The sequence below is a fragment of the Delphinus delphis genome, chromosome 12 (assembly GCF_949987515.2).
Source record: "Delphinus delphis chromosome 12, mDelDel1.2, whole genome shotgun sequence".
NCBI lineage: Eukaryota > Metazoa > Chordata > Mammalia > Artiodactyla > Delphinidae > Delphinus > Delphinus delphis.
In genome coordinates, this window is record NC_082694.2 from 86,061,802 (window position 1) to 86,205,980 (window position 144,179).

At 43.2% G+C, this 144,179-nt stretch overlaps 1 long non-coding RNA gene across 1 annotated transcript; it reads right to left on the minus strand.

Moving 5' to 3' along the window:
- Nucleotides 1–19,990: 19,990 nt before the first annotated feature.
- On the minus strand, nt 19,991–98,792 carry LOC132435534 (uncharacterized). The gene is made up of 4 exons (XR_009521571.1): nt 98,565–98,792; nt 40,765–40,893; nt 33,647–33,762; nt 19,991–21,085 (listed from the first exon to the last, which is right to left on the minus strand). It is a non-coding gene; the product is annotated as an uncharacterized lncRNA (long non-coding RNA).
- Nucleotides 98,793–144,179: the final 45,387 nt, after the last annotated feature.

The window sequence follows — 144,179 nt, forward strand, 5'->3', positions numbered from 1 at the left end:
CTACGGACCAGAGTCCTGCCTCTGCTGTTGTGAACTGGTGGCCTCATTTATGGTGCCATAGTCCCTGAATTTTATATCCACACCTGCATATGCTCTGCAAGTTATCAATGAAGCCATTATCTTTGTGTGTGTGTGTGTGTGTGTATTTAAATTATCATCCAGTGTATTTGGGGACAGTAATCAGATAGCCAAGAAGCAAACAAAAGCCATGTCAAGCTGGGTAACGGAGGTGTCTTGGGTGGAGAAGCAAAACTGCATCCTGGGGAAAGTCACTGTTGGGGCAGAAGAATGCAAAATAGCTGTCACGTTGAGGGCTGTGAGTTTATGGACAAGGAGACTGGTTCTGTATTATGCAGCATGATAAATAAGAAATGTTCCCTCTCCCATGTGAACAGCCCTGGGGTGGATGTATTTTCCCCTCCCTACATCTCAGAGTGCAGGTGAGTTGCTCATTAAGCTCAGCTACACTTGTTTTCCTATTACCTCTTGTCAACACAACACACAGAAAAGCTGTTTTTGAAAGAGAGGGGGAAAGGCATGAGGAACTTTGAATGAATCTTTTTTGTGTGTGTCTGTGAATGGGACATGTATGCAATTCTGCTTTATTTTCAAAATCAAGTTTCCAGCTTTTAAAAAAAAACTGGCAAATATAGCACAAAATATCCAATAGCTTAAAATTGAGTCACATGTAATTTGCAGAAATTAACCTTCCCTTATTAGCGAAGAAAAAGATGTTGCAGCTTCATAAATGGTTTCACAAGGTGGGAACGCCTTATGTTATTTTCCTTGTAATTGCACATCAAAAATATTTAAAATAAGCCACTGTAAAAATACACACTGTCAGAGCATTTTTACAAATATTGCTGTAGTTGGTGTTGTCTTTAAATCCCCAGTTTTCTCCATCATGAAGAATATCTCTGTGTTTGTAACATGCTAGTTGGCATCGACTTGAATACAGTAACAAAAAATGGACTTGAAAAGTCATCCATAGCAGTCAACATTTACTTTATTAAACAGCAGATCTGTCATCGCCCCAGCACTCTATGGTGAACTGTCACCACTGGCTCCCTAGGAGATGACTGAACTTAACCTCTTCACTGCTGTATGAATTGAAAACATTCTCTGAGCATCATCCCGGGGCCCATGGCCCACCTGCGGCTCATTAATCTGTGGCCAAGAGCTTCAGTTTCAAAAGGCTTTTGGTCTGTAAAAAAGGTCAAAGATCAGGCTATATCTAGATGTAAATTCGACTCCTCCTGGGCTTTTCGGGTACCTTGTCTTACTAAGTTTTTATTACACAGTGTTGCATGTACAAGAATGCATCTTTAGGGTCTTCCCTGGTGGCGCAGTGGTTGAGAGTCCGCCTGCCGATACAGGGCACACAGGTTCATGCCCCGGTCCGGGAGGATCCCACATGCCACGGAGCGGCTAGGCCCGTGAGCCATGGCCACTGAGCCTGCGCGTCCGGAGCCTGTGCTCCGCAACGGGAGAGGCCACAACAGTGAGAGGCCCGCGTACCGCAAAAAAAAAAAAAAAAAAAAAGCATCTTTAGTTAACAATGGTCAGGATTAGATAACTCTTTACTCCCCAGTCTTATTGAAGAAATTGATGTCTGCTGACTTCCACGACATATAGGACCAGATCGTATTTCCAGAATTCCAGAATTGGATTTAAGAAATCCAATACTGCTTTTTTGTGTAGGTTTTTATTAAAAAAATGCCACTTTGAAAAAAAATATGATTTGCTTTCTAACTATACATTCATATATATATAATATTATATATATAAGATTACCGTATAATAGTATTTCTTTATGTACCCAGCCTGCAGTTCTCAGTAGATACCTGTTCAGAGCTACCTGTTGAGGCATGGCATTGTAGAGCATCACTCCAAGAGTGATAAGACCACATTTTTTTCCTAGTTCTACGTTTGCTAAATGACCTTGAGTAAGTCACAGCTTCTGGAGCCTTAGTTTCTGCATATGAAGAAGAGGCAGCTCCATTGAAGTGAAGTATTTGAAAATGATTATGAGCTTCAAACTTTTCTGCAAATGTAGGTTATTATTTTGATACTTTTTTGTCAGCTTTGCAAGACATTAAAAAAATTTATATCCCAATATTATTCAATAGAATTGCCTATCTTAAAAAAGCACAAAAAGCAGTATTTAGTTGTTTTCATTGCTGACAAGTTTACTTCTGGCTACTTACCCCTAAATGGCCTTCCCGCAATTGGAGAAGCATCCCTTATTGACCACACTTCACTGAAATAATTTGTCAATGCTTGTGTTCTATGTGTTGTTTGATTTTCCTTGTCCAAGGAAGGTAACTAAGATAATTCAGGGAGTGATGCCTTATGGTCCAGGCATGCATTTTATATTTCACCAGCTGACCCAGGAACCCCAGCTTTTTTTTTTCCTCTTTCCATTGTCCTTATAGTTGTTCAAGGTTATGTTGACCAGTTTTTTTTAACCTTATAGGATATTCCTAATCTGAAAAACAATTCCTTCAGCCAGAAGCAGCAGTTGGAGACTGAAAAGCTATAATGAACCAGAGAACCATAACAAAGGAAGATATTTATCCCAGGAAAGGATCTGTAATAAGATGCGCACCTCAAACACATGAGCTTCATCTTAAGTGTATTTAAATTAATTTTTTTTCCTGGTTCCAATTCCTAATTTTTAGGAGAGAATTCTGCTGCGGAACAATTTTCCACTAATCAAAGCCACGAAGCCATGGAAAAATACAGTTTAAAGAGTTAGGCCAGGTAAAATGACCGTTCTCTTTTGAAAAGCATACAAAGACTCAGTCACAAAGTCATTGGCTGACTTTTATTCATGATTTTATTCTTTTGCAGACTTCTGTTAGAAAGAGCCTGCAGTCAAAATGTGTGTGTGTGTGTGTGTGTGTGTGTGTGTGTGTACATAAATAAGCAAGTGTGTATGTGCACGTGCATACACACACATACACATACACACACACACAATAAGAGCCAGCAGATTAACAGAATTCTAGAACAAGGAAACTTCCTTGGAAGTTGAAATCAATTATCTACAACAGATTCTAGCATATTTACCTATTTCCACAGAGAGGGCAGTGCATTTTAATTTCTCTTTTCACCATGTGATCAAGCAATAAGCTATTCCTAAGCACGGCCAAAGCAGGGTACCATGTTTCTGTGCTGAAGTGTCACCCATCCCTGTGATAGTGAGCAGGAAAGAGAAATTTAAGGAGATGACTCTTTTCCTTAAACAATACCTAAGCTGATGAACAAAGGCCATTAAAGAAAAGCTTTGCTGGTCATATGTCACCCATGCTTTGAACTTACCATTCCCTTAGATATTTCAGGGACTTATTCATGAAAGGCCATCCTGGATTTGAGTTCAGAATGGACAAGGCGGGGGGCGGGGGGGGCGGGGAGGGGGCTGCTGACTCAGGGGGCTGCAGGGACCCCATGGTCCACTGCTAGGCAACAGCCCATCCTCAGCCCAGCAAACAGACAGACTGTAAAAGGAATGACCTCATCTACAAATCAGCTATTTGATATGCAGATCGGACCACAGGCCTCTTCAAAAACAGAGCACTTCTCAGGCAGCAGGTGCAGGGAAGAAGTGAGTGGCCTTCCCTCATTTCAAAAGCTGGGCCGCTTCACTCTCTCCCTCTGGCCCTTAACAATTTCTGAAGCTCTATTATCTTCATTTTTTATTTAGACGGTCCATTTACAGAATCAGGGTCCATCCTCAGCTCTCGGTTCAGAGACCTAAACTTAAGCCCAGACACGAAGCAGGATTTAGAAGCCACACGAACAACTAAGGGGAAGATACCATCGCCCAGGCTCCTCTTAACAGATAAGAGAACAAAACAAAAGCCCTGGCAAGTCTAGACACAGAGCGTTTCTATACATTCTCCCATACCTCACATTTCTAATGACACAGGTCTCCTTGAAAATAATTATCGATGCCTATAGCAGAAATAGAGTTTGCTTTTCCATTTGTGCTGGAAGTAGCCATGTAAGTTGAGGATGGAATGAAAATACCCACCTCCATTCTTTATGAATAGCTTTCTTTTGTGGTCACAATTGCCTTCAGCACAGTGGTGCCGATGCCTCCTATAAGAATTATGGCTCACTGGGGCATAGGAGGAAGGCGTTTTTTAGCCAACAAGTAAAAAAAATAAACAGTTCATTTCCCCCACCTACCCCCTACTCCCCAGACTTCACACCAGTGGTGAGATCCTGGCTATACTTCATATGGCCGTAAAGTACAATGTAATATAATTTATATTGTCTGTGGTTGCAGGTTATATCCTGAAAGTCATAAACTATTACATTTTTATGGCTCTGCTGCAGCTATTAACTAAATGAAAGAGTTATTCATTTGAAATCTGGAATCTGTGCAATGCCCAAGCTTAAATTCATCAAGATCCACTAGTGTAAAATATGTGGAAATATTAAAGATAAAAGATTATAGACAGTGGGGGCTGAGGGTGGGTGGGGGAGGGGTGTGTGGAAAGCAGCTCTGCAGAACTAGAATGTTATCACACAGCAGTGCTGATACAATTTCTACCTCCATGCTTATTTCTGTGGAATCCAGTGTTCTAGAGTTGAATCACAATCATTGGTTGGGTTTGTGTACGTGTTGTGAATCAAGTAAAAAGATTGTATACTTATTTTGACATATTTCCACAGATCCTGGAGATGTGTGTGTGTTTAGATATAGATACAGAAAGAGAGACATAAGGAGGTGAAATAAAGAATATTTAGCTTTGGAGTAAAAATTTGCACTGCTTTGTCATGACTCAATTATTTTTTTTCAGTTGCTTATAGATTTATTTTCAGGGCCTATGAGTTCATCTTTTTTTAATTAAATATGAACAAGTCATACAAAATACAGCCATTCTGCTGACTCTGGAGATATGGGCACATAAGCAGTTTTACACTCAACACATCGACATCAGCTCTACTTAAAAATCTTCCTTAGTTTTGGAGAAATCTTTGCATCGAGAGTCATGGTGAAAACCACAGTTTGAGGGCTTTACTTTAACAAACAAACAAAAAAGACGGAAGCTTGGAAAGAGTGCTGAATGGAGACTGAGATCCTGTGGGTGCTCCTTTTATGCATCAACACAAGAAGTGGTGAAGGGGTTGCTTGAAGCCCCATCCACATTTGGGGTCTATGAGGCTATTTTCAGATAATAACCATTACCCTTTGTTACCAACAGAATGATTCTGTGTCCCACCCCATTCAGATGTCAAAGTCCAACCTCCGGTGGGGCTGTACTTGGAGATGGGACCTCTAAGAAAGTAATGAAGATTAAATGTGGCCATAGGGTGGGGCCCTGATCCAATGGGATTAGTGCCCTTATAAGAGGAGACACCTGAGGGCTCGCTCTGTCTCTCTCTCTCTACACCTGCACAGGAAGAAGGCCATGCAAACACACAGCCAGACAGCAGCCATCTGAAAAGCAGAATCCCTCCCTGCTTGACCTTGATCTTGGACTTCCAGCCTCCAGAACTCTGAGAAAATAAATTTCTGTTGTTTTAGATCCCCAGTCTCTGGTGTTTTGTTATGACAGCTCTAGAAGACTAATACATTCTTCTCATATGGAAACATTTTTTTCTATAACATCTGAAAAACAAATGTTTTTTTTTGTTTGTTTGGTTGGTTGTTTTTTTTGTGGTACACGGGCCTCTCACTGTTGTGGCCTCTCCCGTTGTGGAGCACAGGCTCCGGATGCACAGGCTCAGTGGCTCTGTGGCATGTGGGATCTTCCCGTACTGGGGCATGAACCCGTGTCCCCTGCATTGGCAGGCGGACTCTCAACCACTGCACCACAAGGGAAGCCCTGAAAAACAAAATTTTAACATGTGTAGAATATGGCACAAGGATACTTCTGAGCAGTTGAAAAATAAACTAAAATTGTGTTTTGTAGATTTTTTTTAAAAGGCAAAATGTTGAACTGTTCTGATCATATAGGTATTATTTTAAATGCCCTAAAGCCACTTAAAAACAATACTAATAATGGCATATGTACTACATTTACATTGCCTTTTAAAGAATCATTTTAAAATCACTGTGGTATAAAAGAAGGGTAGAGTCTTGGATCACAAGGACCTACTTACTGAGTTGAGTTAAAAAATACAAAAATAAGCCAATATAGATGGGAGGGAAAGAGTTAGAGTAGCATTGAGTGTATGTAGACATTTTAGTGGTATCTTATTTAACCTCACCTCCAGTAACTCTCAGAAATAAGCATCACTCTTCCCATTTTACAGGTGAAGAAAACTGAGGATCAGGGAGAGAAAATAATTCACCCAAAGTTATCAATAAAATTGGGGGATCTGGGATCCACAGCCAGGAGGACTTCCTGGCTTCAGCATCTCACTACATGTCTATTAGCTGGTCCAGGGGTGCAGATGAAGAAAGAGTCTTCTCGATTTGACTATTCTGCACTTCAAGAACTGGGTGGCTCAGGAGGGGTAAAGACAAAGAGGAAGAAAGAGAACATTCTGTGTGAGGAAAAAAGAAATGAACAAAGATGCAGGGTTGGAAAAGCACAGCGTACATGGAGTGTATGGACTCCATCAATTTGGCTGAATCATAAAAGAAATGCAGAGAACACTTAACCACAGATTGTGAAGGCCCAAACCACCAGGTCACAGAGTTTATTCACCAAAGACTGGTGAGTCATTAGAATCTTTTGGAAATAGAGCTCCCTGGAAGAAGCATTACAACTTGCACTGATAAAAGCAAATTACTTTTCTCAAGGAGACAGGCCATGTGCCTTACAGAATGGTGCATAAGAAAAGCAAATGTAGGGGAGCATGCTGAATGTCGGTTCCTTAGCTTTCCCTTTTATTGTACTTTCTATTTGGCTTGATGCCAGTGAGCAGCCATGGGATATGTGCTGAGCCGAGTCACATCCCACATGTTTGTAAACTGAGACCTGCCATGGTGTGTGCCAGGCTATAAACTAGGTGCTCAGGGCAGAGCTATTAATGGAGAATTACGGAAGCTGGAGCAGGACCAGAGTGCTAGGCACAGAGACAGACTTCCTCTGATTTCAGAAATGGGAGTTCAGACTTGGAAATCTCAGATCAGTGCTCTGAGGACAGTACGGTTGATGAAATGAAGAATTAGCTCTCCCTGGAGAGTGAGAATATAATTGACTTCTTTCAACCAAAAATGGTGTTTATCATTGACAGCACACTGCCAAAGAATGGATGAACATGAATTCTGATCTGAAAGTCAGTTCATATTTAACACAAAATGATATATTCCTGTACATATTTTATTTGAAATAGATTATTGACCACAGGACCAAAATATTTGGAGAATTACGTTCATTTAAACAAAGCCATTGTCCTGGTTAAAACAAGTGAAAGTGAGGCCCATTCCTACATTCAGGCATAACAGCAGAGTATATGAAAATGAAAAGCAAGACAGTGAACTGAACAAAAAGAATGTGACCATGAGCCCACATTCTAGAAGGATCTCCAAGTCCAAGTTTTTTGCAGAACAGATGGATGCAGGCTCTTATCCCACAGGTATGATATGTCCTACATGCCATGCACACTCCTCACTTGACTCCTGGTGAAGCTTAAGCTGAAACTAAAGGACAAGGTGCCTCCGTCGTGAACGCATTCAGTGGAGTGTTGTGCACTAAGCAGCAATGTGAGGGTCTTGTTTCTAAAGCACGCGAAGCCATCACAAAACGTCAGTGCCCCTTGACTAGGCCCTGCCGAAACACCTGAGCGTTCACTGTGATTTTTATTGATCTACATGCTACATTTCTCCTCTCTCATTTATCCAGGATGATGAGAGAAATCTTTCTATATTTCTCCTAAGCTTAAATTATTTATTCATACATTTTCAAATTTGGCATCACCCCAAAGCACACTTTTTTTTTTTTTGCCAACAATCTTCTCTTTCTCTTTTCCCTGAGCCCCATGTGTATTTTAAGCAAATTCTCATCCATATGGTCCTGATTTCTGGTATCTTAATTCATCTATATGTTGTTCTGTTTGCTATTCGATATCTTTTTCTTTAGGTTTATATTAAGGTCCGTATGCTTATTTGGGGAGGGTGTTTCATATTAAGGTTTGTGTACCATTTTTGTTTGTTTCCAAAAATAAAACCTTACTTAGACATGATGGAAACTAGTGATGTATTAATGGATTTGAACATCACTTAATGTGATGCTGGACTCAGGATGCTAAGCTCAATGGAGTAGGTGATGTACTGTATCTCATTTGGTTCTCCCAGAGACCCTGTGAAGAGGTCACCACCCTCATTTATCAGGTGGACCCACAGAAGTGAGCATACCTGAGGCGTAAGGCCATTCATCGGAGGACTCACGATCTAGACCACTCCACCTGCCCATACCCGCACACTTCCCGTTTACCCCACTACCTGGTACCGTATCTAATTTGGAAGTAAGGCAAGTGTTTTATGAATGTATGTTTGTTTACATTCCAAATAAAATGTGCTACATTTTCTCTTTGGGAAGATTCCAGGGAAAATCTTTGCTTCTTTCTGGAGAGCTAAGTTTTTCAATACCCTTTTTGGAAAGTCGGTTCCAGCATCTCCTTTGTTCTTTCTTCCAAGAAACTCTCAGTTTCTCAGTGAAGGACCACCCAACATTTAATACCTGGTTCAATGCATCAGTGGACACCTGGGGACCCCCTTGGAACTTCAGAAAACCAGGCATACAAATTAGGTCCTTACCTTTCTTGCAATTTTTCTGCCACCTGTTCAAAAAACAACCAACCAACCAAACAACAACAACAAAAACCTAAAAGCAGGAATGATACTAAAGAAATGCTAAAGTAAGAGGTCTCTACAGCAATTGTTGTAGAAATGATGAGACAGCAAGCTTTACACTTTATCCCACGCTCGTGATGTGACAGGTTCTCTTTTCCCTTGTCTCAGTGTCTTTATCTGCTTAATGGGCATAACGATACATGCTAAGGATTCTAGTCACCAATCCCAGTTTGTGGAGGGTGTTTCCACACCACCAAGGAATTCTTGGACACTAACTGGGTGTCCTACAATTCAACTCAATTCTGACACTACTGACCTGGAGATGATATCAAATCCCACACGTTAAGGGCTCCTTCCTACAAGTCAGCTTCCTCTACCCCTCCACATCAGATGCCAGTTGCAAGTCCAAATTGTCACCTGCACTTCTGACCAACTGACTTTAGATGGGAGATTCCAACAACTCCCTCCTTGGGTTCCATTAATTGCTCACAGAACTCAGAGAAACATTTCCCTTATTGATTACCCATCTATTATCAAAGGATATAACTCAGGAAGAGCCAGATGGAAAAGATGCATAAGGCAAGGTATGGGGAAAGAGTGTGGAGCTCCCATGCTCTCTGAGCTCTCCCTAGATCTCCCCTCATTCACTAACCCAGAAGCTCTCCAAACCCCCTCCTTTGAGGTCTTTATGGAGACTTCATTACATAGGCATGATCGATTAAATCATTGGCCATTGGTCATTGATCCAACCTCCGACTCCTCTCCCCTTTCCAGTGGTCAAGAGAATGGCACTAAAAGTCCCAACCTTTTAATCATGTGGTTGGTTCTCTAGGCAATCAGCCCCCATCCCTAGGTGCTTTCCAAAAGTTACCGCATTAACATAAAAAAAGACACCTTTATCACTTTCTTTGCTCAGGAAATCACAAGGGATTTAGGAGCTCTGTGCCAGAAACAGAGACAAAGACCAAAATACATATTTATAAATATGATTTATAGATATATATAAATATAATTTATAAATCACCACATCACATGTGGCTTTTTTTTTCTTTTTTGCAAAGTGTGAGATCAACTCAAGCAGAACAAATGCCAACTGCTTGGATGGTTGATAGAATGATGCACATGGGAATGGAGTTGTGGCTGCTTCCTTGGAATTCGTAGCATCCCCTGGGCTTGTGGTTCTATAATGAGGCCTCTCTGAAAAGTCACCTTGGGGTTCTAACTTGTGTGAATTTTCAGAGGGAGAAATATTTTCACAAAACTGTTTTAAGGGCACCCAAGGATATAGCTCTTGTGCACAGAAAGGCTTTGCTATAAGGACCTCTTTTCCAAAGAGCTTCCTATTCTCATCAGAAAAGGCTGAAGGGAGTGTCCATTTTACAAATGAAACCAAGGCTCAAGCCAGGGAAGCAATTTATAGTTTCCTGCCTTCCTGATACCCAGGGCTCATTGTAAAGATAGACACACAGTCATGGCACAGTGGAATGGACATATAAGTTCTAGAAAAGATAATGAGACCATAGTAGCCTCAAAAAAATATTTTACACATAATTTGGAAGTCATATTTAAGCTGCAGCAGTGAGTAAAATAAGAAGAACCGTATTAAATAGCATTTATTGGGCTTAAGTCGTGTGAAAAGCAGTTTGCTCAATACTTTGCATACGATATCTGAAGAATTCCCCCTACACTACTTGAGTAGACCAGCTTTACTGATGGGGAATGTGGGGCTTCTGTGGTAAAAGAAGTGTTTCTGTTCCCAGAGCCAGTGGAGAACCAAGTTTAGACTCAAATCCGGGTCTTTCCTGATTCCAGCATCATTGTATTTTGCTGCTATGCCTCCTGTTCCTTCGGGGATGAGAACTGAAGTTTGGAGGGGAGATTTTATGCTGTTGTCAGGAATCAGGGCAATGCCTACAGTTCTTAGGTTACTGCTGCAGCTGAATACTCCAATTATTCACTTGCTACATTTCAAACTTGAAAATGACTTGTGTAGGTTGCTTTACATAGGAATGACATTCAATAAAGAAAATATATTCCTTGATCTTTGATTTGCTTAACAAGCAGCTTTCAACTTTTAGTTTTATTAATTGCTCTGAAAACCTACAATTTAGGTAAAACTAATTACATTTGACTTTACTCATTTGGTTAGTCCTCTTTTAATATAAGTGGGATTGAAACAATCACTCTCATCTATATGTGTCATATACAAAATGACAATAGGAAATACCAGGAGACATCTATCCACTCCTTCAAAATTAGATCTAACTTGATTTCTAATGAAGGGTTTGCTCTTGCAAGAAATTGCCTTGACACGTCTTTTCTTTCAGAAATCAATTTTTTTGTTTGTTTCTTTTTAAAAACCAATTTCTTAGCCTTCTGGCACCTTTTGTATCTTCTATGACAAGGAATGACTGATGTTAATTTTACTACGGTGCATGCTCTTGAATTCACACTTTGATCAGGAGAGACACCTGGTATTTGTCACGCCAGGGGGTGGGAAGGCTTGGCAGAGAAGGAGTTAATGGACAGGGGAGGGTCTATGTTCAAAACAAGAGCTCACTGTGAGCTGTCATGCTGGGTCTGAGATTTTGAAGACAGTGAGAGGCAAATGTAGTACTGAACACCCTAATCTCTGTTTAGGTGCAAATCAGAAATCCTAAATCCAACACCTAAGATATAAAGAAGAAACCAGATATCAAATGGAGAATAGGAGATCAGACACAAGGGTCTCCATGAATTTTACCACCGACATCATCATCCCTGCATGCCCATTAAATGATCACACACTACCTGACATAAATGGAAGATGTTTCCCCAAGCCACACCTGCGCGGGAGCAAGACAAAATCACATTTACAGGGAAAAAGAGCTTAGATTTATCCATCATCCTAAAAGATGGTGAGAACCCAAGCTTTCTCAAAGCTGTGTTACAGGAAGTCTTGGGAAACATGACAAAAGGATACAAAAAGCCTTGATGATCGTTATTGTCAACGTCACGGCACCGCCTTTCCGGCTCTTTCCGCACGATGGGGCACATGACTTTGGCAAGCTGCTTCATCTCTCCCAGATTCATTTACCCCTTATTTAAATGGTGATAAACATCTCCCATGCAAGGCAGATGGAAAGGTTTAAAGATAATAAGGTGTGAGAAGAGCATGACACATAGCAGATGCAAACATTTGGAGACATTTCTTTCTCTCCCTCTTTCCCTTTGTTGACTTCTACTCTAAAACGTAGCTTAGAATCCACCAGAAATGAAGAGAAGGGCATTTGTCATTTCTGTGCTGCCCTCCTTTACAACACAGAACTTAGGTTATTGCCGCTTGTACTTGAACACCTTCAGCTTCTCAGAGCCTCCGCCGACGGCAGGGAACCAGAACACCCAAACTGGCCAGCAACCATGGGATGGGCTTGCTCTGCCCTTCCCCGTATCAGAGGATCAAGAGATGGAACCTAAATCACAGTTACACGTACTCAAGGTGATTTAATCTCATGTTGGCAGAGAGAACTTTCTGTCTTCATTCTCTGCTAGTGACACACACGTTCCTTCCTTCCTTCCAATAACATGACAGAGGCCCACGTGGCCCAGGGTCTCTGTATAGTAGGACTCTCAGCAGCTCCCGCTGTGGATCCATGTGCTTGTGGGCTACCTTGCACGGGGAGAGGGACCCGAGGGGCAGAGGAAGCATGTCACCTTTGATTACTCTCCCTATCCCAGTGCTAAAGAAACAAGATGTGAAGAAGGGCCAACCAGCACATTTCCTCCAACCTGTAGAGTCACTGCAACTTGAACCTGAACCCTCCCCTGCTGGGGATCCATGGCAGTCCCGAGAGGCACTGTCAGTGGAATGTCATTTCCTATCAACAGTTGACATGCAGACACGTAAACACTTCAGACTCCACAAGAAAACCAACCTTTATACAGAAGGAACAGAGGATGGACAGAGGTGTCTCCATGGAATTTGCACTTGGCAACCTGCTGTAGTTAGAACAACATTGGTCTGGGTGGCTGGAAACTTGGTTTCTAAGCTTGGCTTGTATACAACTAGCTGTGTGACCTTGGTTCCCCCGTCTGTACGGGCAAGAAGTTGGAGAGGGTGGCATCTAAGCACCCTTTGGGGTCTGAAATCCCCAACGTCACAGAGCTGCCAAGATCCAGGGCTTGGAGTCGCACAGGCATGGTTTAACCTTAGCTCCACCATTTACCTCCAAGTCGTCAAACCTCTTTTGAGTTTATAAGCAAAATAGGGAAAATAAGAATCCCTAATACATAGGATTATTGTGAGGATTAAATATGATAACGTAATCGTAGTATTTAGCTCAAAGCTTGGCCTGCAGAAAGAACACAACAAATTTAAAAACTATACTTAAATGATTGCTGATAGGAACTGTTGATCTCTGTTGATAAACATATAAATAAGTAGCTGTAAAAATCGGTTGTTGAGTGAAGACATTGACATATTGGGGAAGATGTGAGGATGCCCATCTCTGCAAATGCTCTGGCATTGCAGTGTCAGAAAAGGTACAGAGACAAATAAACAAATAGATAAAACAGATAAGCAGGAACCATGGACAGCAGGGCTCCCAGAAAGGATATCTGAGGTCTGGCAGCTCTAGAGTCCTGCAGCTTCCGTGAGGGCACCCTGGCTCTCTGTTCCTTTCAGCGTTATCCTCGGGGGCATCTCTGCTCCAATCACGGCAGCAACTCGTAGAAAACCCCATTTACAGTCAACCGGCATAGAAAAGCCAAAGGAAAGAGTCAATGCAATTAACCCAGAGTGAAGTCCTGCTTCGAAAAAAATTCTCCCACTCTATTCTTGGATTTATAGCTCAAGGTTTTCACTGTAATGGCTCTTGTAAATTAATTGCAGACACAATTGTCTACGGGCATTCTCCGAATAAGTGGCAAGTAGTTAATTGCACCCTGAATTAGCCAATTCGGCCCATAATTAACCATTTGAGGACAATTAATTGCATGCATAATATTTGCACCTGCAACTAATTGGAGACTCTTATATTGTTCCTGGAAGAAATAAATAAATAAGTAACAAAAACAACAACAAAAGAACCAGGGGCTACTCTTAAAATGGAGTCGTTTATAGAAAAAGGTTCCCTAGAGCTGAGGAAACACTCATCTGTGTCACAGCTGCCTCAGTGGAGAAGCAATTTTAAAACATCCGGGACTAGCTAGGTTTGCAGGACATTATTTTATACTTTTTTTTTCTTTTTTCTCCCTCCCTATTATTAATGGGAGGGAGGAAAAAAAGGAACTTAATTTCTTCAATTAATGTAATAAAAAAATGTAAGACTATCCAGGTTTGGAAAAATAAAACATCCCACATATTGAAATAATGGTGTCGTTTTAAAAGAAAGGCTAAGTCCTCTTATCTTTGTTATTGTTTCACCCATAGGCTGACTAAATGTGCTTTTAGTCAGGAGGGAAGGAACAAACGTTCCCCCAGACCTCGAGGTCAGGAGAAGAACCGCATATACATCTTATCATGCTTCCGCTGGCAGGTGGAGTCTGTGGATTAGCACAATCTCTTTTCAGTCGTTAAAAAAAATAAGTTTCTGTGATTAATAATAACAAGGACAATACTAACAACCAGTACAACCATAACTGCAGTCACCACATCGTAAATACTTTAGCCTACACTTTACCTAACCTCACTTAAATTGTTATAACAATTTCAGAAAGACTTTTTTTGCCCATTTTGTAGATGAGAAAATTGTTCAAAAAAGCTTCCTAACTTTCCTGATGACAGAGGTACATTAAACTTGTAGAATTTAATGCATACCAAGTGCTTAGCAAAGTACCTGAAACATAGTCAATACTCAACTAAGATTAGCAAAGCATTTGTAGCCCTAGTAATTACTAAGTTTATTCTCTTTTCACGGACATGTTGAGGATAGAATTGTAAATCTGAAAGTTGATGTATATTCAGTGTTCATGATGTGCTAGTTAATGTTCTAAGTGCATCAATGAACTCAATCAATGTAAACTCAGTAACAAAGCCATGAGAATTATATCACTGCCATCCCCATTCTACAGATGATGAAACTGAGGCAGGGACATGTTAAATAGCTTTTTGCTCAAAGAATATACAACTGGCAAGGGGATGAGAAGAGGGATTCAAATATCAAAATTCTGGCTCTAAAATGTGTGGATTTAGCTACTGCATGATTTTGCCTCTTATAACCTGGACAGATGGATTTGTCTGTAAAAATGTGTGTGTGTGTGTGTGTGTGTGTGTGTGTGTGTAAACTTGGATGTGATGGAGCTGTCAAAAACCAAGACGTATAAAAACGGACCTGGGGGCTTCCCTGGTGGCGCAGTAGTTGAGAGTCCACCTGCAGATTTCACCTTCTAGAAGGATGAGTCATCTTAAATAATGTGTACGTTCCCCTGTCTCATCTCCATCAGGAGACCCAGCCCATCAAGTCTGGGAAGTAGCTGTAGTACATTTGGTTATTATACACATTTTGGACTGCTTTTATAGATATCTGGATGTCGAAGTTGTAGTCAACCATTATCTTCTGTCTCCTCATCCCTCAGAGATTTTTTTGAACTCATATTATTATACATATTACTTATTGCCTCCCTCCCACGCTGGATTTTAAACCCCAGTTCTGTCTCTGGAGAGAAAGTCAGCACGTAATTCAAATGTAAGGGGATCCGTCATGGACTGACCTCTGCAGCAGCCGGTTTACTATCTGACTTCTCTCTTCCCTAGCATCCTAGCTTCCTGAATAAAATTGGCGAGCACCCTGTGAAATACATGGCTTAGGAAAGGAGATCAATAGCCTGCCATCGCCATCTTCTCTCTCCCCACGTAGATGCAATTCCCCACGGGGAGGGGCTTCTGGGGGAGGGGAGAGGTTGGGGGTCGGGAACAGAGAGAGGATGGAGAGAAAAGGCAAACAAACAAAATAAAAGACTTAGGTCAGACTCCTAGTCTTGTAAGATAGTTACTTTTCCCCCGAGCTCCTCTGCTTCCATATTTATCCTCATTTTAGGTATTACCATCCACAGAAACCTCTAGATTCCAACCTCCTGTCCATCCCCTCCCCCTTCCCTTCCGCTCCCCCTGAAAGGCACACAGCCATGCATCTAGGAGCCTCCGGCCCTCACGTTAGCAGAAGCTCATCCATGCATAATTTATACAGGCCTGTGTCCTCTGACTAATGCCGCAACACGCAGAGCCCTACAAAAGCAATGCAAAGAGCTGCTCCTGGAACAAGAGGCACAAATCAGATGGTGGTGTCCCAGTGGTGTGCAAACACGTGCCTTAATAATGGGAAAATCTCTGCAGCCTCCATGGGCTGAGCTTCAAAGATGCCGGCATCTCCAACCACTGCACCGCTTCAGAGCACGAGTCACAACGGAGCCTCTTCTCACATTATTTGCAAGATGCTCACCTTCCTCGCTCTTCAAACAGTGACCCAATCGCTGCCTGCCAGGCAGTGGCGAGGTGTAAAGTGTGTCCCTATTATGTGGGGAGCTATTATGGAAACAAGGGGATGGGGAGGGGGTCAGGAGAATTAAGAGTTAGCATCTCATTCATTTACCAGTGCCCCCTACCCCACCGTACACGCATTTTAAAACATGGTTGTTTAAAAAAAATGGACGAGGGCTTCCCTGGTGGCACAGTGGTTGAGAATCTGCCTGCCAATGCAGGGGACACGGGTTCGAGCCCTGGTCTGGGAGGATCCCACATGCTGCGGAGCAACTGGACCCGTGAGCCACAACTACTGAGCCTGTGTGTCTGGAGCCTGTGCTCTGCAACAAGAGAGGCCGCGATAGTGAGAGGCCCACGCACCACGATGAAGAGTGGCCCCCGCTTGCCGCAACTAGAGAAAGCCCTCACACAGAAACGAAGACCCAACACAGCCCAAAATAAATAAATTGATTAATAAACTCCTACCCCCAACATCTTCTTTAAACAAAATAAAATAAAATGGATGAAAACAAAACTCACAAACCCGGGAGCCAAAGGCAGACGAATACACACGGTAGGGAGGCCTCCTGGTCTCAGGTCTGCCCTCCTTCTCCATCTTGGAGGCTACATCGCTCCATCTTCACGGCTTCCACCAAGGCTGGCCTTTCAAGTGAGTCAGACCCTGAAGGTCCGCTTCATCAAAACCACACTGTTCCTTGACCATGGTTCTTGGCAGTTCAGTCTCAGAGATGAAATATTAAAGAAAAAAGGAGGAGATGGCAAAAGAAAACCATGGAGTGGGTTGAATAGTTTGTTTTGGGATTATCTCTGGAAGAGAAGAAAGAGGAAAGAGGTGTAATCAGGCCCGTGGGATCCATTTTTCCTGAGAAAAAGGCAGGGGTTTAAAGCCCAGGTCTGGGCATTTTCAGACCGAGGCTGAGGTAGGTTATCATCAGTGCCTGGTTACACAAGTGCATTAAAAATACCCAAGACGTTGGGCTTCCCTGGTGGCGCAGTGGTCGAGAGTCCGCCTGCTGATGCAGGGGACACGGGTTCATGCCCCAGTCCATGAAGGTCCCACATGCCATGGAGCGGCTGGGCCCGTGAGCCATGGCCGCTGAGCCTGCGCATCCGGATCCTGTGCTCAGCAACGGGAGAGGCCACAACAGTGAGAGGCCCGCGTATCGCAAAAAAAAAAAAAAAAAAAACCCGAGACAAAAAATCAAGACTCTCAGAGAACCTCTATATTATATTATTGCCCTTGCACAGTGAAAACCAGCAGTATATTAAGGCCACACTTTCTTGTGGAAGTACTCATTCTATGTGGAGTAAAGCAAAATTCTTCCTATAACACTACACCTAGAATCTTGTTTGGCGGCTACATCAGGGGTGTGGAAATATGCCTTTGATTTTTACTGGTCAATATAGAGAATCCTGTGACTTGGGTATAAGTGGGCATGTGGAAACTTGTCAAAGGAAAGAAACAGATATTTCAAATTTGAAAATAAAGTTATGCTCTGAAAAAATAAACCTTTTAAAAATTTCATTTTTTTCAGATTTCTAGTGAAAATATGGCTTTTTAATAAATATTACTGGTGCAGTTGACCATGAACAAAAGTAGTTTATGTCACTACTTTAGGTTAGATTTTAAAGGTCAATTAGAAATTGATTAATGATATAATTGCAAAAAGAAAAAAATAATATCATTAACAAAATATAGAACGATTTGCTTAAGTTCTCAAGGTAGAGGTTTTTATTTTTTGCTTTTTTTCAAAAAGTTTTAATTTTATATTCACCCTTTAAAATTTCTAATTAAACTTGTTTATGATGATTTTCTTCTATATATGGTTTGGAAAATAACTGTGTCTTTATTTTATCAACCAACACATATTTGGCTACATCATATCCGTAATATATCTAAAGTGTGGGTTAAAATAACTAACTGCAAAGAAAGTATAATCTTTTGTGCAGAGAAAGTTTAAATTAATTCAGTGACTGGCATGTGCTGGAATCCTGCTCTGCGCACTTTGAGGAATTATGAAATTCAGGATTTAATTTGTGGGCAATGGTCCTTCACGCCCCCTCACCTACTCTCCTTGTGAAACCATGAGTGGAGAAACAGCCCCACGGCACATGGCATTTCCCTTTCCTTTGCGGTAAAGTCTACGTAAAACATCTGTTGGTTTTACCAAGAGAGAAGCCTCAAGATTATGAAGAGCAGGCATCTAAGCTCTAGTGGTTTTCCAGATGCCTTTGAATTCTACACTCAGGTAAGTGCAAGACCAGTGTCAAACACGCATGAAGCTGCCCACTGTCTGGATGCTCTGTCCTGTCCAGGGAGGTCCTCTCCTCCAGCCTGTGTCTGCCCACCCTCAGACTTGCAGAGACAAAGTGTTTGCTTGAATTTAACTTTAAGTAATTGTATCTAATTTTTAAGTATTGTAGAATTCAAATCTTGGGAATAGAGTCTTTTTTTGTTATTTCCTTATAATTTATTCAATGTCACAGATAGGAACATTGGAAATTTAAAGCACTTTATCCTGTTCTTAATGGATTTTTAAAAAAACATAGTCATCAAAACGTTATATAATTGAATTTTCCTAAAGCTAGAAATGAGCCAAACCCTACAAACATGGTCTTATATCTAAAGAGCTTCAGTCTCACATAATGCAGACTGTTTTGCTAACAGAGTTCCAGGAAAAACAATGGAGCTGATGCTTTCAAAAAAATTTTCATGTCATGGTGATTACAGGGTAAGTGTAGAATAGGTACATTCTGAGTCTGGAATATCGTTTTATACCAGAAAGTAGTGAAGTGCTCAAAACAAAGGCAAGATGTCAAAGAGAAGCTGGAGCCAGCTTGGGGGCATCAAAATAATTAAACACTAATAGTCATGAGTCTAGAGTTCATACCAATAATACATAAGAAACTGGGGGCTGAGAGCAGGCAACTGCTTCTGGTAGAACTTTCAATGTCAGCTAGTAAGTGTGAAAAGAATGCAGTAGTTGGAAAATCCATCATTTCTCAAACATCACAGTAAATACTGATTCATGAAAACAATTATCAATTGATTCTAAATCAAGGGGGACATTCTGATGAAGAACAGAGCAGTATTTATTTGCATGGTTTATTGGCTGCAAAATAAAATTCTAAACTACACTGCCAGAGAAATTGGAAAATCCCTTGACCTGGAGATCACGGATGTGGATATGGTGGGCTTCCAGACTGAGTACGCTGAGGAGGACTCAGCATCACCTATATTGTGTTGTGGCCAGAAGATAAGCCGGATGTAGTCATGGAGCAACACCAGGCAAAACCCAACTCAGAAATGCAGCACTAAAATGGAAAGGTGCTCTATTCTCCAAAATGTCCATGTCATAAAAGACAAGGAAAGACTGTAAAATGATCCAGACTAAAAGAGATTAAAGAGACAAAATAAGCAAACGTAATATGAGATTCTAGACTGGATGCTGTACTGTCAAAAAAAAAAATATATATATATATATAAAATTAGGTCAGTTGACAAAAACTGCAATAAAATGATAGGTTAGATGAAAGTGTTATATCAATATTAATTTTACTACAGCTTATAACTGTACCATACATATGTATGAAATACACACCAAAGAAAACAATCTCAGAAAACAATCATATGTGTGTAGATGTTTATATGTGTGTGTATATACGTATGTATATATATGTGTATATATATATATATAGAGAGAGAGAGAGAGAGAGCACAAATGTGGTATTCAAAATAAATAAATCTAGGTAAAGAGTATGTAGGTGCTCTTTATATTCATTTTTTATTCTTGCAACATTTCTGTAGATTTGAAAGCTTTTCCAAATGCTTCTGGAGAGTTTCAGAACATTATTTATTTCACATAAAAGAAAGCATGAGCTGGATACAGTACACAGTATATCCACAGTCCCAAGAAGCTTCTCGACGGAGCTGGGACTTCAGCCGTGTACCCCCAGCCACTTCACTGAAAGACACTCCTCTTCACAAGGCAGTAGAATCTCTCCCCTTTGCACATGAAATCTTCTGAAATCCTCATTTCTCTTCCCTTTCTCCAATGTGGCTTGACTCATGGAAGTGTGGGTGACCACCTTCTGCTGTGTGATGTTTGCAACCTTAGATGTGGAAGCAAAGAATGCCTGCCTGGTGGAAGCTCTGAGCGGCAGGTCCACTGGTGTCCACACGTTTAGACCTGAGAAGTACACTGCCTCACCTGGCATCACTGAGGAGTCTTGAAAAAGAGGAAGCCTGACCACGTGGAGATGTTTGTACTCAGAGACATAAGTAACTAAGGACAGCAGCTCTGGTGAATGTCATCTATGTCTTTAATTATTTTGGAAAGGGTTTTATTAGCTTCAGTTATTTGTTTGCTCTTTTCAATATCTAGTTTTGTGGTTTCTAGTACCAGTGTGGAAAAGTGCAGCTACTGAAAAAAAAAAAAAAAACACCCTTTCACAAATAACAGCTACACAACCTTAGTTAAGTATGTGTCCCACAGTGGTCCCCAGTTTCCCCACCGGGTGGACACACTGGCCGCAGTCGGCTGTGACTCTCACCATGTGCCATGGAACACCTAACACACTGCCCCCTGCAACCCTCACTCGCTCAGAGCATCCACACCCCTTTCCTTTGCAAAAAATCTAACTGATGCTTTAAGAAATGGAATCCGTTCTTGGGATTTTTTCATGTAAGAGAAAGGGATTGTTTACAGATAACCGTGGAACAATCACCTTTGTCATGAGTACATTAAACCACACACTGGGAGCAATAGCCGCCAACAGCACAGAAGGTTCCAGCTCTTCAGCCTCTTGGTGCCCAGCTTCACGTTCCTCTCATGGTGGCTTCTTCCCATCAAGGTCTGGAAAAGCAACTGCAAAGTAGAAGCAAAAACTGTCAGAAAAGCAGGATGATGGGCATGAAAAAGCATGACACTCCTGCACAAACCATTTGCTTCTCCCCCCTCAGGTAGGACGCTGTAACTTGCATACCTGCCACAGGGATGCCAGTGCCTTGCTTTCAAGAACCTTTTCAGGAATAATGGCTTTTTGATTTGTTTAGAAGAAGAAGTGTCTGATGATCAGCTAGGTGAATGTGAGAGGTAGAAAGCCCTTAGCTTAACAAGAAGGGAAAGACCAAATACCTACCAAATAGTGTGGAATATAAAGAAAACCAGACCTGTAATTAAAACCCAAAGGCCCTCTTGCTAATTAATGAATAGAATGGCCTTTCTCGGGTCTAATGCCAGTTTATGCCATCAAAATGTGCTTATCTAGGAAAAAGATGCTCATCTAGGAAAACCCCACACCTCCATGGCAGATGCTGCTATGAATGGAAAGGGGATGAGAACTACTGGTGTCCTAAGAGTTTGTCCCAGACAGATCCGAAAAGCAGATGAAGGGACAAAGCATGAGAAGATGATGGTGTCTCCTTGGGTCCTGGGGAAGTTTACACATAAAAAGTCACACTTTTGAATGCTTTCACACTCCCTGTTGCCACCCACCACAAGATACTATTATTTTATCTCCTTAGCAAGAACAAGGATTTTAAATCCGCCAGAAAAAAAAAGTGGAATAGCTATTGATTGAAGGCTCTAAGAGCCTAATTTCAGTATTACATCAAAATATTCAGGTCCTACCCCACGGACCAACCCCGGCAGTAAACTTTTGGAGAAATAAAGAAAATTAACCATTCTGACTCTAGTTCAGAATAAATTTAAAAAAACAAATGAGAAGAGTTTTCACTCATTTTTCGTTAAAATCGACAGGCCCCCTGCTACATCACTGGCTGTGGGCTAAGTACTAGAAATGTGCATCAAGTCCAGCCTCTGCCCTCCAGTCACAAAGACCGAAGGCAGAAAGGAGAAGAGGACTTTCCTATAAATAGTGTTCTTTCCAAACGAACGTCCTCTATACTTCATTGCTCACGCAGATGCCTACTAGGCCTCATGTTTTCAAAACCACAATTGTCTTTCACTTCATTCTGAATAGTTTTGGGGTAATCTTACAGCACAGTCCTGCCTTTCAGAGAAACACAGGTGGGATTTCTGTGTTCTTTTCAGGTAAGAAAATAATTCACATCTTTGAGACTCTCCTGCCTTTTTCTTCTCTGCCTCAGCTGTGACCGTCCTAACAATTTCTAATTACTTGGCCTTCAGAAGGCTGAGAGGCAGGCGGCTCTGCTCAGAGCATGGCCTCTTTGTTCTGGGTCGGCTCACATGCACCCTTCTCTACTCACATTTATATAGAGAACAGAAAATATTCTAATTAAATCCCATATTTTTCAGATAGCTCAATTCAGTAAACTGACAATGATGTTATCTGTGGGCCTGTTGTCATATTTGATCAAGTTCTTTCTACAGCTATATGATCTCCATAAAACCTCCCTGAATGGTTCAGTTGAGAGGAAACTTCAAACAGAACTATTCATCTGTTGTTTCCAGGATCTGTGGGGTTAGAAGGGGAGGGGGGAGTGATGTTTGAGAGTCTCGTATTACTCACATGGAGTGATTCTTAAGTGGTTTGTTTTAAAATTTTTTTTTAGAAAACCAACTTCCCCTGATCTTCGACTTTTACTGTTTTGCTACAAAACCCCACTCAGGGCACAAAAGGATGGGTATTTTCATTTACTACTAGAGTGCAAGAATGAGGTGCTTTAAGATTGCACCTTCTTCAAGCTGAAATATATACAATATCTACTATTTTCCAGGCCCCATAACTGCATCTTCCATGCATTATCTCGTCTGATGCCTAGAACAGACCAAGTTATTAATTGAACTTTGGAGAAGAGGAAACTGAAGCTTTATGCAGACTAAATATCTTGTTAAGGTCACAGCGTAAAGAAAATACCTTGGAGCTTATAGAGAAGAAGGGGAGGAGGAAGTAGTGCTGGGAAATTAAGTTCTGATCTGTGGATCCATATCAGTTAGGGGTCCAAAGGGAAACATACCACAAATAGGAGAATTTAGGAAGTTTTATTAACAAAAGCACCGATGACAGGTCTTTGGGTGGGGTATAGGACTTTGGAGGCTGCTATCAGCTGAGCTATTACTCAGCCCCTCCTCTAAGGACCAGGGTGAGGGGAAGGAAGAGGTACCAGAGCTGCCAGGAGACAAAGATGATGGGGTTACATGCAGCAAGGAGAAAAGAAAGCATCTATGGCTACCTTCACTTGGGAATGGCGACCCTGCAAGGATAGAGCCAAGACCCCCTTCTCTTCCTTCACGCTCCAGCGAGGGAAGCCCTCCTGGAGTCCAGAGGGTACAGGAGTCTTGCCGGCAGAGGAGGAGAAGTGGAGAGGGAGTGGTCCTGGAGGGATGGGGAGGAATCCAGGGCGTAGGATCCATTCTCACTTCCCGCCCGTAGCCCTGCTTCTCCTTTCTGCCACCTGCTTCCTGCTAGTGTCTGCTTCCCCCTCTCCGACTCACTTAGAGGGATACAGATGACCCACAATGATGACAGAGAAGGCATCTTCATTTCCAGGGTCAAGCAGAGTGGAGCTAAATCCAGAGGAAAACCTGTAAACAGGGCGGGTGGAGGAAGGCGAGGCTGGGAGCTCACCTCCCTCCTGGGGTCCCTGGCATGGGCATCACCCTGTTCACCTAGTTGGGTATGGGTCACTTGGCTGAAACCCAGAGTCATTTATTCATGGCTTTGGCCATCAGATTTTATACCTGTCAATTAGAACTCCTGCTGAGGGACATTCCGGAGCTTGCCTTGCCCTCACGGATCACTCCATTTCTGCTGTATTTCATACATTTGTTACAACCATTAAGAAGCACATGCCATGAGTTTGCATTAACTTACTATGTGCTGGAGCAACAGATATAATCAGAACCGACTCTGTCTTTAAAGAATGCTCAGGCTACTAAGAGAATTTAAAAATTCATATTTAAAAATTCCTACTCCTATAATTCGAATTTACTTTAAGAAGTGTCAAAACCCTGGCTGGTGGGATAGATCAAATCTATTAATTGTTGAGAGGAGGGGAGATTATTTTTAATCTTTGAATCAGAAGCTCAAGGTTCAGGTTAGTCCCTAGTGCAGAATTCCTTAGAACCACCTTCCTGGAAACCTGGAATAATTCTGTTACAGACTTGGACTCCTGACTCTATCCTCCTCCGGAAAGTGACACTGACCCATGCTGTCCAATAGCAGATGATGTGTTGCTTGATCCTGTCCATGAATGGGTTCTCGTGTGTAAGTCTGTTCTCGCCAGCAAAATAGCCAACTCCCCAAAGCCCTCCCTCTGTTTTCTGAATGCCTGCAGCGCTGGAGGTGGTTGCAGCCAGTGAGCACTCAGCCATAGATAGATGAGTAGTTTGAAATGTAAAGAAATGAGCAACATCCCCGAGTTACACAGAAGCCAAAGGTAAGGCGAGGCCACCCTGTCTCCAGTGCAATGCCCCCTCTCCATCATATCACCCTGGTGTAAAACTCAGTAAGTGGATGCTAATCCCCCCTTGTGTTAAAAAGAGTCCATCATGCAAATGGAAGCCCGCAGGTTTCCAGTACATGTCCTCTCTTCTCTTCAGGCCTCCAGAAAAATAATGCCACCATTTGAGAAGTGTTTCTTTGTACATCTGCATTCCTTACTCTCTTGTAAGCCCCTGAGGAACACAATCCGTGTCTTATTTGTCTTAATGTCTCTTGTACAAAACAGTTCCTGATGTGTGAAAGGCATCTGGTACTTGTTCATTGAGAGGATTCTCCCACTGGCTCTTTTCTCTTTTTTATCACTTGTATAAATCTGTAGAGATCTTACAGGCAAGAGACGTTATCAAGGGCCTGTGATATCTTACACATTATTTCTCAGGTGATTCTTACTAAGGCCTTGTCAAAATGTCACATCGATTCCCATTCTACAGATAGGAACTTCGAGGCTATGGCAGGTGGAATAATAGTCCATAACACTTCCTGCTTGAGTCTGTGTCTGGGATGGTTCCAAGTACTTTATATGTTCTCATGACAAATCTGAGACAGGTGAAAGTATGATCTCCATGACTTACTGAGAGAGGAAACTGAAGCACAGAGAAGAGAGGTTAACTATCTGAGGTCACAGAGCTATTAAATGGGGGTGCCATGACTCAAGAATGGTTAGTGCTTAAGTTCTTAATGACCCACAGTCCCTCCTTTGTTTACAGGGAGGCCAAGGGCACAGAGATGGCCAACCACTGTACCTCACTCCTTCTGTGAAGGACTAGCTTTGTGATGTCAAGACAGTCTCCTTCTCTCCGACAACAGCATCTCCATCTTTGAGAATTTTACCAACATCCGTTTCACTTACACTAACTCTTTCTCCAACATCACCCCCCAGGTCTTGGCTTGTACACTCTGTATAGAAAACATAGATGTAGCCGTCACTCTTTTGCTTTCAAAATGCCAACATTTCTGACTGAATTATCTTCAACCTTTTACATATACCAAGGAAGTAAGTCCATCACCTGTCCGTGCCTGGGCCCCCCAAAAATACATTTCAAATTTTGACATTCAAAGTGATGTTGAGAAAGAGCTCAAAATTTGAGATCTAAACATGTTCAATGTATCCCTTAATATCCGTGTAACCTTGAATAGTTCATGTCGATTCTACATGTTTCCTCTCTCTCATCTGAAAAACAGTATTATATGATGTAAGACCAATTGCAACAACCATGGTAATTAACAATGGAGTATTATGAAGCCAAATGAGAGTGGTAAACAGGTTCTAAGATTAAGAATGATCAATTAAATGTATGATTGGTATTAATACAAATCCATTTAGTTCCACTCTATCAGAACTCAGACAGAGGCTCCAATGGTGTAACTGTGTCAGTAACCCAGGCAGTAGGATGGCAGTCTTTAGACTCCAATTGTTCATTTATTGGTCAATATATGTATACAGTGGGCTCCCCAACCCCAGAAATAATCCTTCCTGTCAATATGATGTAGGCAAAAGGTCATGTGTTCTGGAATGAAACACAGTTATGTGACGCTGGGCAAGATATTTAACATTGCAACATATCTGTGGATATTTACACTTACAAAATAAGGGTTATAATAACTAGCAGTGTCATCGTGGGAATTAAAGGTGATGCAAAATATATGGTGCCCAGCTCAGGTTAGAGCTGAAGAAATATCTCTTTTTTCCTTCTCTTTGGATAGAAGTATTTTTATGAAATGAAGAGAACACACAAGCAAATTTAAAGTTTCTAGTTATCTAGTGTTATTATTAACAAATAAAATTGCTGGATCTTCTCTCTTCGCCTTTATCAACACTCTGAACATTTTATTGATTTCAAACTCCATTTGTGAGATGAGAAGACCTCATGAGAAACATCCCCAGCAGGAGGCTTGCATTCTCACAAAATAAAGGAATGCCTGTTTGATTAGAGGAGAGATTATTTATACTAGCTTTCTCAATAGAATACAAAACTCACTCCTTACAAAACACCAAAGTAATTGTGCATCATCTCTTTTCATACCTTATATAAGAGCTACCTATTTACATGAAATAATGGAAGAAAATAGGTTTGGAGAGCTAGACGATTTGGTTTTAAGTTCAGTTCAACAATTTTTACTTCTGATATCATGGGAGAAGCATAATTTTATAAGCCTCAGTCTACTCATCTACAAAAAGAAGATTAAATGAGGTAAAGTGTGCAACAGTTCTGAACACAAATCTCATACATAGTAGGAAAAATTATGACCTATCAGGGCATAATTTGAATTTTAAGCAGCTACATAGACCCTGTAATGAAGAGCAATGTGTTCTGCACAAAATATGCTCTTGGTAAGTGTTTATGTAATTAAACTGAATTAAAAATATATAGATAAAGAAAATTGATAGGAATGCATCAATATATTTTATTATTAAAAAACAAGTGAAGCACATAATATTTGTATATTTTGAATATAGGCATTATAATTGCAGCTTAAAATCTACAATGTTCAAACCTTTTTCTGTTGGTTGATTTATTTTTCACAGATGACCATGAGTGAGATAACCGTTTCATAGAAAGAGTATATAATTTGGAGTCAGAGTTGATTTTAAAGCCACATGAACTTGAGAATTCACCATATTTTATTGACTTGAAGATGTCATTAATTATAAGATGTATTGATATATGTAGCACTGATATGAAAGAAAATACTGCCAGTACACTAAGAAATGATTGCTAATGCATTAATTGCAGGATGAATCCTTGTTTCAAAGATGTTAAGGAAAAATGTAATTCAACAAAATAAATTATTTAACTTCTATGATCCCAAGTTTCTCCAGCAGAAAAATAAGACTGATGATGGCTCAGAGGACACTGAAAGAACCACATGATAAAAGGAAATGAATGTCCTTTTTAAACTCTAAAACACTTCACAAATATTATTTTTAGACAAAGAGTTCCTTTAATAAGAAAGTTTTGAAATATGAAACATCTTTTGCCCTCCTGGTTTATTTTTATACTAAATGTTTCTTGTTATTTTCTCCCCCTGTGATGTTCTCATTGGTTTTTTATGACATGTCATGACCAAAAAGTAACATATTCTATGTTTATTTCAAAATATAATCATGGAGATCCCCTGAATTTGAATTACTGTGGCTCAGGTGTGGACTTCTCAAAGGATTTATTTAGCCTTTTCAACTTCTAATTGCTGTTAGTATCAATGATTATCCAAATACAAAGTTAGTAGTTTAGTAATTAATGAAGAGAAATTCTATATCCCATTAAGATTATTCATTTAAAACAATTAACATCAAATTTCAACCAAATCCAGAAAACACAAATAAGAAAGCCAAAGTCATAAAACAGCAAGAAAATTATCCAGGACAGGAAAAGAGCTGCACTGTTTAAATAAAAAACTATTTTGGAATTTTTGAATATATCCAGGATATCAGATATGAACACTTTTACAGAACTGTAAACAGATCCACTTGACTTCAAATTTGGGGACTGCAGAGAGAGAGAAAGAGAGAGAGAGAGAAAGAGAGAGAGAGTCATGATTTCTGGGATGTCTGCTATACTGAGTGTCAGATGACACATCTAAAGGATTACATGTAATTTGAACGAAAGAAGTTAAATGTTGCATATTCATTGTCTCCTGGGCTTTTGCCAATACTTCTTGGTGTGATAAGCACTAGTGCCAAGAAACATGATGATTAATGTCTTGTGAGTCCCTTCTGTGTTTCTGAGTTTGTACTCCACTCTTGCTGCCACTGGAAGAAATGGTAACCTTTCACTAAATTTGATTCATTTGTGGTAAAGTTCAATGAGCTAATGAAACTCAAATGTTTTGCAAGTTACAAAGAACGTGGAAAGCTATAGAATACCATGATGACAGCATTAACAAAGTTGTGATATTTAACAGGAATAAATTTTAAAACTAAAGAAAGAGCCGGACGCCTATGCATATTCTGACACGTGTGGATTCTTCCAGGTTTATCTCCTAGATAACTCAGATAATTCAGTCTGCATTAAGATTATATTCCTTCATCCTCAAGCCTCTGATTAGGGTGTTTCCTTCACCTAGAATATTTTCTTCCCCGCTTCTACCCTGTTTGAAGTCTAAATATGTTTCATATTTCAACTCTGTTCTCCCTTCTTCCATAAAATCTTCTCATCTCCATGCAATCTCTCTCCCATAAAGCACTCCAATTACCATATCCTTCATACATCTATAATAGCTCTTATCTCAGTTACTCAGGGATTTAGAGATGTCTGTCTCCCTTATAGATTCGAATTTCAATGTTTTATTCATACTTATAATCCCAGAGTTCGTGCATGTAATTACTCAATATTTGTTGGTTAAATTTGATTTTGAATAATAGAGAAGAAACACCTTTCTAATTGGGATGGGAAATCAGACTGTGATTTAATGTCATAAAACAATGGTTGTCACAGAATAAATGATACCACATGGTTGCTACACTCTGATGCCCAATGACTGTCCCATTAAAGTTAACTCCACTCCTTCCTTCCCACTAAAGAACAACATAGCTGAATCCAAATCAATGAGAATATTATAAAAGAGAGTATTTAATCTGCAAACCTAGTATTTTGTTTTTAGTAATAAAGTGCTTAAACACACCTCAAATTTTGGCACCCTTGGTTTAGCAATTCTGTAACTAACAACTGTTGCCATCCAACAATGCTCATGAATTTCCCTCAGAGATTGCCCCAAATCTCCTCGACTCCTTTCCAGGCACCAGACACTCTCTTGTCTTGATAAAATTATTTTAATCCCTCTTTAATCAATCTATAACAGGTGTTCTCAACTTGGGCACTACTGACATTTTGGATCAGGTAATTCTTGGTTGTCTGGGCTGACCTGGGCACTGTGGAATGTGTGTAACAGCATCCCTGGCCTCCACCCACTAGGTACCAGTAACAATCTCCAGACCCTGACAATCAAAACTGTCTTCAGACTTCACCAAATCTCCACTGGGAGAGGAGCGATCTCCCCGGTTTCAGATGACTAACAGAGAGATTCTTCTGGCTAAGCTCCCTTGAATTAGATGACTGAGACTCTTAAAATAACGGAGATGCAAGAAGCCAATGAGACTAACTGGGCAACCACATATTAAAATAAGCCCAGAGCAATTAAGGTCAAGAATAATGTTTCTAAAATATAAACATGGCCACCTCACTCTTGTATTTAAAACTCTGTCAGTTCCACATCACTCACAGGAGAACTTCATAAAGCTCCTTGCCATGATTCATAATGTACTCTCTCACAATCCTATCTCTCCAGCTTCATAGCCACATTAAGCTACTTGCAGATATGTGAATGTATGGTGTTATTTCATGCCTCCCTCCTTGAAAACATTTCTGTTTCTGAATTTCATATTTTGAAGTTTCTTTGCACGCATGTCTGCTTCCCATCACTAGAATGTAAGTTCCATGAGGGTAAACATTTTTTCTCCTTTATTCACCATTTTTTCCCCAGAATCTTACTCAATAAGGTTTGTGGAAGAATGAACAGAAGCCTTTATATTTTGGCTGATACATTGCCTAGGCTAGAATTCCCTTCTCCTCTTCATTGTATTTATTCTTAGAAGTTTAGTCTAACACCAAAATGCATCTGAAGACTTGGATCCTCTTCTTTGATTAGAATGGGCCCCGTGTGTGCCTTGAAAGATCTTATCATGCTGACTTGTTCACATGTCAATCAGATGCCCTCATCCAACACTATCAATTTCTGAGAGCAAGGACCAAATGGCACCACCCTGGTAATCTCAGTGCTTAGAGCTGGTGTGTGGTTCACAGTAAATGTCTCATAAAAAAAAAAAAAAGAATGTCTCTACCACAATTTTAACTTTTCACCTTTGAATACAACTTGATCCATGCCTTGTCTTTCCATGTATTTTTCACGGTGTAAAGCACAGCGACTGGCAAATAGTATAAAGTTAATGAACACAGGATGTTTGCTCACTTTTGAAGCTTTGGCGGAATGTTACACTTGAGATCTTAGTTAAGTGTTCTCAGGAGTAGCAAGGATAGCTTATTGGTTTCAGAGCTTTCATTATAGTGAATGCTGTCAGTGTTCCACTCAGATCCCCTGGGGCTCCTTCTACTGTTTCAATTTGCCTTTCCCAGCTTCAAGGTGCTTCTGTCTCCAAAGGTCTGCACCTGTAGCTGTTCATTGAGGACAGCCCTCAGCCACTGGAGTCTCCTTGATTTTGTGTGCAGAGAGCTGGAAATTCTTGGGAGGTCCTCCCCACTGCCAGCTCTTGCCCCAAAGAGTGTGGGGTTGAAAGCTGGAAGCTCAACAGCCTCACTCAGGTCCAGAAACTGTGAGCACAGCTTATCTCCCACACCTCCCAACCTGCAGCCACCCTCGGGGGCTTCCCTGAAATCACACTCTGTCTTGGCTTCTTCCCCTTTCCTGTGCTGGTTCCCCAAATCCTTTACCTGTTTCTCCTTGGAAACCTTGCTTAATAAATCACTTGCACACAAGCCCTTACCTTAGGGTCTGCTTCTGGGAAGTCAACTTAGAACCACCTCTGTACTAATTGTCTGTCAACGGGAAAGTGATGGAGGAGTATATCAGAATCCCTCGAGGACAGGAGGGGCTGTATGGTATGTGGAGCCCACATTATGTAGCGTCTCTTCTTCAGAAAGTACTAACAGTTTCAAGATCAGCAAGAGCAGATCATTAAACTGAGACTCACAGGCCCCATGTCCTTAAGTCAGCTCTGCCTAATAACCTTATTCAAATTTCCCATATCCAGCCATCCTTTAATGACCACTAACAACTAACAAGTAACACAGATGTGCTGGGTTTGGATGAATGCTTTCTTTTTTCTGTAAATCCTTTCTTTAAATATTATCAGTATGAAAATAGCTATAGAAATGAAAGACATATGGGGGAATTTAAAAAATCAGTTGTTTTAACAAAATGATCTATGACACATACGGGAGTTTTGAAATTCATTGCTCCTGGTGAAATTCTGAGTGCATAGTAGTCACTCAATAAACGCTCACTAATTGACTCATTAGATTTCAAAAACTTGACATATTTTATTGGTTTTCTTTGCACTTGGCACTAATAGAAGCACAAAGAATTAATATGTGAGAATTAGAAAGGACCAAGGATATCAGTAATCGCAATCCAAAAACGTGATTTTGCAAATGGGAAAACTGAGATTTAATAAATTTGTATGGTCATGATGACAAAGAATTATGTTGCTCATTACTTCTCAAGAACAATTTGGTGTTTTATATATATAATTATATGTGATATATAATGCAGGAATTGCATTAATATAAACTTAAAGAGGGACAGTGAAACTGTGTCAGAAGACAAGTACACATGTCTTATTTATCTTACTAGCCATGTAACAAGTTATCACAAAATTTAGCATCTTAAAACAAGGTATATTTGGTCTGAAGAGAAGATTTGGACATGACAAGATGGGAGAAATGAGGAATTTCATGTGGAAGGGCAAGACAGATGGAGAAGCTTGGAGTGTATGTGGAGAGCAAATCTTCAGTTCAGATAAAATATTAGACCTTATCTGTAGGCAATTTGGGATAAATTTAAGATATTTGTACATGAAAGTGACATGATCGGTGGTATTATTTTCAGGAGGTGAGTATCAGCTCTGTACATGAGGAACAGAAGAGAAGAGACATGGTGGGTAAATGCTATGAAAACTTTCTTGGTCGGGAGACTTGAGACAAACTAAAGATGTCCCGATGCTAAAATGGAGAGAAACGTGTGGGAACAAAATGAAGGCAGAATTGACTAGACCTGGTTTACTGTGGGATTGACAGTAAGCATGGCAGGAAGATGGGAAGATCAAATGGGCTGTAGATTGTGCAGCCATCAAATGAAACAGCAACTCAGCACTCAGCTTCAGTGCCATTCACCTTCTCACAAAACCCCATGCAGTTCCTGTACTTCCCCTAAACAAAAACTGGGATGAAGCTCTTTCCAGGAAGTGCAACAAATATAGCAAGGTCCAGTCAAGTTTTCTGAGGTGATCCCTTAGATGCCAATGAGAACACTGGATTCTGGTTCAGGGGCCTGTATACTGGTTTAGGGATTCATGGGCCAGGTTGGGCCCATTAATGACCCAGGCAAAAGCAGTCCTGCCAGAGGGCTAGAGAAGTGGTGTGAAAGGATGGGTCCAAGCTTAATCAGTTATATATGGCCTCGTGACAAATAACCCTAATATCCAGCAGCTTAGCACAACACCCCGTGTTTGAGGGTCAGGAATGAGGGTTCAGCTTAGCAGGGTGCTTCTGGCTCATGGTATCCCACAAGGTTGTAGTCCAGCCATCAGCTTGGATTAACTACCCTCTGAAGGCTTGACTGTGAGCTTCCAAGATGCTTCCTCACATGTCTGGAGTCTGGAGACATCAGTTCCTGGGCATGTGAGCCTCTCCACAAAGCAACTAGATTCCCTCAAATCAAGTGATGAGGCAGAGACAGAGACAGAGAGAGACAGAGAGGAGAGAAGGGCACTCAAGAAACTGCTGTGGCTTGTATGACCTAGTCTCAAAGTCAGACACCATCACTTCCTCCTTATCCTACGTGTTAGAAACCAGTCTAGCCCACACTCAAGGGGAAGGGTATTAAGATCCACCTCTTGAAGGGAAGATGGGGGATATTGGAGTCATGGACCCCATGGGGCACCTGGACCAGGGCAGGTGTAAAAGTCCATGTACACATAGTGCGATGCCATCTTGGGCTCATGGCCACAGGCAGGAGAGGGCAGCTCCAGGCTGATAGGCCTTCCCAGGCATGTGAGCCAATAGCTCAGTGCTCTTCTGCCTTTAAGACTAGGTGATATTTCAGTAACTGAATTTTCATTTTTTCCCCTCTAAATTGTCTCCATACAAGACTCTATGATCAGATAGTAAGAAAATGATCCAGGTTTTCCCTTCTCAAGTCTCGTTAAATAGCAGGTGCCAACACAGACAAGGCAACCAGGTGGATCTTCCCCAGGGCGGCCATACCTAGCTGTACTGTGTTCATCCTCATGTTGCTCCCATGCCAGACTCACCACTTCCAGGGACGGCCCCATCTGCATCTACAGCGACATGTTGATTCTGCTCCTCTGGGCCAAGAACAGCTGATGGACATGCAACACACACGGTAGGATGACTCATAAATAACCATATGCAATCTCCTGGCTCCCAAATAAAATCCCATAACTCATTCAAACTTCTGGGATCTGGACGCTGAGCCAAGACAGCATGATCTTATCGTCCCCTAACACCCCCAGCCCTCAGGCTGAACACAAGTTGATAACGATTTCAGAGGCTGTAGAGATGAAACATTTCAGATCTCTGGTCTCTATTATCATGGATGAAAACAAAAGAGAAGACAAGTTGGTGTCGTGGAGGAAGCTCTAGACTTTAGTTCAAAGCATCCTGGTCTGAGGACGGGCTCTGGGCCACTTCATAGACCCTTAGGATGGTGAAGTGTGTGCCCCCCTCTCCTTTACCACTTGTGGGCTCTGGATGCCCGTTCTGTAGCAACCTCCCTCATACCGGCCCTCTCTCTGCATCCAGTCTTGCAACTCCAATCAGTTTTTGACTCTGGCAGCAAGGTGGGGAGGAGTGTCTCCCAACTTAAACCTCTGGGATTTTGTGATTATTATTTTCTGGCTCCCACATATCAACCTGACTCTTAGTTGACAGTATCTTCTGCCAAGAAACCCGAGATTATAAGGACGGCATTTGAGCAACAATCGCCTGTGCCTTTGTTAAAGTCTGTTCTGCCTTGAGTTCACTGGACACCTCTGTCTCAAATACCTCCAGAAGGCTCCCCTGCTCACCTGGACTTCTGGTCAACCTGTCATCCCTACCCTTCTCTTAGGCTGAGTTGATACTCCTGCAAAAAGTGTCCACAGCTCTGGTTCACTCAGTCAACCATCTCCAGATTGTCTCCTGGGACCCCTATCGTGGAGCCACCAAAAAGAGTGGTGAAATATAAATGTAGTTAGTATTTGGCCAGTCTTCATTCCACAAAAGAAAATAAAAATAAAGAAAAAATAGGAGGCACAATGTTCAATTTGCCTCCTGTGTCCTGACACAACATTTCTCTTTCATGCCGGAAGTTTCTTAGGGTGTAGAAAAACATGTTTCAGCAAAGGAAGGCCAATTTTCAAAACCACTCATTTGGCAAATGCACAAGCTCTCAAGCTGGAAAGTCCTGCTTCTGGTTCCTCGCCGTTTACCTAATCCCAAAGCAGTGGCAATCATGTTAAAAAAAAAAAAAATCAGCTCTGCCAATAGCCTTGGGCTTTGCTTGCCACGGTAATGTACACAAAAGAAAGAGATGGTGATAAGGGGCTGCTTATGAAATTGAAATGCACTGCCATCTGTGTAGAACGTGAGTGCCTGTTTGAAGAGCTACCGGGCACAAAATTTATGGCACCCTTTATTTTACAACTGCACTGCCCTCACTATAAATGCTTTCATGGGACCAGCCCGTTTATTCCTTGCCTAATAACCCATCCGGTCAAGCTGGAATGTCTGAATAAAGGTTTCTACTGCTATAAGATGCAGTATTTGATCAGAGGATAATCAATACATTTCATTTTTCTAACATCATATTAACTTACATGATAAAGTATTCACTGTTGTATGGACCAAGTTTCCTAGAATAACAAATAACTTGGAAGAATGTTAGCACTTTAAAAAATTGGGTTGGCATTCAAAGTCTACAAGAATCTCTATACATCTGCTTTCCAGCACTATAAAACGATGTGCCTTCCGCATATTCTTCTTCTTCTTGATGTTGAATTGCATACGCTTACCAGAGCAGAATCAATGAGAGATAAAAATGCTACAGGGATATCTTGCCTAAAGTCATTCTCTTCTAAACCATCCATTTACAAGAGATCGACTAATTAAATCATGCCATAGGTCTTCCTTTTAGCAGGAAAAGGCAGTTAGCTAATCTGAGCTCTTAAACTAATACTAGAAATAGGCATTTTCACATAGGACACATTATCTAGAGTACCGAAAAATATTCTTCTTTGTTTGCAGTTGATGCCTAAGGTGAAGCACCGCCATTTTCCAACCTCATGTCAAACACATGCTTAGCATAGGATGGTGCCTTAAGCAAATCTAGGATCAGTGTAACCCAAAGGGTTCTACTGGCTGCTGGTGGTGGGCTTGGCTGTAGTAACAAAACACCACAGACTGGGAGACTTCAAACAACAGACATATATTGTTTTACAGTTTTGGAGAGGAGAATTCTAAAATCATGGTGTCAGCAGGACCATCCTCCCTCTGAAACCTGTAGGGAGAGTCCTTCCTCGCCTCTTTCAGCTCTAGTGTTTGCACCAATCCTTGGCCTCCCTTGGTTTGCATGCCCATATTCTTTCCATGTGTCTGTCTTCACATAGGGTTCTCCTCTTTGTGTCTTTCTCCTCTTTTAATAAGGACCCCAGTCATATTGGATTAAGGGCCCACTGTACTCCATCATGACCTCCTCTTAACTAATTACATCTGTAATGACCCTCTTTTCAAATAAGTTGCATTCAGAGATACTGGGAGTTGGGACTTTCACAAATCTTTCTGGGGGAACATAGATCAATTCAATCTATAACAAGTTGCATACATCCCGGTTTGCTTTGGTTCTTGTCTAATGGCTAAGGCTCAGATGTGAGGTATAACAGTCAGGTGGATATCTTTGTAGGTAGTTTGCTGGAAAGAACAATGAGCAAAGATGTCTGTATCAGGTCATATCATGATTAACAAACTCCAAGAACCAAGGTCAATGGAACCAACCCTTCCCACTTATCCCAGTGTTTACAGGACTCCCCTGGGACATCCTGGGGTGACTTCAATGGGTTTCAGGTAGATTTGGGAACTGGCAGTTAACATCATAGCTTAGCCTAGCCTGTCTCAAACATGCTCAGAACACTTAAATTAGCTCACAGTTGGGTAAAATCATCTAACACAAAGCCAATTTTATAATAAAGTGTTGGCTCTCTCATGTAATTGATTGAATATGGTACTGAAACTGTGAAACAGAATGGTTGTCTGGGTACAGAATAGTTGTAAGTGTCTAGGTGTTTTTCCCTTGTGATTGATCACCTGGCTGATGGGGGGCTGTGACTGCCACTGCCCAGCGTCAGAAGAGAGTATCTTACAGCATAGCATTAGTCTGGGAAAAGATCAAAATTCAAACTTGATGTACATTTTCTACTAAATGTATATTACTTTCACAACATCACAAGGTCAAAAAAAATAAGTTTGTACCATCCTAAGTCAGAGGTCCTCTCCAGAAAAATTGGTATGTCCTGGAAGCAGGACCAGCAGGGAATGAGACACAGCAAACCGATGAAGATTCTGATGAGGTCCAGAAGGGCACCACCCACAGCACAGGCTGGAGTGAAACTTCCTGACAGTGTTTGGCACTTGCCATTCTGAGGACAGTGAACAATGTACAGTAGTGGTCACAGAGAGGAATTCGGGTTTCCAGAATAGGGAGGTAGAGCTTAGGCTCTGCTAAGCCCTAAATGTCCCTAATAGATTATTTTAAAAGATTATTTAAAAAGGAGAAGAAGATTAACCAAAGAAACTAAAACCTACTCAGAAATGCTATTTTGATGCTGAGTAATATATACGATAGGACCACTTCTGGAATACACATTCCATTCCTCACATAACTGCACAAATGATCATGATGAAGATGTAAAAATGGTGATGCTTTGCATAATTGGAGGGTAGTTAAAGTTAAAGCAATAGCTGCTCTTGACAAAAGGATTGAATGTGAGGAGAAAAAGTGCAGCAAACGTGAAACAGAAGACCAAGGGCCCTGGCCCAAACCCACCATTAGGAAAGTTTTGGGAGAAGGAGACCTAAATAGGGACCTGGAAATGTGGATGACCTGGAAACCAAGAGGTCAGAAACATCATCAACTGCTGAAGAGAATGGATAATGTTGAATTCAGTAAAACTCATCACTTATGTAGCTCAGTAAAGAAACTTTTGACCAGGTCAATAGGGAGATGTCTGTGAACTTGTAGCAAGCAATCCTGGTACATTCTAAACACTGAGGTGGATCCAGGTCTGAGTGATTAAGTTACAAACAATGGGTGATTGTAAGAAGATGTAGACACTTCATTTGGGGGACTTGGAAGTGAGGAGATAGAAATACATCATAATAATTAGGAGGGGTAGCAAAGTTAAAATTCTAATATAAACAACGAAGATATTTTACTAACATTTGTTAGAACAGACTCAGTAAACTGCTGGAGCTAAGATTCTCGTATCTACATACTATAATGTGTATATATGTATTTTATATATATATATATATATATATATATATATATATATATATACTTCCTTACTAAATCACTTTCATCTAATCCTTCTTCCAGGGTCTGCTTCTGGGAGAGTCATACCTATGATACCCACCTACTTCCTTCCTGTCTGATGATTGGAATCCTTGTGCCCAAAGGTCAACTGGCAAATAGCCCTTGTTGGCTGGACACTCCGTTGACAGTTCAAACTCAGTGTGTCCAGATTTGGCCATGTCATTTCCCTGAGTTCTCCTTCAAGATGCCCCAACTCCCTTAAAGTTCGACAGTCTGTCATGAGAGGACTTGGGGTCCACTTCGACCAATGTCTGCCCTTGTTCCCCTTATCCAGAATGCCAACAAGTGTTGCCGTTTCTTCTTTTGACCCTTTATTTATATGCCCAGTATACTTAACAGGGTTCAGACTTCCATTTCTCCAAACTCCAGCTAATGAGTGCACTATTCTCTCAGGTGACTGTCCCTGACCTCAACTTCTTACCAAGCATAATGCAGAGCACCATCTAATTTTATGCCCCAAAACACCAGGTCCATGGAGTCACTGCCCTGATAATGGCTCCCCATTGACTCATGTCAGATTCTAACTTTCCATTTACTCATTCATATATGCATTGATTCATTCAAGAAATGTTTTTGAGGTCCTAAAATATACCGGACAATTTTATCTTCAATGGAGTTGATGTGGTTCACAACATAGACAGACCCCTTTGCCCAACAGCAGGAAGAAATACATCCTAGGATGAAAAATGAAGCAGCAATAAGTGTGGAAGAGTGACAAGAGTAGCGAGATTAGACCAATGGTCAAAGAGACGGTATGTAAATGGACCCCAAATGAAAGGCTAAGAGATGTATAGAAACAGTAAGAGCAAAGGTATCTTAAGGTGCCCAAGAAACAACAGCAAACTCAGTTTGTTGGGGATCTAACACCATCAGGACGAGGAAGAAGGATAAAAGTCAAGGCCAGAAGGCAGCCTGGCCCAGGTAGGAGTGGAGGGGATGGCCCTGGAGAGGTGAGAAGTCTCACTTATCTATACCAAGTGTAATGGGAATATAATGAGGGTTTTGCACAAGGTAGACATGATATTTGATTCATGTTTATAAGTAATAATTTAGGCTTCAATTAAATAAAGGTGCTGTATGGCGGTAAGAGTGGAGATAGGGAGAAAAGGAAAAAGCTCTTGCAACACACGAGTCCTCTCTGGGCCAGCACCATGCGTTAGGGACACAGACTCCAAACAAACTGTCACTGCTAAACCAGCTGGGACACTTCACCAAAAGCCCTGCCCCCTTCCCATCAGAAGAGCAGACCCAAGCTTCTCTGCCCACTCCAGCTACTTTCCTCTGCCAGTGTGAACAGACTCCACCTACAACTGACACTGTAGCACCTCTCAGATATTTTGGGACCAGTACCCCATTCTGGACCAAGGGGTGGTGGCTTACTGGCATTAACATGAGTGTGTGTGTTGAACTGGAGTTTGAATTCTATTTTGTCAGCTGGTGCTACCACAAGAAAAAGACCTAAGAGAGAGCCCTCAGCTGTCACTGGCACCTAGTGTTTTGGGGAGGGCTCATTCTTGTCCTCTTTAGGAAACTTCTCTGGTTGTATCAGCTCCAGATTCTCTCTCCTATCTTGGAATGCCCATTGCAGGAACAGGCAATTAAACAATATTTATCACTTAATTATGCTCTGGTTATTTCAAGTCTGCATTATATCTACCTAAGTATTTTTTAAAACCTTAAAGAAGTGAGAAGTATAATTTTTAATATACTCCTCAGAATAATGAAATATATTCATATTTATTTATATTAATACTATTTAAATATCTATGCCAGATGTTATTCTAAGTATTCTCCATATATGAACTCATTTAATCCTCAAAACAAAACTGTGAGGTAGGTATGATGATTATTCACATTTTTTAATGACAAAGAGGTTGAGTTATATAAAGATTATGTCACTTGATGTGTACTCTGAACTGAATGTTTGTGTCCTCCCAAAATTCATGTATTGAAGCCTTAACCCCCAATGTGATGGTTAGAAAGTGGAGCCTTTGAGAGGTGATTAGGTCATGAGGGTGGAGCCCTCAAGAATGGGATTAGCACCCCTATAAATTAGCACCCCTGTGTATCTGAGGGATACACAGAGCTCCCTCAGCCCTTCCTCCATGTGAAGACACAGAAAGAAGGTGTGAACTGTGAACCAAGAAGAAGACCCTCACCAGAAGGATACTATGCAGGTGCCTCGATCTTAGACTTCATGCCAACACAACTGTGAGAAATCAATTTCTGTTGTTTATAATCCACCCAGTCTGTGGAATTTTCTTACAGCATCTGGAACAAAGACACCAGCATACAGACCTAGGCCAATCTCTCCAGGCCATGCTTTTCCATTGAGACACCACTTGGGTTGACCAGCATCTGATGGGCATACATCTGCTGCATACAGCAGATGAAAACAGTTTATTTTACCTTTTGGTTGAATAGCCAGTAATCAAATGCCATAACAATGCATCCACATTTAGGCTGAAGAGAATCAGATTTAGACAGAAGGGGAAATAAGAAGACAGTAGAAGGATACATCCTGACTGTATAATTTCATGACTCAGCTGTTCAAGGACCTAGGCTGCAGCTACACCCACATGAAAATGGGCCTCTGGCCCTCCACACTGTTCAGAGAGCCTCCCTATGAATCACACAGCATCCCTCAGATTCTTGAACCTTGATCTGTTAATTAACTCAGTAAATGTCTGTGAAGTGTGTGGTATGTGCCCGGCATGTTGAGCCCATCACTTACCCTTTCAGCTGTGGCTTCACTCAGGCCTGTAGCTTCCATCTTTTCCACACCCCTAGCTTTCAGGTGGTTCTTTCCTTCTCAGCTACTGTTTGGGTGCTTCCAGTTATTTTTAACCAGCCCACTGCCTTCCTAAGAAAGGAAATGAGATGATAAACGTAAAGTGATTGAGAAATCAGACACAAGTTTGAACTTTCCAGTGTCAACACCTTCTTGATTTTCCATAAATGGTGGTGGATCTTCACATCCCACCTGTACCCAGAAAGACTGTATGTAGAAAAGCTAAGCTTAAGAAAAACAAATGCAAACCAGCCCTACGATTCATAGGGAGATGCTGGATAGCCAGAACAGCCAAATAACCTTTAAAAAGAAAAACAAAGTTGAAAGACTCACACTTTTCAAAAGCTTAAGACAATGTGGTATTGGCATAAGGATAGATCTAGAGATCAGTAGAAGAAGATGAGAATCCAGAAGTAAGAACTTGCATTTATGGTCAATCCAGAAGTAAACCCTTGCATTTGACGAGGTGTCAGAAAAACTCAATGGGGGAAAGAATAGTCTTTTCAACCAATGATGCTGATGCTGGAAAACTGAATACTCACAGGTAAACGATGATGATGGACCCCTATTTCACATAATATAAAAAAAATTAACTCAACATTTATTATATATTTAACCACAAGAGCTAAAATTATAACACTTCATATTTTATATAAATGTAAAAGTGAAACTTTGGTCTTTGTTTAGGTTATGGTTTCTTAACTATGACACCAAAAACTCAAGTGACAAAATAATATATAAATAAATTTGACTTTATCAAAATTAAAAATATTTGTGCTTCAAACTACACCATCAAAAAGTGAAAAGACTATCCATAGAATGGGAGGAAATATTTTCAAATCTCTTATGTGATATGAGACATATCTGGAATATATAAAATATGCTTACAACTCAACAATAAGAATGCAATCCAATTTTTTTTTAAATGGGAGAAGGATTTCAATAGACATGTTTCCAAAGAAGACATAAAAATGCTCAATAATTCCATGACAAGATAGACAATAACAAACGTTGACAAGGTTGTAGAGAGACTGGAACGCTTATACATTGCTAGTGGGAAGCAAAATGATATGATCATTTTGTAAAAGAAGTTGGCAGATTCTCAAAATGTTAAACATAGAATTACTATACTACTCAATGTTTCACTCCTAGGTATACACTCATGAGAACTTAAAATATATGTTCATTCAAAATTCTATACACAAATATTCATAGCAACACCATTCCTAACAGTCAAAAAGGAGAAGCAAACCCAAATGTCCATCAACTGATGAATGAATAAATAAAATGTGGTATATCCATACAATGGAAATCTATTCAGCTATGCAAAGGAATGAATTATTTATACATGCTACAGGTGAATCTCAAAAATATTATGCTCGATGAAAGGAATCAGATAGTCATATGGTATATAATTCAGTTTACACAAAATGTCAAGAATAGCCAAATACATAAAAACAGAAACCATATTGTGGTTTCCAGGGGATTGTGAAGGGAGAAATGAAAAGCAACTATTGATGGGCATGGGATTTCTCTGGGGGGTGATAAAGACGTTCTGAAATTAGACAGTGGACAGCTCTGTGACCATCATTTAAGAAAAGGAGACATTGTGAATGAATTTTGTGGTATATAATTTATATCTCAATAAAGTTGGTATAAAAAACACCCATTTTTTAGCCCATCATTCTGTAAGTCCAGACCTGACATATCTGTGTTCTCTGCTAGAGTGTCACAAGACACAAATCAAGGTTTTGGTGGCTGTGCTCTCTTCTGAGCTTGGGGTCCTCATCCAAACTTATTCTTTGCAAAATTCAGTTCCCTGCAAAGAAATAGGGCTAGATCCCTATGCTCTGCTTGCTGTCAGCTGAGGGCCACTCTAATTTCAAGAGGCCTCACACATTCCCTGACAGGTGGTCCTCTCCATTTTAAAGCCAGAAATAAAGAATCTTCCTTGTGTAAAATCTCACTGCTCACACTTGTTCTTATTTATTTATTTAATTTGCTTATCTTTATTCAGGGTGAGGCTTGTCTCCTGTAGTGCTCATATGATTAGGTCAGTGGTTCCCCAGGACAATCTTTCTCAGAGCCAGCTGTGCTTTGTAACTTAACCTCATCATGGGAGTGATTTCCATTCTATTCAGTCCCAGGGATTATACCAGGAGTGTATACCATGAGGTTATATTCTAGGTGGGCATTTTATAATTTTGTCTACCACGGCCCCATGGCTAGAAATTCCCATGGCTTTATGCTGACCCTGCCCTGTTGTCATCTTCAGGATTATTCTATGGATACTCTTGAATACCATCACATGGCCTAACACAGAGGAGAAACTGAAAAAAAATACATTCAGCTTAAATGCCAAAGGTAATGTGTCTATACTGTCAGCTCTCAATGTCGGAGGGTCTGGTATTCAATGTGTTGACATCCCTTTTCAGATGACTTCTAAGAATAGTTATGAATTCTAAAAGCTTCTAGGGATGGTCTTATTATTGTTCTAGAAATCTCTGTCTTATTTCCTATATTTGGAAACTCAACACTCACAAGAATTATGTGTATGAGTGTGTACGTGATGGAGAGAGCTTGTGTGTGGGTGAGAAAGACAGAGATGACTGACAGAAACACTGCTTTATTGCTGCTATTGCTTCAAGCCATTCTTCTCAAAAATGGGAAATAACATGAAAATCAATAGAACATAATAAAAGTCATCACTGAAGTGAAGAAGGCTGCCGAAAAGCAAGCATGTTTTGTGGAATGCTGGCAATCTCCTGCCCTGTTTATTTCTCTCTACCCTCCACCTTTTTACATGGTGTGGATTTATCCACAATATGCCCAGATTCTGAAAATCCCAGGGGAGAGGTGGAACTTAATTGCAGCCATAAGAAGCCTTGGAGGGCTTGGCTTATTGACATGGCCTCCATGCAAGATGTAGAAAGACCGGCCAAATGATGATAATTGACCCAGACAGCAAGCGCAGAACATTTTCACTTTGCAACGTGATTTTACTCACCAGTCATGATATAAGATAAAAATTATGATGCTATGATTTGTCTTTCAAGGAAGGTTCTTACCTATTTAGCAAAAATGCCTTTGGGTTCAGTTTTCCTATCTATCTATATAGGGAGATAATATTTATCTGAGATTTTATGAGCCACATGTTGAGAGATGTACATTGTTCAAAATGTGCGTTTACTTAGATAAGAGTCTGATTTTAATAATTTTTTCACAGATTAAAAGAAATATTCCTATGTGCCAGTTAGGGGACTTTATGAAAATAAAGTCATCATGCAAACCCTAAAATAATATTTTGAGGTACATTTAATTCCCATTCCTTTATAGATCAGGATACGGAAGCTATCAAAATGGCATTGCTACTTATGGGTGCTAAGAGTTGAGTGAATCCCAGGACTTTAATTTGCACTGACTTCACTTGGACTGTCTGTGGCACTTAGGTCTTTACTGCCCTTTGAGAAAATGACTCACTGCTTTCCCATAAACTTTGATAAGATAATGCTGCATTTTTTCAGAGACACTTTAGAACATTGTACTATTACACATCCTTTGTCCAGAGAAGTCATTTAGAACTAAAGGTGCATTGGGTCATTTTATAATATAGAGTACTAAGTATGTGGATTGAGTAAATTCCTAGAAAAATTATTCAACTATGTATCATGCTAGTAATTGGACATTTTTTTCTAAAGAACTTCCTCAGAGTCTTTTCAGATCAAAATTTGATATAAATAAATGTAACTGGATATTCATTTTTTCTCATTTGTAGAGTCTTAGCTAAGGCCATTAAACTGAGCACCAAGATGGACAAGTCTCTCACTTTCTAAAAATGGTAGCTAGACTCATCCTTTTCAGGAATTACTAAGAAATAGTCAAAGCTTGTTCTAAGATAATTAATCTATCATCATTCTTTGAACTCTAAGTAAGAGGACACTAGAAAAGAATCACAGCTGGAAGGAGAAAAAGGAAGGCAGGGTGGAGAACGCCCAAGGATTACCACAAGGTCAATGCAAGTGAGGGACCATAGGAAGACAGGGGATGTCTTCCAAAAGAAAAGACCAAAAGCTAACAAGTTTCCCCATCACAGTTTGGAAATAACCAAGCTGCTCACAGAGTCAGGAACAAACTCATGGGGCCACCTGTCTCTCCTAATGGGAACAGGAGGAGGTCTCAGGAGGTGCCTGGATTTTACGTGGGGGTGAGGGGATGCTGCATCACCTTTGAAAGTGGTTGTAACTCCATTGGCAGATGCCCCCACTTCTGTTGGGAGGGTCTGTATTGCTATAGGGATGTGTCTACATTTCCACTGAAGGGGGATGAACTAACACTGGAAAGTATCTGCATTTTCATTCTAGGCAACCCTATCTCTGTTGGTAGGTTTCTTCATTTCCCTTGGGAGAGGGCTGTATTGCCACTGGGAGGTGTGTACATATCCAGATTTTGGAGAGTAGGAATGCCAGGTATTTCTTATTGACAAGATAAGACTTACACGAAGTCAGCTGGAACATCATCCATACCAGAAACATGTATATTATCTGACATCTGAGGGGAGAACAGGAGGAGGACAGAGAGCCGATTGTACCTCGGTTAAACCCACAGTATATGCCCCAACATGACTAATCAACATTTTGGAATCTGCACAGAGGTCCTTAATTACATAGGGTCTTGCCCTTGCTTCCTCCTTTAGAGGAAGCACAGGTAAGAAACTATAAGGTATAACATGAGATGAAAAATAAGAGCAGATGACACCCGTTAAATGAACTAAAGGCTGCAGAGCCTTATTCAGACCTGAATCCTGGGATAAGGATCGATGTAGATATAGAAGTGAGATACAAAGGCTGATTTAGACCAGCTTCGAGTTTTAATGACTGAAAATGAGTTTATTCTAATGCATGAATATGACGAAAAAAGGGGATGAAAGCTACCCACTCGGGAATGGAGAAAAGAAGACCAATAAAGTGGGTTCAAAGAGTGCAGAGAGAAAAATACACTGTGTCTTAACTTGCCTCTGTCACGTTCAGCCCATGCAATATGCCACTGACAGTCACGCATGCATGCAAATATATTTAAATGGAGAATGCTGCAATGGAAATATTGTGTGAGGAGTATTGCCTTCAGAAGTTTGGACTTTGTTTAAAAAGCCACCATCATTCATATACACAATCATTGGCAGTATTTCTTCTCTTTGCCTTCCATTCACACCTTCTCTGCTCTTATCCATTTCACTAATCTCTATTCAGTACAGAATAGTATTGAGCTCCTGCTATGTACTCAATACTATATTGTGGAATATACAGGAACACAAAAACATCTGTCTGCAGCAGATTCAATGAGAGCTTCGCTCAAAATAGAGATTACTTCATAAAAATAAGGGTTAAACTTACCATATTAAATGTCTCCAAAAGTTTATTTATAAGATGAAGAACATCAAATCTTCAAAGTATTTTATACATTCATACACTGAAGACATATGTTTAAGTGCATGGCCAGTTGGGTTGATAATGAGAAAAAAAGTTATTAAAAGACAGGAAAGTAAAAATATGTCATGGTCAATCCAGACTTCTTTAGAGCCATGAATACCATTTTCACTAGAATAACAATTATAATTATTCCAGTTGTGTTGGGAGAAAGGAGTATATGTTGGGTGACATAATTCCAGCTCTGCATGAGCTACCTATATGATCTTGAGTAAGTCTTTTAACATCATCTGTAACCAACAGCTCTAAATCTCAATGTACATTCCCAGATTTTCAATGTCAAGAAAGCAGTTTAATTTCCTGTTTTGTAATCTACATATTTTAATGCTTATGTTGGGTCTTTTCCATGACAATTCCAGAAGGTAAGCAAACGCACTCATATCCAGCCTCCTACTGCATCTTTTCCAAAAGATAAACTGAATTTTAGTGTAACAGATGTTTGCTTATTATAGGAAGACAATGCTGTGAAATTCTGGCAGGTTGGTGCATTTGTTTCCAAGCATGAGAGTTTTAGGAATTCTGAACATTTCTAAGGCATCAGTGATTCAGGCTGGACAAGACATGGTCTTGTCCATTATCTCTTCTCCATGGCATGAGATCGCTGCAGCAGTCATCATTGAGGGGAAGGTAAATCTATAGAGGCTCTTTGAAAGATACCTACCACAGTCAAAAAATATGGCCGTTTTTAATGAGGCATGATCTTTTCATTTGAAGTTGTGATTTACCAGCAGGGTAACTTTTTCAGCTTGTTATGTTCTGGGTTCTGCAGGTTAGCTAGCTAAGCTCAATGTGATTGGCATGCAAAACCCCTTAAAATTGTCAGGCCACCTTGCAATTAGGCATAATGCCACCCGAACAGATGGCATGAATGATGGTGTGCCAGACAGCCAATACACATATCAGCATTGAGCATTCAGAGAGAATTTCCTCTCTTAGAATGCCAAAATATGAATCTATGGCTTAGCTAGCAATAAGATATTTTACATTGCACACACATTTTAGGAAGAATAATGCTGTTTTTATACAGGTTGATAAAGGACAAGGTAATTATAGACTCATAGATTCTCAGGGTTATGAGACACTTTAAAGTCAATGAGTTTGGGTGACTCCTTTGATGCTCTATACATCCATTCATTCATTCATTCATCCATCCAACAAATATTGAATCCCCATGATGAGTTCGTCATTACATGGCTCTCTACCCAGCTATTTGTCCTTACCGTTGTTTAGCCTGGACTTAACCACATTCATTGACAGGGAACTCACTACTGTTAACTCAATATCTATGTCATCCTCCACTGAATAACTTCAATCTTGACCACATCTTCTTAATGTACAATGTCCAGACCCAAATCCACTACTATATATGCAGTGGGTTCTAAGATGTCCTCAGCTGCTTTACATAGAATTGAAAAACTCATTTGGTACTTTTTCTTGAAATACGAATGAGACCCATTATTCAATGTTATCCCCTCCTAACTTCATTCAGGTTTTATAAAACACAGCCAGCTTTGCAAATCTAGGACAGACAACAAAAAGACTGTGGTTTTGAGAATGTCATTGTTGTGACCTTGTGAAGTGAAGTGATGTGATGAACAGTGGTTTCAGCATCAGTGTTTTTGTCACCTGCTCACTCTCCATGAAAATCAGGCATGTGGATCATTAAGGCAAAACAAGGATCTCTTCCTCAATTGTTCCATAGTCCAGATCTGTGGGCCATGCTCAACTCCCCAGCAAGAGGGATGCGTTAAAGTATAAACACAAGTTGAAGATGCCTCGATGCTTCACTATGATCTCCTGGGAGGGTTGAACATCCAAGATCTGAGCAACATCATGCCAGTGGGAGGATCCACAGGTAACACTACCCTTGGAGAAAATACCCGACATGGAAGTTTTAGTGTGGACATCAGTGGGCTTCATCAACAGTAATGATGGTGCTTCCAGCATAGGACATTGGTGGCAGTGCCTTCCCTGTCATGGTGAGCATACCTGCTGCTTTTGGCATTGGGCGGTGTTATGGGTTGAAATGTGTCCCTTGGAAATTCGTATGTCGAAGTCCTAAAGCCCAGCACCTGAGTGTGTGAACTTATCTGGAGACAGGACTGTTGTAGGTGTGATTAGTTAAAATGAGCTCATGCTGGAGTAGGGTGGGCCCTCATCCAATTTTTATGAGAAGGAGAAATCTGGACCCAGACTTGCATACAAGTAGAACGCCAGGTGAAGATGAGGTGCAGATTGGGGTGATTCATCTATAAGCCAAGGGAGGTCAAAGATGCCAGTAAACCACCAGAAGCTGGGAGAGGGGCCGTGATCAGACTCTCCCACACAGCCCTCAGAAAAATCAACTGTGCCGACACCTTGATCTTGGACTTCTGGCCTCCAGAACTGTGAAATAATACATTTCTCTCTTTATTGTCTTTGTTTAAGCTACCCAACCTATGATGTTTTGTTACAGCAGCCTGAGAAAACTAATACAGATGGGAATAGGGACATTCGTTTAATTGACAAAATAGGACCAGAAGAAAGTGATAGTGTCTCCATTGCAACAAAGGAGGCTGCTTCAAGGATGTGATAGCTATGTTCATGGAATGGGAAAGTAGAGGTCGGGAAATCCAAAGAGCTGCTGTTTTCATAGTGTGAGTGTCAACAGAGCCAGAAAGACTAAAGTGTAATTTTTAATCCTAATTTTACCAATTTGCTTGTAGGATACTGACCCAGTTGCATTTACGTATATTTGCTCTGGAATTCTACGAGTCTTCCTGGGCTGTCCCCTCCTCGGCCATATCTAAGCAGCTTCCAAAGCTCATAAAATCTACCATGCTATCAAATCTGTTCCCTGATCTTCCTTCATTCCTGCCTGTACTGCCTGTACTTCCTTCACTACTGCCTTTGGGAGACTGTCACCATTTCTTGTCTTGATCAGTGCATTTGTTTCCTAAATGGTGTCCTGGAAGTCAAGCTCCTACTTCCTCCCAATGCAAATTTTGAAGGCATGTTCAGGGTTTTCTAAATAGATCAAATAAAGTTCAATATCTTTAGCCTACATATGAGACTGCTGGGGTCTCATCTCTCCACAATATTTAGTGGTTAAGAGGCAGACTGTCTGACAACACTGCTCCCTACACCTGCTAGCTTGGGACCTTGGCTCCCTACCTCACCTGTGGGCCTTGGTTCCATCATGATAAAGTCCAGCAGTGAGAGTAACTCCTTCTAGGTTTGAAGGGTGGGGTAAGTGAGTTTACATTTAAACAACACCCAGAGATGTTTAATACAAGCTGATGTTTAATTTAACACAAAACTGCTCAAGAAATGTAAGCCATAATTATCTCCTGCTGCAAAAATCTTAACTTTCTGTGTGTTCTAGTCATTCCAAACTACTTCTGTTCCTAGAACATGTCAAGCTGTATTGTTTCTCAGACTTTTCCACATGTTCTTCCCGGATCCTTATTTGCTGTGAAAACATGAACTTTTCTTTAAAGACTGTCTCAGTTGCACTGTCTTTACAAAGCTTGTCCTGAGCCCTACATGTAGAATAGACCACACTCTCTGTTCATCACGTGTATTTCTACAGAATTCACTCTCCCACTGAAAACACAGTCCATAGCAGGGCTTGGCTTGTGTTTATCTCCCCCAGAGATCAGGTCTTTGTATTTTATCAACCTTAGTGTCTTCTCACTACACACATTTTTTTAATCAGTAAAATTTTACATCTAAGTTTTACAAACATTATGGATAAAATTACTACTTCTTTTCCTCCAAAGTGATTATTAGCCCAGAACAAACTTGCTGAATGAATGAATAAATAATGAATCTTGTGAAATATTCTTAAAATCTTTGCCATGTCCACACATAAAGTACCAAACCCAAGACTAACAGCTTGAATCTTCTGACAGTCAGGCCAGTGCCTCTACCCCTACATCACATGAAGGCCAATAAAAAATACATGCATTAGTGCATTTGGTTATAAATAAACATAAAATCAAGCAGGTACAACTATCTTTCTTTTATACCTTTGCTCTCCTTTGTCACATGAAATTCACCATAAGTTAACCTCTTTATTCTCAGAGTTCAAGAAAAACACTCCAAGTTGTGAGTCAATGTTGAATTTTGCAACTCTGTGCTTATATTCCAAGACACTCATGTATCTTTTTCTCAAATGAAGCTAGATTGTGGAAACTTCTGGATACCTGAAGGAGTCATCTTAAAGAGTGACCATCTTATCAAGGACAAAACAAAAGGCTGACACCAGCTAAACTCCACTGTTCAGATATTACTGCCTTTCCCTGTTGCACCAAAGGGGCAGGTAGTAGCTTAGGGACCACATCCAGTTCAGGTGCTCAACACAGTAATCTGCATCACTCAGAATGGGTACATCTTCCTGTCACATTCCAGATCAGCATTCACTTCTAATCTGTGGTATTAATCATAATTGTAATTATTTATCAACCTCATTTAAGGTGAGAGTCTCTCTTCCAGATAATTTTCCAATACCTACAAATAGATCTGAGCCTAACATTATGTAATATAAATATATATATATATACACATACATATATACACATATATATGTGTGTATACATATCTTAAAATAATGTAAATAAGTGGTTGCATATATGAATCAGCTTCCAGACTGCACCTACCTAGGCATAAGCAATCCTCAAGCCTTCATGCATACATAACCCCTTTCTGTATTCTAAGTAAATTCAGGCTGAGATACTGGGCAGGCACCAATTCTAAAAGCAATGTCTTAGATATTAGGGCTTTCCTCTTCTTCATTCTGATTAACAGCCTCAGCAAACATCATTTTTAAAAACATATCTCAGCGATTTAATGAAAAATTAAGTAACTTCAAAGCATTACAAATACAAGTAAAATTTCATCTAAAAAGACAGAAGTAAACAGTGCAGAGTCTACCTTGAATGTCCATGTGCTGATCACTGCATGAATGAAGGAAGAGGTTCCACACATGCGTATCTTGTCTAATTTCTCACACGTACTGACTCCCAGGCACTGTCACTCTTCTTTACCCTGCAGTAAAGTTCTTGAATTATTCCCACATCTCCCCTCCCCTCTCCTTACGCCTACACATAAGGGTAGAATTCTTGGCTCTTCTGGAGAATAAGTAGCTAAAGCCTTTCAGCTAGTTGGAGGAAGAGCATTTATGTCAAGGCCAAGGACAAAGTCCCACTCTTTAGCAAAGCATCAAGCTTAGTTTCCAGGGATACCTTTAAAAATAGGACAGAGAGAGTAACCCACAGTTAATCTGTATTGAAAGTAATAAGTTCTGATTCAAATACAATGAGACTGAAACCTTTATTCCACCAATGGATATATAGATTTGATGGCCTTGAAGCTCTTTCTGCTAAGGCCGCCTTCGGATCTCAGAGCCAAATCCCAGAGTTTTCAAAGCATCTCCTGCTACCCTCTGTAAATTACTCCTCAATTAAGGAATAGTATCAGTTTGAAGACTGAATAAAAACAAATTCTCCTCTGTGACTATTTTCCCAACACTGATCTGTAAAATATATACATAAAACAATTTTCCAATAAAGACAAATGGGCACCAGCTTTTGTTAAAACTTATGTCTGGCTAGTAGCCTCAGAAATCAAAGCCTCTGATTACACCACGGAGAGATAGAATGCAATTTAAGATGCATTCAGGAATTTAAGTTACATTTACAATAACTACAAGGCCAGTGGAACGAAACGGATAATATTTTTCATGCCTTTGTGCCAAGCCTGTCTGAAAATAGATGAAAAGAATCCTCTTCCTCTCCCAATTTTCTCCATAATAGGGAAATTCCAAACTGGAACATTCAGGCTGCCGCCTGACTTCCTAGGTGCTGCTCCATGAGTCTGTCAGTGTCATGTTCCCCCAACCAAATACTTCTCTTTATATAGCCAGTTACACCCCACAACTCCCAGTTGTGTGTAGAGAGGGATTTTATGCTACACCCAAGGTAAATAAAAAATGGATGCAGAAGGATTGCAGGGGAACTGCTAACATGTAACGGAATATCTGAACACAGCACCGTTTGCCATGTCTGCAAAGGGAGCCATGTGCAGAATCTGGAATCGGGGGTTGGGGGGAGAACCAGGAGCCAAAATGACAAGAAGATGGGGATGGATGTGGTTAGCACATCCAAAAAATGTTTTAGGAGTTTCTGTTAAGGAAATCAAGCTCTCATCCACTCCTTTCTTCTTGCATTCACTTGACAAATATTTATGGTGCAATTGCTACTTTCCAGGCATGTGTCAGGCTGTGGGGAATAACTCAGTGAATAACCCAAAAAGGTCCTGCTCTCCTGCAATTTCAGCTCCAGAGAAAGTAGGAGAGCGGCCAGGAACAAGCAAACCAGCGGGGAGATAGGGTATTTTCAGATAATGATACATGATTTTTAAAAATATGAAATGGCGAAGTTGAGAAACTCTCTTTAGATCACGTGATCAGGATCTATATATCCTAGGAGGATCCAAGTCCTGAATGCTGAGACAGAGAATAAGCCACAGGAAGATAAACTAATGAGAGCAATGTTCCCACAAAGGGCAAAAGACATACAGAGTTCCCAGGCTGGGAATAAAGTGAACAGTGAGAAATGCCGTACCATTTGGGACATCCATGATTTTAGAAATACCTGAGTACGTAAGGTGAGCCCCCCAAATGCTTAGTAGATCCAAACCCAGACTGATTCTGTCAGTCTTTAAATTAGAAGAATAAAGCAGGACTTCCCTGGTGGTCCAGTGTTTAAGACTTCACCTTCCAATGCAGGGGATGTGGGTTCAATCCCTGGTCAAGAAGCTAAGATCCCACATGCCTCAGGACCAAACAACCAAAACATAAAACAGAAGCAATATTGTAACAAAATCAATAAAGACTTTAAAAATGGTCCACATCAAAAAGAACAAAAAACAAAAAAAAACTCTTTAAAAAAGAGAAGAAGGAAGCAACATCTTATAAATATCTATTTATCCACTCAGTGTGGGGGTTGTGGACAGGGCTTACCTGCAAAGACACAAAAGGAAGGCTAGTCTCAGACTCCCCATCAGCAGGAAGCAGTAAAGGGCCCTGTACACAGCTCTGGGGATCTAGTCGATTAAACTTGACTTTCAGAAATTGTGCTCAACCAAGCTGACTTATATTGCCATCAGATATAGAAATGCTTTGAAAATATATCAGCCTTGTATCTTTGGGGAATATGACAGTGTTACCTGGGATGATGATGGCCAACTGGGAAAAAAATCAAAATTAATTCTTGAGTATTATGGGAATATAAGGCAATATTTTATGTTATTATTATTTGATGGTATTTGGTCTGTTGATTACCCTCTCGCTAACCAAGACCCAATACCACAAATGTTTTCATAGGACAATTAAAAATCATCTCAGCAAAACCTATCCTATCGAATTGGCCACAGTAAAACCTCTACCCAATGGATTTGGTCCATGATTATATTAGACGTTTAAAAGTAAATAGTTTCAGCATAAAGTGTTTCCCCTTATTATGTGAACATTCTCATAATTAAACCCAAGAAATGTACCTGAACAAGCCTTTCTTTATACACTGAATTAAGATCTGATAAAATACCACCACAGGCGTGTAAGAAAAGCTAGGCCTGTGTTCCAGGGACTGTGGCCATGTGACAAACCACCCCAAACTTAGTGGCTTAAAACGGGATCAACATTTATTTCTTTTCCTCACAACTCGGCCTCTGAGTTGGGTCTCCATGAGGACAGCATCTCGACTTCACCTGGGGAAGCTTAGGTGGCTCATGGCTGGGAGGTGTGCTCACTCACCCATGGGTGCTGGGACCACAGTGAGCTCCTTGTGTTTTTCAGCATCTAATTGGTGTCTCCAGCCTGGCGGCATCAGAGTGAACAAACACACTGCACAACCGTTCAGGGTTTCCTGGGTCACAACCCCAAGGAAGAGCAGGAACTGGGAAGAAGCCCTGCATGGCTTAGCCTGGGAGAAAGTCAGAGGGCATCCTGTGTTCCTGTCCTGTGTCCTCACTTCCTGAGAAGTGAGTCCTGAAAGCCAGCGCATGGTCAAGGAGAGGGCATGAAACCCCACCTTGATGAGAGCTGTTTCAGGGGCTATAAACAAGTTCTAAAACCACTGGCACCTGAAAGAAAATATTGAAAGATAGGCATTTATTCTGTCACTGTACTTTTCTCAATCTTCTTCAATAAACATACTTTTTCAAAAAATAGTTAAAACTAGGAATGAGACCACTACGTAAGCTTTTCTTCAATGCCTACCTCTAAAGCCTCCCCTCCACCATCTCCCTAATCTCTCTCTTCACAGGTCCTATTTCTTTATCGTCTAAACACATTTGTTTCTTAATAATATACAGTCTCAGGGCAGTTTGATGAGAGCCCATGATTCATTAGGAGTAGGTAAAAACATGTAATAGAAAGACATGTGTCCTCATCCTGTCACTCACTGGGTACGTGAACTTGGGAAGTCCCCCTAACTGCTTTGACCTGCAGACTCATTAAAGGGAATTCAAAATGCCTAACTCACAGAAATATTGTGAGGATGAATCAGATAATATTTGCAAAACTCTTGTGGAATGCACCACACCACCAGAAGTCACTCAGGGAACACTGTCCCTCCTTGAAGCTCTTCCAAGGAACACCTGGGCCAAAGTGACTTTTGCATCCCTCCAGGAGATGGATCAGTAGAGAAGGCTCAGCAGAGCAACACACTGAAAATTAGCACAATTGTTTCTCTGCATTGATAAAACACACACACACACAACACTTAAAAGAAGGCAAGTATTGTCACTGTGTAGACTGGGCTGGAATTTTCTATTTCAGAGCAAAATGGTGTCCTTCCATCTGCCGAGAGAATGTTCATCTCCTAACCACCTATTACAAAAGGTGAAAATTAATATGTAGCTTGCAACAAGCTTGAAGAGAGAAAAAGAACCAATCAGTTAGTCTGCATGGTGCCCCAGGTAGTACATGCCAGAAGCCACAGGAAGCAGGGTGTGCAAACTGCTACGGCAGAAGCCGACTCATTCTCACTAATGACAGGGAGCCCATTGTGAGTTAGCAAATTTCACAAATTAGCAAGTAAGAAAAAAAAACATAATTAAAAGAATTAGGGACACAGAATTGTGGCATGTGCAGTGTTCATTTATTTTGACAAGCATAATTTAATTTTACTTATTTAGGATAATATTTCATAGTGTACTAATGAATGTACTCTTGTCTCTTTTGTAAAAGTAATGGAATATTAGTAACATGAGATCTCACTGCTGTTACTCAATCGCTGTTACTCAATCGCTCCTGACAGGTGAGGCGAGACCACCGAGGGGCTTGCATTCCAATGGCTGGATTGGGAGAAACAGCAGTGTGAAAGTCAGTGAGAATTCACCCAGGGATAAAATGAAGGTTTCTCAGTGTTCACTGGTAAGTGAGCACATACACATTTAAAGATGTGTATTAGGTGACGTGTTTCGTCTCCTTCTGGTACAATCTAGACTGATTTTTCTCTGGAATATCAGAATCACCATTAAAAAATAAGGCATTTTTTGGAATTCCCTGGCAGTCCAGTGGTTACGACTCATGGTTTTTTTTTGTTTTGTTTTTTTTTTACTGAGGGCCCAGGTTGAATCTCTGGTAGGGGAACTAAGATCCTGCAAGCCAGGTGGCGTGGCCAAAAAATAAAAATAAATAAATAAATAAATAAATGCATTTTATATTCCAAAAAGCAATACTTCTTCCAGATTTTCCTATTTCTACCAATGAATCTCTCTTCCTTCAAAATAAGAAGTGAGAAAACCTTACTATTAGCCTTTGTCTCTATTTCATTTTTCCCCTCTGTTCATGCATTGACATGGTCCTCACTATTCTCTATCCAATTCTCTTCAATCCTGTATGCTCAGCCCTCATCACTTGAGTTTGTGATTGTCTCCAATCTCTACTTCCTACCTTACCATTCTTTATCTCCCTGCAGCCTCATGCTCATTTATATTAGATGGATCTTCTTCTTAAAGTGTTCTTGTGAACATGACACCATTCAGCTCAAGAATCTTCAGTAGTTCCACATTGAAACTGATGATAGTAATAAACTGAAGTGTATATGCCTTGACTGAAATTCAAGACCCTTCACAAGAGCAGGCTGCCATCTTTCTAAGCATATTTCCTCCAATCCCTCATATGGGTCCAGTCTGACCAGCACTGAAATCATGATGTTTTTTCTTTGCATTCCCTGCTTTAAAGAGTAGCATTGCTACTGAGTCCAAGCTTGCTCTGCTCGCTGCACAACAGGCCAATAAATTGGGAGATGAGGTGTTGAGGCAAGGAATAGGAACATTGTTTGGAAATCCAGGTGTCTGAGAAGATGGTGGGCTAACGTCCAAAAGTACCATCTTCTTGGGGTCTGGATGCTAGTTTCTTTTATAGAACAGAGAGAGGAAGGAGGTGAGAAAGTAAAGTAAAAAGGCCATAAGACTTGCAAAATATCTCCTGGTTTTGGCCATCCTTGGGGAGGGGATGTATTATTTTTTCCTTTTCTTCAACCATTCACAGGTGGGCAGGTTCAGAGTGTTTCCCTGTGGCTAAACAAAGGCTCTTTAGTTTAACATTGAGACAAAGGGACAGGGTTCCCCAAGGCAGACCATTATGTATGCCTATAGCTCTAGACAGAACAAAAGCAATGGAAAGCAAAGGTCAAAGTAAAAGAAACAGATCCAACATGGAGTCAGATTTTGTTCTTCCCTGTTACAGCATCATCTCCACTCAGCGTAGCCAAACTGGGCTCCAGCCATCCTCACTCCAGCTGTGTGCTGAGCCCATCAATAAGCTCTTTCAGTAACTCTCGAATCACTGTCACTGCCTCAGCCCAGAGCCTTGTTGTCTCCTTTACCTTGAAAGAGTTCCCCCAATTTGTCTGATCCCATTTTCTTCCCCATTAGGTCCATCCTTGAACACAGCTGTCAAGGTATGGTTTCAACCTCAAGGTTTCCCTTGGAATTTCCCAGTTGGAATGTTTTCAATAGCCCCTCAAGTCCTTCACCAAAAGCTTGTACTGTGAAATGTGTGGCTGTTTATGATGGTCTAGACCCTGCTTCCTCTCCTACTTCAATTGTCATCCTTCTCTGAACTGATTTTCACACTGTTCAAAGTCACCTTCCCTGATTAGACCCCTCTTTAGACAAAGACAAAGGTCTCCTTCTCTCCTCACAGCCCTCAGGACTCCTAAGCAAGCCTCTCTCTCTGTCCTCCCAACATTGTCCTGTAATTGTCCACTTGTCTTTCTTTCCCACCAGATCATGTACTTTGAGGGCAAGAATCTTGTCTTATGGATCGTTGGAGCTCCAGTATTTTCTCCAGTGTCTGGCACACAGTAGACACTCAATGTTTTCCATGTGAATAAACAAATAAGTTGATGATAACAAGTTACACTCCCCCGCTGGAATACCAAGCTATAAGAATTTGCTGTCTCTCATCACATATGATATGGTTCCTGATCTCACATTTGGATAATATCTCTGGCTCTGGGTTGAGCCCAGTAGCATCTCTAACCAGGCAGGCCCTGGCAGGACAGATGGAAAATAGAGCAAAGAAAGGAGGAGAAATCAAACCCGGCTTGGGTCTGATCATCTCCACGTTGACTCCCTTTTGGATTCACCATCCCACCATTTAACACTTGAACTTTCAGCTGCTGAGATGTGGAGTGAAGGAGCTTAATTAGTCAACAAGACATGACAACACTCTGTTACAGTGAGATTACTTCCACCTATAGGGTGTTAAGGGACATAAAGTAAAACCCAGCAACTTCAAAGACCTGAAAATGGTGTTATCTTCCAACAGCACATGGGAGAATGTTCCAAGAGATAAAAGGCACAAGACAAATGGTCTCTCTAATTGAAATGCAATGGAAGAGTGGAGCCCATAGAATTCTAAATACATTTTCCATTCCAATGTTCCTATATGGCTATGGTGAACCAGATTAATAAAGAATTGTGAACATCTTTAAATAGGAAAAGAGTGTACATTGCTACAGGAGCATACTCCAGGGACCATAAAAATCTACAGACACCACACCACTGTATTATAATTTCTATTATGTTTATAATTTATTATTTATTCCTTAACATTAACACAAAATGCTTATGTCTTTATTTGTTAAAGGCTGAGAAGGATGTTTAGAAATCACTGGGGGTTCCTTTCCACATAATTATGTTTCTCATTATGATAGTTCTCACGGTGTAACAGAAAAATCGAAGCTCCCTGAATTCTGGCTCAGGTTCCCATGGCCTTGAGAGTGCACAGATAATCCTTGTTCAACCCGATCCACACAGATTTACTCTCTGATCTTCTTATACTTGATGACCTTCATGTCATCACCTCACTTCAAAGATACTCACGGAGTCTGGCTTCCTTCAGGGAGGTCCATGTAAGGTAGCCCTTCTTCTGACCAACAAAGCTTTTCTGACTGTGATGTGGTTTCCCTACCTTGGTGCATGAAGCACCCTGTAAGGCATTTTCCTGCCATGGTCCTGGAGGCGAGCAGAGCAAAACACTTTCACATTTTAGCTTTCCCTCATTCACTGACTGCGTAAACATGAGGGTGCACCATGTCCAGGCTCTAGTAGATAACGGTGAAGGAAGAAAGGGGTGTTATTGTATGTAAGAAGATCAGGGAAGTTTTCTCTGAGGAAGTGATATTAGAGAAAAGGTACAAGCAAGCAAACCACACTAATAGCTGAGAAAAGATTGGAGTGATGTGATATTTGTTTGCCAACAGTTCTCCACCCACATCCCCACCCACTCTGCCCAGCACACCCCTCCCCCCTCCTCCCCTTCCAGGGTTTCAGCTTTTTCAGGGCAAGTGGACAGCCCTGACATACCTCCCTCTCAATCTCCTTCTCTCTCCTGCTGTTTCTCTCTCTCTCTCCTCTCATGGACTTATCTGTGGAAAATATTGTGATTGAATCTAAATCTTGATATGCAGAGGGAGAACTTAAAATTAAAAAAATCTTTTCTGTCTCTCCAGAGCATAACTTTCAAAACTAAGTCTGACTAAGGAGATGAAGAAAATAACATTTAAACATGAGGTTCAAGACTTCTCGGTTCTCACACCAGTGTCTGATCTTTCCTGCTCTGGGGCCACAAGCTTCATGGCTCAGCCTTGGAAGTAATAGCCACAAAGGAAAATAATTTCAGGGGGAAATGAGAACACATCAATTTAATATCCTCATACATTTTCCTATGATTCTACATTCTTTATACTGAGAATTCCGCCAGTACGCATACCCTCATCTTTGACTTTCAAGGTGTCTTTCGTTCTCCTCTACAGAGGGGAGGAAAAGCACATCCACGGGAGTCAGGTTTAACTTTTTTTTTTTTTTCATATGTGTTCCCTGATTGACTCTTATGCATATCTCCATCTCCCACAGGAAGACACTGCTATCTGCAGACAGAGTAAACACAGGGGTTGCTGTGGTCCCTTTGTTGAATGAGCATGCACAGGAAGTCAGGAAAGGCTTCTTGCAGACACTCGCCATGCTTGCCTCAGGGTCCAAAGCATTCAGAGTAGAGTGGGGGTCAGTCCACTCCAAACCACACTAACTTCTGCACTCTGCAAAAGAGCAAGGGCTGCTTGGCCCTTTGGGATGCCCCAACAGGACCTTTCACTCAGGTTGACAAAGTGACCTGCTTGGGTCTTCTCCTACCAATCTCTGCTCCTGAGTGCAGCTGGAAGGTCTACTATTAGACTTCTGTATTTTTTCCTTATGAAGAACCCCGGAGGCAGGACAGGCATAAAGACACCGATGTAGAGGATGGACTTGAGGACACAGGGAGGGGAGCGGGTAAGCTGGGATGAAGTGAGAGAGTGGCATGGACATATATACACTACCAAATGTAAAATAGATAGCTAGTGGGAAGCAGCCGCATAGCACAGGGAGATCAGCACTGTGCTTTGTGACCACCTAGAGGGGTGGGATAGGGAGGGTGGGAGGGAGACACAAGAGGGAGGAGATATGGGGATGTATGTATATGTATAGCTGAGTCACTTTGTTACACAGCAGAAAGTAACACACCATTGTAAAGCAATTATACTCCAATAAAGATGTTTAAAAATAAAATAATAAAAAATAAAATAACCGCCCCCCTCCCCAAAAAAAAGACTTGTGTGTTTTTTTTCCTTTGAGTATGATCTGTCATGTCTCTTTGGTTTATTCTGAGATGGTGTCTTTGTCTTTGGTAGCATGTGATGAGTTCAGGTATGGATTTATTTGAATTTAGCCTTCGTAGGATCCACTGAGATTCCTAAGCTGTAAAACATGCACTTTCACTATTTCTACCAAGATTGTCTCTCCTCTGTTGTTTTCTATTCTCTTCCTTTGGTTCTCCTATTAGAGGTAAGTTATCTCAAACATAAGTAGATGTACCCTCACAGGTTACATCTGTTTATCTCTTTTGTTCTACATGATTCAAATCTATCTTCCTGTCCATAAATTCTCTTTACTTGTGTGTCTAATTGACTTCATTTCAATGATTACATTTTTTATTTTCAGGAGTTTCTTTTTTTGTTGTTGTTTCCAAAATCTATCTGGTATTTTGTAGTCATTATCTTTTCTAATGATTTCACTTCCTCCTTTGATGTCTTTAAACATTTCCAGCATTCTCATTCCACAGGAAGTTTGCATTTGGGGGTGTTGGGCCCCTCTTTGGTGGAGTTGAGTTTTCTAAAGTGGTTTTGCATTTGCTTTTGCCAGGTGTGTTCAGGCTTCATGATCTTGATTTCTTCTATTTGATTCCCCGTTCCTTACAAGGTAGGCTAACAGCTACACATATTCAGGGAAGTTTGTGCCCCTCCTCTCCTTTTATTTAAACCTCAATCCCCGGTAAGGGTAGCCTGGAAAACTTGTCAACTCACTGAGCTGGTGAGCAGAATTTGTCCAGTGTGCTTTTCACTAAGCTGTAACCCTCCTAGTACGTGGTTTTATCCCATAGGTGGGGCAGGAGGGGCCAGTGAGTTCTGATTCAGGGCTTCACCTTGTGTCTTCTCTGGTCATTACACACAAGCCCCTTGATATACAAAGTGGAGGAACCTCCCTGTCACCTGCACTCCTGTGCCAGCCTGAGTGCATGAACACATTGTTCTCTCTTTTGTCTGTTCCTGATGTTCCTTCCTTTTTTGTAAACTCAGCCATACATTTGAACAATATTTGTAATTGTGTATACAGAATCGCTAGCAGGTTTTAGAGTTACAGTTTTTAGGTATTTGATCTAACACATTGTGGAAGTTGAAATTTTAAAAATTATTATAATTATTTTCTATAGTAATTCTGCCAACTTTCCACTGATAGAGATTCATTAATAGTATGTATTTCTCAAACTAAATAAACCAACTAAGAAATTCCACAATGGATTATAATATTCTCATTTACATATCATTTTCCTTTTATAAAATATTCACCCTATCACATAAAAAAAATCTTCCATTTTTATGAACACCAACATATGAGAGCTACTTCCATGAATGATTTAATCAATTCATTGATTTAATTGCTTTCATTTAATCCTGATGCCAACACCTTGACATAGGTATTTTTCTTTATTTTCTAAGTGTAAAAAAAAAAAAAAAAGAGCAATTCTTCCAAAATTAGAAAGTTGCTGAATGGCAAAGATCAGACCTGAACTCAAGTCTATGTAAATGTAAAGTCAGTGCTCCTACCAGAGACAGTCAGAGTGAGGTTCCTGTTGACTGTTCACATCATTAAGTTGTGCATCTTAGATATATACAATGTTTAATAGTTAATTACATCTCAGTAAACCTTGAAAAGGTAAAGAATCATCTGACATGCCAGGAATCCTGTGATTCAGTCACAATCTCTGGGGATGAGGCCAACTACAGTTTTCAAAAACCTCCCAGGTTCCTTTCCCACTAAAGTTTGATGAACTTTAAATGTCCATCGACAGAGGAATGGATAAAGATACAGTATATATATATATATAAAACAAACTATTAATCAGCCATAAAAAAAGAATGAAATAATGCCATTTATAGCAACATGGATGCACCGAGAGATTATCGTACTGAGTAAAGTAAGTCAGGCAGAGAAAGAGAAGTATAGTGTGATGTCATTTATTTGGGGAATCTGAAAAGAAAAAAAGGATACAAGTGAACTTATTTACAAAACAGAAACAGACTCACAGACTTAGAAAACAAACTTATGGTTACCGGCGGGGAAGGATTGGGGGAGGAATAGTTAGGGAGTTTGGGATTGACACCTACACACGGCTTTATTTGAGATGGATAACCAACAAGGACCTACTGCATAGCACGGGGAACTCTGCTCAATATTATTTAACAACCTAAATAGGAAAAGAAATTGAAAAAGAGTAGTTACATGTATATGTGTAACTGAATCACTTTGCTGTACATCTGAAACTAAGACAACATTGTTAATTAAATGTACCCCAATATAAATGAAAAATCAAAAAAAAGTTTGACGAAATGTGCACAATATCATGCTGCATTGATGCTCGTGACTCAAATCAGCCCTCTTAATGAGTGATTTTAAATGAGTGTGGTCAAAAACTCGGTAATATCAACTCTGACTATCATACATTATTTTGGTCAAGATGCCGAAAACCAATGTAAAGTCAACATTATGTAAAAGACATGTTGAGTCAGGTGAAGCTGGTCCTACCAGCAGGCATAAAAGTTGAGAGCCTACCAAGAGGATTCTTGGGAGGGGGCTCCCTTCTGGTGGTCCACCCACCTCTATCCACCTCCAGCAAAACATTGCTTCCATACCTGTCACTTCCTCAGACTTCTGAGAAAGTTTACATTATCTGGGCCCCTGGAGCACTTTGGAGGAAACCCACGTTATCCTCTGAGGGTGAGGCAAAGGGAGAGAGCTCTGAGTAGTCAGAGAATGAGATGGAGGGAAGAATATGAGAGGGAAGAGGGCTGGGGGAAGGAGAGAGACAGAGGAAGGGAGGCAGGTCTCCCACAAGGAGGCCCAAGTCAGGAGAAGCTGGGGTTTAACCACGGCCTTGAAAAATGACCTACTCTCTCTGACTCTTTATCCCCTCATTTGTATGGTGGGGATAAAATCCACTGTCCTGAATAGAAAATAAATGGGAAAGTGCTTTGAAAAGAACAAAGTAAAGGTCTAAGTGTGTCATTACAGGTAATAAGCACACAGCCTGCTACTGATGAGTGCAAGGGTGCCAGCTCCCAGGCATATGCTCGGCTCAGCCTGTGATGAATAAGCTAGACTGGGGCTTCACCCCAGGCCCTGAGAGAGCACAGAGGCTCCCAGAACCATCACAGTGTCAGCACCCGCCCGTGTTACCCGTCGCAGACAGGAGGCTGAACATAAGAACGGGTAGAGCCCCCAGCGTGGGAGGCAGATGGGAGAGCTCGAGATGAAACTTTTACTTTGATTCACAAGGTCTGACGGCATATTTCATATGACACATGGCATACACCTCATGGCATATACCACATAGCATATACTGTATAGCATATACTCTAAGATGTATGTCAGATAACATATACCACATGGTATATACCACATGGCATACACCAGAGAGCAAATACCATATGCTATATAGCACAGATAGCATTTAAAGAGGCCTTAAAATGTAATTTACCAAGCAAAGGGAGGAAAGGCATCCCTGGTAGAGGAGCACACACAGAGCTGCCAGGCCCTGGGCACAGCCTTTTGGGAACAGGGTGCAGATGTCGAGGGGTCAGAGCAGGCAGGAGCCTGCCCAGGTGCATAGTGCAGTTGGGAGCTCTGCTGAAGAGGCTCAAGTGTCAGGTTAAGGAGTTTATTCTCTAAGTGCTGGAAAACAAAAGTTTTCTAGGTGAAAATAAGTCTACAGGCAGGTGGAAGGCAGACTGGAGGGTGAGGAGTGACCTGGAGACAGGAAGCCCATCAGGTGCTTTTGCAGCCTTGTGGGCGAGAATGAGGGGAGCCTGAACTCGGGCCGTTGTGGGGGTCATGAGAGGAAAGGGGGTCCAGAGATCTTTCTACAGCAGAGAAGACAGGATTCAGTAAATCAACTAAAGGGACGTGTGTGTGGAGGAAGGGACGGGATCTCCAGTCTGGGCTAATTACAGGAATGCCACTGGTTTGAGATGGACTCTACAGAGAAGATGCAGGCTGTGAAGGATGAGGTCAGGGGCAGAGAGAGCAAAGACATTTGGGGGCTGAGGTGCCCAGCGGGCTTTGAACCTGTCTGTCCAAGATTCAACAGACATGTGAGAGGAATAGAAAGGCTTCAGAATCATGAGCATAAACTGGAAGCTAAGGTCTTAAATGTCAACGGAAATATCGAGGGAAAAGGTACAGCATTAGATGGGTGGCAATAGAACGCACTGTGAAGAATGGTGAGTCTTAGGAAGGAACAGACTGAGCAGGATTGAAGAGCTGTTTCAGGAAGGGACACCCACAGGGGACGGAGGATACCCCGGAGCCACATTCTCCCCACCTGGCGTGGGAGTGGGGAAGGGATGGGCGGGGGTCGGGCACACTCAAGCTCCTACGGAGGCCCCGCCCACTTGCACGATGCTGAGAGAGCCACGTGGGAGCAGGATGCAGCCTTCTCCCCCGGAGAACATTCTGTTCGGATCCTTCTGACCTGGAAGTGTGTGTCTGCGTTAGCCTGTGGAAACTGTGAAACTGAATTCCTGATTTCAAACCTTTTTCCATCCTGGAATTGCCCAGACCCTTGGCTGGAAAGAGACCCCACCCTAATGGTAGATTCCTCTCTGTCTATTCCTTTCCTCAATTTCGCAAGAAATTATGTGCCATTTGAGAAGCCAGATATATTTGTTTTTGTGAGGGGGGGCAGGTTTTTCTCTCTCTTTTTTCCCCCAGCCACTCTAGGAGACAGTGGACACATTTGCTTGTCTGTAAAAGAGAGATAATGACCATCACCTCACAGTCTCCAAAATAGTTAACAAATGATGATAATCGCAATCTATTGGAAATGATGAAAATCATCAAGTTTATTCAATCTGCACATTTTCCTGAATACCTTCCATTGAATCATCATTTTGTTTTTAAGGCTGGATTTTTCAAAGTGGTTTTGCATTTAATTCTCCATTTTTCTTTAGGCAGTGGAGAGAAATCTGAGCCTAGGAATCTTTTATCTGAATAATTAAAAGCATATGAAAAAAATGCCCCATCAATGTCCAGCTCCGGGGACCCAGTGAGCTCTGGGCTGATCACGGAAGACCGGAACAATGCAGGAACAAGGGCGTCCACGGAGGTCCTGAGCCTGCAGGGCGAGGGCACAATGAAAGGTGACGTCAAGACATGTCAGGAGGCAGCCAGAGGGGGGCGTGTCCAGAGAGCACGTGAGAGGGGGCGGGGCAGCTCGGGGGGGTGGGGGAGTGCGTGAGCGCAGAGAACTGGCGCGCCGGAGCAGGTGTCTGATGGATGAGCCCCCCGGGTAGTCTCCCAGCTCCAGGAGGACCACCTCGCACTGCTCCGCTTACAGCTTCTAGGACACAGGCATCTTTCAAGACAGGCAGCCCAGACATGGAGCTCCGACTTGCACTTTCTTTGTATCCTGCAGAAATCAAGGAGGACTTTAGCTTCCATAGCCGTGGGACAGCAGTTCTCCCAGGCGGTGTAAAGGGCAGCGGGGCAGTTTGAGCTGCCGCGGGCAGCGGTGGGACCACGGCTGGGCTGGGTTTGCACCAGCTTCCCATGGTTCTGGAGACAGCAGGCACATATGGAGAGGGAACCAGCCCACGCAGGGCCTCTCCTGAAGATGCAGTAACATCTGTGAGGAGAGGAGGGGAGGGGCACGGGGCGATGCACTAACAGTTCTGGCAACAGCAAGATTTCCAGGAGGGCAGACAGGCGTATCCTGTTGCCTTCTGGCAGGACGCGGGTTCCTGCCCACCGCAGACCCATGTGAACGGAACCGATTTGCAGAAAGGAGTCAGCACTAAACCACCTGAAAAAAGCAACCACTGCAGTGACACCAAGCAGAACGGGGTTGTTCAGAGAATGACGTAAACCCTCGTGTCCTGGGCCCTGATTGTTTATTACATGCTGCCGCAGAAAAGACAATTCTTCTGGGAGAGGGAAATATTTTGTGTCCCAGCTTTCAGGCACAGATGAAGTTTGGGGGTGAAACGGAGATTAGGTCAATTAAGGGAACTCTGGCCTTCACACCTTGCCTAGAAATCTGCTAGTACGTTTGATATTCTCAGAATGAATGCTATTTATGGCCTTCTTCCTTTGATAGATGGAATCCCTTGGCTCACACACTTTTTAATATGGTTTTCATAGACTCTTTCAGAGCAAGGAAAAAAGAGAAAGAGTGAGCGAGTCTGTGGCCGCCTCCCGTGAACAATCAGCAAAGGCAGAACTGGGGAAGGGCTTGTGTGAAGTCACGCTCTCGTTTGCTGTTTTGGCCCGCAGATGGGGGGCAGGTGCATTTCTGCCGGATGAGCTGAAGAAGAGGGGCTTAATTAAAGAGCCTGCGAACGGCGTCCAAAAGATCTTGAATTGCCACCGTGCGCGCTTGCTTCTCCCCTCCTCGGAATCTTTTTAACTCTTTTCACGGCGGGTCATTGTCCTTGCCGCCACCCAGAGCAATGAGGCCGGGGCTATTATGCCCCTTGTGGACCAATGGCCTGGCAGAGATGTGGCTTTGGGGCCGACAGGCCCTTCTGTGGCGACTCTGCGATGGAAATGGCTCTCGGGGAGGGGCCTCAGCTGCTGCCTGCAGGCCTGTCTCTAATTGTCACCAGGGATTCAGCCTTCTGGTCGCCTTCCGTTCCCACCATCCACACCGACTGCTTTCCCACCCGGCTCGCGCTGATGGGACTTGCTTTTGTTTCACTCGCGATCCTAATGCTGTGTCCCTACAGATGGAGGAGGCGGTCCTTCTGCTTCTGTGGGTCTGCTGCAGGGCGCACCACCTGGATGACAGGCTCCTGCCAGCCTGGGCCTCCTCGTGCGTTCTCATGGGAAATCGAGGATGCTGTGCTGGGGGAGCCTGGGGTCTGCCCTCACCTGTTAGGGGTACGGAACTTGAGGGTCCAGGAGGTGAGTGAATACGAGGCCCAGCCAGAACGTGAGCTGAGGCCTGCTGATTCCCAGCGCAGGAAACGGGAGAGGGGCCCTGAGGCTCCAGAGAGGTGGGCCCTCCCCGACCTCCTGAACAGAAGAGCAGAGCCGGGGGAGTGGGAAGGACAGGGATGCACCTGCCGGAGGCGGCCTGACGCCAGAGCAGCCGAGGGAGAGGTGGAGGCCCGGCCCGCACCTCAGGGCCAGGACGATACCTGCCCGCGCAAGCCTCCAGGAAGTGACACATGAAAAGAAGGGCTTCTGTTTCCAGAGAAGAGCGGGTCTGCAGGGGGCCACTTGCAGAGGTGGAGGGTACAGACCCACACTTTCCTCCAGGGAGTGCCCCCAGAGGCCCCTCCCAAAGGCCGATCTATGACGCACCTCTTGGTTTAGAGCTGAAATCCAGGGAGGTGACATGGTTTGTCTAAGCCTGCATAACTAACTAGCTGATGGCAGGACTAAGACACGATTATATCATCTCCTTATTGAGAGTTTTGCAAATATTTCATGAAAGCACATTTCTGCATTTTGCAACTTTTCTGTCTTTAATCCAGAATGTTTTTGCTTTAAATAAATATAAAGCACATTATATACTTTGATACACACCCACAAAACAAGTAATAATTCCTATTTATGTATTAAACTTCTGTGCACTGCATATGTTTCCTACATAAACTGCATTCAATACTACAACCCAGCAAGGTGGGAATTATTGCCTCTGTTCTGCAGGTAAGAACATTCTCAGGAAGAAGTCTATAGTAGCAGAGTAGGTGGCAAAGATCACACCCAAGCAGACATGGAAACCAGGATGGGCACCAAATCTGCCTCACTCCAAAGCCAATGCTAATAACTTCCAATTATCCAAGGTCTCTCTGAGTGATGAGGTGTATTTTCAACAGAAGAGAAAACCCACAGAATCATCTCAATATAATTTTCTTTCTTTAATCTAAGGAAAGACAAGGAAAAGTGTGAAACGCTGGAAATGTACAAACAAAGCTGGGGAGTGTTATTAGGCTGAGCTTTGCTTTTAGCCCCAACACAAATCCTGCAGCTGGGTTCCCATGTCTGCAGGTCGTATTGAAATGGAAGAGGAGGGGCTTCCCTGGTGGCGCAGTGGTTGAGAGTCCGCCTGCCCATGTAGGGGACACGGGTTTGTGCCCCGGTCAGGGAAGATCCCATGTGCCGCGGAGTGGCTGGGCCCGTGAGCCATGGCCGCTGAGCCTGTGCGTCCGGAGCCTGTGCTCCGCAACAGGAGAGGCCACAACAGTGAGAGGCCCGCATACCAAAAAAAAAACGGAAGAGGAGGTAAGTGTGCACAGCCACGGTGGTCAGACTGATTCCAGTTGCAGCACACGGAAGGGGACCCTCTCGCACACACACACACTGGCACACACACACACTCTTACACCAGGGATTTATTAGGCTACTAGTCCAGCCATCCAGTGAGCCTGACCTTTTAGGAGCACTAAAGGGTGGGCCACAGAACAATCTGATCTGCAGAAAGCAACAGGCATCTGTTGTAGATGTACTTCCTGCATTTCATAACTGTCTCTGTTTTCACTGTTCTCTTCCATTCGGTGATTCCTATTTATACATGTAAATCAGGTTAGAGGAAACCTTATATCTAAGGCTGTATTATTCAAAATTCCCTCCATCATTCCATGGAAACATTTTGACTCATGACCCTTCCCCCCACGGAAAAGACACAAGGCAGAACAGGGCTGCCCAGGTGGGCTTAACTGTGTGTTTGCACAGTACAGTACACATACACACACCCAGAGGCTGGCTGGTCTCCTATTTCACCCCCAGGAATCAACAATTCCCATGGTGATTTGACAGGAGATGAGACTTTGCATTGCTGTGGTTTTAAAAGGCAGTGCACATTTGCATATGTTGATGACCACCACTTTTTTGAGCAGCAGTGACAATACTGAAGTTTTCATTTATTGTTTAACCTTTATTGTTGGATTTTCCATTGCACTTTCCTGCTGTTGCACACATAGGTGTGATATGTGAGCTTCATTCTCTTTCGAGGGTTTTGGCACTAAAAGAATCACTCTGTTGGGAAAACTGTGCAAAAAAATCCCATTTCCTCTAGACTCAATCCATTGGGAAACAGGAGCAGTTTCCACAGATTCAATTTTACCTTTATTTTAGATGTCCTTTGTGACATAAATCTCCAAGGACAGACATGAGCTGCCTGTGTCCTGAGAATCTTCCCACCCCTGTTCTTTCAAAGAATTGTCCAGAGCTCTCTGGGACCACCACGATGCAGACAAGCACAGCTGGCTAGCCGCCTGCCTTCTGTAGAGGGGCTTACAAAACATGCTTCCAAGGTTCTGAGGGAGACAATTTTAAGCCTGGGAAAAGGGAGGCCATGGGTGCAGGACTGTTCAGAGCAGCACAGGGACAGTGCTTTTCCAGATGAAGACCCAAGAGCATTGAAAATGCAGATAATTTAAAAATTGTGTTTGACCAACGGATGGGGGGATGGAAAGGAGGAGAAAAAGGAGGCCAGGGGAGGCATCATAGGAGGATGGTTCCCTCCATCACTTCTCCACTCTGGGGGTCTTCCTAGAAACCCCCTCCTTCATACACCAGGGTGGTGCCCATTGCCAATAACCCTTTATTCCCGGAAAATAAAAACCAAGCAGTTAGCAGATGTCGAGATGAAAAGGAAAATGAGCTGAATAGGCAAAGAGCAGGGAGGTGTCGCCCGATTGGCCTCCACCACGAGCCCCAGGTGCATTCTCCAGCTCTGTAAGACCGCAGGCTCCCTTTCTCTGCTTTGAACAACCAGGCCATGACTTGGAGAGTTGAATCGACCGGAGACCACCTTTTGTGAAAGTGATGCTATCATTGTGGTTGTAATTTATGCAAAGAAATCCTGCGGCACACGATGATTAAATTAGAGCATACAATGCAGGGCTTCAACAGCAGGCTCCCCTCTGGGTTTCTCACTTTTATCTACATTAAGATCAGGTCTGGGAAAATGTGGTGCACATGGTTTTCGATCTGAAAAATAGAACATTTCCACATGTTTCTTTATATTTTTGAAGTGGAGAGAACAAGGCCACCACGTTTACATCTAGCCGAGTCAAGAGGCAAAGGCAACATGATTCCTTCCAAAAAGCAGCCAGAAAGGTTTTTTCCTGAGATGTTCAGGGTGAGGCTGTGCAGCGGACTTTATTTGAAATAAAAGCACTTTGCGTCAGCACCACAGACACTGGAGACATCGCCACGCAAGGTGACACGTGCTGGAAGGGGACTCACGGGTTAGGACGGGTTCTCACCCAGACAGCATCTTGCCCTGTCGAGGTACCTGGGACACGGCTTCCCTGTTTCAGGTCCATCTCTGTGGACACGACGGGGGCAGCAGGGAAGGAAACCTGGGCTCCTGCACACTGGTTGGGCCCGCCCTTAGCCCCTGTCTCCCTCCTGGAAAGATAATTCTTCACCCTCCTTCAGCTGAGTCAGGAGGAGATGTACAGGAGGATGCGGGAAAGCACACATGACAACAAAGCCTGCTGGACAAACAGAGCCGGGATATTGCAGGGGAAGGAAGTTCCTATTCAGAGCATCACAATGTGGGCCTTTAATGAGCTCTTTGCTATCTAGAAGGTTTTTTTTTTTATTTTTATTTTTTATTGTATATGCTATCCATGTGGGGCTGATGAATTCCCAAGCTAGCTGCCTTTTCTCCCTCTCTCTCTCCAGATCTATGACTCTCATGAAAAATCTATGGCAGAGTCTGGGGAGCACAGGGCCCTACTGGCAGCCTGCTGTGCGAGCGGAGGGTGGGGAGCTGAGCCCTCCCCTCTCCTCTGAAGCCCCCTTATCTGGCACGCCTTCCCCTGGATCCTTAACGAAAAGGATTGCCTTCTGACTGGATGGGGAGGCTGCGAGCTGGGAAAAGCCTGGGCGACGCTGAGCCAGGGTGCAGGCCCTGCTCTCCTGGGAGCTCGGCAAGAGAACAGCCCCAGACTGATTCCTCCACGTGTTCTGACCTTCCAGGCAGCGGTTGAGCCTGCTCTCCGTCATGTCAGAAAGGAGGAGGAAGCAGGGGCATGGGGTGCACGTGCGCGTGCATGCACGCATGTGTGCCTGAAGAATATTAGTTCTTTATCACTTAATCACTTATATGTGGAATCTGAAAAAAATGATACAAATGAACTTATTTACAAAACAGAAACAGAGTCACAGACTTTGAAAGCAAACTTATGGTTACCAAAGGGTAAAGGGGGGTGGGGAGGGATTGATATATACACAATCCTATATATAAAATAGATAAACAACAGGGACCTACTGTAGAGCACAGGGAACTCTGCTTAATATCTTGTAATAACCTATAATGGGAAAGAATCAGAAAAAGAATATATATACATACACACATATATATATCGTCTTATACTGAATCACTGTGCTGTACCCCTGAAATTAACACAACATAGTAAATGTTGTAAATCAACTATACTCCAATATAAAATAAAAATTCTAAAACTCTTAATTTAAAAAAAATATGTTAATTCACACTGAAGTCCTAGGGAACATTTCCCAGCCATAAAGTGTTTATTCCTAACTAGGACCGACTTGGGAATCGATAAAATGCTTATGTAGCTGGGTCTGCCCTCCCCTTTCCCTCCCTCATTCCCTTGCCACACACACACACTCACACACACACGTGTACACAGGCACACACCTAGTACTAAAACTAACCTATAACCCAAGGAAAAGCTGACCTTGAGAAGTGTAATTTCCAATTCAAATTGAAGTTCAAGCCAGTAGGCTATGCCATGTCCTTTCCACAGCCCTCTCAGAATGTCCTTCAGGCCTTAGACTGTCACAGACACTCACCTCACTGCCCTTGGACTTGGATAAGATGCTCTAAGAACAGCAGCTTGCGAGACCTGGGGTGGCCAGGACGACGTCGGTTCAGCTGGCCTGGGGTGTGCACGGCAGTCTCTGTGGGCTTTTATCACGACAACTGCGCTGTGGTTTTCTTTTCACCCACGGCTGTACCTCTGAACACAGACCACCGGGGAAGTGAAATGTGCTCTATTCTTTGTTAAGGATCCAGAAGGCAGGCGTGCCGGATAAGGGGGTTCAGGGGGGCCAGAGGGAGCAGTGAGTGTCTCCAGTGCCTGGTGGAAAAGCCCAGCGAGGCTGACGAGTGGAGGTCATGTGGGCAGTGGGACCCGCAAGTAGGTCCACCCTTACTGGCATGTGGAGGGGTGTCCACACTTTCCTTCTTCAGAGCATCTTCTCCACCAGAGGCGCTCAGGGAGAGCACCCCCAGTAAACTGCCTGCTTCTCCCTGTTTCCTTGATTAGGATCCATCAGAGAAAGAAAGGATTCTGAGGGCGTAGACAGCTGACAATAAAGACACTGGTAAAACTAGTAAAATATAAAAGTCTGTCAAAGATAATGCATATACTATGATGCTCTTATAAACAAAAATATACACCTGTGAGACAGACGTCTCAGAAAATACAAGAAGAATGGACACCAACATAAAAGAGATGGTTACCTCTTGGCGGTGTGATCATTAATGAATGAATTCTATTTGATTTTCCACACTTTTCAATATTTTTCTAAACAAAGGACAGGGAAGTTGTGTTGCTTCTATAATCAGAAAAGTATTAACTTAAAGAAAGCAGACAATCTGAATCTTCTATAATCAGAAAAGTATTAACTTAAAGAAAGCAGACAATCTGAACACTGTTATTTGGCAGCTCCCATAAAAATTAACCGATGCATCATTGAAAGTCCCACTCAAGCAACCCTGTTCTCAGTGGGTTTCCTACCTTCATATTTTATTTATTCTAACTTTTAACTTGATCCCTCTTCTGGACTGTAAAAGTACCTATGGTATGGACTGGTAGATGATTCCCAGTATTTGCACTTCTTGTTTATTCTTATAATAATAGAACCTCCAATATTTAGCTGGACACGCAGCCTATCAGAATAAGACTGCATCCCCCAGTCTCCCTTGATGCTAGGTACAGCCGCTCAACAAAGTTCTGGACAGCAGGATGAGAGCAGAAGTGATGTGTGTGACTTTTGTCAGAAGGGGCATGCCAATAAGACCTTTCCCTTTCCTCTGAAATTCCAGGGTAGCTCTATGCTATTTAAAACATGTCTACACTGCAACGCTGGTGGTCCCCATCCTGGAACATACTAGCCCTGACTCAGGGCCCTGCCATCACCAGATGTGGTTTCCAAGGGAGCATTTGGGCCTCATGGTAAATCACTTCCTGGGTCTTCGGGCCAGATGGGCAAACCTAATCTCTTACAAATCCCACGGGGCTCCACTCTCTAATACTTCAATAGTTTCTTGCCATCACCCAAGAATCCCTTAGCTTTCAGATTAGTACTTACAAATCCTCTTTGTTGGGTCATTCTGTCATAAAAGACCCAGCTCTGCTTCCCCAGTCCATCCCTCCAAACTACCTACTACCAGCCCCCTATAAAATGTGTGGTGCTGAAGGGTGCACTTTCCAAAGTCCTTAGAGTTTGTTGCTCTGAGTTGCTTTCCCCACTCAGTATCCAGGCAAGTGTATTTATTTCTGTATTTGCTTTAGCTTTAAGCTTCCTCTCCCAAAACACCCCTCCAGGGTGTGCCTTGACCCACACCGTGGATGCAGAGTACAGGTGTGCAAAGCAACCTAGAGTAGCACATGATCTCTCTGCTGTAGCTGGTGCTCAGAGACCCGCCCATGGATGCCCGCACTTGTTTGTCTGGGATTGGCCCCTCCCTTCCACAGCTAGTGACCTGAGTCAAGACCTCCAGTCTTGCTTCATTTCCTCCTCCTCCCCTCCCTTTGATATCTCCACTGGTTGAGGATATTGACAAAGTTTTGAACCCAGTTGTGCTGTTCGTCAGGTGGAGGGCACCCCCAGCTTGGCTGTAACCATACCCGATCTCTGGAGGCCTAAGCCATCCCTCCTGACATTGCGCCTCCCTGCCCAGAGCCTTGATGTCATGCTTCTGCCCACAGAGCCACCACCCCGTGGGTATTTAGATAGGTGACCTGCTCTGTTTCTCTGATTGTCAACATGCCCGAAGGCTGCTTTAAATTATTCAGGCATTCTTTGCCTCACCGTCATTGAAGATGAAGTCTCCTTGGGTCCACCAACACCTGGTACGCAAACACCAGAGCCCTATGATACCCCCATCAGCTGATGCTTCTCTAGGCCTCAGAGACTGACCATTGATTCAGCTTCTCGGGGGGATGCCAGTTAAAGCTCAAACACCTCCATTGTTAGCCCAGGAGTCTCAGCATTAGAAGACATCATGGGGCTTCTGCTCAGCAAAGGAAACAATCAACAGAATGAAGAGGCAGTCTATGGAATGGGAAAAAAAAAAATACTTGCAAACCATCTGATAAGGGTTCATATCCGAAAGTATATAAGGAATTGCTACAAATCAATAGCAAAAATAAATTCACACAAATAACCCAGTTAAAAATTGGCAAAGGACACGAATAGACGTTTCTCAAAAGAAGAGGTATAAATGGCCAACAGATATATGAAAAGAAGCTCAATGTCACTAATCATCAGAGAAAGGCAGATCAAAACCACAGTGGGGTAACACCTCACACCTGGTAGGGTGGCAATTATCAAAAAGGCAAAAGATAAAAGTTGGTGAGAGTGTGGAGGAAAAGGAACCCTGGTACCTTGTTGTTGGGAATGTAAACTGGTGCAGCCACTGTGGAAAACAGTGTGGAGGTTCCTGAAAAAATTAAAAATAGAACTACTATATGATCCAGCAATCTCTCTTCTTGATATTTACACAAGCAAACTGAAATCTGGATGTCAAAGAGATACCTGCACTCCTGCGTTCATTGCAACATTATTCACAATACCCAAGATATGGAAACAACCTAAGTGTCCTTCGAGGAATGAATGGATAATAGAGTGATTATATTAAATATTCAACCTTTAAAAAGAAGGAAATGCTGTCATGAAACAACCTGGATGAACCTGGAGAACATTATGCTTAGTGAAATAAACCAGATTCAGAAAGACAAATACCGCGTGATCTCACTTGTATGCGGGATCGAAAATAGTCAGACTCATAGAAACAGAGAGTAGAAGGTCGGTTGGCAACAGCTGGGGGGGGGTGGAAATAAAAAGACGTAGGTCAAAGGTACAAGCTTTCAGTTATGAGATGAATAGGTTCTGGGGATCATATGTACAGCTGGTGACCGTGGTTAACAATACTGTATTATATACTCGAAACATGCTAAGAGGTTGGATATGAAGTGTTCTCACCCCACATGCATGAAAAATGTAACTATGTGAAGTGACAGAGATGTTAATTAGCTCAGTTGTGGTGATTATTTCACCATGTACGTGTAAATCAAAACATCAAGTTGTACACCTTAAATATACACAATTTTTACTTGTCAGTTATACCTCCATAAAGCTGCAACAAAAAAGGACTGATTTAGGTGAACCAGTCATTTCTGTACTGCTAATGGGATCACAACCTGAATGCACTTTGGCCCCTGTCCTTTGTCCTTGCCCCCAGCACTCTGACAGTGTAGACCCCATGTCATTCCTACTCCAGAAGACAGCTTTCATTTTCCTAGAAGTTAACACTTGGAGACAGGCCATAGCATCACCTTCCACAGCCTTAGCTCTTTCAGGAAATTCATTTCGCCAGCAGACTTTAAGCCCCAGCAGAGCTATCATATGACATTGTTTCTCCAAATTAAATAAAATCTGGTCCAAACGTCTCTTCAGCTGGCTCACTGCAAATGAATCATCCCTCCTAGACTTGAACAAAATTCCAGAAGGTTCTAGATGGCCCAAACATTCAAGGAAGCCTTCTCAATTCTTCAGCCCTGAGTGTCCCACAGATAAACTCTCTGTTCACCCCCATGCTCTCTTTGAGGTGGGCTGTGTCTGAACTGTTTGGACACAGGGATTCTTTGTCATTTTCTCCAAGGCCATTTCTCTGTGTTCAGTATCCTCACATCCCCCAGCATCTCTGATGTGAGCAGGGTCCCTGGGACTCACTGGACAGCAGCCACAATGATGTCAACAGGAAGTCATCGCACTCTTCACCCCAAGACATCCTCCGCCCTCACCTGGTCTGGTAATTCTCGTCTCTCATTGCTGGACACCCCACGACTCTGTGGTTTCCTCCACTGGCCTGTCCAGCATAATTTCTCTCAGTAAGCCTAGACTTTCCAAAACAAGGCCTTGAATCACCGTCCAGCTGCCTAGATGCTTCCGCTTTGGGCCCTGTGGCACGAAACCATTAGCAATCCCAGAGGCAAGAGAGCACACAGTCTTGGCTGTTTTCTCAGGAAGAAAATGTATCCACAAAAGGGGAAAAAATACGAAGGAAACCTCAGTAACTTGTCCTGAAAAATTACATTATTAGCATTGTTTCTATATATAGTCTGTAGGTGAAAATCCAGGACAGAAGCAGCAGACACACCTTTTCTCTCCAGCCCTGACTGCTGATGGAAGTACATGCATCAGCAAGTGTGACCTCAGTGGGTGGACTTGGCCAGTGGGGGGATGGGGGACACCTGGGACCAGTTGGTCATCTCTTGTCTAGTTGTTCATGTGTGAGTAGGTTGCATAATCTTCGTTCTTGTTCTGGCTTCTCAGAGTTTTCTCTTCCTTCTGGAGTCTTGCAGGGGTAAGGCTGCTGGATGAATGAGGCGTGACTCTGCAGGGCTTGCTGGCCCCTAGGAAGATGGACCAACCTCACACTGGGTCTGAGTGCCTGTTATATCCAGACATCAGCAACGTTGGGGACAGTGAGATCCCAGCCTTTAATATCAATTCTTGTCATCAACTCACTTTCCATCATGTGTGAGAATCATCCCCAATATTATAACTAAAATTTCCTTTGGATAGCACATGCTTTTTTTTACAAGGATAAAGGCCAGCAGGCCCCCTGAGGACATTATGGGCTGCAGTAAGGATGATCAAGTCGTGCTAACATGGTTTTGGGTGGCCTGGTGACTGAAGTGATTCTGGGGGAGGCCTGGAAGGTGTGCCCTTCTGAGACTGGACCTCCTGAGCGGACACCAGAGACATGCATCAGATACAAATGAGACAGCAGGGCTGTCTTCATAAACTGCAGCCCATGGGCCTTTTAATGTGTCAGTGCAACCTAGCCGTTAACCATATTTAATTGCTATCTACAGTAAGTTCCATAGATTATTACCACACCAGTCATTTTTCAAAGATCCTTGTTAGCACAAGACGAAACAACACAATAAATGGAGGAAGAGGGGACACGGCAGAAAGGGAAGCTGTCCAGTGGGGCTCATGCGGGTCCACTGGCCTGGCGAGGAAACCGGTGCCGACATGAGATCCACAGGCCAGGCTGCGCCCTCCCTGTGCAGAGCATGAGACGGGGGAGGCCGTCCGCTCTTCCCCGCTTGCCGGCCTCCTTTCCAGCTGTGCACGCCATCTCCTCACACCCTAAGCTGAGGCCCGCCACACCTGGCTGGAACAGAAGCCATCTGGCGGCCACCACCATCCACATCTGAAGATTCTGGAAGTAGCAGCTCACCATGGACACTTAACATGGACGGTCCACCCTTCCAGCAGGTGCATGTGCCTTGTGTGTCCACCCAGTCCAGGGGCCTACGGGAGGCATAAGATTCAATGTCAATGAGACCGGTCCCTGCTCCTAGGATATTACAGTGCGGGAACGGGAACGAACACAACGGAGACCAGGAGACGTTCTGTCCAATCCACTCACTTTCTTTCAATGACTCTATTTTTCATTTTGTGATTATCTTCTTTTTAAGTCCTATTGTTGGAATGCGGGCTATGTTCCTTTATTTCCCCCTTTATGTTGTGTTTCGAATGGTCAAAGGTGCATTTTGATGCTCCCTTTATCTGTAGGTCCTCGGATGTGAATCCTCCTTTTATTGACTCTGTTCAGCCTCAAGGTGGTGAGTTTCCACAGGTGCTGTGAGCTCATCTCCCTTCGAAATTGTCCATCCCTGGAGTCCCAGAGATGCCCTGACTCGTGCAGGAGCCTCTCCTGGGGCAATGATCCTTCCTCCGGGGCTGGGCTTTTTGGGTTGCAGTCAGCTCCAGATCAGCTTTTACATGAAATTCCTGTTCAAAATTTCCAAATAGTGCAGACAGTGTGAATTGCGGCCCCCCATACCAGGCGTGCCTGGGGTCCAGAGCCAACATCAGCTATCACTCTGCTTTCTGGGATATGGAAGGCCAAACACTGCTAGTTTCTATGCAGACATGGTAGCTCCATCCCTATTCCTGGCTTTGCAAACCTGCTACCCCTGATTCTCCCTACACACAGTACCTGCAAGCTCCCTGGACACCCTCAGGCAGCTGTCCCATCCCCTGAGATGTCTTTCTGGTCCCAATAGCTTCATAAGATGCTAGGTTTCAAGCCCTGCTTATGCTCTCTCTCTTTAATCTTCCCTTCTTCTCTGGCACCTGAAAATATACCTTTTTCATGCTTTTTAAGTACACCTATGGCATTTTCAAGATGATTCAGCATTCCTTTGTGTCTGGAACACAGATCTATGGATGTGAGAGAGGAGGTTGTACACTGCCCACCCATCTTCTTCACACGAATTCATTCCCACTTTACAACAGGGGTCCTAGACCCTCGAGAGAAAGGACAGTGCTGGCTGCAGTGCCAGTGAGAATCCAATTTAAATCACGTGATTCCTGGTACTAAAAGCACAGCGGACCCCCAGTAGCCTTCAAAGCAAAGAGAATAACGTGAAAAGAGCTCTGGCATTGGCGGCTGAAACTCTGCTCTGAGGCCCTGTTTTGTCCCTTGCTGTGTGACCATGGACCCTTATTCTCATGGGCTTCAGTCTCCTAAGCTGCACCAGGAACACGAGAATTTCTCCCGGCGGGAGTGGGAAGGTTTACGGGAAGTAGTTTCAGGAACACCAAGCACAGCCCTGGCATCAGAAAGGGCGAGATAAATGCTGGTTCAGCACCCGCCTTGCGAGGCAGAGGCTGGGATGTTTGTTTCCTGGCCTGAAACCGAGCAGGCTGAGCCCCTAAGTGGGCCGTCACTTCAGGGAGCAGAGGGCAGGAGGTGCAGAATTGGAGACGGAGTCTGACCACACAGCCCCTCCCCTTCCCATTGGGGGTCTCAGTCCTTCCCCACCTGATGGAGCAGAACTTGTTCAAGCTTTTGAAAATCCGCTTCACCAGCTCACCTGTGCGTGTTTGGTGACCACCGACCGGGCTCCCTAGGGGCCTTGGGAAAGCTCTAGCACCTGTGCCCCACCCACACAGGGGGCATGCTGGTGCCCTATCGTAGAGGAGGCTGTGTGAGACAATGCATGCTTTGAGCCCCTGGTGCAAAGGGGCTTTGCCACGTGAGTCCCTATTCCAGAACTAGGTTAAGAAAAGCAGGAAGTCCTCTCAGCCAAACATAGAGGTGAGGTGACCCAGGTAACCATCACTTCTTTAACTTTGTGTGTGTTGTTCCCGTTTTGAATTCCCATGGGCTGATGCCTCATCCCACCCTCACCCCTGCCGCAGAGGCCAAAAGAGGCCAAAATAACGCCTGCCCCAAAACGCACTTCACAGGTGTCACTTCAACCACTGTAACACAGAAAACATGCTCACCGTGTTTGCACGAAAGCAGTGGTCAGGCCCTGCCATAGTACCTCCCCTTCTAAGGCCATCCTGAGTCCTGGGGGGCCATGTGACATAGTGATTAGGGCGGATTCTTCCAGCCAGGCCACCCCCTGATCACAGTGTCTCAGCTCCACCACCTGGGCCAAGACATTCAGATGCCCTTGTACCCTTGTATGTGAAGTAAAGGTAATAAGAATTACTTCAGCATGTGCTTCTGAGGTTATGCATGGGAAGCATTTATAAGAGTACTTGGCAAAAGAGAAAATGCAGAGAAGATTGTATCCATTAATATTAATATTGTTATAAAATAATATTAATAACAAATAGAATATTCTGAAAATGTCATAATAATACATATCGAAGGATCATCATAATACTTGGTGACTTTCCCACATGCCATTTGTATGACAAGAAAGCATGGACGCTAACATCACTCCGAGCTTCTCTTGAGATGCAGGGAGCATTGCTTAGATGCACTCAGCTCCAGGACCATCCAACTCCAGGGCTGTCCTTCTAAGTTCAAGGAGAGTCCTTGGTGACTTAGGGCCCAGCCCTGAAGACCTACCTGGTCATGGCTTTGCAAGTGTTGCTGTACGTGGGCTGCCTCTGTGCTGCCACCAACGGCACTTTTAGGATGGATTCAATATCACTTACGAATGGTGTTCCACGTGCATTTGCAGCCTGCACAGCAGGAAAAGACCTATGATTGCAGGCTGCATCTCCCGACACAACATCAAAGTGTGGGAGTGTTGCCCTGACTGGAATGGGCTGCTAGCTGGCTGTCAGGGGTGAGGATTATTTAGGGAAACACTGTCACCGAGACCCAGCGGAGCCCTTCAGCATCCCCTCCACAGCTGTTTTTGCCCCAGATTTCTTTTGTCTGGACCTTGCTCCAGACTTCCTGAGTCAGACTCTCTGAGGTTAGAACCTAGTTACAGTATTTGGCAAAAAGAAACCCGACCGGGCTCCGGGTTGAGAACCGAGAATTCACACAAATCCCTCACTGTGCGCACGGGAAGCCAAAGTCAGAGAACGTGGACCCCCAGTCCCCGCTCACGGCGGCAGGGCCGGACTACTCTCTGAGCATTTTCTGACTCCTGGTCTCGAGCGGTGTCCATCAACCCTGCTGAGCTGAACCAGAGAACAGCAGGCAATTCCCCGGGTGGGAGCGAAGGGTACCAAGGCGAGGCCAGGGCTCTGCTCCTCAGTGATGGAAGGGGACCGCCCACCAGAAGTGGGGTGTGTGGCAGTGGCTGGGAGGTGGGGCAGGGTCCCTCAGGACAGCCGCCAGCAGAGTGCGGGCAGGACCGCAGCCTTGTTCACTGTGTCCTGACTGCCTGGGGGTGGGGACCACAGAGCCGCAGCTGCCAGCGCAGACATCGCCCGGACCCCTAATCTCCTGCGCTATTAAGAACCGAAAAGGACCTTCATGTATTCGAATGCCCTCCGTCCAGGATGAAGAGACAGGCTCCGAGCAGCAAGGCAACATGCTCGAGTTCACCCAGTCCATGGAGGGCAGAGCAGCAACTGGGACTCAAGTCTGAGGACCACTTCTGTGAGCTGTCATCCCACAAAATAGCGAGCACATCCCCACGCAGCCCAGACACGCCCGGAGTCACCAAGTGCAGACGAGGGACAACACCCCTGTCCCTAAGCACTTGACCTGACAGCGTCTTCCAGGAGGCAGTGCCCCCAGAGCAGACCCCACTGCCCCCACCGTGTTGGATTCAGACTCCTGGGCCTCCTGGACACACTGACTCAGGGCCCTGGGGGTGAAGCCAGCAAGTCTGGCTCAGCAGGTGAAGGCTCTGTACCCAAAGTCCTAGAAACTCTGAGATAAGACCTCAAAGCTCTGGGACAGAAAGTGTAACACATCAGAAAGATCGATTTGAGTACGGCATCTGTTCGTTCCTTGAAGATTTATCCATGAAGTACTCACTGTAACCCAGCCAGTATGCCCTGTGCTGGGAACAGCAGTCAGCGAGACAACCAGGTCCCCCTCAGAGGAGGTGGATCCAGACAGTGTTGGAAGAGCCCAGAAAGCTAGACACCAACCTGGGATACTGGTGCCTGGGGTCGGGGCGAAGGGAGTGGGTGTCAGAGAGGACATGCAACAACATCCAGAAGGGCAGTGGTCCTCAGAGCAGGGGCAGAGTCACGTCACCATGGAAACAGGCAGCCTCTGAGACTTGCAGGGAAGCTGGTGTCAGGACTTTTCTGAAATGCTTCTGTCCTGAAGGTGGACACCTGGCCAGGTCTGACCCTGAGGCTGCAATGGTTAAACTCTTTACTCATATAACCTCTTGGGCTAACACTGGAACCTTAAAAAACATCAAATAAGGAAAAACTATGGGCACAGTGAAGAGATGAGTGCTTACCAGAAACTGGGGGTTCAGAATAAATAGACAGGGCACAGGGGATTTCTAGGGCAGTGAAACCACTCTGTATGACACTATAATCGCGGATTCATGTCATCATACACTTGTCCATCCCATGGGATGTACGTTTCCAGGGGTGAACCCTGATGTAAACTGTGGACGTTAGGTGATGATGGCATGTTAGTGTAGGGTTATCAGTTGTAGCGAAGCCCCCACTCAGGTGAGGGATGCTGATTGGGGGGAGGCTGTGTGTGTGTGAGGGCAGGGGGTCTACAGGAACTCTCTGTGCCTTCCCCTCAATTTTGCTGTGAACCTAAAACTCCTCTAAAATAATAGGGTCTTTTTAAATAAAACAAAAAAGAATTAAAATTACCGAACCATTTGTTTTGAAATACATTGTGAAAGCTCTGGCGTTATGAAGGTAGATTTTGAGACATAAAGAGCCCAGACTGCTGAGAAGTCAGGAGCAGAGGCTTGAGTCCTGAGCTGGTCCCTGAACCTGGCAAACTTGGGGAGACACCTCCTCTCTGTAAGCCTCTCACCACCTCTAGCAGGACGGATGGGGGGTGGCTAGGGTTCCTCTTCCACCTGCGATGTTCTAGGGCAAGGCTAGAATGCTGATGAGAACAGACCTCAAAATTTCGTAGAGAGCCAGAGCAGTGCAAAGTTTCTGCAAAACCACACAAATGTGCTTTTGGAACGTACAGCAAAGCACATGCAACAGCGCGGGGTCCATAACTCAGCATATGTGAAGTTCATAAATGAATGTCATAGGAGCCGGGGTAACATCTGTTCTGTGGAACCCGACAGAGGGAATTTGGACATTTGAGAAGAGGCTCTGCATATCCTGCAGGCAGCCCTGGAGCATATGGGCGGGATTTACAGTGGAAAGGCTCTGGCTCCACTGTATTTCCCTAACTGTACACATCTGATCCCAGACCACTCAAATGGGGGGCCCGGGGGGAGGGGCGGTGGGCGCAGGGTCGGCTGAAATGAAGCCCCTCCCCGGAAGCCGTGAACAAATCAGAGTGAAGCCTCCCCCTGTGAGGCCCCCAGTGTCTGCTCACACCACCCCTTCCCAGCCTGGTGACAGAGGGAACTGCCCCAGCAGGAGGGGCCACCTGGCCTGGTGTGTGCCCGCCCCAGAGGCCAGAGCCCTGCCAAGTCCCCAGTGGTCCCTGTTCCTGATCAACCCCATGGTGGGCTCATCCAAAGGACATTTGTCTAATTTAAGATCAAAGCAGTGCTTTCTCCTTTTCTTAAAAAAAAAGTAATATCTCGAAGAGATGACATGAAGTTAAGTTCATCTCATCACGTATGAGCCTTAAGTAACTGAATATTTACCTCACACCTAAAGGGACTTCCTCGGCCAATGGGTGGTGGTCCTCCCATCCCTGGTGTGTGGTCCCTGGACGGGAGCCATAACAGCATGTGGTGATGGCCCGAGAGAGGGGAGGGGGAGATGGTGAGAGCTGCGTCAGGTCTCTGACAGACGGAGGCGAAACACAAGCTGGGGCTCCGACTGCCTTAAAACCAGTGTCCACTGAGACTCCGGAACAGTGCTCAGGATCTGTGACCCCAAAGGCAACTTGCAGGAGTCCCGATTAATCATCAGAACACTTCCCCTCCAGGTCCTGACAATGCCTTCATCTTCCTGGTGGGGAAGCGGAGGTGAGGAGGTCGAGCACAAGGTGCCCGTCAGCGGCGAGATTGCCCTGTGCACGGAGTGTGCTGCCTTCCGTCCTGCGGCCTGGGGAACAGCAGGGGGAGGCAGCACCGGTGGCAGCCCCCTGGGCAATTCCAAGCCTGGTGGTTGTGTCTGTTGGAGGCCAGGACTCTGCTCCCCTGCACACCATAGCGCCTGCCGGTCAGAGGTGCCTACTCTGTGCCAGGAGGGGCATACATGGTTCTAATTTCCTACCAGCCACACCGTGACCATTTACTGAGTATTTACCGAAACCCAGCAAGATAGGGTTCCCTGTTTGAATTTTTCAGAAGGGAAAATCCAAACTTCAAAAAGCTAAGAAAAAACAAACAAGCTAAGACACTTGCCAGATGAAACCCATCCACCAGATGTGGGAGGGGAAGCCATGTTCATCCCACCTCCAGACCACACCATCCTCCTGGCATCCTGTGCCTCCAGCAGGGCCCGGAGAGCCAGTCTGTGCACCACGTGGGTGCTACCTCACACCCACTCCTGAGGCCCAAGAAGAGATGGTCTTCCAGGAACCAGTTTGCCCACCCCTGGGGCCAGGCAGCAATTGTGCCCTGCACAGGGCTCTGTGACTACAGTCCTCGTGTCATCAGTAAGATAAATTCCCTGCTGAAGCGTTTGATCCGTGGTTTACTCATTGATTCATTCAATAGACAGTTAACTTGCTACTTAGGACACCACATACGTCTAGGCACTGGGGATTTAGCAGCAGGTAAAACAAACAAGCGTGCCTGCCCTCAGGGAGCTTACAGTCTAAAAGGGGAAACAGACTATAACCAAATAAAGAGCAAAGTATATTGTAAATCAGGCAAGGGCTGCAGGTAAAAACTAAGGGGGAACTGGGGTGGAGTGTGTATTGAGGAAGGCATGGGTTAGTGTTTTAAACAAGGTGCCCAGGAGGCCCAGAGGAGGTGAGGGAGAGACCAGGTAGAAATCTAGGGGGAAGAGCATTTCCCATAGAAGAAATACCAAGTGCAGAGGCTCTGAGCAGGAGAGCACCTGATTGTATATAAACAATCAGAAATTAGCAGGAAATTGTAAGTTCTCTCAGACAGAACAGGGCATCTCAAACTAATTTACACTAAGGAGTAAAAGTCTGATATCCAGGGACTTTGATGTCATTGTTGTTGTTTTCAATCGTGGTAGGGCTGGGTGAGAAGAGGTTACCTCAAGCCAGAAGGGGTAGAGAATAAATAAGGGGAATTGGTACAGGATTGGAAAAGTATGTTCCTTTGAGCCCAGGCGTCCTTGAATTCATCCAGTCATCTTGGAGTGCACGCAAATAAGAAAGGACACGAGCTCTCCCTGAAGGGTCTCTTTGCTCCTTGAAGAGGAGGCTGGCCAACTAGCAACCATGCTATGAAATTACCAGTATTGGACCGCAGGCCTGGAACCGGGCCATGCCATACAGAAGCCTGGGAGGATGTGGTTAGCGGGGGGAGACATGCTCTCTTGAGCTCTGACTTGGCTAAGATTTGGGTAGACCGTCTTCCCTGCATACCGACCAGAGGAAGCTTACTTAGCCTCCTCCTTTTCTCAAGCCTGTTGGCGCTGCAGGAGATGGCTGGGATGTCCCTGGCTGTGTGCACAGCTCTCTCGAGGACACCCTGCGGCTCCCGCCTGGCTGAAGACCATGCAGACCAGTAGCCTGCGTCAGTGCCAGCCCTCCAGTTAGGGCTGGGGAGCCAGCTTGCCTTGCCCCACGCTGGGGAGCAGGCTTTTCTTGCAAAAGGAAAGGAGCAGTCTCACAGCAATCAAGCGGTGGGTACTCTCCAGGGTTCTACTCAGGGGCCATTGGCCCTGCAGACGGCGTACAGCAGAGCTGGCCCATGGGAGGGATGGTTTCAGCACCCTGCCCTGCCAGTGGAAGGGATACAGCTTTCTTGTGCAAGTGTCTTTTCGTGGCAGCAGGCTTTCCTGTGAGCCGGACCATTCAGGGGGCAAAATCCTCAGTACCCAAGATGGCAGGACAACCAAGTTCCCAAATAAGGACAAAAATTGGTCCTGGAACTCCTAGTGAAGTTCACTGTCATGGCAAAGCTGTTGACGAATTCCTGCCTGTCCGCAGGGAAGGGAAGCGGGAGGGGGCTGACGGCCATGGGGGCCTGGGGGGATCACCATATGGACCCACCTGGGGCACTAGGGGCAAGATCACATGGAACGCCACCCCAGCTTCTGAGCTGAGGTTTCACGAGTGCAAGGCCTGAGGCTGGGGTTCAGGAGCTGTCCACAGCTCCGGGTCTGCCCCAGCTCCTGCCACTTTGCCTTGTGACACCTTCGGGGCACAAAAGGCACTCCGTGAGGATCTCACATGCTCACCAGCAGAGGATCCGTCCAGGCGGCGGGCGGTGGTCCACAGCTCTTGCTGCCGGAGCCGGGCCACACTGGCTGAGGTGCACACCTTCCAGGAGGCGTCCAAGTGAAAAGATAAGGGGTTTCACACAAAAGCCACACAGTAAACGCAACAGGAGTATTCAGGTTCCATAGGCGTGAATGGGCATCCCTTTTGCAGTGTTGTAAGCTCAGCCTGTCGTAACCGTGCTGACTCTCTGTGCCCAGCTCTGCAGGGAGCCTGTACGCACGATCTGAATAAGAAAAGCTTACTGCGTGCACGCTGAGGAACGTGTACTTGGCGTGAATCTCTTACGTGATCACCTTAGTCAGTGAACTACACCTGTGTTGGCCTTTGGTTTTCAGTTTTACGACTCAGTTATTTGACTATTGGCCGCTGTCTTCATTAGGGATCATTAACAAGGCAAATGATGGGTTGGAGCTTTCAGAAAAAAACGTTAGTGTTCATCTCTGTGGGTCTTACTCCCGTTTCATTTTTTGTTTGTGTTTTCTTTTTTTTTCTTTGAACACTTTAAAACTCTTGACTTCTGTTAAGTATCCAGGCATTGCTTAGTATCTTAGAGACAATTTTCAAAACTGGAGGTGCTAAAGGGCACGCATCAGATGGAAAAGTCACTTGCCCACTTCTTACCGTCCCCTCTGCCACTGCCTGAGGCCAACTCCACCCCCCTGGGGTTTCTTTAGCTCTGGGTGGCTTCACCACTCCAGCGGCCCAGGAACCTGCATGCTGAAGCCGGCTCCGTTGTTAGGTCAAGACCCAATGCTGCTCCCGCTTTGGAGCCTTTCCTGACCAATTCTCCTGGGCAGAGTGAGTCCTTCCTTTCTCTGCTCCCGTAACAGTTCTCAGATGTCTGTGTTTCAGTCCTGGGTGCATGTTCTCTGTCCCCTTGATGAAAAAGGCTGACAGAAAGTCACTGTGCCTTGTTCAATGCCATGTGCCCCCATCTTCTAGCAGAATTCTGTGAATGGTAAGTGGGTGGAGACGCCTTGCCTTCAAGAAGCTTTCAGTCTATGGAGAGGTCAAGTCAAGAAGCCGAGAGCGGAGGAGGAGCAGGGCGGTTCTGCTTACCGCCACTAGGGGGAGCGCCCGCCAAGTTCCCTGCCCCGGCTACGCGCTCATTTCAGACGGAACTGGGGGGCCTTCGCTGGACCTGGGTTTGAGTTGAAAGGCCGTCAGCGCCGAGCGCGTGGCCTCCAAACCAGGGATGAAAGCAATCTTTCTAGAGGGTCTGGGAAGCAATCACAAAAAACTCACTAGAATTCACAGCACTCTCGGCCTCACACACAGGCACCCAGTTTGCTTCTTCCCCAAGACCTCTGCTTCCTAGAAAGTAAGCACAGAGGAAGGAAACCATTGTGTCAAGACTGCTGGCCGGGCTGTTGTGCCTGGGCTAAGTTTCTCATCCCCGTAAATGTCACACCCCTCATGTGTTAATAGGGAAAATGAACGACCTCTAAGAACCTCTAAGGTTCTTGTGAAAATTAGAAAATCCTCATAAATAAAGAGCATCTGGGAAGTACAGTAAGCATTCCAGACCATTAGCTGCCACATCTATTCCTACTATTCTAACCACTACCAACACCACCACCGTTACTGGGACTCCTGGTACCAAAGGCCGAGAACCTGGTGTCGAGCTGGCTGCTCTTCTCCAACCCCGCCTCTCTCTCCGAACAGCTCCCTTCATCCCCTGATGTGCAGTCTGCCCAGAAGTGCTTTGAGCGCAGAGGGAAAGGAAGATCAAGTCCCCCCGCTTCCCCTGAATCATCTTCTTTCTCACCAAGAAGCCCTCCCCATGGAACGGCCCTGTCTCCCTCCCCACTTCCATCCTCAGGACACTGAGGACAGGATGAGGGTGTTGGTGACGGCCAGACAACCAAGGGGACCAGTCACTGCAGCCTAACAATGGTGAATGTCCTCCGACTACCTGGGGACTCAGGTCAGCAGCAAACTTCTCAGCTGCACGGTCCTCCTGTTGGATCTTCCCAGCTCTGCGTTTATTTATTAATCTTATCATGATCGTTTGGACAGATATCTGTTGGGTTTGTCAAACCGGAGATGGACTTCGAGGGCACTGAGGAACTGAAGCCCAGCTCAGCAGCCTGCTTTGGTCACGTTGTCGGGAAGAGCCAGACAAGAGTCAGGTCTCCTGCCCTGCTGCCCTCACCGCCTGCAGGTAATGCTCTCCTTGTTGGAGGAACGGTGGGGATCCAGGCGAAGGGAAATGCTAGGGACACCCACCTTCTCCCCTCTGTGTCCCTGGTGCCTGGAAGGGCAGATGTCAGGCCAGCGTGCGCATGCCCACCCTTCAAAGGAATACCGGGGATCGCTGGATCCCCCGTCAAAGACCAAGGGGGTGGGGTCCCCGGACACACACAGGGCTCCCAAGAGCAGCCGGCGTGGGCAGCCCAGGCGCGTGTTTGAATATGTCCTCGTGACACATTGGCCTTTCTTTCTTTCCCAGACCAGCAGCCATGCCCCGTGATTATTCCAGACATATAGTTCCTGTTTGTGAATTGTAGACTCCGGGATTCCTGGGGCAACGGTCCACTGATCCCTGGTAGACCTCAAACCACAGGCCGGGCAAGACGTTCCCTTTCCTCCTGAGGGAAGGAGAGGAGGGCATTGACACAGGGGACCCCATGGACATTTCCTGCACAACGTGTGCACAGAGTCCGGGGGTGTCGGGTCTTGCTAAAAGCCCGAGCTTTGGAGTCAGCAGAGCTCCCCTTGAGCCCGGGCCCCATCACGTGCCGTCCGTGGTCTTGGATGAGTTACTCCACCCCACGTGCCGACGTTTCACTGCCTATATGTGCAGAAGACCATGTTCCAGACCAGGTGAACTAGTGCAGTGCCACCCGCCTCCTAAATGTTCAACACTCGGCCTTACAATGACTTCACATCATCCCCAGACTAAACTCCCAGATGGGTAAAATTGTGCAGAGTTTACAGAAAGGAAGCTCAGAGAAACGAGGACATGGGGCAGCCCTGTAGCACAATTGTTAGGTAATAAACACCCGATCTTTCACAATTCCAATTTGTCTCTTGGAAAAAAAGCACATTGGATGTTTAAGAAAACATCATATTCAATAAAGGCGTTCCACAAAGGACCTAGGAAGGCAAGGCAAACCCCCCATTTTTTGCTAGGATTTTATGTTTTTCAACATGATTTCATGATCATCTCATTAAGCAGACCGGTTCATTACAAGCAACACTAAGGTGCTAATTTAATTCCCGCCAGTGACTTTTTCTTTTTTTTTTTCAAGCTTGTTTACCTGGGAAGCCATGTGTAACTAAAGAAAATTCCCACAGGCGAGAAGGAGGGGCTGCCGGTCGGCTCTTCTGTGTAGTATTTCTCCAAACCGGAGTCCAACATCTCCAGGCCCCAGAGGTTTAATTACCATGTGCAGCCTGGTGTTTGGGGGAGGGGCCGGCGTGGGAGCCCGGGCCCTCCCGGCCCACGCTGCTGCCGCAGCCAGCGGTGCGTCTGCGGCACCGGGACAAAGACGGGTCAAAGCATCGGGCTGGGAGGCTGCATTCAATTTGGAACTTGAAACGGAACTTTCACCTTTTCCAGAAAATTCTGCGTGTTCGAAAGATTTAACTTTCTCTGCGCCCCTCCCGGCCAAGAAGGAAGAGGAATTGCAGCTCTTACTTTAGCACAGAGTGTGAGGGAGAAACCTTTTGGAACCTAGCAATTGGTTTTTGTTTTGTGACCAGCTCCTGCCACAAAAGGGGACCCACCCCTCCCCAGCATTCAATTAACCCTATGTGAGACGGCCAGGGGATTAGGAAGATGGGATCAGGCCCCATTCAGGAGGTTCGGAGGGGGGCTTTTTCAGAAGATTCTTCGGAACAAAGGTTGCCAAACTAAGTAGCTTTTTTTTTGTTGCTTAGCTCTGCCCTATTGTTACCACAAAAGCGACCTTTTCCACTTAATTGGGGCTTTAGAATTCCACCTCTATTGTGTTTGTCTATAAGAAACACTCTGCAGAGGGGCTGTGTAAGTTTATGAATATAAGCATTCTGCGTTGGGTGATTCCAAAGCTATTTATGTATTTGGATCCACGGATATAGGTTACTCTAATAAAAATATTCATCATAAAATACTCATGGCAACAATAATTAGTTTCCATATATTGAGTTATTATTATGTATCCAGCAGGCGCTGTAATCGGATGCTCGGGGTATTTTGTTTCTAATGTCACAATTAACTGGTTACAGACCAGAATTAGAAAGTTCCAGTGGCAGGGAAGCCAGCCCACACCCCCAGCCAAGGCCGCACTCTTCCGGCCCACAAGACATCATTTATAACATTTTTTGGTTCTGCGTTTTTTGGTTCTGCCCTAGATCTCCAGTGAGGTTGTCAAGCCTGAACAGACAAGGGATTAAAACGTGCATCTATTTGTATACACAGCGAAAAATGCAGATGCCTGTGAGGGGCAGAGAGGAAGCACAAATGTGCACATGGGAGCTGCTGTAAGACAGCAGGGAGTGGTGAGGCCTGAGGAAAACTGGAGATGAAACACCTCTCAAAGACACTTTCATCCAAACTGATTGTATTTATTTATTTCTAAACACTAAGCCAACCTCAGAAAACAGTTCTGGGTCTGAATTTGGGGACTGGGTCTCCCAGTGGGAGAGTTCTCTGCTCTGTCGATGGTACCAAGCAGATGTGATAAATTTGGGACCCTCCAGCCACCTCCCACCCACGGACATGGTTAGGTACATGGGGCTCTAAAAGCCAGGAGTCTCCAAGTTCAGGTCCGATCTCTGGCTTCCCTGCAACTCTAGACCAGTTGACCTCAGGTGGGGCAGGTGCTCCCTGCTGCAACCGTACCTGGCCCACTTCACCCCTTTGTGCTGGTGGCCTCGCCTGCGTGGCTACTTGAGTTTGTCATCTCTGAGCTGGTGAGAGTGAGCTTCCCAGGGACTACTTTTCTATGCTCAGGTCCAAGGTGACAGGAGCCCTCACCTTCGTCTCCTGTCACAGGAAGAGTCCACACACCTAATTCACACACTGAGGGCTGCAGAGTCTTAAACTCAGTAAAGCGTTGAGAGGTTCAAGGGCATCCAAACATTCATTTTATAAATGTTATGTTATGCCAAAAAACAACAAAAAAATCTTCTAGCTACAGGGTGTCGAAGAGCATCTTGCTCACACTCTGCTGTTTGCGTGGATGACCCTGGATATTTTATACCTAAAATATCATACAAATAGGTCAGCAACTGATCGGCCTCTTCAGAGAGTGCCTTACGTCATATATTTAAATTGAACTTAGGAAAACAGAAAGTAGTCTGCTTTTGCAGAAAGTGTTGAACTATCCAGCAAAGTTCCAGCAAAAAGCCTGGATGGATTCTCTGTCAAGGGAAACAAGGCTTTGTCTAAGATGGGGGGCCGTGAACCCCCTGCCCTTCCTGGGTTCCCTTTGGTGACCCACACACTGTCATTAAGCCCATCGAGGGGCTTAATGCCTGTTAGCAGATCAATCAAGTATTTGAACCATTAAATTGAATCTGGACATTCTACACCATGTTACAGAGTGGAATATTCATGTCGCAGCTGAAATACTTCCAAGAGTTGGAAGTTAGACTTTGAGTGATCTCACCTATTAGTACAATGGCCAACGGATGGCCACAAAAGAAGCAGACAAAACCTCTTTGCATCGATTAATTGAGAAGTTGCAAAGCTCTGTTATAAATGCCCTGTCTTTAGTTCTCTCCAGACAGCTCTGAGTCCTCACTGGAATCCAGCTTGTTCCATATATTTATATACATAAATATATAAAAGTCTATCTTTAACCAGCTCCCTTATTCATATCCCTAGTTCTCTCCAGATTAGAAGAAAAATGTGCACATGGAGAACCATTGCTATTATTATAAGGAAATGTACCAATAGTGGAAGAAATAAGAAGTGACAGTTGACAGGGGAAAAAAAAAAGATGCAACATTGAGAAACATGAGGAACCAACTTGAAAACTCAAGAGATACAGCAGCTTAAGGTTGTTCAAAATAGCAGAAAACCTCCCTGCAGAACCCTGAAAATAGCACTGTACTACATCACAATGTACGATGTTTGCTCTTAAGAAGAAAGAAAGTTGTATCGTTAATGTTAAAGGATTTCTATACAAAATGGTCAAGGCTTTAAAAATGTTCGGCTTTCTGGGGGAACTCACATTTCCACACTGACTCATTTCCTTACCATCTCAGATGCCTGACATCTTTCTGGTTTTAGCCATTAAATCACTTTTTTTCTATAAAACTATGAAAATCGTGTAAGAGAAGGCGTGGAATGGAAGCCAGCCTTCCGCACCTCACCACCCTGGACCAGATCTGAGAGATGCAGCCTCTGTGGTCCCTTCCCGGTGTCCACACTGTCTCAGCATGGACTCCACTGATGCTCACTAACTGCTCTAATCCCTCTATTCTGGGGAGGCTACTGCCAAGAAGGCGAGGCACAGACACGTTAGGGGAGAGCGCGCAGCAGTTCAGATGAGTGTGCAGAAAGCCTTGTCCCAAGTGGGTCTGGCAGCTGCGGTGACACCGAGGAAGCATGTCCAGCCCAGTCTGGGTCAGGACCAGAGAAAAACCTTCGTGGGAGGAGTAGTGATGCTTCACGTGTCCGGGCATGAATAGCCATGAACTAGTAGGGTGATAAGGGACACTGCATCTAAGCAGGCAGAGCTGCATGAAAACAGCCCAAGGGAGAGATTTGGCATGTGTACGTGCACGTGTGCAGGACTGCATAAAATTTTCTATTATTACAGTAAGAATTTTGAGACAGAGAATGGCAAAAATGAGGCTTGAAAGGCAGAGCCAGGCCCTGGGGGTTTTCATGTCCGCACAAAGGAGCCTTGATTCTGAGAAGCAGAAGCCTCAGCAGGGCCTCTCCCTGGTGCCTCCTGCCGGCCACCGGCTCTGGGAAGGAAGGCCGGTGGATGGCGGGTGGGGAGAGGCGGAAGGAACTCAGGACAAAGCCTGCCCCCCTCAGTGGTGTCATTTTAGAGCTCCTCAGACTTCACCTGGTTTCCAGCACACGGCCTGGGCCCCGGGGCCCCCTTGCAAGCTAGCCCCGGCCGGGCACAACTCCTGAGAAGGTCAGCTCTCGGACCTGATGTTACACAAAGATGACTCTCGCTGACTGCTTAACTGGGACGGAAGCTCTTATTTATGAGATGTCACCTCGGTTGCCTTTCCTCACCGAGCCCCTCACGGTTGCATTTAGCTGCTTGTTTCAGGGGAACCGAGGTCTGAGGATGAGGAAGGATGATGGCAACCTCCAGCCTAAGACCATTTAGAACAGGAGGGGCAGGGGCTCCGCAAAGACAAGACCCAGCCGCGTGTCGCTCTGCGGAGGAAGGGCAGGGGCTGCAACTCTCCAGGGAGCACAGACTCCACCCCACTGCGCGCGGGGACCACACATGGTCCGGAGCCTGTGAGACCTCTCCTGAGCCTTCCTCCACAGGGACACTCCACCCCGAGGAGCCCTGAGACCCCTCCCTCCTGTGTGAAAAGGCAGACATCCCCACTCCAAGAGATGACAGAATGTCTGAATGAGTGTTGGAGTATTTGCTTATGAATTTCTCCCACTTTCCCACCTTTCCCTCTGGATAAAGCAGAAAACTGGGGGAAGAGACAAGGTGTCCAGTCTTGGTGAGGTCAAGCTGTAGCGATGATCTTTCATTCTTCCCTTTCCCTAAACACACCACCACTCACCACCCCCATCCCCATCCAACCAGCAGGAGTCCTGTGGCCTCCAAAGGCCATCACCCAGCCACTTCTCCCCCGAAACCAGGGCCCGCCATTTCCTGCAGGTCCTTCTCAATAACCTTCCAACCCGTCTCCCTCCTGCCATTCCTGTCTCCCAAATTCATCTTTCCCCAGAAGCCAGGGTGATTTTTCACAACACCAAGCAGAGCATCTTGTCACGATCCAGTTCTAAAGCTTCCCAGCAGCTCCCCTGCACACTTTTCATAAAATGCAGATTCCTTACCTGGCCCTGCCTCTGCCTAGACCACAGCCCCCTCCTTCCTCTGCCTCGGCCATGCTGGCTGGCCTCTTCTGCTCCTCACACAAACTGCAGGGTCTACCCCAGGACCTTTGCACTGACTCTCCCCTCGGCTGGGGTTGCTCCGGCTCCGGATGTTTCATCTCACTCCCGGCTCAACCCAGTGCTTACATCCTAGCCTATCTTGACAACTTAGTTGTCTAACCTTCTGTCGCACCTCCCCTGCATAGCGTAGGAGCTCCCTGAGAGCACAGCCCTTGTCTTTTCACAGCTTGTCCTCAGTACTTAGACTGGTGCCTGGCACAGAGCAGGTGCACAATAAATATTTGTTCAGTGAATGAAAACAGGGAGTCAGAGACAACATTCGTAACTTTCATCCCCACACACTATCTTGTGAATAAGAACATGTGTTTTCAAAATATTCTCCACCTTTACAAAGTTTCAACAACTTCGTTTCGCTGCCCCCTTTAGAAACGACCTCCCACCCGCCATGCCGGGCAGGGCCTTGAAGGACTTCTAGGCTCTTCCTTAGAGCTTCAGGCAGCGTCTACTGATGGACAGGAACTTTACTCAGCTCTCAAGCACCTCTCTTTAATATTGATGATTATCCATCAGTTCTTGTCACCAAAAAAAAAAAAAAAAAAATCTAAACACTTCAGCATCTCTTGCAGATACGTGAAGATAAAGACCTTAGGTAAGTAAGAGCTTAGATAACTAGGATCAAAACACCTGAAATCACGTCTTTGTGCTGCTGCCAATCTTGGAAAATTGTTTTCCTTCTCTGGGCTTCAATTTCCTCACCTACAAAAGGAAGGAAAATGCTGAAAGAGTTTAGATGAACGTGTATGTTTATTTCTGGGAAGGTCATGCTGCCATTAAAGTATATTATAAGGAAAATTGAAACGATCAAGGAAAATGATCACTATGAAAGTCAGGACTGCAAAATAGAAAATATTTCAAATTATGTAGAAAACTTTTCAATTATTTGAGGAAAATAATGAATAATGAGAGGTATTATCTATATACATTGGAGGATCATGAAAGGTTCTTATTTTCATCTTTCCTTTTCCTTTATTCTCTAAGTTGTAATCAATAAGTATAATATTTTCACATCCCCTCCTCCCCCCTGAAAATTAATAAACCTAAAATGAAGCCAGCTCACCAGGGAGCTGCTAAATTCCCTGCTTGCCCTGACAGCCTGCGACTGCGAGCTTGGAATCCACGTGGTTGTAGGATGAGCTGTGAGTGCTGCTTGGTGTGAGGGTTGGTGAGAAACAAGACCCAAGAATGGCCCCTCAAAACACTGCATCCCCTGGGCTTCCCTGGTGGCGCAGTGGTTGGGAGTCCGCCTGCCAATACAGGGTACACGGGTTCGTGCCCTGGTCCGGGAAGATCCCACGTGCCGCGGAGGGGCTGGGCCCATGAGCTATGGCCGCTGAGCCTGCGCGTCCGGAGCCTGTGCTCTGCAACAGGAGAGGCCACACACAAGAAAAGCACTGCATCCCCTTGCCCCTAGGGCTGCATTTAGGAATGGGATTGGGAGCCAAATGAGGCCAAACAAAGGACACTGGGATTTTTCTTGAACTCTGGAGAAAGAGGTTGTCTTTTATTATTGAGTTTACTAATTAGAACTGTCAGAGGTACCATCCTCCCTGCCCTACAGGAAGTGTTTGCTTGTGAATAAAATCAACTAAAAATAAATAAATAAAGCAGACCTGAGAGACAGGAAAAATAGAACGAAATGCACATAAATACCCATAGATTTCTGTTGACTTCATTGAACCCCTGGACTCAGCTGGGAACAGAAGCAAAATCATATTTTGACCCTCCTGGCTACCTGGCCCAGTAAAGGTCCCTTCACGTCTACACCAGTCTGAGACGTATTTGTCACGAGGCAGATTCTGACTCTTAGACACCACCTGCCACCTGCGTGTTCTAATTGCCTTCCTAATGAACCCTGTACCAAGTGCGGCAAAGTCCACCTGGGTGGCGCCGGGGGACGAGGGCACCCGCTCAGGTGCCTTTCCTCCTGTGCATGGCTAATAGGGGCAGGGCTGCCTGTGCACCCCTGGCCTGAAGGGCAGGGGTGGCCACCTCACCTTCCAAACCAGAGGGCCTCGGACTTTGATTCGGGGACAAAGTTAGAGTCTCACAGACCTCTCTCTGCATATTTCCCACGTCACAGCTGCAATGCGCTGTCACATGAGAGCAAAGCAATGCGGGGAATGAGTACTTGAAACAATGCAGCTTATTTCCACTGGAGGCTTGGCCATCACTGCCCTCCCTACTCTTCTTTCCTGGCTTCGGTCTTTAGCTCAGTGCTTCAGTGTCCCCTTTCCAGTCCAGGGCAGACCCAGGCCGGCAGCCATGGAACCCAGAGGGAGGCTTTCAGTGCCCTGGACCTGGTCAAGTTCCCTGCTCAGCCTTCTGAGCCGTAGACCCCCGGATGCCCCCAGTCCTGTTTTCCAGACACTGTGTTCCTGCTTTTCCCCTGAATATTTTGTTGGTTTCCATTCCTGGGGAAGACGATGAAACACTTGGAGGCTCCGAAGTCTTTCCCAGAGGTGGACACTCTTTCTTTCTACATATGGTCAGACAAGGTTCTCCCTACTGTGTGCCAGACTCTGGGGGTACCAGGATGCTGAACCCACAGCATAGACTGGCGGGGGACGCAGGTAATTCCAATGCAATTCTGGCATAGAAACAACATAGGACGCTTTCAGGGCAGGAAGAGAAACACCTATGTGAGCCCCAGAAAGCTTTATGGAAGAAACTGCAACTAAACTTGGTCTTAAACAATGAATACAAGTGATACAGGTTGCCGGAGGGGGTGTTATAGGCTGAGGGTCCAGCAGAAACAGACATGCGATGGTGAGAGCATCAGGGACACAACAGGAAAATACGAGCCCTGAGCAGGTGCTGCGTGAAGCGTGAAGCAGAGAGTCCAGAAACGCGACCAGAAGCGCACAGGCGAGCGCAGAGATCGCAGAGGCTAGAATCAGCCTGGTGGGTCACAGCCCTGAAGGCAGTGAGGAGACATGACGGTGTCAATCAGGAAAGCAGCAGTCATCCCTGCCTTTTCAAGAGTTCAGCTAGAGGTGCCATTTGGAAGCATTTGCTGGCCATTGAAAACAGGTATTTGCTTGATTGTAAATGCTGTTTGCCACCAGGCTTCCTGATGACAGACCCCACCCAGTGGGTCAGACATCTTGGAGACTGACCCCAGCGTGGGTATGGCTCAAGGTTTTCAGGCCATTTGGCCGTCGTAACTGGGCTTCACCCAGGCTGTTCCCCAAAGCCCCAGGTTCACTCCCATTTCTCCCCGTCCCTGAGACCTGTCACTGGGATCTCACTTCACCCAAAGCGCAGGCCACCTGGGCCATGGCACTGACTCAGCACCCACCCTCGCCTCACAGCTGCTCCGAGCCCTGCTCGGGTTAGCATCACAACACACGATTTTGCAAATGGTCCGAAAGGCTAAAGGACTTCCCTGAGATGATAACGCAGACGTCATGGCCTTTCCAAGTTTACACCCATATTTTGTTGTGACGCTTTCTGTTCCAAAGCACTGTGAGTCGCTGGGTAACTTTTAGGCACGCAGATCACCAGATCCCATGTCCAGGGCTCAGCACACAAAGGTAAACCGGACACAATTCTGACCCCAAGGACTCAAACCTGTCTCAGCAAATATTTAATCATGTTTTTCCCAAGATCACATGGCTTCCTGGTAACCCCAGGATGGGTTCTAAGTTAGGACCCAGCACCCCAGACCCCCTGGTATATTCCATTGCCACCATCCCAGTATTAATCTGGGGGCGCAGTGAGAAATCGCCTCTGGGGACGTGCTAATCCGACTCTGGTCTGCTGCGGACCCTCCTGAGAGCCTGCTCTGGAATCCCCCAGCAGCTAGATTCTCTAGGAAACAAGCTCCCCGGTTTTAGAGGTGGCTTTCTGACCAAAGTGCATCATCAGACTAGCTCACGCTTCTGAAAAAGGAATTAGAGAAAACACGAAAGGCATTCAGCAAACAACCTGCCTGATAGCAGCGTCTAGTCCCAGCAGACTGACTTTCGCTCGTACGAACGGCAGAGACAAGACCCCACAGCCGGAAGCCTCATCTCACCTGAGCAGGGTCTCAGCCGGGCTCTCTTTGTCACTGCATCAGTGGGCTCCCAGCTGGGGGAGTTCCGTGATCTAACCCGTGGCTTGTCTGGGAATCACCGATGCAGCTTCTAGTTTCCTTTTGCAAGGCGATCGTCAAAGCATCCTCCAGGCTGCAGAATGAAACCTGGATTTGGAACCCTCTCAAGGGCTGCCCGGGGTGCTTGTTGGCACACGCAGCGACGTCCGAGCCCCAGCCAGACTGCTGACCTCGCACTGGTGCTGTGTGATATAACTCTCTCTCACGGGGAGGCATTAACTCTCTCGTCCCCACGCTCGTATCCCTCATGTCTCTCCAAGATGCAGGCTCCTGCAATGCCACTGTTCTGATGCCCAAGCTTCTCTCTGCCAGGGCTCCAGCCGTGCAGGGGTTCACGATTCATCCCCTGCAAAAGATGCCAGCCAAGAGTTCATCATTTTCAGGAATGATTAATCCCAAGGCTCTGTTAAAGTTCCTCCCCTTTATTAATTAAGCCAATTAAAATGTTTTCAGCATTAAGATATTTGTAAAGATTTGAGTGTTTTCCCGTAAATACCTGTTCATCGAAGTCATTTTATTCTTTAAAAGAAGTCCAGCAACCATTCCTTCGTTCCTGTTTGTCATGTTCTCATTTGATTGACAAGAGTTTAAACTCCATATGGAAAGGATATATGGTTGACTGGGGAGACATGGATATTTTTTAAAAGGTAACCACATAGGAAATTAATAATGCACATTAGAATAGGGACTATGTTATTGGAGGGATGTGAGAGACAGAGAAGAAGGACATAGAACCTGGGTTCCAGTTCCAGATCTAATACTCACTTAACTGTGCAGATTTATGCAAGTGACATGGCTCTCAGGCTGCACCATGCCCCCAGGCTTGCAAGCATTTAGGCTAGTGGGTTGCCAAAGCCCCTTCAGCATCACCCTTTTAATAGCTTTCCTTTCTTGCGCCAAGAAAAGAAAAGCTCCCTGTTTGTGGCTTTCAGAGGCAGCATGGCCATCAGAGGGGCCGTCACTAGAATCACTGAAGACACAGATTTAGACTCAGCGCCATGTTCCTTCTGAGCTCTGTAACTAGGACAGATCTTGGAAGAGATGGATGCCTCAGCGTCCTCGTTGACAGCACGGGAAAGCACTACCTGTCACCTGGGCTGATACAGGTACTGTAAGAATTAAGTGAATTGATACTCGCAAAACCACTGAGCACAGGGCTCGGTCCACGGTCAGTGAGCCATCTTTATTACTGTAGTCCACCGTTGGTCCTGGCTCTTCCTCAGCTATCTTACTAACATGCAAATCTCTTGTGGTGCTTATATCCTTAAAAGTCGCAGCCCTGTTGAGATGGGTTCTCACAGATGTTTACACAGATAAGACCACCTCTCTATGCTTAGGAGGCAGGGTCTTACATTAACAAAAACAAAAAGAAACAAACACACAAAAACAAAAAATGTACCATGTGCTGGGCATTCTATAAAGCACTTTTTCTATATTATCTACTGTATCCTGGAGCACTAGGCAAAGTGTTTCCCTTTCAATAATCATTTAAAAGATTCCCAATTGTAATACTAACATAGAAAAAATTATAAAATTTGCCCAAAGTGATAGATCTAATTAGTTTTGAATCAGGAGAGGAACCCCGGAAGTCTGACACAAATTCTACCTAAAACATGAAGTCATTCATCATACGAATTACCAGAGGAAGTAAGGGAGATTCCAACTAGAAAGCAGAAACAGAGATGGGGCTTTACACAGGAGAGAGAGGGATTGGCCTTTTCTCTTCTTCAGTCTTTCTTTTTTCATGGATAATAGTGAGCTGTAACTTTTTTTTTAATTTATTTATTTAATTTATTTTTATTTGCTGCTGTGTTGTGTCTTCGTTGCTGCACGTGGACTTTCTCTAGTTGCAGCGAGCAGGGACTACTCTTCATTGTGGTGCACAGGCTCCTCATTGCGGTGACTTCTCTTGTCGCAGAGCATGGGCTTCAATAGTTGTGGCACGTGGACTCAGTAGTTGTGGCACACAGGCTTAGTTGCTCCACGGCATGTGGGATCTTCCCGGACCAGGGCTTGAACCCATGTCCCCTGAACTGGTAGGCGGATTCTTAACCACTGTGCCACCAGGGAAGTCCCGAGCTGTAACTTTTTATTGATGCACAAGCCTTATAGAAAGTTTTTTAAGTATGGACACCAAAAGATATATATATATATATATAATATGATATAGACATATATAGATAGATATCAATGTCTCCACACCACACTGAAGGATAATAATAAATAGTAAGAGCACAGCACCCAGAGCGGAGGACCTGGATCTAGGAGGACAGTGTCTTCAGTCTCCAGCCTTTTTGGGGTCACTTCTCCAGCCTCTGTTTATGAAGTTAACACTCTACCAGCTTCAGAGGAGAAACTTTAACAGGGTCCAGCTGCAGTAGCATAGGGCAGGGCAAAGAAGGGTGGGTTAAGAGCTGAGAGGCAATCCCATGATCACTGGCAAACTACCCAAAGGAATACATCTGAGGAGGAGAAACGCAGATGAACAGAGAGGAGCAGCCCTCCTTGCAGGAAGACCTGAGCCACGGCCAAGCTCAGAGGTTTTGTGTTTTAGGGAAAAAGAGAGAGAGAGAAAGAGAGAGAGAGAGAGAGGAAGGAAGGAGGGAAGGAAGGAAGGAAGAAAGGGAGGGAGGAAGAAAGAGAAAAATCTCTTCTTCACTGGCTTGTCATTCATTAAATCAAAAATTTGCATTGATAAGTCCAATATGCTGGTCTCAGCGCTGAAGATCTTTTATAGATATAGGAAGATGTCTTTATGTCCATCTTGAGTTCATTTTCCAATAAAAGGAACCTCAATTTCCTTCTAGTTAGTTCCTACTAGTTCTGAGAATTACTACATTTATACATTCCAGTCTGGGTTTTTCATATGACTTTACCCAAGCTGTCCCCCTTTCAGTGTAACTGTTTTTGATGAGTCCAGCTAAGGACATCCCATTCTGTTTCACACACTCTATTATTGTGAGGAAGTACCCTGGTATAAGGACTCGTTCCAATTCTATTTTTCTTGTGGGACCTTTAGGGACAACGGCTGTGCCTTATTCATCTGCGTTCCCCTGAACTCTAGTTTCAGGTCTCCTAACCTCTGAAATATGTGACTGAAATCCTCTCTTTTGGGGGGGCGGGGCTGTTCTTTGCCCTAGGATTTGAGCGGCACCCCTGGCCTCCAACTACTACGTGACAGTAACACCAACCAGACAACTAGGAATGTCTCCAGACCTGCAGCATGGCTCTCCTCTGAGCCAAACCAGCCCCATAGGAGAACCACCACCCAGTCTGATTACTGGGTTGGAGTTAGTAGTTTAAAAAGTGGTTTCCTATATGGGAAAAGAATCTAAAAAAGAGTGGATATATGTATATGTATAACTGATTCACTTTGCTGTACACCTGAAACTAACACAAGATTGTAAATCAAATATACTCCAATAAAAACTTTTAAAAAATGAAAGTAAAAAGTGGTTGTTGAACAAATATTAAATTACAAGAGGATCCACTAAATGTGACATAAGATTCAGCCATTTGACAATCAATATCTATCAATTTATTTCTCTCCGAAGGTACATACTTCAAATTCAATCTTTAAGTAGTAAATCAGATGAATATACTGAACTATATGTTGAAGTATACGTTAACTATATGTTAAATACTTTCCTAAACTTGCATGTAGAGTTGCAAGAAAAATAAATGTCTGTCCTCATTGAGGCTAGCGGACAAATAAAAAGACTTTCAAAAACATTCCCACACAAATATGACCTATATGCCCAGGTAACAGAGGCAATCATCACTATACGTTGATTAATCACTTTCACAAGTAACTATTGTTCCTGCTCTGTATTAGACACTACCACGTCTAGTGTATGGAGTATGAAACTATATAAAAAACAGTTCCTGGGCTTCCCTGGTGGCGCAGTGGTTGGGAGTCCGCCTGCCGGTGCAGGGGACGTGGGTTCGTGCCCCGGTCCGGGAGGATCCCACATCTGCGGCTGGGCCCGTGAGCCATGGCTGCTGAGCCTGCGCGTCCGGAGCCTGTGCTCCGCAACGGGAGAGGCCACGACGGTGAGAGGCCCGCGTACCGCAAAAAAAAAAAAAAAAAAAAAAAACAGCTCCTGGCTTTGGGCAACGGTAGGATGAGAAAATGTAGTAAATAAGCGAGTGCAATAAAATAGTATAATTCATGTAAAAAAATATTTAAGCAGAGTGCTACATATTGGTAATGTGATATTGAGCAAAATTGATATAATCTCATGCAGCTAACAGTCTAGAAAAGATAACACACAAATTGAGAAATAAGTAAGAATATCATAGTGACAGTAAGGAAGACCATTGGGGGTCCAGGTTGGGTGTTCCTGTCTTAGATTGGGGGAATACTTGTGATTTTTTTTTTTGTTTTGTTTTCGGTACACGGGCCTGTCACTGCTGTGGCCTCTCCCGTTGCGGAGCACAGGCTCCGGACGCGCAGGCTCAGCGGCCATGGCCCACGGGCCCAGCCGCTCCACGGCATGTGGGATCCTCCCGGACCGGGGCACGAACCCGTGTCCCCCGCATCGGCAGAAGGACTCTTAACCACTGCGCCACCAGGGAAGCCCTCCTGTACTGATTTAAAACATACCTATGTTCATCATTTTACAAAGTAGTATTATTTATTTATTTTAATTACTAATAATACATTTTTATAGACGAATTTTTAAACATTAAAACCATCCAAAAGCCTACCAGGCAGACATAGCCACTACTCACATTTTCATGTATTTGCCTCAAAATAAATAGAGAGCCAGAGATGCATAGAAATACAGATCTATAGATTTTTAAAAATAGAGACGTAGGTATTGACCTATGTAATTTTTCTGTCTTCCTCCTTATTCTCCTTTTTCTTTTTTCTTACACATTCACACGTTTGGTTGTGTGATCACAGCACCAGAGGACTCCGAACAACCCCCGTATAATTTTCTCCAAATGCCCAAGTCAGTTTAGAGGGCGTGGGACACACAACGTGATTGTTCCGTCTTGATTTAGCCAAGGAATCATTTCCTCAAAGGACACCTAAGAAGAGACTCCATACGTAAAGCAGGTAAAGATGAAAAGCGTAAGTGCCGTGAAATAGGTCCCAGACACCAGAGGCTCCTGTGAAATCGCTCTGCTGAGCCCATGTGTCTTCCCTGCCCCTGGATGGATGGATATAGTGGGTAAGCCCCTGGAGGCCAGAGAACGGCCTTCAATACGAGCAACTCCCCTCAGTGGTGTGCTGAGCCCTGTGCCCCTAAAGTGTCGGCTACCAGCTGATGACTCCAAACCTCCAGGCTTTCCTCCTTTTCTGGGTCACAGGCCTTTCTCTGTGACTGGGTCACAGTCACCAAGCCGCACAGGAAGTGGGCAAAGCATACATCTTCCCCTTTCTCCTGGTCCGTGCTTTGCTTGCTTCTCTCTTCCTGGGACTTTGCCATGGAGGCAGAGGATGGGCACGCCTGACAAAGAAGGGCACCAGGTTCTGCACAACCCAAAATCAGTGCTTTGTCATCTAGGTAACAGCAAGACATGAGTGCCATCAACCTCAGTCAGATACATTATTATGCCCATCCTGTGAGATTTTTTTTTATAAGTAAACTGTATTGATGTGTGTCTCAGTATCATTTAAGCAAAACCACATACATAGATTGAAAACATAAGTTTAAATCCCAGCTCTGCTATAAACTTATCATAGAGCTTTTGACCTATAGCTTAAACTGTGTAAACCTCAGTTTTCTCATTAGTACATAAAAAATAATAATAACACCCAACACTCAGGGCTGTTACCTGTGGACTCACATGCAAAGCCTCCAACCAGTATCTGGCAGAGAACAGATATTTTGGGCCCTGCCCTACACTTCTTCCCCTGATCTGAATCCGTTTCCTTGCTGAAAATTGGAAAGTAACTGTCCTTCTGTCATGCAAATATTATTTCAATTCACTCTCTCAGCAACCCTCTTGAGAAGGCAACATGATCCTCTAACATGAATGAAATGAAATCGCCCTGGCAAACAAGCTTTGTAAGATGTGAATCACTATGCAGTGCAAACTGTAAAGATCTTTAGCTGAGTAATTGGAGCACAGAGCATGTCGCCATTCGCGAGCTCTGGTCCCCATTGCCCCTCCACCATCACTTCTTACTGGAATCCATTAGGACAAGACATAAAGAAACCTCAAACCGGCAGCAAAATGATTTCACTCTGGTAGTTACCAGTTACTCTACTTTTTTTCTAGATACAAATGATTTCTGCGTTGATGAGGCCATCTTTGTGAAGATAGAATCAGCTGATCTAGTATTTTTGAGAAACTGTGGATTTTGCAGGTGGGCTGCAGGAAAGGTTCTGCGTGCTTTCTAGGTATCCCTCCGTGTGACCTCAGAGGCAGGGGCTCCTGGGGCAGCGGGGTGCACGTTCCACCCACACGAGAGCAAGCCCAGCAGATTCTGGGTGTGGGGAGCCCAAGGCAGGCTGCTGGCTGGCGTGGCTCAGAAGCAGAGTTCTGCCCTTGAATTGACCTGCCTTTTTTCCAGCCTCCCTCATTCCTCATTCCGTCATCACCTGCTCTTCAATTGCCCACCAGCGGCATCCAAGCATGTCCCTTAGCTTGGGGTAACTTTTCAAAGGACACAGGACGTGCTTTTTCCTCCAGGGTCCTCAGGCAGATTCAGAGATGAAAAATGCCCATGAATATTTAATGAAGAGATGAATGTGGCAAAGCAAGGAATGCTAGAATCTGGGGGTGAGGTCCCAACCAGCTGATTTTAATTTTCAGTGAGATGTTTTTCTTTCTGGCTTCCCCCAATCTGAAGTCAGATGCAGATAAAAATATTTCATGCAGATCATCTGGCCAGCACTGCACAAAGGATGCTGACGTGGGCTGTACAGTAACATTTTACAAAGAGCCTGTGAGGTATATATATTGCAGATGAGTAAACCAAGCTCCAAAGGGTTGAAGAAAATTGCCTGATGTCGCACAGCTAATGAATAAAAGAACTAGGATGGAAACCCGTGTTCACTGCCTTGAAAACCAAGCTGTAAGCCTGGAAGTGTACAGACATGTAAGAGATGGCATATTCTGTGCATAACCTATTTAAAAATGGAATTGCTTTTAGTTTGCCCCTTAATTAGTTCATAACCATTGACCTAATGTGCTGTCTCATTTCCTGGTCTGAATTAGCAATGAGAAGAAATTGAAGCAACCCATTATTACTATTCTATCATGGTCCTTGCAAATTTTCAATTACCCAAATCACTTCATTTCTTTAACTGCACAAGCCAATGTCAGAAGGACCTGGGTTATAGGTACACATGTAAAATTATTACCATCCTTTATTGTTTTAGAGAATAGCTCACAAAATGAGATTGCTTCCCTGTGACTTTAAAGACATTATTTTGAACCTTCTCAGACTTCAAGGTCCTTCAAATGAAGTGAAGGTTTTGAATTCCACCCAGGTAGAAAGTGCACCTGTTCACACCTGCAGTGGGTGGGGGTCCTTACTGAATGAGGAGCCCGGGGCCATCACAAAATGCCTCCTGACTGGTGGGTGAAGCCTTCCCTTGCTCCCATCCAGATTCGAGATATTTGCTTGTTGCCTGTAGTATGAGGTTTGTTTTTACCTCTCGCCTTCTATGCTAGGAATCAAACATCTCCTCTAGAGAAATGAGAACATTCTATTGATTCCCATCATGTCCCTGTGAAGGGACAATGCTATTTGTCCTTGAAGTTCCATTCATTTCACAGTTGGACAGGGACCCTGAGAGCCTCCGCCAGGGGGTTAGCCCCTGGACCCCAGCCTCCCCCTGCAGCATCACCCATGCCACCTCAGGGGACGGCGGGCAGTCAGCAGCATGTGTCCACCGCCCCAGGTTCCTTCGTCCATGACAGCCCACGATCGTTCTTTTCTTTACCTGGGAGTGTAACTGAGCAGAGCACGCCGAGTGCCTCTGTGAGCCCAGCTGTCAAGGTGGGAGGAAGAGACCACAGCCATGCCCACGTCACTCTCCCCTTCTGAAAATTCACAAGGTCCCATTCATTCAAGTCTTCCATCTGTCCTGCAAGAGCTACTGTGTGTTTATTCTGTGCGGGGCCTGGTGATGCTTAAATCACATGGTCTCTGTGCTCAGAGGAGCACGGAGGAGAGAGAGGCTAATACAGCTTAAACCTTGTCCCACTGGTGCCCTGGGTGCCAGGCCCACAGCAGAAGGCCTGGCAGCGCCAGCATCTAAGGAGTGGGTGGGCTCTGAGGATGAGTCAAGGACTCGAGAAGCATTCTGGAAGGGGTGGCGCAGAAGAGCATTTCAGAGAGAATTCAGGGTCGGCGCCCTGGGAAATCAGAAAGGTGGGAAGTTCGGGTGGTTGACAGGCAACCTCCTCAATGTCAGGGAAGAGAAGAGAATGTAGGATATTAAAATGATAAAGAGGAAAGTGGTACAATTCCAGCGCTGGGGTGTCTGAGGCAGGATGCTCCTTGTATTGAAAAGATGAAGAGTAACCCAGTTCTAAGGAAGAAGAAGCAATGAGTGTGCTTAACCCTTTCAAGGAGTTTGGATTGAATTGTGTCCCCCAGAAAGGTAGGTTGAAGTCCTAACTCCCCAGTACCTGTGAATGTGATCTGATTTGGAAATAGGGTCTTTGCAGTTGGAATTAAGCTAAGATAAAGCCACTAGGGTGAGCTTCAGCCAATAGGACTCATGTTCTTATTAAGAGGAGGGAAATCTGGACCCAGACACACGGGGAGAAGCCTCTGTGCTGACGGTGTGGGGATCGGAGTGGGAGGCTGCAAACCAGGGGGTGCTCAGGATTGCCGCAGCCTTCAGAGCCAGGCAGAGCCAGGGAAGCAGTCTGCCCGTGTCTGCTCAGGCTGCCAAAATAAAGCACAGCAATCTGAGGGGCTTAAATAAGAGACATTTAGCGCCTCACAGTCCTGGAGGGTAGAAGTCTGAAATCAAGGTGTTGGAGGGACCCTGCTCCCTCTGAAGGTTCTCGGGAGGCTCTGATCCAGCCTCTCTCCCTGCTGCTGGTAGTTTGCCGGCACCCTTTGGTGTTCCTCGACTTGTAGACACGTGACCCCAGGCTCTGCCTTCCTCCTCACATGCTGTTCTCCTTGGGGTTATGCTGGGTCCCAATACCCCCTTTCATAAAGACTCTGATCAGATTGCAGTGGGGAGCATGACCCTTCAAACTCCTCAATTTGGGGCTTCTCGCTTCCAAAACTGTGAGAAAATAAATTGTTGCTGTTTTAGGTCACCCAGTTTGTAATACATTGTTACGGTAGCCCTAGGAAATTAATACAGCTGCTAAAATAAAAGGGAAGATAAAAAGATAATTCACATAGGAAGTCTATTTTGAGGGAAATGATTATTTCAAAGCAGCTAAGCAAGGGAATGGAGGAACTTGAACATGCTGGAGACGGAAAAGCAGGGCCTGTGACCCCAGGACCAACAGGACAATGAATGAATGAATCGCAGGCTTGCATGGCATCGGGGGCCAGGACGGAAGGTTAAGGAGGGCGCTTGGGTTGTTTTACTCACATATTCATTCAGTCACTGGCTTGATTGTCCACAGACAGGAGAAGCTAAGACAGGACAGACATGATGGTAAAACCTGGGGGGCCAGTAGGGGGGAGCACGGGGCCCTCAGAGAAATCAGGACCTTTGGAGGCTGGGGCCATGGCTGCTTTCACAGGGAGTCACTTGTGCAAGAAACAAGGGCAGTCTTTCTACTTTCTTTCTTTATCCTCCCCAGTCTGGACCTGTCACAGATTTCAACTTTCAACTAAAAGCAGTATTTCAAAGAGGAGTGGACCAAGGCAAGTTTCTAATTCGATTTTGAGTTATGCAGTCAGTGTGAGGGATCACTTGCCATCTGGCATATTTCTGTCTCATCCGTGGTAGAGAAGGTTCCAATCCATTTGCTGAACACCCAGGAGGAGACGCCGCCATTCCTTCGCTTTCCCTCCTCGCCAGCCTGACCCCAGAGCTGCCCCCAAGCTCAGTGGTGCTCCCTCAGCCCCACCCCAGGCCTTGGGCCACCCCCTGCCCCCCACCTGGGGCCTGACTCCCCCAGCCCCCGCTGCTCCCCTCCTTCCCCGCCAGAACAGTCTGGCAAGTCCATGGCTGAGTAGTGGTAAGGTCCTATATGGTTTTTCTCTTCTTTAATTATTTTAGTCACACTGCATGTGCTTTGACTCATGTTACAAATAAATAATGACCCATCGGTCAGAGACATTTTTACATCCCTTCATTAGCTTTCGAAATATATGAAGCCAAGTCACGTTTTTAGAAGACGTCGTTTTGGTATACATTTCAGCTAAAAATCGCTACACGGTTTCAGTTTCAGTGGCTGGTTTTGCAAATTAATATGGTTCAGTTCAGTTTGGGGTTCACCGTTCGGGTCAGGTCACGACCCTTAAAGCATTCCTAGATAAGGTGGATGATATTAATTTCTTATCATAATAATGCTGAAGACAGACATGAAAATAACCCTTTGTCTGTGACCTCATGGTCCTTGCAAAAATATAAATGAAAGATGCCTGAGTGATTTTCTTAAATGAGCACAAGGTCGGAGCTTCCGTGGACGTGAGCTATGATGTAGGTGTGGGTTCCATTTCCAAAATAAGCAGGTTTGTGGTCTTTTAGAGATGACAGTCTTGCAGCTTCCTTTGACAGAAAACTGGCATTTAATATTCAAATGACTCACCTAGACTGACTCACTTTTTGGAGAAGGTAATTCAGGTGCCCGTGGGTATTCTGCCACATGGGAGTCCTGAAAACTTGAAACTTTCATTGCAGTTTTGCTAAAACAGACTTTGATCAACAATAGGATTTTGTTTTCATTGTCTTTGTTCTTACAATAGCGTTTCATTACCAACGTATGGAATTCTTCCTAAAAGCTCTGTACATGTGAGTCAGTTGCAGCATCCACCCCCTTATGAACTGCAGACCCCTGGGGTTCACGATCAGGCTGTGTCACTGTTACTGAACGTGGGCCCCTAGGCCTGACGCACAGTGAGTCTAAACAAATCAACTCACAGGAGTTTGGAACAGAGAGAGTTTTATTGCAGGGCCAAATGAGGAGATGGGTGGCTTATGCCCCCAAATCCCTTAACTCCCCAAAGGGTTTCAGCAGAGCATTTTTAAAGGTCAGGTGAGGAAGGGGAATCCCAGGGGATGTGATCAGCTTGTGCACAATTCTATGATTAGTTGATGGTGATCAACCCTTAGGTGCCAGAAGGTGTAGGGGCTACAGGCTCATGAGCATTAAGTAGTTAATGTCTTCCATTTGGTGGCGGCTTTTAGCATCTGAAAAACTCAGGAAGCATGCATGAGGTATCATTATCTGGGTACTTCAGAGAAGAGCTACAGCAGAGGCTACAGGGGAGGTGTCCCTGTCCGGGGAAGGCCCCATAGGGTCCTGCTCGGTTACATCATGTTTCAGGGCGAGGGCTGAACAACCAACAATATTAAAACAAGAGAACAGTCAGTACCTGAACTTCTCAAAGACTTGATCCCAAGTGCCCAGTGAGAGCTGAGGTATGTATACAAGGGAACGCTTCTCATCCACACGAAAGATGAAATCTTGCCATTTGCTACAACATGATAGACCTTGAGGGTGTTGTGCTAAGGGAACTAAATCAGATAGAGGAAGACAAGTACCCTACAATTTCACTTATATGTGGGATATAAAACATAAAATAAAATAAAATAAACAAGGCCAAACATGTAGATACAGAGGACAGAGCAGGGGTCACCAGAGGGGAAGGGGCCAAGGGGGAGGGCGAAATGGGTGAAAGGGGTCACCTGTACAGTGACGGATAGGAACAAAACTTCTGGCGGTGAGCACCACAGGGTATCCGGAGGTAGAACATATAGATAATGTGGTATGCATGAAACTTATATAATGTTACCTCAAAAAATAAGTCTAAAAAGAGTCCTTAAACTTTCCGTTCTTTGACTTTCCTTTATGCTTGTCTAAACCACAGAAACATTCTGCCGACGCCTCCAAAACTTTCCTTCCCGTGTGGCTGAACCTCGGGCGCCCCTCTGTCCCTGCCCTCCCCCTCCAGATGCACATCTTTCGAGCCTCTGGCTCCAGACCTTTCCCTTTCCCACTTGCCTCCATCTCTCTGTTTGTCTACTTCTCATCACAAAATCTCAAAAAACAAAGCAGAAAAAAAAAAAAAACCTCCTGGTGTCAGGAGTTGGTTTATGAGTCTGTCATGAGATGATAGTTCTTGTGACACTGAAAAAGTAAGAGCATCATCTCCTCCTGCCACACACGCACACACATGCACACACACACGCAAACGCGTGCGCGCACACACACACACACACACACACACACTAATATATGTTCAGACAGGCAGTGCCCACACTAACCACAGGATGGTCCATGAGAGAATTTCTGCCCTGAATCTCGCCACAGGTTTCTCCACGGGGACCCTAGGCCGGGTCACAGAGCCCTCCTGTCACTCTGGCTTCTGAACACAGCTGTTTATAATCCACGCAGCCCCCGCCCAGGACAGCCTGGAAAACCCCGGCAACTTTATACAGGCCTTGTCCCCAAGCCATCACTGGCCCTGACCCTGCCCAGCAAGGCGGGGACCATGACTCAGCCCAGCCCGGCGCTGGCGCTGGTCTCTGTGGGCACCCTCACCCGGAGACAGCTGAAGACCTCAGAGCGGGCGGACAGTTGGGAGGACTCCTGATTCTAAGCTCTGGGTTCGGAGCCACAGGGGAGGGAGGGAGGATGCTCCTTGGGAACTCTCCAGGCTAAATCAATCCTTTCCCTTTCAGCTTAGAGATAAAAACCTTAAGTGTCATTCCAGCCAGCGGCACCCAGGAATGTCCCCGCACAGCTGACAGGCTTTGGCTTCCATCAGGACGTGTGGGACTGCTGGCTGTCAGACCCGCCCCTGTGGTGCAGTGAATGCCAAGAAAGTCCTGGAAATGAATGAATGAAATAGCCACCGTCCCAGCCTGTAAGCCTCACCCTGCGAGGCACTCGGCGCCCGAGCATAGCAGATCCGGTTGTGTGGGTGACAGTAATCCCTTATATTTATGTGGCACTTTTTAGCATACAAAGAAAGCACTTTCAAGTCCATCCGTGCACGTGATCACGGGGACAGCCCTGCGAAGCAGCAGAGGAGCTATTCTTAGTGCATCCCCACCCTGCTGCCATAATTCTTGCTGCATTCCTCCATGGAAACACTTCACACTCTGCTCTAATTACTTGCTTACACTGTGTTACGGTGGAAAGAACAAGGGTCTTAGAATCAGACCTGTGTGTGACATTTGGCCCTGCCACTACTGACAGCCTGATCTGAGATCGGGTGCTTCCTCTCTCTCAGTCTTAGTTTTCTCATTTGTAAAAGTGGGGCTAAGGAGCCTATGATCTCACCTGCTTGTGGTAAGGATTCAATAGCGGAATGCCTGTGAAAGCACCAAGCCCAGGGTCTAGAAGGTCAGACTTGATAAATACTGGGTTCTCGCCTCCCCAGGGAGAATGCCAGGGGCTGGAAGGCTGGCACCACACTTTATTTTTTTATCCCCTGAGCTTAACACGGGATTTGGTACATGGGTGCATTGTTTAAAAACAAGAAGGAATGTAAGTGCTGCGCGAATGAATGGATCTTATTTCATAAGCAAGTAAACAGAAGCCCAAAGTGGCTACATGTTCTCTCTAAGGGGAAACTGGATTTCTGATTCCTTTACGTGCTTTTATTCCCACATCCCATCTCTCAAAGCTCCGTTGTTCAGTCTTCTCATTAGTTAATTATATTTCTTCTCCAAACACAGTCTTTGTTCTGACACCTCACTGTGTCTCCTGGCTTTTTCCCAAAGACCTCAACTTTTCAAGAAAATGAAAGAGGCTCTTCTGCACAAAATGGCCGGGAAACCCTTGTTGGTAGCATCCGCTGGGTCTAAGCTATAGTGTGCTAATTAGCCCAGCCACTGATACGTAGAGCAGGCACCTAGCGATGGAGATTTTCTGAGAATTGTCTATTAAGGGAGTGTAAGATAGAGCTGATTCAAAGACCGTTTTGGCTTTCTAGGTAAGTGGATACCAAACTGATGCTTTCAAGTTCAAATCAAATTATGTTAACCTTCGGCCTAAAACTTTTGGTGTCTTCCTCCATCACGTAGGATCAAGAACCAAATCCTCCACCTGGCCTCTGGGTCCCTGAGTAGCTCCTGTACCAGGAAGCTTCCATCAGTTCTCTCCCTGCCTCTTTCTCATCTAGCCCACTGGCCTCCATCTAGTTTTTTTTTTTTTTTTTTTTAATGTCACAGTTTTCCCTTGAGCCTACCTGATTCATCTCTCCAGAAATCCATGCCCCCTTTCCCTTGTTAAATTATCTTGCTCCAGGTTTTGGTTCAAATATCACCTCCTCCAAGAACCCTTCCTTGACTGCTCAGTCTGACTCAAGCTGTTCGTTTATGTTTTTTTCCTTCCAACTTCTTATATTCACTCTTAGGTGTACACTTTTTACTGTGGTTATCTGAGTGACATTTGTATTCCTCCTCAAAACTGTCAACTCCATGGGAACAAAGATTATGCCCATTTTTCTCACTTTTGTGTCCTCAGTGCTTACCATAGAGTTCCTGCCTCAGAGCACATACTCAGAATTTGCTTAACAGAAATTTGTTCACTAGAAGAACGCTGATCTGAATGACTCAGAGTGTTGTTCCAGACCAGGTCATCCATCCCAGCAGCAGGTTGGAAGTACAACCTGGTTAGTCGTGTTTGCTAGGCTTTTTGAAGCCAGGGACCTTTCAAGGAATGATAGTCTCAGAGATAAAAGAAAATTTAGACATCATCCAACCCAAGATTCTGCTTTTTCACAAACCTCCTAGGGCATGTATTCCACTTGGTAAATGATTTTTCAGGCTTTGCTTGGGCTCATTCTGTGCAAGAGATCTCCATTAATAGACGTTAGGATTGCATCACCTGAAAGAGTCCTTTAAGAACTGTGTAAGGACAAGTAGAGAGTAAATACACCCAGAAGAAATGTATCCACAAAGCTACTTTAAATCTGATAAACAAGCAGAAATGTATGTAAGAAATTATAGAAACAAACCATTCTAATTGAGGTGTTTTGGTATTAAGTTTCCATTCCTCCCTTCTGGGGAATGAATCTATCCTTGAACCAGGGTCATCTATACAAATGCCTCACTCTCCAAGTTTGCCTCAGAAACTTCTCGTTGCCCTGGATCGATCCCAGATCTCCATAATCTACTGAGACATGACAAACTGGCCTGATCATTTCTTGCTTTGGGTATAGGTACTCTAACCACCCAAATCTCTCAACATCTCTCTCATTTGCTTAAAACTGAGTACCAAAAGCATAAAATCTTTCTGCTTAAATTACAGAGGGATCTACATGTGCATTTCTATTACTTTTGCAGGACTCCTGTGTTTCATTAATTTCCATATGTCTCGGATCTGGTGCTGGGACACGATTGAGTTTCACTGAACCATTCTATTTCTGGGCCTAATTTCTGAATTTAGACCCAGAAACAGGGAAAATCTGTGTCTCCCAGGAACAGCATTGCAGGAGAAGTAACCTTCCTTCGAGGAGAGCTTCCTTAGCTGTTTGCACATGTCCACAACCACCAAAGTCTTCACAAACAATTATTTTCAGGCTGAATGTAGCCTAGACGGTACTACTTTTCACATTCCCTTTTCTCTATATTTTTTCCTTATTCTTTGCTACACAAGTCCCTTGACAGTGTCCCCGTGTTACAAATACAGGCTTACCCCCAGGCCGTGAGTGAATTCGCTGTCTGTTTAATAGCTACTCCATATGGGATAGATTAACACAAAAAGCTTTAGCCTTGTACAACACTCAGATGCTTTCATGTAATGGCCATGAGGATGGGGGTGGGACGTGAACACATAAGTGGGTGCATGTACCAAGAACAGAAATCCATTGAGTTCCCCCAGACCAGACGTCTACATTCTCGAGGGCTCTCAGCAGCCAATAAATTTGACTTGAACTTTTTTATTTCATGCATTCTGCTGTTAAAGCAAACCCTTCTTTCTAAACTAAGTATAATTGCAAGATACTATTCCGAGTGCCAAAAATGTCAACTGTAAGTTGCAAACATGGACACATTTAAACAGAACCATATGTTAGATTGAAAGGAAAAATCAGAAACGAACCAATCATTCTACCTTTTGCTTAAAGAGATAAATTGCAGGGAAGCAACCATGTCAGAAAAGAATTATGAAACTGATGATCATTATGCAATACCGTATTAATATATTTTCATCAGAAAATGTTATCAGTGTTCTGTGAACATCATCAGCCATACAAAAACCTAATGCTTTGAAAACAGAGGCATGATTCTAGTGAAGTTTATTCAACATCTAATTAGCTTATTTCATTCTGCACCGAGGTCATTGGATGAGCGTTAGGAAAGTTTGGTTTTATTCATGGTCTGTCAACTACCCTTGTGTCACAGCTACCCTTGTGACCTTGGGTGCTGGTCTCCTATGTCACGCAGAATGTCAGGTCACGTGTCATCTGTCACTATATCACCTCCCACCACTCACTTTCCTCCTTGCTCAGGAATATATTATGAGCTAGGATGCTGATTAAATTCAGGTTCTGCATATGACCAAACTGAGGTGCAGGAATTTTAAGTGACTTTTCCAAAGAGGTACAGGTAAGGAATTGCAGAGTAAAGATTGTCAGACACGTGGGATCCTCCCAGACCGGGGCACGAACCTGTGTCCCCTGCATCGGCAGGCGGACTCTCAACCATTGTGCCACCAGGGACGCCCAAGACTTAATTTTTTAAGACTCTGATTTTCTATTGGGTCATCGGACAATCTTTTCTTTATTTTAATAAGCTCATTCTGCTTTCACTAGCTCATATGTACCAAGAGAAGTCTGTATTATGTCTCTACACTTCAGCTTGTAGAATGTTTTTAGAGAGGGACATGAAGCATTTTTAGGTCGTCAAGATAAACTTTAGAAAAAAATAGTTACACATGCATATGTAACTAAAACATAAAACGTAAAACTAGTTTATTAAATCCAGGATTTAATGGATGCTGTTGCTTAAGATGAGACTAAATTTATTTAATATTAAAAGTGAACTGGGGGCTTCTCTGGTGGCGCAGTGGTTGGGGGTCCGCCTGCCGACGCAGGGGACACGGGTTCATGCCCCGGTCCGGGAAGATCCCACATGCCGCGGAGCGGCTGGGCCTGTGAGCCATGGCCGCTGAGCCTGCATGTCTGGAGCCTGTGCTCTGCAACGGGAGAGGCCACAACAGTGAGAGGCCCGCGTACTGCAAAAAAAAAAAAAAAAAAAAAAAAAGTGAACTGATGTTAAGTAATATTTAGAAATAATTGTATATGAGAAATGAAGACATAGCAAATATACATATATTTGAAGCTAATGCCCAAATACTTGAAAAATTGTAAAACGATGAAGTGGATGTCAAATTCTTCTTCCAGCTGTAATAATTCAGGAATCAGTGATTTTCCTTCACCAGAAAGAAAATGTGTATATGTTTTTAAGTAACCCCAAATGTAGAACAACTGAATGATGGAAATGCAGGAAACCACTCATATGTAATCACCAAAATAATAATACAGTGGGGATTAACACTGAGCTTTAGGGAATTTCTAGCAACTTATTTTGTAAAATAAACTCATCTTGTCACTGTGACCACTTCTCTCCATGTGAGTGCCTTTAAGCTGCACATCAGCTGTCACGCAACTGTCTTCAGACCACGTCAACCTTCATCACTGTACGACTCAGGCCCAAAGTCCACTGACAGCGTATCTGGGATGAACTTGAGTCTGGGTGACGCCTGAGTTGGTGGCAGATGAGGCATCTTTTTCACTGAGGATTAACTGGTTCTGAGGCATGAAGTTACGATAAAGAGAAGTCAGAAGAAGGTTATTGACAAGTATACTACCTTTTCGGGAAAAAATGGCTTTCTAATCTCTTTTAAAGTATTCACATAAATCATTTTAACTCCATTTAATGAAGTATGCAAACTAATCTTAGTGCATCGCATAAAAATTAGGTGCTTTACAGCATTCAGGTTCTCTATTAATCATTGGTTGGAAACGTTCTCTCTAGATAGGACGTGAATGAGCAGAAGGAGAGTGAGTTTGCAGAAAAATAGTGGTCCAGCCACTCAACATACGGTAGAAGGTTTCTTCCCTATCCCCAAGATGCATTTCCTTCGCTAAAATTTCTCTATATCTGCCATTATCATCACCATCACCATCACCATCATCATCATCTATTTCTGTGTATCAAGCAACTATCATCTATCTATCATTTATTTATCTATCTACCCATCTACCTTCCTAGCTACACATACATACAAGATCACTACATAATTTGTAGGACCCCAGCACAAAACGAAAATATTGAGCTTTTCTTCGAAAATTATTGAGAATTTCAAGATGCTGATGGCAGAGCATTAAACCGTAGGGCCTGGTGTGACAGCACAGGCTGCAAGTATGTGAAGCTGGCTCTGTACATATAGTTGTGTTTTATGATCCTCATTGTTCCTGTAAAGTCCATAAGCTCAAAAACCCTAACTTCCTGTGTTTGGGGTAGTATTTTATCCCACACATGTGAATAAAAGACTGAGTCAAACCATTTTGTGAAAGAGGCAGTCAAAGGAACTCCTCACATAGAAAGTCTTTTTTTTTTTTTGAGTCCAGATTATAATAGACAAACTAGTTTTATATCCAAAGGTTCACATTACATTTTTATTTTGCCACAGAACCATACAAATTGCTTATAATATATGACAGTAAATGCATTTCACTGAGTTATTTGCCAAAGTGCCTTCATATTGGCTGGTCTGAGCTTCTGCTGAGTTGGTTTGCCTCCAAACCATTGTAGGTAACTTGGGACCTTTAAGTTTCTCTGAGGCATAAGTGGAAACGTCTATGGAAAACGGTGAGGAATACAAACCCATGGACATACAACCAGCCAGCCACACTAGTTCTACTGGGTCCCCTTGGGACTCTTTTTATCCTCCCTGGGCCCAGCCGTGTTGACTTCAGCGTTCCAGATCTTTCCCTGTTCTGCCAGCCCATACCTACACCGCCTGCTCTGGGGTTCTGGCTTCTGCTTCTGGCTCCTTTTCAGAACGCCTTGCCCTTCTCAATGTGAAGTCAACTCAGCTCTGGTTCTGGGTCCTTGTTTCTGACTCAGCTCTGCCCTTCCTCTGCAGACAAGCACATCTCTGAGTGGCTGTAAAGTGTGCTTGGTTCTCTTCAACTAGTTATCTTATGTGTTTATAAAGTCCCGAGGTAGAGAATTGTCTTCAAGATGGTTAGGAAAGGGTGGAAGGTGGCCAAAATGGGTGAAGGGGGTCAAAGGGTACAAACCTCCAGTTATAAAATCCATGAGTCCCAGGGACATAATGTACAGCATGGTGACTATTGTTATTAATACTGTGCTGCATACTTGAAAGTTGCTGAGAGAATAAATCTTAAATTTTCTCATCACAGGAAAAAAAATATTTGTAAATATGTTGGTGATGAATAGTAACTAGACTCTTTGTGGTGATCATTTCTAAGTGTATACAAACTGAGAATCATTATGTTGACGCGTGAAACTGATATCAAGTTATATGGAAATTATACCTCATTAAAAAAAAAGAGAAAAGAAACAAATAAAAAGATAGTTAGGAAAGGAAGCTGAATGAGTAAGCCAAAGTGATAATTGCAGTTATTTCTTACCCTGAGCTCCAAGGAGGCCGACCCAGTGAGGCGAACACTTTCCAAAGTGCCTGCCTTCAAAGTGGAATAAGTCAGCCCTGCCCTGGTTCATAGAGAATAGATCATAAAGAGACCTTAGGGATCACCTAGGAATCTAACCTCCTGACTTCATATGTGAAGAACTGAGGCTTGGGGAGATTATTTCTATCTTTATAACATATATGCAAGATTGAATTGCCCACAGGATATATTCATAAACATCTTAGCCTGGCCCATAGATGTGTCCATAAAGTCTCAGCCTGACCTTCAAAGCTTCTTCTAATTTCCTCTCAACCTCACTTTCTAACATTCCTGAGCCATATTGAACTAATTACAGTTCTTAATCACAAAAAGCACATTACCTTCTTTTTATATTTATTCATACTTTCCCTTTTCTAATGTTATTTCATCTCCTCTATTTCCTTCCAGGCCTGGTCAATTCATTTCCCATTTGTCATACACATTTCTGGGAATCCTTTTGCATTGTTATTCAGTCTGTCAGTATTATTTAAGGCTTTTGTTAATAAATTTTATCTAAACTTACTTTTCATACACTGACTATGATTTCTATAACGTGCTACCTGTTAGGCTGTGTGTTGGGCATACAGAGAGGAACACGGCATTCTCTGTCTTCAAGGAATTCAACGTGTAGAAAATTGATCTAATTTAAAGGACCTTAAACACAGTGGCACGTAGGGTACAATTGTTGGTATGCACTAGCGGGGCACAGAGAAGGGGTGTCTAACCAAGGCTTGGGGATACCCGTGAAGGCCTCCTAGAGTAGGTCGGGCCTGAACAGAGGTTCCATAAGTCACTAGAAATTCTCTAGATTGGAAAGTTTGAGTTACAGTAACAGAAAACAGAAGAAGAACCCCTAATAATTCATTACTTTTCCAAGAGTTTATTCTAATACTTGCACAATTCTTTGTGATTTAACGGTAAGGAGAGCTCTATTTCTTCTTGCACGTGATTGCACTTCTTGCTTTCCACAACAAGAAAGAGAGCTTTAGACAAGCCTATGTTCCAGTTAACAACTGAGCAAAGTAACCTGAAAGAAAAAGGTGTTGCCAAATAAAGCCAGACATTCTGAGAGTTCTCCAAGTAAAGTTCACTGCATTCCATGCACATGGACCAGCATGCCATGCTCTCAGAGAAAAGCACTACAGAATTAGAAAATGTTAACATTGTCACAATTCTTGTAGACTATACCAATTTCTTTTCTTTGACAAGCCTGTGTGGTGAAGGAAAAAAGAATGATTTTTCACAAGCCACCAACATCTATGAGCCCAGAGTCAGAAGCAGCCTATTGTCCTACCCCACACCATGCTGCTTTATTCCTCTTCCTGGAAGGACACTTTGAAGGTGAAATTCAAGAGCATTATTGCCTAATGGTAAAAAGCCCTACTAAGGCCAAGTAATGATAAATGTGCCAATAACTTATAGAAAAACAGAAGCAGCATGTGTAGGCATTACTGACCAGGACAAGAAATGATTGATAAAAGTCTAATACAGTCTTTCCTTCCAGTTAGGGTGGGGAAAGGATGATTGTGAAAATTGTGATAAAGCATAAATATGTGGACAGTGGTAGTGAACTCACTCACTTGGTCAAGAACCAGGAGTGAAAAATGATGAATCTGCTCTATTGATTACATGGGACCCATGAGCCAGGTTTTGCCCTGTGTAGGAACAAGTGAGGGGTTCAGCAAACATCTGTGGTCTAATGGAAGCACTCACCCTGTGTGGGTGGCTAATTTGCTGGTATGTGTTAATCATGGTGGGGGTGGATTTTCTGAAACGGAGTAGAAATACTGTGATAATTCAGCTGGTAGCATTTTTATAAGACTTTGGAAGGCACTTTCAGGAATTGCTATTTCTTTTCTTCTAAAATCCCTTAAAGGTTATCTTTTCATCAATAGAATACTCATACTTCATTTTTCAAAGGTCTCCAATGCCCATAGAAGGATTGAAATAATATAAGTCTGGGAAAATACACCTTAAAAACCATGGTGACATTTTTTGGCAAACAACTGACAATTTCCTACATTTGGTTTCCCTCTGATGGTAATTAGTTAACAGTGTTTAACTTGGTTCAACCTTTGAGGAGGTTGTCAAGATAATGTAGCTCTATTGCCTTTTAATTATTTTAAGCATTGAAACATTGCACTGATACATTCTTATTCTGTGGGAGTCAAAGCTTGTAAACACAGAGAGGGAAGCCGATCTGAAGCTAATGGAGGGAGAGCAGTAAACTTGTTGGTTAACTGCACAAACCCTCATCGAGCCCCTCCCATGTGCCAGGCTCTGTGCTTAAAGATGGGGAGTGAGAAAGAGGAATTAGCCATGGTTAATGCCCTCCAGAGGCTTAGAGACACATATAACTAACTATAAACCATTTGATGAGTGATCCAATAGTGCCGTAAACCAAGCATTTTGAAGATGCAGAGAAGGGAGCTACCCATTCTGCCTGGTAGGGTTGGCAAAGTGGCCCAGTTAATGCGCTTTCGATGGAAAATGGCCAAAAACAGCTCAAATTGGCTTAAAGAATAAGAGAGTATTTATGGAGTAGTGATGCTAATTCTTGGTCAGCGGTAGGATGGGGTTGACTTCACAGACCCTGCTTTTCTTATTCTCTGTTGGGTCCATTCAGCAGGTGGGAGAGGACTTCATTTTCAGATCATGTGTTGGGGCATAATGGCTGTGTCAGCTCCAATACTACATTTCCACCAGGTTCATGTACAGTAGGCATGACACCTACACATTTCATGAAGATCCAGCAGAGTCTTTTGTATCTTATTGCCTCTGAATTAATTAGGGGGGATGTATTATTTTGATTGTGCCAATCAGAGTTCACCCACCACACTGCTTGGGAGTGAAGTCAGCTCCATCCAATACTCATAGGTTAAGAGCCTTGAAGAAAGAACTTCCCTCAAAAAAAAAAAAAATTTTGTTTTAGCAGAAGAAATTTGAATGGAGGTTGGGCGGCAAAAACAAGTGATATGTGAGCTGGATGTAGAAGCTGGAAGATAGGAAGTGAAGTTAGGTGTGGACAGCAGTCTGCTAGGCAGACAGCACTCACAGAGGGATGCCAACACAAAAGTGTGAAGACGGGGGTTTTTCAAGAAACAGCAAACACTTGGTAAATGAATGGTGAGTGATCAAAAATGACCTAAATGCCAACTACACGATTAACAGCTGTATTACTGTCTATCTATCTTAATTGCTTATTTCTAAGGGTTTATTTTTAGGGTATGCAAGTTGTCTCTTAAGAGAAACGTACATCTCACTTGGTGATTTGGATCTGAGAGACACATCCCAGGAAACATGTGTCCTGGAGAGCTGGAAAGGAAGGTAGGAAAATAGGAAGTCCTCTGCCTGTTTCTATGTACAAATCCCAAAGCAACCTAAAAAGGTGTGCTACATTCATCTTCCTTCTCTCTGCCCATTCATCACAAGATAAGAGTACTGATGAATTAGAAAGGGTGAAATCAGTATGCGTTGATAATTATTGCATCCACAATGGAAAATTGTTTCTTGCCCACATAAACTCTATTCCGCTTCCAGACTTTATGACACAGAAATCACTGGAAAAATAATGATTGTGTCACCATCCCTATGGTCAAGACCCACTGAATAAATTACCTGGACTCATAATTTTAAGGTCTAGTCTAATTGGTCACAGCAATCGCTGTTACATTCTCCTTATTTGAAGGCAAACTGTGGTTTTGGGAATTTTGATAAAAAACGTGGTTAATGTAGTATTATGCTAAGAAAAATATGTATGGAAACAGACTAAGTTTTAAGTCTGACTCTGCTATTTTCCAGAAGGGGACACATTATTTTTCCTTCCTGAGTCCTATCATCCACAGGGTTCAAACAGGGATGACTACTGAGGATCACGTGTATTTCCAGCGAGGCGAAGCATCCTCTTGTGTTGTTGAAAAAAATCAGACTAGGTAAGGCACTTGGTCCTTCTTGTGTGCTATTTACTTTGCCCAGGGCATTATTCTTTTCTCCCTAAATCTTCATGCTTTATCTTTGCCTGGATAATTCGTACCTATGAGAACTGACCTTGGAAATGCCACCTAGCGTTTCTCTGACCCTTCTAGGAGTTCCCTCCCTTCTTTGAACACCACAGCAGCTCACTGCCCTTCCCTTCTTATGGCCCCTCAACTGGTCTAATTCCTAGACCACTAGTCTAGTTTCCTCTTGACTCCATGAGGGTGGGAAACATATCGATGCTTTGCACTATTGCATTATCCCCAAGGACCAGCACAGAGCCTCACCTGTCATAGGCGATCATGTGTTGAATGAATGAATGAATCAGTGAGTACTTTAATGGGACATCGAAGTCGTGTGCTTAATGACTGAGGTTCTAGGGTAACAGCCTGCTGAGAAGCAGATCTGTAGTCAGTCTGAAGTTACCTTGACCCACATGGGCAAAAAAGTCTTCATGGTCCTTAAAGTATATGTGCACACCATTATATCTCCATTTCTGTCAACCAACAACTTAGCTTATTGAATGGCAACTTAGTTTATTGAATGGGAGTTTCAACACAGAGAAAAGAGCACCAGACTTTGAAAATACAGGGACAAATTCCAGCTCTGCCCTTCCTAAGCTATTTAATATCATTATTTCACCTGTCTGAGCCTGTTTGCTAATTGACAGATGAAGAATAATAATCATTGTGCGTATATGCAAACATAAGTAAAATTCAACTTATTTAATTTCTATATGTTAATTATTAATATATATTAAATTAAGAGTTAATAATATGTAACTTCATATATATGCATACATCATATGTATATGTGTGTGTATATCTATAGGTGTGTGTGTATATATATATATATATATATATATATATATATATATATGAGCCTGGTTAAGGTATTACACAAGTTAAATAAGAAAATAGAAAGCTTTGTAAAATGGAAAGTGATATTTAAACAAAAGTAGCACTACAAGACCAAATCTGCCCCTGGAATGCATGCAGGATCTGACCCAGGAGAGTTCAGGTCAACCTTGGTAAGAGAAACTTTCCAGCCCTCTCTCTCTCTTCTCCCCTTTCATTGGTCAGTAGTCAATGGACTTTGGTTGGCAAAATGAATGACATGTGCATGGTATTCTTTCTTTTTGGGTAAAGTGAGATGCCGTGGACAGTGGCCCCCTAGAGAATTCTGTACCGGCAACAGAGACCCATCTCACCACAGCTCTTTTCCTTCATTTGTAAACGTGCACATAGCTTAAGGAAAATTCATTCAACATCTTCTGATTCATTACTCTTTGATCACTAAAACATTGTTTTGCTAAATTAATTTCATATCCAGAAGGCTCACAACTTCACTGTATAGGTCTTTTTAATGTTTTTGCTCTAGAAGCAGAGGGAACAGAACCATATTGTGAACCCCACCCAGTCTTGCATACATGTAAACACAACCCTTACAAGTTTGAGATTGGTTTAACATTTAGAATTTAGCATTCATGCTGGTTCTAAATACAGTCAAAAGCACCCAACTCTCTTTCAGTAAGTGAACTTTCAATTTACCAATAAGAAAACCACAGTATCGGACTGTGCTAAACCTGACTCAACATTGAATTTGTTGTATAATTAATATTAATTGAATATGCATTGATTTTGTTCTTTTGGCTAATGGAGTAATTTTCAAAGAAAAGCTTGTTTCAGTAATTAAGCAGATTAAAATAGATAAATATACTTCTTGTTTAATCAGTCCAATAATTGAGTTCCACTAGTTTAAATTCACATCTATTCCCTATGTAATCAAAGTTAAATGCTATGTTTGTCCTGAAACTAAAAAATATATGGATAGCACATTTAACCCAGAGAATCACATTTCAAAAATCACCATGAGTAAAGATGTGTTATTCTTACTTAATGTTCATCAGGGAATAGGCTTTCCCTGAAAGTGTTGTATGTACTGAGGTTGTTTCTGAAGCCACACTAATGAGAACAACATCCCTGGGATGACACAGGCATATCACATTGCAGGCTTTATAGTACTGTGGGCCCCCACATGTAAATAAAGCGACCACAGCAACATCAACAATGACCCAAACACAGGAGCATGTTAGCAACTGTACAACAGGGCTCACTGTGGTGCCGTAGATCAAAACAACAGCACAGCTGGGACAGAAACCTGATGTATGCAATTTTCATTCTTAAGGACCTAGAAGGGATTTAAAACTCATAGGCTGAGGGAATGGGAGAGATTCCATGAGCTTCCAGCAGCAAAATTCTTTCATGCATAGAGGAAGCTATGACCCACAATATTCAACATAATATTGGAGGAGAAGAACAAAGTTAGAAAACTGATATTATCTGACTTCAAGACTTACTATAAAGCTACAGTAATCAAGACAGCCTGATAGTGGTGAAAGAATAGAAAAAATAGATCAATGGGATGGAAGAGAGAGTCTAAAAATAGAATCACATAAATATAGTCAACTGATCTTTGACAAAGGAGCAAAGGCAATACAATGGAGCAAAGGTAGTCTTTTCAACAATGGTAATGTAACAGCTAGACATTCAACTGCAAAAAAAAAAAAAAAAAAATATATATATATATATATATATATATATAGACACATACCTTACACTCTTTAAAAAAAATTAACTCAAAATAGATCACAGACCCAAATGTAAAACACAAAACTATAAAAATCCTAGAAGATAACATAGGAGAAAACCTAGATGATGTTGGGTAAGGGAATGGCTTTTTAGATACAACACCAAAGGCACCATCCATGAAATAAATAATTGATAAGCTGGACTTCGTGAAAATTAAAAGCTTCTGTTCTGAAAAAGACAATACCAAGAGATTTAGAGGACAAGCCACCAACTGGGAGCAAATATTTGCAAAAGACACATCTAATAAAGGACCGTTATATAAAATACACAAAGTACTCTTACAACTCAACAATCAGAAAGAGAGCAACCCTTTAGGGAACAATTTAAAATATGGGCCAAAGACTTCAACAGATACATCATTTAAAGATGATATAAAGATGGCAAATATGCATAAGAAAAGGAGGCATATCATATCAGGAAAATGCAAATTAAAACAACAGTAAGATACCACTACACCCCATTAGAATGGCCGTAATCCAGAACACTGACAGCACCAAATGCTGGTGACAACGTGGAACTCCCTTTCATTGCTGGTGGGAATTGGGTGCAGCCACTTTGGAGACAGCTTGGTAATTTCCTACAAAACTAAATGTACTCATCACGTGACCCAGCAATTGTGCTTCCACAATCATGCTTCTTGGTATTTACCCAAAGGAAATGAAGATGTATGTCCACAAAGAAATCTTCACATGGGTGTTTATAGCAGTTTTCATCATCATTGCCAAAACTTGTCAAAATGTGAAAGCAACCAAGATATAGTAGATGAGTGGATAAACGGTAGTACATACAGACAATAGAATATTAGCTATAAAAAGCAATGAGCTGTCAAGCCATAAAAAGACATGGAAGGAACTTAAATGCATATTACCATGTGAAAGAAGCCAATCTGAAAAGGCTATGTACTCTATGATTCCAACTATGTGGAAAAGGCAAAACTATGGAGAGAGCTAAAAGAACATTGGTCGAGAGGATTAAGGGGAGGGCAAGGGAGGGATGAATTGTCAGAGCACAGAGGACTTCAGGGCCATGAAACTACTCTGCATGATGCAGTACTGCTGGATACCTGTCATTATACACTTGTCCAAACCCACAGAATGTACAAAACCAAGAGTGAACAATAATGTAAGGAGATATATGTATACGTAGAGCTGATTCACTTTGCTGCACAGCAGAAACTAACGCAACTAAACGCAGCTATCCTCCAATAAATATTAATTAAAAGAAATAATGTAAACTATGGACTTTGAGTTATATGTTGTCAATGTAAGTACGTCATTCATAACAAATGTACCATCTGATGGGGTATGTGATAATGGGGGATGCTGTGCATGTGGGGGAGCAGGGGGTAGAGGGGAATTTCTGTACCTTCCCTCAACTTTACTGTGAACCTAAAGCTGTTCTAAAAAAATGAAGTCTACTAAAACAAGCAAAATGTAGCCACCATGCTGTGAAGAGGTAATGAGGTCCCTGGATACATCCCTGCCTGAACCCCCAGGAATAGCCACGACCCACCTGCCTGCTTTGTGAGGGGAGCCCTCCTGAAAGCAGATCCCACCCCCGTGCCACCCAAGGAAACCAACACAACTGACTCTGCATGAAACAGGCCAGCCCAAACTAGTTGAAAACAAAAATGATTACTATTCTTTTGAGCCACTGAATTTGGGGGGGTGATTTATTATACAAGAGTAGACAACAGAAGCAGGGAATCAAGAGATAAGGACCCTAATTTCAAATCAGCCAACAATTTATCATGGGAGCTTGGAAAATTATTTAGTTGCTTTGGCTTTCAGCTGAATTTTGCACCAAGCCACAGACTCCTTTGGTCCTCAGATCATCGAAATAACTTCCAAATGTCTTCCTTACAAATACAAGGCTGCCTTTCAGAGATGCTCCTACCTAAAATATTTTCCTCTTCTCCATGGATATATATATGAAGTACAGGCTTAAATAAAGAAATACGGGAACAGATTTCTTATTCAGGAAATTCAGAGCTTTACATAGTAATAAACTTTTTGCTTCCTGCTTAAAATGCTTCCCGGGGAAACTCATGGAAATCGTGCATGTGTGCATTCAACTCAATTGTTCTAAACTCATACTGCTGTGCACAAGTGACAGATTGGCATCTGGAGTCACCTTCTCAAGGGAGCCTCCACTTTCCTGAAGTTGCGTAAGTGCGAAGTCTGGCTGGGTACATCCACAATCTCCGAGCCGTCTGGGGAGACCTGAAGCCTTTTCCCACGGCTGGGTCTCACCTCAGAGTCACTGAGCTTGTCATAAAGGACACAGCTCTGCTCCCAAAGCAGGGAAGCTACGGTGGCAACTTACTGGGAGAGGATAAGACATTTAGGTGAGAGGTTAGTCCCCTGAGGTATTTAGTGAAAGGAGGATGCCAAGGTCTACCTTTATGATGATACTCAAGGAGAGACATAAAACTAAGGGATTAGAAGTCCTTCAACTTTGCTCCCCTGGATCCCCAATTTTATGAGTTTTCTGTGAAATCAAGTCATTCTCAGATTTTCTCAAAGGGACTGTTTGGCCATTGACCTTTAAAGATCTTGCTGTGAGGGGTCGTTTGGAAATCCGTACAATCTGAGGTACAGCCTTAAGTGCTTGGGTGCCTTCCAGCAGAAGACGACAATAGCAGCAGTGTAAGACTCAACCTTGTAAAGACTGGGCTGTGGGAATTATCTTTAATGCTGGTGATCCAGAGATCTGACTCTGAAAAAAAATTATCCTGTTTCTTCTGCAAAAATAAAGCTGAGTGTTACATTATTCCAGCAGCACTGTGTGATCAAGAGCTTTTCTCATCATGGGAACAGGAAGAAACTGCAGCATCAGGTAATACTTGCCCTTTTAGCCTACCTGGAAGGACCAGCAGCCTCTCTCACCGTTTAGACACACCCTCTGCTGGACTGGTGTTAAAAGAAAATTACCTGATATGCGCAAGGGCATTTATGTGAGTGGCAAACCTCCCCAAAGGGAAGACAGACTGAGCCCCTGTGCGGGGGCCTCTCCTCCAGCTTGTGCAGACCACCGAGTGGCCCCCATGTGATGCTCCCCTTTGTGATTACCCTGCCCCCATGCAAGATGAACTTGCTGAAATAGCGCTAATCCCATCACTCTCCTGTTCAAAATGTGTCCCTCCTTCCCTTTTTGCCTCCAGAACACAGGTCTCCTCTCCTGCTGGCCTCCTGGCCCACCTGCCATCGCAATGATATTTCCCAGCAGTCCACTGTACCTGCACTTCCTTTGTCCTATCAGCGACTTATGGTTGCTGGCACCTATTTCTATGCATTCCCATCTCCTTTATGTGGCTTCTACGGTTCTCCCCACCTGGACTGCCTTTGTTTCTATCCACTTGTCCAGAACTTTTAAGATGAGATCAGTTGCCACTTTCCCCATCATACCATCTCTGACCCTCCTCACATGAAAGGACTCTCTAGCGATTGTGAATTCACCAAAAGTCCTCTAACTTTTCTTATACAAGGCAAGACCACCTGGCCATGTCAGTACTGAGAGCCACATCTTCCTCTAGACTATAAGTTGCTTAAGAGCAAGGTTATACACAATGCAACTAATGCATTTTGTGTTGAAGAACAGAGTAAATCACCTTTTTGGTTCTCATCCAACCTGCAAGTACAAAATGGATGGCTTGATTCAATATAGTAAAACTTCTATTAACAGCAATCAGATGAATTGAGATTTAAATTTCATTGAATCTTCACAAAACCCTTTGAGGAAAACTAGCTAGGTGTGTGATCACTAGCTCCTATGGTACCATGGGTTAAATTGTGTCCCCTAAAAAGATGTTGATGTTCTAACCTCCAGTACCCGTGGATGTGACCTATCTGGAAATCAGGTTTTTGTAGGTGATCAAATTAAGATGAGAACTTTAGGGTGAGCCCTAATGTAATAAGACTGAGTTGTTAGAAAAAGGGGAAATTTGGACACAGACACACACAGGGAGAACACAGGTAAAGATGAAGGTAGACATGGGGGTGATGTATCTCTGAGCCAAGGAACAGAGAAGATCACAAGCAAAACACCAGAAGCTAGTAAGGAGGCCTGGAACAGTTTATGCCTCACAGCCAACACCTTGATTTCAGACTTGTAGCTTCTGGAACAGTGAGCTAATACATTTCTCTTGTTGAAGCCACCCAGTCTGTGTTACTTTGCTGTGGCAGCCCTAATACACTAATATGCGTAGTCTATATATTTTAACTTTATAGGAAACCACCAAACCCATAGCCAAAGTGGACACATCACATTGTATGACAACCAGAAACATGAGTATCCAATTGCTTTCATCCTTGCAAACACGTGGTATTTTTAATTTTATTCCTTCAAGCCAGTATGCCATGATATCACATTGTGTTTATAATTTTCATTTCCCTGATGACTATTGACTATGACCATGCTTATTTACCACCTTCATATATTTTTTAGTAGAGTATCTATTCACATATTTTCTCCGTTTTTTTATGTGATTATCTCATTATTGAATCAAAAGTTATATTCTCTATACAAGTTTTTATCAAGTGTGTATTTAGCAAATGTTTACTCTCAATATGTGACTTGTCTTTTCACTTCTTTATCAATGTCTTTTGAACAGAAAAAGAAATTTCAAATTTGATGAATTTCAGTCAATCAATATTTTTCTTTTCTGGTTCATTCTTTTTGTATAATGTCAAAGAAATATTTGCCTAACTCAAGGTCTCAAAAATTTTCTGCATTCTTCTAAAATTTTACAGTATCTTTTATATCTAGTTCTGTATTTCATGTTGACTTAAATTTTTGTATACAGTTCAAAGGAAGATTTGAAATTCATTGTTTTGCATATGCATGTTACCTGGGTCCAGTGTCATTTGTTGAGAAAAAAAAAATGTCTTTTTCACATTAGGTTACTTTGGGCCATGTGTTAAAAATCAATTAATCTTACATGTGGATCTATTTTTAGACTCTGTGTTGTGTTTCATTGATCTACATGTCTATCCTCACACCTTACACTTTCTTTATTATTGTAGCTATATAGAAAATCTTGACATCAAACATTGAGCATAGCATTTTAGAATTCTAGTTTGACTTTTTCTTTTCTTTCAGTACTTTAAAGACGTCGCTGTCTGGTTTCTGGTTTCCATTGTTTCTGATAAGGAATTGGCTGTCATCTTTATCTTTTTTTCTCCATATGCAATATATCTTTGTAATCTGAACTTTTTAAAATTTTTCTATTTGTCACTGTTTTAAACAATTTGACTATAGTGCATTTTTTTTTTCATTTTTCTTGTGTTTGGGGTTTCTTGAACTTCTTGACTCTGTGAGTTCTCATGAAATTTGGAAATTTTTCAGCCATTATTTATTTTTTCTAGTGATTTTCTCTGCTTTCCCCTCCTCGCATTTCCTTCGGAACTCCAATTACATGTATATTATGCCACTTTATGTTTTCCCAAAGCTCACTCAGTACTGTTCACTTTTTCCAGTCATTCTTTTCTCCACATTTCATTTTGGTTAGAGCCTATTGTTATGTCTTCAAGTTACTAATAATTTCCTCTACCTTATCTAATCTGCTGTTAATCCTATTCAATGTGTTTTTTGAATCTCAGGAGACACAGTTTTCATGGATAGGAGTTCAGTTTGGACCATGTTTATATCTTCCATGTCTCTTCTTAAAATACACAATCTTTCCTCTGCCTTTTTCAGGTACCACACACCTCAGTGCCAGGGTCCCAGACCTACTGTGGTCTTGATTTACTGACACAAACACTCAAGTTGTGTGCACCGCTGTGTGGACGCACATCTGCTTCCCGAATTGTCCTGTGTTATCAACCCAAAGGGAGCCACTTGGTCAATCCTTGAGCTGAAAACCTAGTTTAGTTTGGAGTTCTGATCAAGGCAATAGGAAGCATTTGTGAATGAACTAGATTGGTGACATGTGACAAAATATTTTCCACAAAAAAGCCGTCTTTCATGGAAACCGCTAGTCTCTGAAAATAATAAGCTCATACATTTTTACAGAAGATTGCGATTTTCCTCACCCTTCCCTGTGTATTTCAAGTGCTATCCTTAAGAGCACTGCACTGCATGAATATTACACCTAAGCTCAGGTAGAATCAGTAACTCCATCAAGGTCATGTGTCTGATAAATGAAAAAGTCAAAACTGGCACTCAGGTTCTCAAACTCCCAGTTACTGTGGCTTCCATTTACAGCCAACAGCATCAGAGTCACCCTCAAGCCTTTCAAAAGTTCCTGGGCAGATCTCACCCAAGAACCACTCTGTCAAAATCCCCAGAATTGAGACTTGGCCGTGTCCATTTCTCAAAAGTTCTAATGTATAACAGAGTGGGTTTTTAGATGTAAAGCTTATGATCTTTCTATGACAGCATTTCTAATTCAATTCAGACACCACATTCAATATTAACTGACATCTTTACAAACCCAGATTTAGAAGAATGGCTTTTTTTTTCTCTCCTACTCTCTGTTCTGCTGGTTTGTTTTCTATAGATTGATGTGGGTAATTTATATTAAGCCTCTAAGGCAATGGATACTCTTTCTTTATGTATAGAACACAGTCGAAACTCAATAAGTACTCAGAACATACCCACCGTTAACCTAAAGTGCTAATACCATATGCAATAGCATGCTGGAGAATTCTGAATTTTATATTATCTCAAAGAATTTTTAAAAGGATGCAGGCTTACCTGTCTCTGAGGCAAAAGTCTTTTACTGCTAACTTGTTCATAAGAAAAAATGCTGCCTGATTTCCTAGTTGAGGCAAGGAGGTTGTTCAAAGCAAAGATCACCAATTCTTTGGGTACATAAGACAGTTAAAGTTGGGAACAATATAAATGCATGCAACTTTATTGCTTCTAAAGAACATACAAAACAAAAAATTGACAATAAAACCCTCAAAGTGGCTGAAAGTCCACATACTCAAGAGGATCTTGAGGGAGCTTGCTTAAATACATAGATTGGAGTGACCTGCAAATAAGTGTGTCTCACAGTGCTAAAAATAGCTCAGCCTATTAACTTGCTTAAAAAGTGACCCCAAAATCATTTTTACTCTTTTGTCTTAAAAGAAGAATTTCAAACTCACTTCTCTAAGAGATACTACAACTTTGGAGTTAGGAAGGTCCGGTTGATTGTGGTTGTTTTCTACAGCAAAATCTCTATAAACATTTGGGAAAGTCGGAGACAGTAGCTGTGCGGCTCACCGTCAAGCCTAGTGATGTGAAGTGTGCACCTTCCAGGGAGTTTTTATTGTAGAGGCAAGTGTTTGCCTTTGTAGATGGGCTTTGCAAATGTTTTGAAGTGTGTAATGTCCACAGAGTAAATATTGCCCTAATTTACTGACACTCCTTTTGCAGATTTTCCAACACTACCACTCACCTGTAAAAAGCTAACTTTTACACTCAGGCCATATGAGCAATAGTAGTCATGAGTATGGTTTGGTGATAATTTACTTGGTAATGTCTTCACAGACCAGCTGCAGTATCCTGCGACAATCATTTGTTTTGCTGGCAAGAATTTTTAAGCAGAATATTTTCAGAACTTCAAGGAGGTAAATATTTGATTTTAAAGAGTTAAGATTGGCCAAGAATTTTTCAAATGTCTCCTCGGGTCACCTAGTGTTTATTTTGGCCACTCAAAAAAGAATTATCAACGAGAAAACTCTTGAGCCATTTTTGTGTTTCCAATTTATTTATTTATTTACTTTTGGTTCCTAACTTTTCTTTTTATTTTCATGTAAAGTCATTTTATGTTAAATATAGCAGTGTGTACATGTCAATTCCAAAACTCCTAATCTATGCCTTCCCCTCCACCCTTCCCCCTGGTAACCATATATTCGTTCTCTAAGTCTGTGAGTCTGTTTCTGCTTTGTAAATAAGTTCATTTGTATTGATATCATTTTTTTTAGATTCCGCCTATAAGTGATATCAAATGATATTTGTTTTTCTCTGTCTGACTTACTTCACTTAGTATGATAATCTCTAGGTCCATCCATGTTGCTGCAAATGGCATTATTTCATTCTTCTTTATGACTGAGTAATATTCCATTGTATATATGTACCACATCTTCTTTATCCATTCCTCTGTTGATGGGCATTTAGGTTGCTTCCATGTCCTGACTATTGTTAACAGTGCTGCAATGAATATTGGAGTGCATGTAGCTAATTTAAAATTAGTTACAGAAAACTGTTTTGTAATTGAGTTCTAACAGTTTTTTACACTATATATATATATATATATATATATATATATATATATATATATATATATATATATATATAGTGAGAGAGAGAGAGAGACTTATAAAACAAAAACAAAAAGCCTACATTTCCAGGACAAAGCCTAGCATTTTCTACAGCTGTTGCTCTGTTCATGTTGCTCCCCTTTCCACTCCTCTCCCCTCTGCACACCTGGAATCCTTCCACCTTTCAGAAAAGGACTCCGCAAAGACTCCCACCTCCTCCAGGGCACCGTGTTGTTCCCTCTCCTGGAAGCCCCACTTCCCTCTACACATTTCACGCATCCTGAAGTCCCCTGCAGCCTAGAGACATCACTTTTCAGGTTAAATGTTGGTTTTATGCAACTGTGCACACATTTGCCTTGTGTTCTCTCCTGGGTGTCCAGTGTACCTGTGGCAGGGAGCTTGCCTTTGCTGCTTTATGTTTCCTCTCATGAGATCCCCCAAAATGACCTTTACCAAATAGCATTTCAATGCACATGAACCAATTATAAAGTCATGTCTATGTTGGTGCATTCAAAGGTGACATGGTTAAAGAGTATATTCCATATTGACAAGTACATTTAGGAAGGAGTCTGCTTCTATATATTTCTCTTCAAAACTCTGAGGAAAAATGTTCTAGCTTTTGCTCTTTGCATCATTATTTTTCCACTGTTACCTTTTCCATTTTCCATTAAAGAACCCCTTTCCAGAAGAACCCCTGTTGGCAAGAGTCAGATGATGAGTGAAGTAAACATCTGAGTGGACCAGGCTGTAATTCTTACACATTGGCAAGGAGGTGGAAAGGACTGAACACATACTAATCACACATGGAGAGCCCACCACATGTGTAAGTGTCATAACTTTGCAGGCAGGCTGGGCACAGAAGTGCACTTCTGGACACTTGCTTCATTAAGCAGAATCATCTCTCCTAAGCACAGTCAATGTCTTCCCCACACCCTGATTGCATTTTGCAGCCAAACATTGCAGGGCAGAATGAAAAGTGAGTTTGACTCACAGACATAGAAAACAAATTTATGGGTACCGAAAGGGAAAGGAGGGGGAAAAAGTTAGGAGTTTGGGATTAACAGATACACACTACTATATATAAAATAGATATCCAGCAAGGACCTAGTGTATAGCACAGGGAATTATACTCAATATTTTGTAACAACCTAAATGGGAAAAAAAAATAAAAAGAATGGATATATGTAGGTTTTATTTCTTTTTCTTCTATGACTCCTGGGCATATACTCAGAGAAAACCATAGTTCAAAAATATACATGCACCCCAATGTTCATTGCAGCACTATTTACAACAGTCAGGACATGGAAGCAACCTAAATGTCCATCAACAGATAAATGGATGAAGAAGATATGGTACGTATATACAAAGGAATATTAGCCATAAATAGGAACGAAACAGTGCCATTTGCAGAGACGTGGGTAGACCTAGAGACTGTCATACAGAATGAAGTCAGAAAGAGAAAAAAAATATCGTATAATATTGCTTATATGTGGGATCTAGAAAAATGGTGCAGACGAACTTATTTGCAAAGCAGAAATAGAGACACAGATGTAGAGAACAAACTTATGGATACAAAGGGGGTAAGGGGTCAAGGATGAGTTGGGAGATTGGGATTGACATATATACACTACTGATATTATTTATAAAATAGATAACTAATGAGAACATACTGTCTAGCACAGGGAACTCTGCTCAGTTCTCTGTGATGACCTAAATGGGAAGGAAATCAAAAAAAGAGGGGGTGTATGTATCCATATAGCTGCTTCACTTTGCTGTACAGTAGAAACTAACACAGCACTGTAAAGCAACTATACTCCAATAAAAATTTTAAAAATTAAATAAAACTAAGTAGGAAAACAGAAAAGCCAGAGCCATAGATTTTGATAGTGGGAAGAGAAGAAGAAAATCAGAGGAAGAATGGATAATGGTTAGATTATTTCCACTTGTGTTAAAAAAAAAAAAACAGTATGCACTTTTCCTGTGTTTGGATGTCTGTAGCTCTCTCCTTATTTTGGGCTTATAGATGGCAGGTTTTTTAATGCCTTTCTGTTTGTTTATTTTGTCTCACTTTTAAAGCAACTCTGAGGTAGTGGCATTGCCTTTTTTTTTTTAAATAAATGAAGAGGCTGCAGTAACTTGTGCAACCAGCTGCTATGTGCTGAGCTATGACTTATGACAGTGCCCCCCTCCCCACCCCACCAACCTCTTTCCACTTTCAGATGTGCGTGTGCACAGGAAGGACCTGCGAGTCTTGTTAAACCACAGACTCTGATTCAGTAGATATGAGTCTGGTGCAATACCTGAGAATCTACGGGTCCACCAATCTCTCAGGCAGCACTGCTGACCTCAGATCATGCTTTATGTAGCAAGGTACTATGTGCATTACTAAAGAAAATTTTTCTGAAATTTAAGTATATATCTCTTCATTCTTAATTTTCTGGTGGTCATTTCTGACCCTCTAAAATATTCTTTAGAATTTCAGGGAGCCATTATTGTACCCATTTTATTGTTTAGGCAACTGAGGCCCCTCCAGTGAAAGTGAATTTTCTAAGTTCCCACAACCAGCAGAAGGTGATAGCATAGAAAGTCAAATACGATTATTGAATTCCCTAGGTTCAAACTATTTGCTTCAAATTACCGCAGGTGTACCAGACAGTGCTACTCTGAGAATTAATTGAGATCATGCAAATAAAGAATATGGAAGTCTTAGAACTTTTCCTACCGTGTAGGAAGCAGTTAATAAATGTCAGCATTTATTATTGAGATTGTGATAAACTAGAAACAATGGGCTAAAGTTAGTGAAATTGACACTGTTCAAGTTGTAGAGGATGATGGAGCATAAGCTGTGTAAAGAACTCAATATTTCATTGACAAATAACTCTACACAAGTCAATGGTGCAGTGCCGCTGCCCAGACGCAAAAGCAACCTTGGATTCCATTAAAAGAGGCACATCACTCTGGACACGGTTAGGAGGCAAATCACAAAGTTGTTACATTTAACAAAGTTGACACAAGAAACTTGCTTTCTATGTCCCCAAGGCGTTCATCTTAGCATATTTATCTTTCAAATAATATAAGAAAACCTTACTGTAACTATTCCAGTTAGTTGAATTATGATACTAAAAAACACCCATTGGAATAAATTCAGTCAATAAAGAAGAGTCTAAACACACAGTGACAACCAGTGTTAATTTGTTTGGCCAACAGTGTTGATACTTTCCTATTTAAGGGAGAATTTTAATAGTTTAGATTATCCAACAATGACTGTTTTTGAAGCAGTGTGTTGTTTCCTGTCACTGAGAATTGTCCAAGAGCCCTCACATTGCAAGGAGATAGTGGGATTGATTTTGGTGTTGGAAATTAATGCACGGAAGTGTCCTTTTAGGTCTAAGATTCCTAATACACTCTTTTTATTAGAGCTACCAGTGAAAGGCATTCTACAGAGTCTAAAGCTAAGGAAATCTACCAAACCATTGCCCACAGGTGTTTGAAAAGGAATGGGAGATGTTTGGGAAAGTCTCTTGAAGTTCCTGGGGGCTTGGCAGGGATTTTGAGGGTGAGAAATACTAAAATATGTAGAAAGGTTTTCTTTGTTTTGTTTTTTTTTTGTTTGTTTTTTGCGGTACGAGGGCCTCTCGTTGTGGCCTCTCTGGTTGCAGAGCACAGGTTCCGGACGCACGGGCTCAGTAGCCATGGCTCACGGGCCCAGCCGCTCCGCGGCATGTGGAATCTTCCCGGACCGGGGCACGAACCTGTGTCCCCTGCATCGGCAGGCGGACTCTCAACCACTGCGCCACCAGGGAAGTCCTAGAAAGGGTTTTATAGTGATTCCCAACAACTCAAGCCCTAAATTTGAAAATCTGTTTGTAGGTAATGTCTCAGTTGTCATGATTAGTTTTGAATGAAAACAGAAATTAAAACTACTTGGAAATATGTTTTGAAGTAGGATCACTTCTGTCAGGTGGTTATCACAAATAGCTATCAGGTGAGGCATGAGTTAATGATGTTTTGTTCTTGTATATTTTGCTATACTCTTTCAAATCCTTCTTGTGTAACAGAGAAGAGAGGGAAACATTATCTAGCTTTCAATCTCCCAAAACACTGTGGATAAAATTTACTCTTACCCTTAGTAATGAACAGCCAAACACTTCATTGTAGAGCCCTTTGCATTTATTTTTGTCAGTTTCGAATGAATATTTGTCATGTGCCTAAAAGAACATGTTTAAATGGTTGTTAAAATTTGCTTCTTTTCAATTAAAAAAAAGAACAAAGAACTGGAAATAAGTGTGATTACCGCTGCATTTCATGTTCATTAGTATTAAATAGCCTTAATAAGAACATGCACTAAAAATGTGTCATTCCTAATATTTGTGAAGTCAACGTCTTGAATTGTATCTAAAGGCTTTTTAAGTAATACAGAGCTATTTAGTATTCACGGCATGGTTTTTTTTTTTTTTTTTTTTGACGAGGAAAAAGTAACTATATTTAAGCCCGCACAGTAGAATACCTTTTACATGCTCCATATGCAGTTCTCTCAAATTTATAGCTCTACCCCACCAGACACTAAATTTAATACTCTGCTATGTGGTGAAATACAGACCCTTGGATCTGATTCATTTCAATTGCTTTTGAAAATTGATCATTCAAAAATAAATTATGAGTCAAACGACTTTCACCTTGAATTATAGAATTGTGAAAAAAAGACAAGGGATTTTGTTTGTTTGTTGGAGTTTCAAATGTTTAGCCGGATGAAACATTTTGGGATTTGCTCTACAGGACTTGCAGGAAGATGCTTGCGTTTTGACAATTCTGAAAGTGTGTCCTTTATGCATTTCACACATGTGACTTCCTTTGGCTAATTTACAATCCTCTGTTGATGATTGTCTTTATGACTTGCATCCTAAGTGCATAGCTTAGTATAATGCTGACATACTTTTAAACATCCCTGAGCATGCAGTAAGTCTTGAAATTCACAGTGATAAAGTCAGGTCTTGCAATGTCATTGACTTGAAGCATGCAACTTGGTCAGTGGTGTTAAGTTACAAAATGTGGCCCTTGGACTTCCCTGGTGGCGCAGTGGTTGAGAGTCCACCTGCTGATTCAGGGGACACGGATTCGTGCCCCGGTCCGGGAAGATCCCACATGCCGTGGAGTGGCTGGGCCCGTGAGCCATGGCCTTTGAGCCTGTGCTCCGCAACAGGAGAGGCCACAGCAGTGAGAGGCCCACGTACCGCAAAAAAAAAAAAAAAAAAAAAGTGTCCCTTAATGGGTTGACCAAGACTGTCTCTCTCATCCGCTAAGAAATGAGTGACATGCCTGTGGGCCTACACATCCCTGTAGAAGAGGAAATTAGAGAACCCACCCAAGCCCTTCCTCCCCAAACTCTTGTCTTGCTCCACACCCAGTCTCTCTAATTGTTCAAGCATGATGCAGCATGTCACCTCAGAGCCCCTCTTCCCGGGGACTATTCAACTGGATGCCAGGTTGCTATTCAACTGGTTCAATAACGTTTGGTGAAAACAAACTCTCCTTTCCCTTTACAAAGTGGCGGAGTACAATTTTTGACTGTTCACATAGTGTATTTTTTGAATTGCTCTTTGTAAATGAGACAAATGTCATGAAATAAGTTGCTGTGTGTGTGTGTGTGTGTGTGTGTGTGTGTGTGTGTGTGTGTATAAAATAAGAAAGAACTTCTATACGGAAAACTGTACCTTTGGCTGATACCATCATGATAAATTTTGCTACAAATGTTAGAAAATGTTTTTCCTTTCAAGTTATTCCTTGTTCTTATAAAGAAAAGGACCCCCATTGATGCATAAGGGCTTCAGGCAAAAAATGAACCAATGGTGAAGATACTTGAAGATCCATAAACTATAAGACAAATGAAGCCAATCACGGATGCCAGATGCTGACCACTAACTGGCTGGCAGGTGCGGTTTAGGGCAGGAGTATTCTGACAAGCTGGCAATCAAGATTTCAATGTGAATGTGACTATATGTAAGCAGCGGAACAACTCCAAATGTGTTCTGAGATAATCTGGCCTCTGGGATTTGTTTTTGCTTGGTTTGGGTAGAACATTTCCTTTAAAAAACAGACTCAACTTTATTGAGATATAATTTGCATAATTTGCATAGTGCACACATTTTTGAGTGTATAGTTTGATGAGTTTTGACAAATACATGCATGTACATTCATGATCACTCCAAAAAAAGATATAAAACATTTCCATCACTCGGGAAGATGCCTCTTGCTCCTTTGCAGTCAGCCCTCCCTTTCCTTATAAAACCAGTGATCAGATTTCTATCACTATCATGATTACCATAGGTTGATTTTGTCTGTTTTAGAATTTCATGTTAATGGTATCATTAGTACTCATTTCTGGCTTCTTTCACTCTATAATTTTTAGAGATACATCTGTGTTGTAGCATATAGGAATTGTATTTTTTTTCCTTCTTATATTGCTCTGTTGTATGATTAACCACAGATTGTCTATTAACCTGTTGGGGAATTGGTTTATTTCAGTTTTTAAATTATTATAAATAAGGTTGGCATGAGCATATATGTACTAGTCTTTTGTGAACATATATTTTCAATTACCTTGGGTAAATACTTTGTAGTGGAATTATTGGGTTATATGGTAAGTATGGTAGACAGAATTCTTAAGAATGCCCCCAAGATTCCCTGCCTCCTGGTGAACATGCCCTTTTAATCCGTTCCTCTGAGTGGGGTCAAGACCTGTGAATGATGGATGTCATTCCCATGATTAAGTTGCAAAGATGCAGAGATGTGCAGCAGTAATTAAAACTTCTAATCCATTGGCTTTAAGTTAATTAACAGGGAGATTTCCAGGTGGGCCTAACCTAACCTGGTGAGCCTTTTAAAAGAGGCCCCAGAGTGAAAGATGGACCTGCTGGCTTCAAAGAACAAGCCACCCTGCTGCACCCTGTCTCAATTCCTTGAGACAACCACCTTGGAAGTGGACCCTGAGCCTCAGATGAGACCTCAGCCCCAGGCAACACCTTGATTAAAGTCTTATGAGCAGTGGACCCAAGGTGAGCATTGCCTGCACTCCTAATCCATGGAAATTGTGAGATAATAAGTTTTCAGCTGCTAAATGTGTGGCAATTTGTTACGTAGAAGCAAAACTTAAAAACCAAAAGATAAACTAATATGATAAATGTATGCATAATTTTATAAATACTGCCCAATCTTTCTCAAATATGGTTGACCGTTTTACATTCCCAAGTTCAGTGTATCAGAGCTCAAGTTTTTCCTTATGTTCAACAGCACTTGATACATATATGTCTTTTTATTTTATCCATTCAAGGGAGTGTGTACAAGCATGGCGTTGTGGTTTTAATTTGCATTTCCCTTATAACTAATAATTAGAATAGTCTTCCATAGGCTCCTTGGACATTGGTGTATCTTCTTTTCTGAAGTGTCCATTTAAGTCTTACACCTGTTTATGTTAAACCTTTTTCCCCTTAATATTGAGCTGTACAAATTATTTATGCAATCTAGATAAGAACTCTTTTTCCAGTTATAGAGATTGAGAATATTTTCTCCCAGTCAATGGCTTTTCTTTTTCTTTTCTTAACTGTGAACTTTTAAAGGGTAGAAGTTTTTATCTTTGAGGAGCATACATTTATATATTTTAATGATTTATGCTTTGTTTGTCCTAAGAATTCTTTGCTTACCTCAAAATTGCAGAAGTTTTCTTCTATGATTTCTCCTAGAATTCTTAGAGTTTTAGTTTCCCCATGTTAAGTCCATGGTCTTTAGATCAGTTAGTGTAAGTTTTCCTGCGTCTCCAACTCTCAAGATATTGTGGGTATTCTTCACATTTTGAATTTCCATATAAATTTTTAAAGCAGCCCAATAATAACTTCAACAAAGCATGCATGGAATTTTACTAGGACCATATTGAATCTATAGAAAATTTGGAGAAAATAGATATCTTAAGAGCATTTAATATTTCCCTTTATGAACATGAACTATCTCTACATATTGAGGCCTTTTCTGTCTTCTCTTAACAATGTTTTGTGGTCATTTTCGCACAGGCCTTAAATATCTTTCATAAAATGTATTCCTGATTATTACTGAGGCTATTGTAAATGGTGTTTTATGTTTAGTTTTTGACTTGTTTGAGTTTAGGCTATTAATCATTATCTTACAACCTCGATAAATTCATTATTTGCCCTAGAAAATTCCTTAGAATATCCTCCATAGACAATCATGCCATCTGTGAAATAATTATGCCTTTATATCTTTTTCTTGCTTTATTCCAATAGCTGTGACCCACAGCATAATATTGAATAGAAATGGTGAGAATTAGTACCCAAACCTTGTTCCCAAACTCAAGAAGAACGTATCTAGTCTTCTACCAATGAATGTGATATTACCTGTGTTTTTGTAGATGTCTTTTATTCAGTTGGATGAAGTTCTCTTCTCTTCATACTTTGCTGATAATTATTTTCATGAATAGATAGACTCTAGACTTTTTTTTTTTTTTTTTGTGGTACGCAGGCCTCTCACTGTTGTGGCCTCTCCCGTTGCGGAGCACAGGCTCCGGACGCGCAGGCCCAGCGGCCATGGCTCACGGGCCCAGCCGCTCCGCGGCATGTGGGATCCTCCCAGACCAGGGCACGAACCCGTGTCCCCCGCATCGGCAGGCGGACTCTCAACCACTGCGCCACCAGGGAAGCCCTAGACTCTAGACTTTTAATGCTGCATATAGATACATTTATGGAAGAGTTTCACAATTAAATGAGATCAGAAGTAATAATCCTAACTGGGAGATTGGGATTGACATATATACACTAATATGTATAAAATAGATAACTAATAAGAACCTGCTGTATAAAAAAATAAATAACATAAAATTCAAAAAAAAAAGGAAGTAATAATCCTTTGTCCATCCAGTCCCCTCAGTCAAGCTTGTGGTTTGTAAGGAAATTATCAGTGCTTACAAGTGCAGCTGAGAAGTTTTGCAGCCTCAGGTCATTCAGGAGGCAGTGTACCAGTTAACAGTACATATATTTTTTCATACAATAATTACATAAATTAAACATCTCCATGGAACATTATACATAGAGTGCTGGTTCTACATTATACATTATAAAGACTGCAGCTGAAGGAGATGCTTGCCAGACAGGACTACACCATGAGCTCATTGCTTGGAAGAATTTATAAAAACATGCTCAGATGTAGTATTTCACCTATAAGAGAATTCATTGCAGTCAACTGATTCTTATTATAGAAAACTGAGTCTATGTTCATTAATTTGGTTCATTTCTGAAAATGATTGTCTTAGACTCTTCCGGGCTCAGAGAATACATGAGTTGACACCGTTCCAGAGCAATCGTGACTTGGCAGATGCAGTGCCATCAGAGGCACTGTGCTTGAGGAGGACACACCTGGGACGGAAATGTCTATCTCAGCCCTGAGACTGCAGACATTTCTCCTGGGCATGGACCACTGTTTTCTCACTGTAATAAAATTAGAACTGCATGGATTTTATCTTCAATCCTGAGAAATCCCAAGAAGCAGAACTGGAGACAACTGGTCCAGTAAATCACCCATCACTAGTTGCCTGGTTACCTGGAAGACAGACAACCAAAGAGCACTATGGAATCCCCACTCCCAGTGGCTAGGGCTCTGGGGAAGAAATGCAGAGTCACAATCTACAACAGGAATGTTGGTGAACCATTCTGTAACTTTGTTCATTCCAACCCGGGTCTGCACTTAAATATGGCAGGCACTTCAGGTGAATAAAGACACACAGACTCAGACCATGGACTCTTGGCAGTATTCTCTCTGTTACCTTAAGCATGTTACCTAACCCCTCTGTGCATCACAGCGAGATTATAATATATTTATGAGGATGAAATGTTAAATATTGGACATAAAATATGTACTCACAGATTATAAATATAAATCAAATATTAATTATAAGTAAAATGTTAGCTGTTAGAATGCTTTACATTATCACCCTTAATTATTTAATCCTAACAATACAGTGATTGCCATATTGTGAGTCGGTTTATTTTTCTAATGAGGAAATTAGGCAGCTTATTTGGAATCACAAGCATTATTATATGATAAAGCCAAATTTTCTGCTCTCAGGTTCTTTCTACCACTGCCCATTGGGGAGATGAGAAACAGTGGAGATAGGAAAGGGAGCTGAGGATGACAGGTGGAGAGCCGGCACTGGACTTCACACCAAGGGTCAGTTACACTCAGGGCCTTTTGGAAAGCACTGACTAGCACTCTAGCCTTGAGCCCTAAAGTGGACCTTTCCTACTGGATCCAGCCTGACAGAGAAGGTCTTGAGATAAAACTAGAAACTCTCTAGCTTTCCAGTTGCATGCCTTTAATAAATCATCCAGCATATTGGAGTGAGATACTCCATAACTTCCCACTTGTGAGACCGGTACAAGGTTCTCTCCCATCAGGCCCTGGCTGACTTCGGTACACCCCTAAGCCATAGAAATGTAATTGTGAGAGAATTCTCACCTCTGAGATGTGGGTGAGCTAGTAAGCCTTCATGGGAATGGCCACATGCAGAGGCTGATCCAAAATGCAGCACAAAATGTGGCTGAAGAAAAATCTATACGGGGACTCTGGCTCGGACAGCTGTTCAGGGGCTGTGCATGAGAATGTGTCCTCTGTGGGGCAGAGGGCGATGCTGTGCCCTTTGGCCCAGGGGCTGTGCATGAGAATGTGTCCTCTGTGGGGCAGAGGGCGATGCTGTGCCCTTTGGCCCAGGGGCTGTGCATGAGAATGTGTCCTCTGTGGGGCAGAGGGCGATGCTGTGCCCTTTGGCGCACTTTTTAGCAGATCTAAGAAAGAGCCACCCTCAAGAATGACAAGTGAAACTCTTCAGTGTGTGGGCTGG